This window comes from Wyeomyia smithii, chromosome 3 (assembly GCF_029784165.1).
Source record: "Wyeomyia smithii strain HCP4-BCI-WySm-NY-G18 chromosome 3, ASM2978416v1, whole genome shotgun sequence".
Classification (NCBI taxonomy): domain Eukaryota; kingdom Metazoa; phylum Arthropoda; class Insecta; order Diptera; family Culicidae; genus Wyeomyia; species Wyeomyia smithii.
In genome coordinates this window covers 25,955,162-26,091,930 of record NC_073696.1, presented here as the reverse complement: position 1 = coordinate 26,091,930, position 136,769 = coordinate 25,955,162, and the positions used below count along the sequence as shown (strand labels likewise).

General features: G+C 39.3%; 5 protein-coding genes across 9 annotated transcripts; 2 read left to right on the top strand and 3 right to left on the bottom strand.

Annotated features, from left to right (window-relative positions):
- Window positions 1-6,633: 6,633 nt before the first annotated feature.
- On the bottom strand, window positions 6,634-9,931 carry LOC129727410 (zinc finger protein 665-like). Its single transcript, XM_055685235.1, has 4 exons — window positions 9,597-9,931; window positions 8,382-9,464; window positions 8,245-8,328; window positions 6,634-8,187 (listed from the first exon to the last, which is right to left on the bottom strand). Exons 1-4 carry the CDS (start codon window positions 9,687-9,689, stop codon window positions 6,652-6,654), a joined length of 2,796 nt encoding a protein of 931 aa, XP_055541210.1. The 5' UTR covers window positions 9,690-9,931; the 3' UTR covers window positions 6,634-6,651.
- Window positions 9,932-15,420: 5,489 nt separating this feature from the next.
- On the bottom strand, window positions 15,421-16,399 carry LOC129729941 (ribosome maturation protein SBDS). Its single transcript, XM_055688870.1, has one exon. The coding sequence runs from the start codon at window positions 16,283-16,285 to the stop codon at window positions 15,527-15,529; it is 759 nt and encodes a 252-aa protein (XP_055544845.1). The 5' UTR covers window positions 16,286-16,399; the 3' UTR covers window positions 15,421-15,526.
- A 280-nt stretch (window positions 16,400-16,679) lies between these two features.
- LOC129729939 (zinc finger protein 665-like) lies at window positions 16,680-19,856 on the top strand. 2 transcript variants are annotated; one of them, XM_055688868.1, is made up of 4 exons: window positions 16,680-17,104; window positions 17,167-18,459; window positions 18,516-18,824; window positions 18,884-19,856. In XM_055688868.1, the coding sequence occupies exons 1-4, from the start codon at window positions 16,832-16,834 to the stop codon at window positions 19,787-19,789; spliced, it is 2,781 nt and encodes a 926-aa protein (XP_055544843.1). In that variant the 5' UTR covers window positions 16,680-16,831; the 3' UTR covers window positions 19,790-19,856. The 2 variants fall into 2 exon arrangements, with proteins under 2 accessions (XP_055544843.1, XP_055544842.1); XM_055688867.1 differs by having other exon boundaries at window positions 17,164-18,459.
- A 9,144-nt stretch (window positions 19,857-29,000) lies between these two features.
- LOC129729940 (ER membrane protein complex subunit 3) lies at window positions 29,001-30,323 on the top strand. Its single transcript, XM_055688869.1, has 3 exons — window positions 29,001-29,286; window positions 29,345-29,754; window positions 29,814-30,323. Exons 1-3 carry the CDS (start codon window positions 29,138-29,140, stop codon window positions 30,026-30,028), a joined length of 774 nt encoding a protein of 257 aa, XP_055544844.1. The 5' UTR covers window positions 29,001-29,137; the 3' UTR covers window positions 30,029-30,323.
- Window positions 30,324-42,542: 12,219 nt separating this feature from the next.
- LOC129726671 (uncharacterized) lies at window positions 42,543-118,314 on the bottom strand. Of its 4 annotated transcripts, none has more exons than XM_055683630.1 (7): window positions 117,042-118,314; window positions 116,394-116,474; window positions 71,663-72,388; window positions 64,427-64,569; window positions 62,974-64,349; window positions 62,201-62,909; window positions 42,543-45,501 (listed from the first exon to the last, which is right to left on the bottom strand). In XM_055683630.1, the coding sequence occupies exons 3-7, from the start codon at window positions 72,348-72,350 to the stop codon at window positions 43,933-43,935; spliced, it is 4,485 nt and encodes a 1,494-aa protein (XP_055539605.1). In that variant the 5' UTR covers window positions 72,351-72,388; window positions 116,394-116,474; window positions 117,042-118,314; the 3' UTR covers window positions 42,543-43,932. The 4 variants fall into 4 exon arrangements, with proteins under 4 accessions (XP_055539605.1, XP_055539607.1, XP_055539606.1 ...); XM_055683632.1 differs by having other exon boundaries at window positions 117,647-118,314; XM_055683631.1 differs by lacking the exon at window positions 116,394-116,474.
- Between the last annotated feature and the right edge of the window lie 18,455 nt (window positions 118,315-136,769).

Genomic DNA, 136,769 nt, shown 5'->3' with positions numbered 1-136,769 from the left:
GGATATTTTTACACGAAATCAGGATTTTGATCGAAAATGTTTCATGCTTGGTGTATTTTTTATATGCTAGATTGCTTCGCTATTTAACGAAAATTTACTACAAATATTTACAGTACAGTGCTGTTTCGATTTTATCACGGTCAATAAACACCCTCCCGTGAATAACAAAAATACTAATCTCCATCATTCCATGCTAAATAATCAATAAAAACACCGCGTTAGAATCAAATATTCTGGAATATACACGTAAAAAACCGCGTGAATTCTTAAATACGCATAAAAGCTATGTAAAAGCGCAAGGTTTGGTAAAAAATGTTGAAACTTTCAACACTTTCGATATTTTTGACTTTTTTTTTTTTTTCTTCACATAACATTTATTTGACACGGCACAAATACAATTTAATGTTTAACGGCGCCAATTATATCTGATGACTTAAAAACTAAAGCAAATTTTTTATCCTCGCTGCCGACTACGAGCTGAAATTAAGTCTAACTTAAAACTAGCATGGGATTTCCAATCAGTGTTTTGTTGTTCAATGGTCGTCTGATAATCGTCGAATGGCATGTATGGATTCGTTCTGCTGAGCCACGATGTCGTGAGTTGGGACAGAGGCTCGTAGTCCTTGGGTCCTGGTTCTATTGTGCGGGGTCTGGTTGCTGGTTTTGTGCTTAAGGTTCAAACGTGTTCTTGTCGTTTTGTTGGGTGTAGACGGAGGGGAACGGGACTAGACTGGGGCGTGGATGGATTTCAGGAAAACGTATATAAGGGACATGTAGGATAGGTCACGGCTCGCCAAGACATCACGAACAGGAACAGCCGGCTGTCTACCCTCGGCCTGCAGGGAAGCTATTAATTTAGACCTGGCGTCACGGTGTACAGGGCATGACCAAACCACATGCTCTATGTCGTGATAACCTTCACCACAGGCACAGATACCACTTTCCCCGAGCCCAACACGACGGAGGAGCGCGTCAAATCTATAGTGATTGGACATAAGCCGGGACATCACGCAAATGAAATCCCGACCTACATCCAACCCCTTGAACCACGGGTTCGTCGATACTTTGGGGATTATGGAATGTAACCACCTTCCCAATTCCCCTCTGGTCCAAGCATTTTGCCAACTGATGATCGTATTCTGACGTACAAATGCAAAATATTCATTAAAAGCAATTGGTCTTTCATAAATATCACCGTTTGTTGCGCCCACCTTAGCCAAAGAGTCCGCTTTCTCATTACCCGGTATCGAGCAGTGAGAAGGGACCCACGCTAAGGTAATCTGAGTAGATTTTTCGGATAAATTACTCAGCTGTTCCCGTATTTTCCCCAGGAAATACGGAGATTGCTTAACATCTTTCATCGATCGGAGAGCCTCAATGGAACTGAGACTGTCCGTAAAGATGAAATAATGGTCCGTGGGCATTTTTTCGATAATCCCTAGGGTGTACTGAATTGCAGCTAATTCTGCGACGTACACAGAAGCAGGATTATCGAGCTTATGGGAGACGGTTAAATTGTTATTGAAGATACCGAAGCCAGTGGACCCATCAAGAAGTGATCCGTCAGTGTAGTACATATTGTCGCAGTTGATGTTTCGATATTTATTGGAAAAAATTTTAGGGATCTGCTGCACGCGTAAATGATCCGGGATTCCACGAGTTTCTTCTATCATGGATGTATCGAAAAACACAGTAGAATCAGAAGTATTTGATAAGTCGACACGATTTGGAATATTCGAAGAAGGGTTAATATTTCGGGACATGTGATTGAAATACAATGTCATAAAACGGGTTTGAGAATTAAGTTCGATTAACCTTTCAAAATTTTCAATCACGGGACGGTTCAAGACCTCACATTTGATTAGAATACGAGAAGACAGGCTCCAGAAGCGGTTTTTCAATGGTAGTACTCCAGCTAAAACCTCCAAACTCATCGTATGGGTCGACTGCATGCAACCTAAGGCGATACGCAAACAACGATATTGTATTCGCTCCAGTTTGATCAAATGTGTGTTCGCTGCGGAGCGGAAGCAGAAACACCCGTATTCAATAACAGACAATATCGTTGTTTGGTAAAGCCTTATAAGGTCTCCTGGATGGGCTCCCCACCATTGTCCGGTTATTGTACGAAGAAAATTCACTCTTTGTTGACATTTTTTCATCAGATACCTCACGTGACAACCCCAGGTGCCTTTAGAGTCGAACCAGACACCAAGATTTTTGTGTACCAAAACCTGAGAAATCGTTTTACCCATTAATTGTGTTTGAAGCTGAGCAGGTTCATGCTTCCTAGAAAAAACTACTATCTCAGTCTTCTCCGGAGAGAATTCGATACCTAGCTGTAAAGCCCAAGCAGACAAATTGTCCAAGGTATCTTGCAATGGTCCTTGCAAATCGGCAGCTTTGGCTCCTGTAACAGAGATTACACTGTCGTCTGCAAGTTGTCTTATCGTGCATGAATTTGCCAGACATTCGTCGATGTCATTTACATAAAAGTTGTAAAGAAGGGGGCTTAAACATGAGCCCTGGGGAAGACCCATGTAGCTAATGCGAAAAGTTGCCAAATCGCCATGCGTAAAATGCATGTGCTTTTCGGACAACAAATTGTGCAAAAAATTGTTCAAAATTGGAGAAAATCCTTGTCGGTGAAGTTTACCCGAAAGAATGTCAATAGAAACGGAATCAAAAGCCCCCTTAATGTCCAAGAACGCAGACGCCATTTGTTCTTTACGAGCATACGCCAGCTGAATATCTGTTGAAAGCAACGCAAGACAATCATTCGTCCCTTTGGCACGGCGGAAGCCAAATTGAGTTTCTGATAGTAGACCATTTGATTCGACCCAGTGGTCTAAACGACGGAGTATCATTTTTTCCATCAATTTCCGGATACAGGATAGCATTGCAATCGGCCTATAAGAGTTGTGATTAGAAGCTGGTTTCCCTGGTTTTTGGATGGCGATCACCTTCACTTGCCTCCAATCCTGCGGTACAATGTTTTGCTCCAGGAACTTATTGAACAAGTTCAACAAGCGCCTCTTGGCATTGCCGGGTAGATTCTTCAACAAGTTGAATTTGATTCTATCTAATCCAGGCGCGTTATTGTTACAGGACAGGAGGGCAACTGAAAATTCTGCCATCGTAAAAGGTGATTCTATCGCGTCGTGGCCCGGAGACGCATCGCGAACAATATTTTGCTCAGGAACAGAGTCCGGACATACTTTCCTGGCAAAATCAAATATCCACCGACTTGAAGACTCCTCGCTTTCGTTGACCGTTACGCGATTCCGCATTCTTCGGGCTGTGTTCCAAAGAGTGCTCATCGATGTCTCCCTCGACGTCTCGTTCACGAACCGACGCCAATATCCACGTTTCTTTGCTTTAGCCAAGCTTTTAAGCTTGGTATCAAGCTCCGAATACCGTAAATAGTCGCCAGGTATGCCTCCCGTCTGGTAGGCCTTAAACGCGTCGGATCTTTGCGTGTAGACATCGGAGCACTCTTGGTCCCACCACGGAGTGGGAGGCCGTTCTTTGATCGTTACGCCGGGATATTTCTTCGTTTGGGCTTGCAACGCGGCGTCGAGAATCAAGCCCGCGAGGAGGTTGTATTCTTCAAGTGGTGAATGATGTTGAATCGACTCGACCGCTTTTGAAATCATTTCCTCGTATAACTTCCAATCGACATTCCGTGTGAGGTCATACGGAATGTCAATTGGTCGCATGCGAGTTGACCCGTTAGTAATTGAAATAAGAATAGGCAGATGGTCGCTACCGTGAGGATCGAGGATTACCTTCCATGTGCAATCCAACCGTAGCGACGTCGAACATAAGGATAGATCCAAAGCGCTTGGGCGCGCTGGAGGTTTCGGGATACGTGTCATTTCACCGTTGTTTAAAATAGTCATGTCGAAGTCATCGCAAAGGTTATAGATTAAAGAGGAGCGGTTATCATTGTATGGGGAACCCCAAGCCACGCCATGAGAGTTGAAGTCTCCCAAAATCAAACGTGGCGAGGGAAGAAGTTCTATTAAATCAAAGAGCAGCCGTTGCCCAACCTGTGCTCTGGGAGGAATATATATTGAGGCAATACAAAGCTCTTTACCTTGTATTGTCATTTGACATGCGACAACTTCGATGCCTGGAATCGAGGGGAGGTTAATACGATAGAAAGAATAGCACTTTTTAATCCCTAAAAGTACTCCTCCATATGGGGTGTCTCGATCAAGGCGAATAATATTAAAATCATGGAAGTTGAGATCAATATTTGAAGTAAGCCAAGTTTCACAAAGGGAAAATGCATCGCATTTGTTTTTATTTATCAAAACTTTAAACGAATCAATTTTTGGTAAAATACTTCTACAATTCCACTGTAAGACAGAGATAGAATCCTTCATATACGCAGTTGAATTAGGCATCGAAGGATACAATCGCTGCAAGGAGAGGCCATTGGGCAGTCAACTGCTTCAAAAATGATCTAACTGTTGGGAGGAATGCTGTAAGAAAAATTTTAATTGGATCGGGTACATTGAAAGTTTCAAAAATCCAGTCCACAATGTCAGAAAATTTCACTAATCCAGAGTTTGTTTCATCAACTGGGAGTGTAAAAGGAGCAACTGGGGTTTTAGATGTTCCTGGCAGTGCTGGGAACTCCTTCTGGGACTTTAAATTTGCCAGCCCAGGAGGAGTTTGCTTCGGTTTTTCCGCAGCACTGTTTGGTTTGTTTGTAACTTTCATTTCACTTTGAGAAATCTTAGGACCTTTTCCGGGAAGTTAAGGAGAGGAAATATTTTTCCTCTTTCTAGACTCCCCAGGATTGGCGTAAGATGCTCCCGCTGGTGAATCGTCAGAATCGGTTTCATCAGAGGACAACAGATCGAAGGGGTTCGAAGTAACGGGAGAAGTGGTAACGGTCTTCTTCAGCATGTCAGCGTAGGAACGCTTTGAACGCTCTTTGAGAGACCGTTTTATTTTATCCCTGCGCTGCATGTACACCGCACATGTCGAGAGCTCATGCAGATTTTCTCCGCAGTGAATACACTTTTCAGCGTTAACACTGCAAGAATCTTCCGCATGAGACTCCCCACACTTGCCACAACGTGCCTTATTGCAGCAGTAGGCGGCTGTATGGCCTAACTGCTTGCAATTCAGGCAGTTCATGACGCGGGGCACGTAGAGCCTCACAGGGAGACGAACCCGGTGGATCGAGACGTGGCTTGGTAGTGCAGACCCGGCGAACGTAACTCGAAACGAGTCTGACGGAGTGTATACTGTTTTGCCACCGATGATCGATGCTGACCGCAATTGCTTGCAGTCGAGCACCTTTACTTCGGGACACGTTTTGTTCTTAAAGCACCCTTTGGCACTTTGCAGTATACACTCGACGGACAGACTCGAATCGGTTATGACACCGTCGATCTCCACGTCTCGTGCGGGTATGTAAACGCGATACTCGCGTGTGAAGAGCTCAGAGCAAGCTATATCGTTGGCCTCTTTCAGGTTACCGACCACGACACGGAGCTTGTTAGGCCGGACCTTGGAAATTTCGGTCACGCCCTTGTACTCCTTCGTCAGGTCTTTAGAAATCTGCAAGAGGTTCAACTTTTTCGATTTCGGTACTGCCTTTGGCCGAAAATAAACAGTATAGCTGCCCTGGGCTCCGTCTGGGTAAAGCCTGGGGCGAGGGGGGACTGAAGAATGAACAGGGGAGGGGGTAACAGAAGGGTCAGGGTCAGAGGGGTTCGGGGATGGTGGCGCGGGAGGCGAGGGATCTACATCCATCGCGCTAAGTCTAGCGCACTAGCGCTGACAAGAAAACGTACCTTTTTATTTCTCCCTTCCAGTAAGGTTGGTTGTCCGATCGTTCGAAGTAGCAGCCGTTACAGCCAGCAGCACCAATACAGCAGCACCAAACAGCCACCAGCAGCGAGCCAGGTGTGAGATCACTCCACACAGCGATACAACTCGCTGACACTGATGGCTTCTTCTTTTTCCTCGTTTGTGTCTCGTCCACTGCTGTAGCACAATCCAGCCAGCAGCCAAATCGGCTTACGCACCAGCTGGCAGTCACGATGCGAAACAGTTGCACAAAGGCACGACCTTGAACCCGGATTTATTTCACTCGACCAGGCAAACAATGCCAACACTTGTTCACACGTCTTTTGTTTTATACTCTATCGGACCGATCACCAAACACGTCCAGTACTGATGCGTGTTCGGCACAGAATGATTTTTGACTTTTGTCACTTATGACATTTTCAATATTCATGACGCTTTTGATATTTATGGCACGTTATTATAAATATTTTTGCCATACTTAAATTTTTTTGAACTTTCTTGGCTCATGCTGTGCAGTCTGACCGATGTTGTTGGAGTTCAAATTACTTTCGTCTCTTCTCCAGCGTGTCAATTTTCAACAAGCGAGGGCTGCACTCTTAAGGCCAACCTTACAAACTTCGCGTACACATATTATGACTATATCCATCTAACGACATTGATTATGATTACCATACCTAAGCTGTTCATTTTTGTCCTTTTTTTGTGGATTCACTTTGTCGAATGCAGACTTAGAATCGCTGGCATCAAGCAAGCCACAGGACACGTGGTATTCTTTCAACTTTCTATCAAATACAAACGAAATTTCTTTCAAGTTACGCCTCAACAGTTTTGCTGCAAAAAATCTTTCACCTGTTGCGGCTCCACAGTATATTGGACATACATAATCGTAACGTTATTCAAAGTACCATTGCAAACCTGAACCAGATCCAGCTGCCCAGTTGGCTGTGTTAATTGTTGAGTATTTTCCGGCAGAGATTCCGTCCCGTTAGTTATCGTGATTACAGTTGGTACCGCCTCAGGCGGTGGTTGGACCTCTATTTTACGCTGGTGATGTGCTTTTACGTGATATTTCATATATTTAACGTTCTTAAACCGTCGATCGCATTGAGTGCACTGCACTGGCAACTCATTACTGTGAAGCGACATGTGAATCTGCAGCGCAGACGGTGTAAGAAAGGTGCGGCCACAAACTTTGCAACCATGACCTGGGCCCAATTCCTCGCTGTCGGTAACGTTGTGCCGCCTAGCTTCGTGCAGTAGAATCAGTTTCCGTCGAGTTGATCCCTTGCCACAGAAGCGACACTTAAAACGATACTCTTTCGTGTGGTTCTGCTCGTGTCGTATTTTGTCCTGCTTCACGATGAACTTTTTGTCACAAAAGGAACATGCAAAGCTGCGCTCGTCGGTGTGAAGTTTCATGTGCAGCTTTAGGCATATTTTTCCCTTTAACTTTTTGCCGCAGATCTCACAACAGATTTCCCGTTCTGCCAGAGCAACCGTGCCGAGTTGTTCGGCATGAGCAATTTTCAGATGAGCCGTCATACCATTCCGCTGGGAGAAAGATTTTCCGCAGAATTCACACTGATGTCGCTTGAGCTGCTGGTGTATCTGAGCGTGCACTGTTAACTGGGTCTGGAGCTTAAAAGCTTTCCCGCATACATCACAAACAAAGCTAGCCTCTACGTGGACACGCTTTTTGTGATAATTCATATCCTTCAAGTTGGCGAAAGCTTTCTGACAAACATCGCAATTGAAGCGATGAAATTCTGCGTGCACGGACCGATGGCAGTCCAGACCATGCTGACTGTGGTACGCTTTTTCACACAGTTCACATTTAAAGGAGGGCTGCCTATTGATGAAAATACCCCTCATGCAGATGTGTGTTTTTAACTCGTCAGCTTTGATAAACCTTTTCTTACACGAGGGACATTTCTCCAGCTCGTCGTCGTTGAACACCAGCTTGTGGAAGTGCTTGTAGTGGTACGCCAGATTGCGCCAATCGCTGAAGCTTTTCTCGCATTCGTTACAAAAGTGCGTACGACCTTTCTTCGGCTGGGGAGGATTAGGTTCCTGGATACCGTGCACTTTCTGGCGGTGGGACACCAACCAAAACCGGTGAGCGAACGATTTGTCGCAATTGTCACATCCGAAAGGCTTCGGTTTGGTTGGTTCTTGGTTAACGGTTGCTTTTATCCGGTGCCGTTTTCTTCGCTTAGTCGGTTGTTGATATTCGGGTTCGCTTTCTATCGGAGGTTCTGATTGACTAGACTCGATACTGTAGTCTGGGTTTTCGTTAGCAATGCTTGAAGAAGATTCATCGTTCGCGTATTCACTGGGCACTGGTGATACTTTTTTCTTGAATGAAATAGAATTCTATAGAAGACTTTCTAGTTTGACAAATAAAATACTCACAACTTCATCGTTTTTATCGACTTTGTTGTCATCTGTTTTATTAAAATTAACGGTACTTGTCAGCTCTGGAGTTTCTTGCGCCAACTAAAAATCAAAATGTTATTTCTGAGTTAGTTAGTACCTCAAATTAAACATACCTCTAATAATTCCTGTGAACCGTTGCTAGTGACATCTCTTAAATGAAGCTGGTCTGAATTCTCTTTACCAACTTCTTCGTTTATGGGAATGCTTGAAGTGTCAGCTCTTTCATTTTCTGTTTGCTTGTCCAGGTTAATACTTTCCTCCGCAGGTTGCTCAGCCAAATGTTCCAAACCGAGAAACGGATAGTGCTTATTCCTTCTAATTCTTAGCTTTGACTTTGCAGGTTGTTCCGGCTTATTTTTCCGCCGTCCTTGCTTTCCAATGACTCGCTCGACCCCCAGAATCTCCCAATGGCGGCTTCGTTCATGGTTCTGAAGTGCCTTAACCGTGACAAATTGCAGCGTACAATGCGAACAGCGGTGCTGTCCCTCGTGTACCCGCACATGATGGCTCAGTGCTCTCTTCGTTTCGAAACTTTGCCCACAGTGACCACACACATGTTCCTTTTCCGGGTGCCCCTGCTGCACGTGCTTATCTAATAATTCTTGCTTTCGAAAACGCTTACCGCACTCATCGCAAAATAGACCCCTATAACCGGTGGCACACCTCTGCTCGTGTGTCCGTAAACTTTCGATTCGAGCGAAAGATTTTCCACAGACACTACAAACATGCGGTCGCTGTCCATGCGTGCTCATATGCAACCGTAGATTGGCCTTGCGGGCGAATATCATGGGGCACTCCTGGCAGCGGTAGGTCTGGCCGGCACTATGCTTTAAGATCATGTGTACCCGTCTGCCTTCTCGACTTTTAAACACAGCATCACACTTCTCACATGGCAGTTTGTTCTGCTCCGATCCACAGTGGGCTTTCTGATGCTGCCGGTATTTGGCCATCGTTTTAAGTACTGTGCCGCATGTTTGACACTGATGTTGCTGCTTATCCTGCGCCTTTCGGTGGCTCTTTTCGTGTACTAATAGTAGTTTTGTACTTTTGAATGACTGGTTACATTGCTTGCAATGATGCTCATGCTCTTCGTTAGACTTCTGCGTTTTAGAACGGTGGATTGTTTCGACGTGTCGTTTGCATTGCTGGCTGGATCGAAATGCCTTCCGACAGAAAGTGCAGGTGATTGTCGTGCACTGTAAAGATGAAATATTCAGAATTCTCAACTGTACAAAGTAGAAGAGAGATCCCCCTTTTTTGTAGCACGTTTATCTGCATATTAAACGGCAGAAACAAGAGTAAAAGTACCTGATTTCCATACCACTTACCCCATTGTCTCCCAAGCTAATTAGTATTCCGTCGTCGTCAGCAGGAATATCGACCGCCTGCAAAACCGTGCAGTCTGCAGAGGTTTCAACCATACTTCACACTATCGTCGGGCGAATTTCATTGCGACGAACAGCTTTCGATAGATGATTGCATCACTTGAACTAGAATTACCCTCAAATATTTACTTCGATGGTCAACATTCGATCATCAACTTGAAATATTCACGCTCCAACTTGCTGTTCCGTTACTTTATTTTTTTTTGTTATGCCCGAAGCTAGCTGAAGTATGTTTCTGCTGTCAGGCTGAAGGCTAAGGCCGCTTTCGACCCATCTCGCCTCCGTTACTTTAAGTTGATTATTGCTGTTGCTATCCTTGCTGTTGGCTGATTGGCTGGAAACGAGTTGTCAAACAGTTAAATATCATTATCATCATCATCATTAGCATTGAATGAATGTGGTTGCGTGCGTTACAGTAATGCCAAAAACAGCTGTCACTAGCGTTGCCGTTTTACCGTCGCGTGCTATATTTTGACAAGAAAATGAAATAATAGAGCAGGGATACCAAATGTGTAGATTTGTCTGCAAAATGCAGATTTTTGAGTCCGTGCGCAGATTTTGAATGATTCGCAGATATTGGCAGTTTTTCCACGAGTTCTGCAGATTTTTGTCAGAGTTTTTTTTATATTTTCGCAGATTCTTTCAAAATGTGTAGATTTTCACAGACTTACCATATTTTTGCCTGCGCAAACGAAATTTTCTCGAATAATCATGTATATAGATTTTGTTCAGATTTTGAGCAGATTTTTCTGGTTTTTTCGAGCAGTTGCAGGTATTTTTCAAAAACATCGAAAAGGCAACGTCGGATAAAAAAACAAGTGTTGTTGATCGTCTTTAAAACACGTGGTTTTCGAGTTGAAAAATGAAAAGCTGTGTATAGAGTTTCAACAAGATCTCATTAGAAAATTGAGCTATAATAGGTCACGATACTACATTTATTTGTTTTCCTGGGTTAAGATTAGTGTAACAGAACTTTGATCACGAAAACGGTTATTGTGCTGTTGGATACAAGGTGAAAAATGGACATTGACGAAGAGGCTGGAAGAGGAGGTGATGATTCTTGCAAGGAAATAATAATGAGAGAGAAAAGGAAAATATTCGACAACATGACAGAAGCAGAAGAATTAGAAAATGAAACTAATTTATTTAAGAAAAGTAAAGCGAATGCGATATTAGTGTCTGGATTCAAGAAAAACAAAGCCAAGGAAGAAGGTAAGAAAAATACACAGACTGGATTGACGACTACAAACAAAAAGACAAACAAAAGGACACTGCCTCTATATTTGAAGACGATTGGATCAAGAGTACTTTTTCCAAAAGTTTTATTATAGAGGTGAAAAACGCTACGGAAGCAAAACGGACCGTTCACCGGTCTAGGGCCGAACGAATTAGAGATGTCCAGCTTCTTCTGTCTTGGGCAGCCGTTTTCCAGTCTCCCCGTACACCAGCAGATCGTGCATCTTCTTCCACCGCGCACATCCACCGCGTGCGAGGCCTACCACGGAATCGACGGCCTCTTCCTGGTTCTCTACTGAAGATAGTCTTGGCGGCTCTCTCGTCAGGCATCCTGGCTACATGTCCAGCCCACTGAAGCCTGCCCCGCTGTATTACCTTCACTATATCAGTATGTTTGTATACCTGGTACAACTCGTGATTCATGCGTCTGCGCCACACTCCATCTTCTAGTTTACCGCCAAGTATCGATCGCAGAACTTTACGCTCAAAAACTCCGAGCACTCGTCGATCGGCTTACTTCAGCGTCCATGCTTCATGTCCGTAAAGGGCCACCGGGAGTATCAGCGTCCTATACAGCGCTAGTTTTGTGCTAGTTTGCAAACTACGGGACCTTAGCTGGTTACGCAGTCCGTAGAAAGCCCTGTTCGCAGCTGCAACTCGTCGTTTCACTTTACGGCTCATATCGTTGTCACATGTGACAAGCGTACCAAGATAAACGAATTCGTCAACCGCTTTAAATCGTTCCCCATCTATCTCCACCTCAGCACCAACACCACGGGGACTCCCACGCTCTCTGCCAGCTACCATGTACTTCGTTTTGGCAGAGTTAATGACAAGCCCCAATCTCGCTGCTTCCCTCTTAAAAGGTACGAAGGCCTCCTCCACGGCCTTACGGTTGATACCGATGATATCGATGTCGTCCGCAAAACCGAGAAGCATGTGAGATTTCGTGATGATCGTACCGTTTTTTTCGACGTTTGCTCTTCGTACTGCACCCTCAAGAGCGATGTTAAACAGTAGGTTGGAGAGCGCATCCCCCTGCTTCAGTCCACCCAACGTTACGAACGCGGCTGATGTCTCGACAGCTATCCGCAAGCACGATTTTGATCCCTCCAGTGTCATACGACTCAGTTTTATCAGTTTCGTAGGGAAACCGTGTTCCAGCATGATCTGCCACAGCTCGTTTCTTTTCACTGAGTCGAATGCCGCCCTGAAGTCCACAAACAGATGGTGTGTCGATAGGTTGTACTCCCGGAACTAATCGAGGATTTGTCGCAGGGTGAAAATTTGATCCGTCGTGGAACGCCCTTGTCGAAAACCAGCCTGGTATTCGCCAACAAAGGATTCCGTTAACTGTCTCAATCTGAAGAACAGGATACGGGAGAGCACTTTATATGCGGAGTTGAGCAACGTTATCCCTCGATAGTTGCCACAATCCAACCGATGGCCCTTCTTATAGATAGGGCATATGAGGCCTTCCAACCAGTCGTTCGGCATTTGTTCGTCCGCCCAGATTCTTAGTGTTATCTGGTGGATCGCATAGTGCAGCCGCTCGCTTCCCGCTTTTAGAAGTTCGGCCGGGATAGCGTCCTTCCCAGCGGCCTTGCCGTTTTTCAGCTCACTAATCGCAGGTTGCCGTCCTTGTCATTACACATGACCGGCACAGGGAAATTCCTGCTTCTGACTTTGTTGACAGTTCTATAGAATCTCCGCACGTCGTTTTGAGCATAACTGTCCTCTGCGCTGGCGAGCACCTGCTCCTCGTACCCGCGCTTCTTCCGACGGTGGGTTCTATTTTCGGCAGCTCTTGCCACCCTGTACCTGTCTCTGTTCTGACGCATAGCCGCAGTGAGCATGCGGCTCCTGGCACGGTTCTTCTCATCTGTCGCTCTCTGCACTCTGCATCGAACCAGCCATTAGGCTGTCTTCCACGCGTCGTACCTACCACCTCTCTCGCATTCGTTTCGATGGCGCCGTGGATACTGCTCCACAGTCCATTTATGTCTTCCACTCCTTCCTCCTGCTGTTCTGCGATCCGTTGATCTAGCTCTCTGGCGTATTCTGCTGCCACGCCATCAACTTTCAACCACTGAATGTTGAAACGCGAGATTTCAGCACGTTCGACAATCGTGCGCGGATCTTACAAACGACGAGATAATGGTCAGAGTCAATGTTTGGTCCCCGAAAAGACCTAATATCAGTAACATCCGAAAAGTGCCGACCGTCAATCAGTACGTGATCGATCTGGGAGCAGGCTTCTCCATTTGGATGCCTCCAGGTGTGCTTCCGAATATTCAAACGTAAAAAATAGGAGCTACATATGGCCATTCCTCTGGCCGCGGCATAGTTTATCAGCCTCAGGCCGTTTTCATTGGTTGACGAGTGAAGGCTATGCCTTCCAATGACCGGACGGAAGAATCCTTTTCTCCCAACCTGTGCCGTTTGCGTCTCCGATGACGACTTTTACGTCGTGTTTTGGGCACTCGTCATAGATTCGCTCAAGCTTGTCATACAACTCATCTTTGACTTCATCGGATTTGTCGTTTGTCGGTGCGTAGGTGTTGATTAAACTGTAGTTGAAGAATTTGCCCTTAATCCTCAACACGCATATACGGTCATCTACGGGCCTCTACCGGATGACTCTTGTTTTCTGATTTCCCAGCACTACGAAACCGACGCCCCGTTCCGCCACTGTAGTAGATGTGGTACTTGAAAGAAGTGCGTGCCATAGGGTCTACTGCACGGGATTCCCTTTCGATTTCGACTCCCTGCCGCTGTAGTTCTCAAGCAAGCAAGCCAGCCCGCGCCGGTTCATTGAGAGATGGAACGTTCCAAAGTATTCGGTATTGGTGTCAAAATTAATAAAGATATGAAATCAGTTGGTAGGGGTAGGTTTCAAATTGAATTGGTCAACTCCAAAGATGCAGAACAATTGGGTCCTAAAGCTATACCAGTTTTTCTACACTCAAAATATTTTTCACGTTATTGTTACGTGAAATTTCCTATAGGATGCACGACAACGAATTTCGGGGTGAATTGATTCGACTGATGGTGACCTTCATGGCGCAAGTGATGTGCTACGTGCGTGTTTCAAGGATACTCTCGATACTCTAAATCGCGCAGAGGGTTATGACAAGGTGATAGACTTTCCTGTTTGCTGTTCAACATCGCCTTTGAGGGTGTGATCCATAGAGCAGGCATCGACACGAGGGTCACGATTTTCACAAGGTCAGTTCAGCTTCTGAGCTTCGCGGATGACTTTGACATCATACACAATAACACCAGCAAAGAGATCCAGAGATGCATCCAAGCTGGAAATCGTGCCTACTTTTCACTTCGGAAGACACTTCGATCGAGTCGAATGCGACGACGCACGTAGTTGACGCTTTACAAAACTCTGACAGGACCGGGGTAGTCCTCTACGGAATCAAGACAACAACGATTCTCGCAGAGGACCTTAACGCTCTAGGAGTTTTCGAACGGAAGGTGCTTGGACTATCTATGGTAGAGTACAGAAGTACGACGGAGAATGGCGACGGCGCATAAACCAAGAGCGAAAGTCGTAAAGCCTGTATTACACTCTTTGACCAAGCGTCAAATATTTGGCACTTTTTGACAGATAAAAATTCGGTCAAAGATAATTGTTTGTCACTCTCCAATTTTAACATGGGGCAAACACGGGCAAACAACAACCATGATGTCAAATAAATTTGACCATTATGTCAGAAGGTCAAATATTTGACCATTAGACAAAGAGTGTACTACAGGCTTAAGGCTTTCGGATGACAACCCTGTGAAATCCTCAGCAACCCTACCGGCACCAGAAATAGACAGGCGCAGCGTGCACGATGGCACGACCAAATTGAAGAAGACTGGCGGGTGATGAGACGCCTGGGGAACTGGCGATACACAGCCCAAAACCGATCAACATGGCCACAACTTCTTGATACAGCACGAACCACCACGGCGCTCGTCTGATTGGTAAGGTAAGTGAGTATCAAGTGTACAAATATGCTGACATAGTAAAGGTAACAAAACCGCGGTAAGTGGACTGGGTGTAGACAGGATGCCTGACGTAAGAGCTACCAAAACTATACTCAGCAGAGAAACAGGAAGAGGCCGTAAACTCCGAGGTAGACCTCGTGCCCGATGGTTGTGCGCTGTCGAATAAGACGCGCTAGCTTCTGACTTTCGAGGAGACTGGAAAACGGCTGCCCAAGACCGACAAACCTTAGCATTTACTATTCGTTCGGCATTGGACCACTAGGACGATTGTTGCCATAAAAGTAAACACTTCCGTTTTCCATTTTTTAATAGTTATCGGGCAATTATTCTCGAGAACTATAAAAAAGAAATATCCTGAAATTGGAGGCAAGTTAGTTGTGATAACATCTCGTTTTTCAAGCACTCAGATCTTTTCTTGGATTGCTAGTGCTGCCCTTTTCATTTTTCATCAATTTTCACTATTTATGAAACGAAAACTAATTAAATAGTTTTTAAAGTCTAGAATACCCTTATAAAAATCAAACTAAAACTCTGATCAGATATAAATGTTTTATTAAACAATTTTATTTGCAGTACGATAACGTCAATCACCCGTTTAATGGCAGCTCATAGATAAAAAAAATGAATCGCGCCTATTCCAGGACTTCCTCTCCCTCCTTGACTTCCTTCAAATCAAGCACTTCTAGAGCGCCGTTGCCTTTTGTCTCGGTACGAACAATCTCATCCATCTCGCGAAAATGTCCTGGATTAATTAGACACGTGATGACCAACCGATCGCCCTCCCATTCCTCCGATTCCACAGGAGTAGCCAGCTTGGTCACTTTATCCTTCAGCCGCTTGGCATCCTTCCGTGGCAAGGCCACCTTCAGTCGCATCTTGGCACGTTCCAGCGGAATTGTTGCCTGCAGCAGCTTAATCACTTCCAGGGCTTGCTGCTTTGCGTTTCTGTGCGGTTTGATCGAATAGTGGATATCCTTCATGCTCTTCTCGATGATCGAAACCGGGTAAGGGCGCTTTGTTTCCGGATTCACGCAACGATCCGCGACATTGGTGGCGATTTCCCGGAACATCGATTCCAGCTGATCGTGTCGTTCTTTTTCGGAAATTTGTAGCTCGCCTTTGGCGAGAATTTCCTTACAAATTTCTATGACGTCGTCTTTTCCGAAAGCTTTCATCAGATCCTCCTTCTTTGCCATCTCGCCCTTTGAAACGTTGTTAAATACGGCCACCGTTTGTAGTACTTCATCCAAATCCTTCTCGGCTCCGGTTCGCCAGGACACTACCTTATTTTTGTAGCACGCAATTTCGAACCGTTTGCCGGCTTTCTTTATTCGCACCACGGCCACGTTCGTGTGCCGGATTTGGTTTGTGGGAGTGAAGATTTTCGGCATTTTTCTGCTGTGCCGGTGGACAGATGACTTTATGAAAACCTTTAAACTAAACAAATTGTGAAATTACTACGCAGCGGACTGTTTACGGCAGTGTGGGGTAAAAAAATTAGCGGCAGGCAGCTTTTTGTGTACGCGAGAAATATAAGAAAGATAAACAAGGTGAAAACCGTGGCAACGCTGTTTCCGATTGGCAAAGAACGCAACCAGCGCACGGTGGGAAAAAGGAACTCAGTCATTTTTTAATTCTTTTTCGACAGTAGAACATCTAAACAATGAAACAGTGAATAATAGTTTAACCCAACTATATCATCGTAGCAACTATTTGTCACATTTTTCTGTTTTCTTCCAAATTTTTTTATAAAAATTAGATACATAATTTTTTCTCACTGTGCAGCGGTGGATGTTGTGATGACATTTTAAACAATTCTTGAAAGTGTAAATTTGTTTGTATTTATCGTATTTATTTTGAATTATCGCGGTTGTGATGGTTTTGCGTACATTCTAAAATTTAAATTGCATGTACAATTATTGGAATAAAAATAAACCATGTCGAAACGAAAATCGGCAGCAGCCTTTAATAGCGTCGAAGAAAATGGTGATAACAAAAGTGATTACGCGACACACGAAAAACTAGAAGTGCCCGAATGTACGGTGGAAGTGATAAATCGAAAGAGTAGCAGAGGGCGGCCACGTAAACCTAGACCGAACGAGCTGCTACTAGAAGAACCCCTGGAACCCGAATATGCAAATCAAGCAGATGACAATGGCAACCAAACGCAAACAGATTCCTCTTGTGCAAAACAAAACGAAGGAAAAAAGGTTTACTGTGTGTGTGTCCTCCCCCGATGGAAATTACACTAACATACTTTCTTTTCCAGCAGAAGGCAGGTCGCCGAAAGAACACCACTAAATCGGAAATACGTTGCGAGATCTGTGGTAAAACTTTTAAATTTCGAGCCACTCTCAAGCAACACGAGCAGATTCACTACGGAATCAAGGAGTTCGAATGTACCGTTTGCGGGAAACGTTTCATGCACAAGGGTACACTGAAGGTTCATCTACGATTGCATACCGGTGAAATGCCGTACAAGTGTCCCTACTGTCCGAAACGTTATCGGGGTCAAACCGCTCTGGATTGTCACGTTTTTCGGCACACCAAACAGGGCACCAAATGTCCACAGTGTTCCTCCGTGTTCGCTACTCCGTCGATTGTGAAGCAACACATCCGTGAGGTTCATACGACGGAACGTTCGCATACTTGCCAAATCTGCGGTGTTACGTACAAACACCGGAAGAGTTTGCGGTTGCACTTGCGCAATCATCAGAAGAGAAATTGTCCCGATTGTGGCAAGGTTTTCTCCAGCGTTTATGCTATGATGACCCATCGAAAGATTCATGCTCAGGACCATTTTCAGTACAAGTGCACTTTTTGCGAGCGGAAGTTCGAGAAAGAGGACGAACTGCAATCACATGCGAAGCTTCGCGGAAGGGGTTTCCAGTGTGACATGTGCTGCCATAGTTTCAACAAAAAAGACTACCTGGACAATCATCACCGGAGGAACCACTGGAAGGAGCTTGGATTAGAGCAGCTGAAAGTGGCTGCGCCCAAAAATGGTTGGAATCGGAAAGGCGTTCCGAAACCGAAGAAATTTGTTTCTGTGCCACTTAACTCGGTGGAGGCCTTAGCGGAGCCATCAACCTACAATGTTGTTACTGAAAGCGAACGGTTAATCAGTACTTTAACAGTTTATCAACCTGACGTGGAAAGTGAAACCGCCCCAGCGAATTCGGAGTTAATACCAACAACGATAGTCACAAAGATCGAAGAACCGTTTGATAGATGTTATACGTTGGAAATTCAATCTAACGCTATTCTGCCCTCGGTTGGCGTCCAAAAGCAGGACCAACCGGCCGAAGTTGATTTCGATCACGATTACGCTGGTATAAACGATTTCGGTGCCGCTTCGTACAGTGACGATAACTGTTTAGAACTTGAAGAAGCACGCCTAGAAACGGGTAGCGTTAAGTCGGAACATGACTTTAAGGTGGAACTGGTTGATATTAGTGAACAGAGAAGTCCAGCGCAGAGCTGCGAAGCAGAAACTGTGCCTAAAAGTGAGATTTTGGACGAAGAGCAAGAACAATTCGGTAGTGATGATGAAGTGCCTCTGGCGGTAAGTAATTTTTCTATTTCAATCTCATAATCACGTACACATCTTTCTATTTTCAGACACTTGCATCAAAAAGCATTAGACTAAAGACTGAAAAGGGTAACACCGTGAATAACGACCAAGATCTCAATTCAGCGGAGAATAATGAAGATGACAATGAAAACATTCCACTATCGCAACGTAGAAGAAAATCCGACAAGCGTCAAAAGCGACGTTCAAGCAATATCACCAAAACAGGCGCCCAAGGTGGATCCAACCGCGTCAGACAAGAACTGTTCTGTCCCTACTGTGGGAAACGGTTCGATGGTCGAACTGTACTCAAGAAGCACAAGGCCGAAGTACATCCCGACAGGAAACCAAACAAAGGGGTTAGTTTATCTATCATCACAATCATCCGATTCTAACCGTAACATTGTAAACGTTCCAGCCTTTCAGTTGTGAAATCTGCGGCAAATCCTACGCCACGGTATCGTCAATGGTGGTGCACCGGGGAAATCATGCCCAGTACCAACGGTACAAGTGTGACGAATGTCCGAAAGCCTTCACCTATCGATGCTACCTGGAAAACCACAAACGATCGGAGCATCGGCACGAACGGCTGATCTGCCCCATCTGTGGCAAACTGTTCAAGTACAGTCAGGACCTGAAGGTGCACAACAAACAGCACGCCGAAGATAAACCATTTAAGTGTGACCAGTGCCCTTCGGTATTTCGGTATCCGAGCGCGCTGCGCTGCCACAAGGCACTGCACGTGAAAACGGTGTTCACGTGTGATATCTGCCAGAAAGTGTTTAAGTACGACAACAGTTTGCGGGTTCACAAGCGGTTGCACACAGGTGTTAAGCGGTTTCAGTGTGAAATTTGCAACCGCGAGTTCCACACGAAGGCTCCACTGGTTCGACATTTGGCAACGCATTCGGTCGAGCGGGAAATGAAATGCGTGGTGTGTGATAGAATTTTCTACAAAAAGATTGAACTGACCATTCATCAGACTAAAGAGCATCCAAATAATCCACTCATCGGGACGACGGTGAAAATTCACACCTGTCAGGTGTGCGGCCAGGAATTTACCAAGAAGAGTAATCTTAAATCGCACTCCTACATCCACGGGGATGTGTACAAATACAAGTGTGACCTGTGCGAGGATCAACAGTTTAAGCAACACGCAGGATTGAGGCACCATTTGATACATTTCCATAAGCTAGAGGTGCGGAAACGAAAGCAGAAAGAGCCTGTTGCGAAAAGTTCGACAGTGGATGGCACTCTGGCAGCGCCAGTTTGTGTCATGCACAACGGGGTTGAATTTCTGGTGCAACAAATTCAATGCGAATAGCAAACTAAACTTATGTACATACGACTTGAAGATAAAATAGAGAAGTTCATCTAATCAACTGATAAAATTCAAAGTTATAATTTATTCCCTTGAGAAAACAAAAAAACTATTTTCGAATATGGTTCAAGTAAAATAGCATCAATGCGTTGCGTTGCTGAATATGTTGTCCATACTTATTCAAACCCGAGATTGATGAGTGTTGTGAGATCCTTACCTAAAGGGGTGGTGGGGTGTCTATTCCTAACCTTCTTCCGCGGCACCATTGGTCGCATCGTCCACGCGGGCTTTGTTCTTGAGCAGGAAGTTGGCTAGGTACTGCACCGGATCCTGGGGACGTTCCTTTGCCAGGGCTTTCAAACCTTGCAGTAGAATCGGGTTGACCGTTTGATCCAGGTACTGTCGGGTGGGCAGTGACTGCAGATCGCGTCCAGAGAGCTTGCGTCCGTTGTCATTGGTGGATTTGTTTTCCTTTTCCATCTTTGCTGTGGGCGGTCTGAAAATAAAAATACAAGAATAAAATTTCATTATCGCACATTTTAAGTGGATTTATTCTTTTATCTTCGGGAATTTTGTGTATTTCAAAACTGTCGATTGATACCATTTGAAAAAAATAGGGTAAAGAACTTATTTTAAGCAGCTTATGTATAGCATTCTGTGCATGAGACGAAATCACGAAATTCTCGAAATGTGTAAGGTGAAATACCAAAGTAAGTATACTTTTTTTACTCAGTCAGCACTTATCTTTAGATTATAGAACTGAATTGGCAAAAACTGATGAAAGTAGTGGACCCTTGATTAATCTGTTCCACCTTACGCTACTGTTTACACACTTGAATAACACGATAAGGAGGAGCAAGATGCATCACCCAAGGTAAAACTGAAGTTAGTTTTGGTCTACTTTTCAGATGATTTCAATGATTTAATGCTAGAAAAATAATAAAAATTAGAACTTTAATGAAAAAGGTTATTTTCTCACTAAAAAAATTTGCGGGACAAGATAGCTCATCTAGAGTAAGATGGATCACCCTCTCAAGCAGCTCAAAACTATGTTTCAACATTGTACGGAAAGCAAGTTACATGCCTTCTCTTCGAGCAACAAACGTAAGGGGTCATTTCCATGCTATACAGCAGGTGATGGGGATTGTTCTCGTCGACTAGGGAAACGACGAGCAAGATGGTCACCCGATTTCCTTTGGGTTCATTCCTTTCCTTTCCTTCGTTGGCCGACGGACCGTTTACCGGTGTAAGGCCGAACGAATTAGAGATGTCCAGCTTCTTCTGTCTTGGGCAGCCATTCTCCAGTCGCCTCGTACACCAGCAGATCATGCTCTTCTTCCACCGCGCTTATCCACCGAATACGAGCCCTACCACGGAATCGACTCTTCCTCTTCCTTTCTTATTTTTTATTTGTATACCTGGTACAACTCGTGACTCATGCGTCTGCGTCACACTCCATCTTCCAATTTACCACCAAGTATCGATCGAAGAACCAAGAACCAAGAACTTCACGCTCAAATCTTCCAAGCAGCGTCCATGCTTCAAGTCCATAAAAAGGAACTGGGAAGATCAGCGTCCTATACAGCGCTAGTTCAGTGCGAGTTTGCAAACTACGAGACCTCAGCTAGTTACGTAGTCCGTAGAAGGCCCTGTTTGCCGCTGCAACTCGTCGTTTCACTTCGCGGCTCATATCGATGCTACATGTCACAAGCGTACCGAATTCATTAACCACTTCAAATCGTTCCCCATCAATCTCCACCTCAGCACCAACACCACCGAAATTCCCACGTTTGCTGCCAGCTACCATGTACTTTGTTTTGGCAGAAGTATTGTTAAGTCCCAACCTCGCCGCTTCTCTCTTAAAACGACTGAAAGCCTACTTCACGAAATCGATTTAATTAATGTCGTCCGCAAAACCAAGGAGCATGTGAGATTTCGTGATGATCGTACCGTTTCTTTGCACATTTACGAACATGACTGATATCTCGCCAGCTATCCGCATGTATGATTTCGATCGCTCCAGCGTCATACGACTAAGTTTAATCAGTGTCGTGGATCTGTCGCAGGTAAAAATTTGATCCGTCATGGAACGCCGCTGTCGAAAATCCGTTAACGGTATCATTCTGAAGAACAGGATACGGGGAAGCACTTTGTAAGCGGAGTTGAAAGCCGTAATGCCTCGATAGTTGCAACAATCCAGTCGATGGCCCTTCTTGTGGTTTGGGCATATGAGGCATTTCAACCAGCCGTTCGGCATTTGTTCATCCATCCAGATCCTCAGTATGATCTGGTGGATCGCATAGTACAGCCGCTCGCTTCCCGCTTTTAGAAGTTCGACCTGAATACCATCCTTTCGGCGGCCTTTTGGCGCCGGTCCGTTAATCAATGGGTCGTAAGTTATAGTCCTGGATAGTCGTCTTCCTGGGCGTCGGTGATTGGCACAACAGTGGCGGCTCTAGACCGACGGAAAATAAGCGAGAAAAAAAAGTGAAAATTTTCATGCTTGTTCGTATCACTTCCAAACTCGATATCGCCAAAAATCTGAGGTATTTTTGCAATCATTCAATCCACTAGGCGCAGAAATATATCTGGTTCTGTCTATCCTCAGCATTAAGGCGATTAAATTGGAACAAACCAGGATGCGTAGATAGTAAGCAGTTTTTTTTATTCATCAACTTCGAGTTGCAAGTACGCATCAGAACGATCGATGACGCTGAAGATGGTGCTGTCATTAAACTAAGCAAAAATTACATATATTATCATGTAAAGTATTTTCAACGAGGTGTGCGAGATAGTTTACCATTCGATTTCAGAGATTGCTGCTGGCGGTGTTTTCGCTGTTTTGATGTAGAACTACGTCTCGATAAAATCCGCAGCCAACAAAAGTGTCGGCAAGTATTGACGAGTCGTTGATAATCATCTATCAGGTTTTGGATAGATTATCAACGCAGTTTCAGCTTTGAATCTGGTAAGTAGTCTGGCCCGAAAGTCCACGTAGCAATGAGCCATCAGACTATAGACAAACACCAGTCATTTGAATTGATCAAATTTGACAAAAGTTTTGGCTACTATAGCTTTCAGAAAATATCAGTATTATAAAATAGATATGCACTTCTTTCTTAAAAGTCAAACTAGGAATGAATCTAATGTACCGTGAACTGGGGTGATTTTGATCACCTCTTTTTTGAAAATGTGGTAAAAAAGCGCTCGTAGTGCTTGGGATTTGTCGTAATCTTTACTTATTGTGTGGATATATGTATGCATTGCCACTATTCATGCATTTCCTGCTATTTAAAGAGTGTTTTTCATGCTAAAATATTAATTGAAAATGAAGGGTATTTTTGACGATTTTGTTGCATACAAACAATCGGTTCAAGCAGATTCAAAACAACAAATTGCAGTACGTAAAGTTTTTTATTTTGTTCCCAGATTAGTTCTTAAGATGAACAAATATTATAACAATGCATTTCATTGTTATTTTGCAAGTTTTTCCTCGGAGACAATGTTGAGTCCCAATAATCTCCACAGCGTATTACATATTTTCTCATTTTGTGATTAATACAAGCGTAATCTATCCCTACAAATAAGATTTGTTGATAAAAGAAGTTGTTTTCAATCAACAAATCTTATTTGTATGGGATTAGCTTGTATTAGCAGATTAAGCTTGTATTCGTCAAAAAACGTGAAATAGGGGGTTTTAATTTGAAAAAAATACCTGCTTTTTCTTATACTAATCGATGACCGACCTTTTAGTAGGCAATACGCATTTTTTCTTAAATCTCTACGATTTTTCTTTGATTTTTAAATTGAAAAATTAGATTTTTTAAAATTTTCACTAACCGGCAAGTAGTGCACAAAGTGACACTTCTGCTGCTCGAAAATATAACCCTGACCGAGCACAAAGTGGCATTAATACTGCTGGCCTGTGGAAATATAACCCTGGTTCGCGTGTTAAGACAGGGATGCCAAATGTGAAGACATATCTCAATTTCGAAGACATTAGAGCTCGTGTGAAGTAGTGGAAGCCTAATAGTCGGTTGATTACCCGCACTCGATTTAAGGTTTTCGGTGGGATTTTTGATAACTTTAATGGGGGACCGTGTATACAGATTTCTTATGTGTGGAGCCATTTTTTATGGTGTGAAGTTATTTAAAAAATGACCTGGCACCCCTGTGTCATGATTTCTTGACGGTAGGGTTTGTCTTAAAATCACTTACAGTTGTTAAAATTCGAAATCGATTTTTTTCAACAGTTCGGCTGTTTAAAATAAAAAAAGGTCAGTGGAATATGATTTTTTTTTCATTTCTTATCAAAAGAAAAAATAATATACATACCCCTAAAACACCCTATTGTGGCTTGTTTACATATGGCACATGGGCCCTTTTCACATGTTTGGCGAGATTTCTGTTTAAAAAAAACCAAGACGTGAAGTAACATGCAAATTTGGCCAATTGCATGAGTCATATTCCACGTGGACTAGTTTTTGATGATTTTAGACCACCTTCCCTCTCAGTGGATAATCATTCATATGTATTCTATTTTTTTTTTTTAAGGGGGGATTTGTTAGTAGCTTAAGTATTTATGATAAATATTAGTAAATAATGAGTATGTGTGTCCAATCACAAATGGTGACTTCTCAACACTGTTAGAAATTTGTAATTTTGATTGTTAGGATTTGTTTGCTTTCGCAATTAGGACTTATCATTCGTAGGGATTTAAACCTACTTGTCAGGAAAGGGGAAGTAAACTTACAACTAACTTAATTGCCAACTTATTGGCTATAAAGAGAGCTTATCGTAGCAATTGAGGATTGCAACGATTTTTGTCGAAAATTGTTAATAATTTTATTTGACATAGCTTCTAATGGTTCAACACCAGTAAGTCTATGTAATTCGAGTGTACCAAACCAAGGAGGACGCTTCAAAACCATTTTCAGAATTTTATTCTGAATCCTTTGGAGCGTTTTCTTCCTTGTTGAACAGCAACTTGACCAGATCGGTACAGCATAAAGCATTGCTGGTCTAAAAATTGATTTGTAAATCAAAAGTTTGTTCTTTAAACAAAGTTTAGAATTCCTGTTAGTGAGAGGATATAAACATCTCGTATATTTGATGCACTTGGCTTGTATACTCTCAATGTGCTCTTTGAAAATAAGTTTTTTATCATAAATTAGTCCCAAGTACTTAACCTTGTCGGACCAACTTAAAATAACCCCATTCATCTTGACAACGTGATTATTGTTTGGCTTGAGGAAAGAAGTCCTAGGCTTATGCGGAAAAATTATCATTTGAGTTTTAGAAGCATTGGGAGAGATTTTTCACTTTTGCAAGTAGGAAGAAAAAATATCTAAACTTTTCTGCAATCGACTGCATATGACACGAAGACTTTTTCCTTTTACGGAAATGCTTGTGTCATCGCAGAACAATGACTTTGTACATCCTGGAGGCAAATCAGGAAGATCTGAAGTGAATATATTGTACAGGACTGGACCCAAGACTAAACCTTGAGGTACACCTGCTCTGACAGGAAATCTATCAGATTTTGAATTCTGATAGACAACCTGCAGAGTTCGATCAGTAAGATAATTTTTTAAAATTTTGATTAGGAAAATTGGAAAATTAAAAGTTTGCAATTTCGCAATCAAACCTTTATGCCAAACACTGTCGAATTCTTTTTCTGTGTCTAAAAAAGCAGCTCCAGTGGAATAACCTTCAGATTTGTTAGCTCGTATAATATTAGTAACTCTGAGCAATTGATGAGTTGTGGAATGCCCATGGCGAAATCCAAACTGTTCATTTGCAAAAATTGAATTTTCGTTGATGTGTGACATCATTCTGTTAAGAATAATTCTCTCAAACAGTTTACTTATTGAAGAAAGCAAACTGATTGGTCGATAACTTGAAACTTCAGCTGGGTTCTTATCCGGTTTTAAAATGGGAGTAATTTTTGCATTTTTCCATAATTTGGGAAAATATGCAATTTTAAAGCAGCAATTGAAAATTTTCACTAAAAATTCCATTGTGCTCTCAGGGAGATGTTTGATTAGTATATTAAAGATTCCATCGTCACCAGGTGCTTTCATATTTTTGAAATTTTTAATAATTGATTTAATCTCATTCAAGTTAGTTTCAATTATTTCTGCAGGTAAAAAATTCTGGGAAGAAATAAGATCAAATTGACGTGTGACTTCATTTTCAATTGGAATCACAAAATTCAAATTTGAGTTATGAACACTCTCAAACTGCTGAGCAAGTCTTTGAGCCTTTTGTTCGTTGGATACAAGAAAACGTTCACCATCTTTTAAAACTGGAATAGGCTTTGAAGGTTTCTTAAGAATCTTCGACAGCTTCCAAAATGGTTTTGAATATGGTTTCAATTTTTCAACTTTAGTCTCAAAATTTTGATTTCTCAGAAGAGTAAATCTATGCTTAATCTCTTTCTGTAAATCTTTATAAATAGTTTTAAAAACAGGGTCACGAGAACGTTGATATTGACGTCTGCGGACATTTTTCAAACGAATTAGAAGTTGAAGATTTTCGTCAATTATTGATGAATCAAATTTCACTTGAGCCTTTGGAACAGAATAATTCCTGGCATCAACAATTGCACATTTTAATGCTTCCAAAGCGGAATCAATATTCACTTCGTTTTGCAAATCAAGCTCATTATTGAAATTTCTCTCAATATGAGCTTTGTATTTTTCCCAATTAGCCTTGTTATAAATAAAAACAGAGCTCAAAGGGTTTAAAACTGATTTATGTGATATAGAAAAAGTTATTGGAGATGGTCAGAATCAAAATCAGCATGTGTGATCAAATCACTACATACATGACTTTGATCTGTTAGCACCAAATCAATTGTTGAAGGGTTTCTTACAGAAGAAAAGCATGTAGGACTATTTGGAGCCAAAATAGAATAGTATCCTGAGCGTTAAAATCGCCGATTATGAAAAATTTCGAACGATTTCTGGTGAGTTTTTGTAAATCACCTTTAAAATAATTTTTGAGCTCGCGTGTGCATTGAAATGGTAAATATGCTGCGGCAATAAATAAAATCCCAAGTTCAGTTTGAACTTCAATTCCCAAAGTTTCAATAACTTTCGTCTCAAGATGGGGAAGAGCACGATGTTTGATTCGGCGATGAATAACAATTGCAACTCCACCGCCGGAGCCCTGAATCCTTTCATATCTATGAACCACGTAATTGGGATCATATTTTAATATTATGTTAGGTTTCAAAATGTTTCAGTAATAATTGCAATATGCACATTATTTACTGTTAAAAAGTTAAAAAGCTCATTCTCATTGGCCTTCAATGAGCGAGCATTCCAATTTAATATTTTAATTGTTTTATTTAAAATCATTGCTAAATTTTAAATTAGAAACAATTTTAATAGTAAAATTTGTGCCTATTTGAATGGCTTCAAACATTGATTTTGCCTGCAACATGGCGTTCATAAGATCGAACATTGCCTGTTGCAAAAAAGAAAGTTTACCTGCCGTAATAGGCCCCAGGCAGTTGACATTAGAAAAAATATTTTCGGCAGCAATATTAGCTGGAGTAATAGGTGTACAATTATTTTCTAGCGTGTTTTGCTTACCCATATTAACGGTCATTTTCGAACTACCAACACTAGGCGGTATAATGTTCGAACTACCTGTAACCTGTGCATAAGTTAAACGGGTATGCAAAGGAGTAGGTAAACTATGCGTCACTGGTACGCTTGGAGAATTTTGTTTTGAAGTTGGTTTTAATTGAGAAATTGAATTTTGTTTACCTTGCCTTGCCTTAGCAATTGCTAAACGGACTGGGCATTGATAAAAATTTGACATATGGTTGCCGTTACAATTCGCACAGCGAAAATTTTTACTCTCTTTCACAGGACATGTGTCCTTTTTGTGAGAAGAGTCTCCACAATTAAGACATTTTTGGTCCATGTTACAGAATTTGGAACCATGGCCATAACGTTGGCAAGTACGGCATTGGGTCATATGTATTCTAAAAATGTTGTATAAATCTTGGACATTCGCCAACCTAAAATGTTCACGTAGAATGTAAATGCCTCTAAAATTGCTTTCCATATTTATAAACTCGTTCAAGTTGTTTTAGGCTGTTTAATTTCGTGAAAGTAGCAAAGTGTTACTCGAAATTCATCAAAATAATGAAATGATCGAAGTCACCCCGGAATGATGATTGGTGTAAAATTTTTAGAGCATATTTAAAAATAGCAAAATTGTTCCTAAACTTTGAAAGTAGTAACTGAATCTTTCGCAATGCATGCCAGTACTCATTTTAAAAATATTAAACAATATTGTTTTCAGTATATTCTGAAAATGTTTAAGATACAATCAAAAAAGTGATCAAAGACACCCCAGTTTACGGTAACACCTTTTTTTTGTTCTTAATCAAATGTTGCTGTGATCGAGTTATTTGATTGACTTCTGTGCTCCAACAGAAAGCTACTGTATACTGATCATGAATTATCAAAAATATCATGTTCATCTTAACAGTGTGTAAATATCACGAAAAGAAAAATAAATTCATTTCTAATTGATATATTGAATAACAATATAGTCAGTATGAGTCGGAACGTGAATTAGCTTTAGTTGTAATTAAGCTTTACAACTTTTATTATAGTTTGGCATGAATTTGTATACTTTAATGCATTCCAGAGTATTTTACATTGGTATTCATTTGAATGTGAATACAGTATTTTGAAAAAAAAAAAGCTTTTTCCATTAAAAAACTGATTATATTACATAAAATTATATAACAGGCTGCAGAACTGTGCTATTTTTTCCTGCGCTTAAGCATTAATTTAACATTCAGAATCAATTTTCATTCGACTGAACAAGAATCAAAGCAAATCAGTGTGTGATAGTAACCAAAATCCCCTATAACATACGAAGCATCAACGCCAGAAGTTAAAAATTTGATTCATACTCATTGAAAACCTGAATAATTATCCCACTTACCTGGTGAAACAACCGGCAATCACTTCAAATCTTAAAACAGTTTCGACTTAACTTGAAATCAAACAAATTTCTACAGAAACTTCTCCCAGAAGCCACCGGCACCGCCAACTTTGTTCTATCCACTTTGATTTGTTTACAGCAGAACGCAGCCAATCTTACATTTCTCAAACGACCTGAAACATTTCTAGACTGGCTGAGAGGTTCGCCTTCCATCCACACACGGAGCTGTCAAAATTTTCCTCGTCTTTTATTCCTTCACGAAAACATCAGCCGAGGTCCGCGAGTGGTTGAAGGTTTAGGTTTTCAATTGTCTTATATAGCCTTTAAAAGGGTGAATTTAGTGACAAATCACCCTAATTAGTGAAACCGAAAGTGATGGCCGAGCTGCTAATTGATCCCAACATTCGGGGCTGGGTGTTTCTGCCCATAGTGGTCATCACCTTTCTGGTCGGAATCATTCGTCACTATTTCTCGATATTGATTTCCTCCCAGAAGAAGGTCGAACTTACGCAGATTCAGGACAGGTAAATGTTGAATCCATCCTATGTGGGCCTTTTAATTATTTGATTCGGTTCCAAACAGTCAAGCCATGATCCGTGCCCGACTGCTGAGGGAGAACGGCAAATACCTAACCCCGCAGTCATTCGCTATGCGAAGACATTACTTCAACAACGAGGAAACGGGTTATTTCAAAACGCAGAAGCGAGCACCACCCAGCCCCAATTCAACCGCCATGCTGTCCGATCTCGTTAAGGGTAACTTTATCAACGTCCTGCCGATGATCGTGATTGGCGGCTGGATCAATTGGATGTTTTCGGGATTCGTCACCACCAAAGTGCCATTTCCGCTGACGCTCCGCTTCAAACCGATGCTGCAGCGTGGAATCGAGCTTGCCTCGCTGGATGCGGCGTGGGTCTCGTCAGCTTCCTGGTACTTTTTGAACGTGTTCGGGCTGAGAAGTATTTACACTCTCGTTCTGGGCGAAAATAATGGTGAGACAGCAGATTATTCCACTAGATTTATGAAATAATCTTTTTTTTGTCGTCTACAGCGGCTGATCAGACGCAAACGATGCAGGACCAGATGTCGGGTGCTGCCGTCGCGATGCCTCAGGATCCGAAGGCGGCCTTCAAAGCCGAATGGGAGGCACTGGAAATCACCGAATATCAGAATGCTCTGGCAAACATCGAGACAGAGCTGCTGGCGTCGATTTATATGCAGGATCGGCCGGTGCACAACCGAGAAGATGGAGCGCTGCGGAATTAACCTATAAGCATTTCTAGACGGTTTAGTTTAGCGTTAATTTGTTGTTTCAAAGCTAGAAAAAGTAATCTTGTGGCACATCTACCGTCTTGTATGAAAGTTTAGCGTTAATGAATATCCTAGCTGGAAGAAGTATAGCCTGTTCTATTTATGTTATTATTCAACAAGCATTTCACGCAATGATTTTGTTTTAGATCCACGTGGACGGGAACATTAGCTTAGGTAGTCTCTAGTTATTAACTAAGATTGTACTATAGCTCAATGAAACCGAATAAAAGCCTCTTGAACGAAGAAAAAACCGTCGATTGCGCTATGAAAATGCTTAGAGAACAAAAACTCGATCGAGTGATGTCTATCAGGGGAAATCGTTCTTACTAAAAAAAAGGAAAAGCTTTGAGCCGTATTACATTCTGTAAGAGGGCCTTTTTTATCTCTTCTGCAAGCACCTAATATTAACTGGAGTATTCGGAAAAATTGTTTTTATCGACAATTTTAAGAGTTTTTTGATCTCTGATTTCAACATTTCACATCAACAACACATCACTCGATCTTGGCTTAGTCTCCGGTCCCTAATCGCCCTCTGCTAATCTTCGCCTCTAATCGCCGATCGGACGTCCTTATTCACACAACACATCCAACGAAAGTGGTTGCTAGGGATGGGAAAAATATCAGTAACTACTGATAGTTATCAGTAAGAAAAGATATCATTAACTATCAGTAAAGTTTTTCTCTTACTGATTTTGTCTGAATTTTTTCTTTGTAGGAGAGGTACTCTACAGTCATATAATTTTCACATAGGCGGAACTAAGAAAATATATATCAGGGAAAACAAGAAAATATTCGAGGAAAAAATTTTAACCGAGAAGCGATCCTTTTTTTAACAGCGGGGGAAAACTGTTTTTTCAGCGTAGAAGGCTGTTTTGGAACCTCTACGCTTTGGTTTCATATCCGATTGAATACTTTTTTCACTGGGATTCCAGAGTTGCGTAAATCTACGTTGCACGTTTTTGTGCGGAATGCTGAAAACTATCCGGGAAAATAATATTATATTTCAGAAAAAATCAGGGAATTTTATCTTGAATTTTTTTTTCGCCTCCCTGGTCGTAACAAAAAAAAAAAAAATACAATAAAAAGATCACCTAAATCGGGATTGAATCTCCGAACTAATGAATTGAGAATATTAACCACAGCGTCAATGCCAACTTCTTTCAGCAAAGCTTATTCAGTAATCAGTATTGAGTAGAGCTAGATATGAGAATCTATTCTGCGTGCTGACCTTACTAAGCTCCGTTTTAATCGCCGTACTACTGAAAAGCTTCTCTCCACATGTTGGGAAGAAGTATGAAATGGACCTATGTAGAATACAACCTTTCTGTGAAAAATTCTGAGCGGGCCTAGAAAACTTCTAGTGTGAGATGGGTGCGCTCTTTGACTAATTTTTATCAAAATGAACAATCTGTATTGTGTGTCTTTATTGAAATCCCGGGTTGGATTTCTTTAATGTAAACCTAAATCACCAACCATATGCAATACCGTCAACGAAAAACAATGTCGCGCCAAGGATGTACAGCTGAATAAAACAACGCTAGCAAATGTAGCGTTGATAGTTTGCTTAAAACTTAAATGCAAATTACTGATATTTACTGATAGTAATCAGTAACGAGTTAGAAATTACTGATAGTTATCAGTAAGAATTTTTAATGATAGTTCCCATCACTAGTGGTTGCCTATACCTCTATCGGTTTCTTTGATAAATATAACACTGGTCAGTACAGATGCGCTCCAAAAGCTAAAACCGGAAAAAATGAAAGATTTTAGATATTCAACCATTTCTGTAAATTTTGGTGTCCCTAGCCACCAACTTTTTTTTAAAGACTTAAATGAGTTTTATCGTAAACATAACGTTAAAGCGACGAACCTGGCGAGTAATTATTTTACGACACTCTCACTTATGTTAACGCGTTTGGGTAATGGATGGGGGCACCAAAACTCATTGGAATGGTTGAATAGCTATAATCTTTCATTTTTTCCCGGTTTGAGCTTTTGGAATGCACTTTTTATCATTTTGTCGACAAGTGATTTCTTCAATAAACGCTCCTCTGACACTCGTGCCACAAGGCCAGCCCACTGTAGCCCGTCCTATTTCATCAGCTTGATGATATCATCACGTGTTGGTATGCTTGGTATACCTTGTAGTGCATGTGCTTGCACCACAATCCTTATCAACCAACACTCATGACCCTAAAGTACCACCGGAAGAATCAGCGTCATGTAGAGCGCGAATTTTGTGCGAATATGCAAGCTGTAGAAACGCAAACCATAAAAGGTATTGCGTAGTAACAAACACTGAGGGAAGCACAAATGTTGTTCTTCCAATACTCCTTCTCAACATTTATTGCCACCACTTGAAATGAGTCTCATCATTTTGGCGAACTTTCTTTGTTTGATTACACAAAGTGGTTTTGTAAGCACCCCAAGAAACATTTTTTGGCTAAAAAAACGTTTTTATAACTAATCTTATTCAGCTGACGGATGAACATAGGTCGAATAATATATTTCTAAGTGTTTAATCAGATTTTAATCAGTCGGTTTTGGAGAATTAAATCAGCTACTTGTTACATTCGGCTTCCTAAATAGCCGAACAAGGGCTTACTAAGAAATAGCTCAGCCATTTGAACATCTTTTATACATGCTGATCGATTCTGTAGAAGCGATTATTCATTCTTTGTACAGCTTGTAGAAAAATTCTTTTACAGCCAACAGTAGTTGGCTTATAGTCTAAATAAGCGCCTATATGACAATTCCATGGCTAAAATTGTACATTCTGTCTTTCTGGAAAAGTGATTTTTCAGCTTGATTACAGCTACCAAAAATATAATTCAAAATATATATTCGTCTTAATTAGACAACTTTTTTTTATTGTTTAGGCACACATCTAAATTTGTCGTTTTTTGGCACTTTTGTGTGGATTTTTCATCGTTTATTTTTATATTTTTGTTAGTGAAAATTACCTTCTTAGTATCCAATTACTTTACTGCCAGTCTCGAATCTCGAACTCATGCTCATGAAGTTGCTGGTAGAACGCGTTACCGATTCGTCTATTTTGACTCACATGCATACTAGGGTGTGTGTGTGTGTGTGGAACATCTCTAGAACCCACTGTCTGGCAGTGATATAGTGAAAAAAAAGACAGTTGCAATTATATTTCAATTCTGCAACTATCTTTGTTTCGGGTTCTAGAAGGTGTTAGCTCTACCGACCTTCCAAAGATCCTTTACAGAATGACTGAGTACTTGCAGTACATTCCGGAGTAATTTTCCAATCGGTAAGCCCCGTCTCAAAATAATATTAGAATCTTACAGATTTTATCAATATTTTCAGACTTTCAATTCGTTTGATACATTTATATCAAAAAAATTGACCCGTATTTAATAGCATGTTATATTTAGTGCCAATTAGTAAAATGAATAAATTTTACCATTTATACGTACCAAAATATAACCTTTGTATGTACCAAAATATTACCTAAAAGCTGATGACAAATTGCTAAACTTGTAATAAATAATGTGTCAATCGGTCGCCTACGCAATTGCTACAATAAGAACTTAAAATAATAATGATAAATTAAGAAATATAAGCAAAAAAAGACATTTATTTGCAATGCATTTGCTTCATTTATGGTGGAAACCGCAGCACTGTCTCTCCACTCGGACCTGCACACAAGCTTGCATGCAAGCCTTAATGTGGAAAGCAAGCGACGCTCGTTCCAATTGTCACTTTCTATGCATAAACAATTTTGAAAGTAACAAAAATATCAATTTTAAACTACCTCCCGCATGTTCACTATACTTATCTTCAGCCGCATCGTTTCAATGTTCACTTCCTCTATCACACGGGATTCGGTAGTCCCAATTGCACCACTAAAATTAGTTTTTTTCTACGACCCGATACAGGATTGACTCTACACTTCTCAAAGCAGTGTTCATCAATCCTTTCATCCGTAATACCCTTTAAACACACTGGACTCTGAACGAAGGCTTCTCGACTATGACTACATCACGAATTACACTTTCCACGTATTATGAATCACGACAAAACGCGACAACTTCGGACGCAATAAACGAAGACAAAACCCGCTGCAAACGACCGTGGCGCCAATCCCATATGCTAATTCAGCTATTTCATCGAATAATCTTCACGGCACGGCATCAAGTAAAAGTTTCGCAGCACACACAACATCACAAACATATTTATACACTTATGTTCGAGCGTCTTGATAGAAAAATTTTCACTACACTTTTCACTTTTTATTCACTTTCACTATTTAATTCTATCACTTTGTGATAGAATTAAATAGTGAAAGTGAATAAAAAGTGAAAAGTGTAGATCACAAACATTCCTGAAAAAACTCACTTCCCGAAAAATCGCACGAACGAAAATTTTGACGTCCGAATCCGGCCATGGCCTGCTTCTCCAACTCACATGCATACTAGGGTGGGACAAAAAATAAATGTTAGCTCCCATGCACTTTTCGTGTTCCTTATGGGTCCCATAACAACTGTGTAACGAAGCAAACATTTGCTTTTTTTTTAATACAGATTTTATTTTGTGCAATCGTACCAAAAATAGCAAATATTTGCGTCGTCTAATACCTGCTTTACTCTCTAGAGATGTCAAGTTGGCTCTTAAAAAAATATCAATACATGAAATTTGTAAGAAAATTTCCTGGGAAAAACTCTTCTGAAGACCGTAAGGCGCTACGATGCTTGTAGAAACATCTATTCACCCCAAACTGATTGAATGTCTGACGGACGGCTCACCATTGAAATTTTCCAGCAACACCGCTACAGCATGCTGCTATTGCAAACTTGCTTAAGTATGAGAAATAATTTCGGTTGGAATTAATTTTCAGAGTGTGATTTTTGCTCATAGTATCTTCGGGGAAGCCTCCAAGATAAATTTAAGCGATATCTTTTCTCATCAAATGGTTGAATTTGCAACAGCAGCATGCTGCGGCAGTGTTTGCTAGTAAAATTCAATGGTGAGCCGTTCGTCAGATATTCAATCAGTCTGGAGTGAATATCTTTTTTCACAAGCAAGGTAGCGCCTTGTGGTCTTCAGTAGAGTTTTTCCCAGGAAAATTTTCTATAAATATCATGTATTGATATATTTTTAGGAGCCAACTGGATATCTCTATAGAAAAAGTTTTGATAAAGTGGTTTTTCCCATATAAAATCGTATGAAAGCTTTAAAAATCGGGCGCAAATCGGGCGTTTCCCCGATCGATCTGAAAAGTTACACAGTTGTTTTAGGACCCATAAGAAACACGAAAAGTGCATGGGAGCGAAAAAATAACACCATCGCTTTTTTTCATATAACCGTGTCCCAGTCTAATTGCATACGTATCGATTTAACTCGTGCATCTATTTTGAGTTTATATTATAAACAATTTTACATTGGCTGTATATAATCTGAATTGTAGCTGAACAAGCGCTTCAGCATTTTGTACAAATGTAGCTAAATAAGCGCATCAGCAATTTGTGAAAATGCTGAAGCGCTTGTTCATCTTTGAGCTTATTGCCTACTAACTTATTTTCGTAAACCGATTTTTGTCTTTGCTAATGGATGTGCACACTTGCTTAAATCAACACCAGCGGCATTACTGACGGTTTTAGTCTTTGATAATAAATTTGCATGCATGCTATTAGCGACACTAACGGCATTATAGCCTACTAAGAAAAATTTCAAAATAATCGTTTTTTTCTGGTCGATGAAATCGCCATTGAGTGACACGTCTGTTTGTCTGGTTGCAGACTTTATTCAGCTATTTTAAAATTATTAGCTGTTTTATTCATCCCACTTGTTTGTAGGTTCGTGCGCTTCGCTGAGACACCATTTCAATCAAACAAGCCGTTTTTGTTCTAGGTTTTTCTGATATGGAAATTTTTATCCATCAGTCATAACTTTGGATAGGCCCTTTTGAAAGAGCAGTCGTCAATCTACATGAAGAACTGATATCATAAAATGACCTCTTTATCAAAAAGGAACAACTGTAAAAAGTTTCAGCGGAATCGTAAACGATCGATCAGGATCGATTTGCGAAGTTGCGTGAATTGCCCCGGCTATGAAAATTTATATTGCAAAATACTAAAAAACAACCCATTAATACTTACGATACAGTTTTGTTTTTGTTCACGTGTCAAATATAAAAAGAGAAAAGACTCCATTTTTTTATGACCGAAAAATAACAAGCAAATTATTGGAACCTCGGTGGGTTCGAAATGGAAATGGTGTAACGGTATGTCAAAAGGCATAGTCAGCCATGTTGAATAATCAGTTACAATGCCAAGTTTGGTTCCTTGTGCTTGGCTGCATGGGTCAGACTAACAGACTAACTCGTCATCTGGCTCCTCGAGGTTGTGTATGGTGATGGATCGGGTGAGTTGGAAGTCGGCTGATACGGTACCGAAATATGGCATTGAAAAGTAATAAACAATCGTTTTTCTAATAGAATACTACAAGGTATACAGCCCTAAACCTGGACTAAACACTGTAATTAGGGTATTTTGAAGTAGAATACTTCTCTCAGGAAGTTCGGCTACATAGGGATGTGAAATGAAAATCTAAAACCGAAAAAAGTGAAAAATATGTCCAATTTCAAATGCTAATAAATCGGTTAGTATTCGATGGATTTCCTTCGTTCTTGCAGCAATAGATTGGAAAATCTTCTAAGATTCTTCCCAAAATAAGATAATTGTAATTTTATTATTCCGACTATTGTACTATTGAAAATAGTCAAGCCTTGTCAAAACGAAAAATTCGACCTCTGATTGGTCGTTATATGCTTGCCTCCCAAGCACGGTCGACAGGATCATATACCTTGCAATTGAAAACATGCTATTCGGCCTATATAAGAGCCTGTTTCAGCCGGAGCCGCTCATTATAGTTCTAGACAGCGACAACAGCAGTCGTCCTTCCTTAGCAACAGCACTAGCCCTGTGGTTGGTCATCACGTCTCAGGAGCAGCGCGGTTTTTCTCAGCGTGTGTCGCCAGACAGCCATTATTCCCCCCGTGTTGGGGCAGCATGAAGATTGCCATCAGGAAATCCAATTTCGGAAATCAATTTCGGAAATCAAAGCACCCGTCTAATTTACTGAATGTGAAATAGCTTCCACAGTGCATGTTGTCCGTGTATCTTAATTCACCCAATGTTAAGGCAGCACAAAGGTTGTAATTAGCAACCGATTTTGAACCGCAACATGCTTTTTTCAAGGCAAAAAAAAAATAATTGAAGGTTAATAATTTTCTGGCATCAACACAAGCAGACATTCTGTGCGGGATGCATCGAAATTCTGTTGTAGTTGTCTAATTTTCACTTTATTTAGTAAACCCCCCCTGTAGGGGCAGCGCAAAGGCTGCGATCAGCAAAACCAACATTGAATAATAAACTGCCCTGTTAGAACGCATTCACAAAAGCAGTTAGTTCGACTATGCAGAGCTAATATGAAGTCGATTCAAACAATCAGCATAAACAGAATTTCGTCGTTTCCCAGCTGCCAAGTTGTGTGAGAGCCAAGTTGTGTGAGAGTGTGTGAGAGCACCATCGGTGTTTATTCGCTGGATACAAAAATCAAATGCGAATTGTGGAATAATTTGTTTGAACAACATTAGGGAATGGAACAACTGAACTGATAGGGCGTGGTCTATTTCGTAGCACCCTTCGGCTATAAAAGAGTGTTTCTGGGAAAACTAGTCACATTCATTAGTCGGAAGGTGAGCTTGGATGGACCGTCCGGGTTGCGCCTGTGGTTGCCTTCAAATTAAACAAATCACTTGCCCTGTGGTTGTTCACCACGTCTCAAGCCTCTGCCAGGCTGAACGCCAACGCGAGCGATCGGGCGAAATTTTTGCCGTACATCAGCCGGAACTTGCTCTAATGGAAAAGTTGAATCATTTTGTTCAAAAGAATATTACTGTCGGTAATATTACAGAGATGCGATTGCATTATATCCGATATGGAATTGAACAATTGTTCTTTTGAGGACAAATAAAACACTTAATTTGAAGAGTTTATAGTTTTGGGTACCAGTAGCAGTATGGTAACAGCCTCAGCGGTAGGTGCAGCCGGTACTTCCATGAGGCGGATGTTATAAGGAAGTAAATGGAAGCGGCATGGCGAAACAGTTCGGGTGTGCTTAGACGCGCGTCATTTTTCGTTGTTGATATTATTCCCCACATGAAACGAAGCGCTTTCGTACGATAGCGGCGGTATTAGCGGTAGATGCATTTGCCAACACTTACTCCAGTAAAGCCGTGTGTAATTTTCAATGTGAAAACACCTTTCTATTGTGTTGGCCGTGCACATTAGGCCTCTGCCAGGCTAAACGCGAAAAGCGGCGTGGACCGTTTCGCCCGGCCGTAGGTTAATGTGCAGCCGTTAGTAGAGCTGTGTATAAGTATTCTACTTCATCCTCGCGGTCGTGGCTTTGCACACAACCCTCCTGTGATTTTTTGTTACAAAATATACAGAGTCTGCATACAAAATCATTGTGTTTGCTCAGCGATTGTACATATTTTTATTTTCAGCCTTCCCTGGAAATCAATTTTTGAAATATATTCAACAACACTCGAAAGAATATCGTTTATATCTGACGATATCATACCTGTAGTATTTTTTGTGCAAACAACATGTATTTGACAAGGCATAAGCATTTCGTGCTTTTTTCTCGTAACGCGTCAAAGTCAGAATTAACTCTATATCCTCAAAAACCAAATCCAATAATACTTACGTTATCATAATGAATGTTTTTGTCTTATTTAACTCTGATTAAGTCAAATCTATAATATGGATCTTACTTTCAAAATAATATGGAAGCCACAAAGGTTCATTAATTGGCAAACATAAGAAGATATTTCAAACAAAATTAGGCCGATACAAATTTCGAATTCTTTTTATGTCCAAGGTTATCAAAGTTAGCAAAGGGGGTGGCAAAAAATAAATAACACCGAGACGAAAAAAAAAGAAATATCTTTGATCAAAGTTTGTGTGCAAGTTATGACGTTTGTAACTTGCACTCAAATAAATGTTGAAAAATAACACTTAATTATTATTATTATTTATTTCGCTTGCCTTTTGACGACACTCTCGCTGTCACTGGACTTGTTTGTTGCTAAATAAAGTATTTATGCTGTCGGAAAACCAATAAAATGAACAAAACGGTTTGAGCTTTTTTTTTTCTTTCCCTTCCAATATTCAAGATGAAATGAAAATGAAAATAAAATTTGTAACGGCCTTATTAACAAGTTCCACGAAAAACTCGTAGCAATCCACAATAACATTTTTTTTTGCTTGACAATTTTTTTCATTTGCCTACAACTACATTCGCTGTATTACGAAGACAGCTAATATACGTTTATTATGGTTAAGCTTAAAATAATAATATATGATCTAACAATTTTGAAATGTAAAAAGAGATTCTGAATAAATTTTAGTGAATAAACAAAAAATCACAAGCATTCGCAGGCTCTTTTCCTTTAATAAATGTATATATTTAGGAATTTACTCTTTCGATACCATCCGGTCACGATTATTAATTGAATATCGAAGATAAAATTAAATAAATATCCGTTACAAAAATTTACAACTCTTGTTGAGTAATTTGATGGTAATCATATAAGGTTCTGAAAGCAGGTTTAGAAATTGTTCAAAAAAAGGGGATTGTTTCAAACTTTTCGAAAACCCTTCGAGACATCAAATTAGTCTACGTTCATGGAAGCAATTTGCTTCAAGCAAACATAAATTGACCTATTGGGACGAGGAGACTCTGTCAATTTTTATTCCGATATTGATACAGAGAATATCACAGGGAACAGATGGTGTCCATTCACGTCGTCTGTGCTAGGAATGCTCGCATGTAATTGGTTCATTATTCGCGTAAATTTGTTATTGAAACTTTTTATCAATTTTACCGCTTAGCATTGAAATTAGAGTGATAACTAGCATATTACAAAATTGTTATACATTTTATCTTCCCAACAACATATTGGTTATTTTATTTTTTTTTTTTTGTTCAATCAAGCTCATATTGGTTATTGTTATCCGTCATGTGGTTATGCTGTTATTAACGTTTGAAATCTGGCGCATCATTTGCCAGTTTCATTTCCAATTTTACAGAATGCATCCGTGTATAGTAAACAAAGACGTAGTCCCACGTCAAAATACTTTCGGCCTTCTTTACGATAAAAAGTATATATATCACGATTAACAGTTAGCAATGTTCTAACGTTTCACATTCTAGCACTCAGAAAAATAGCACTATTGCCGCAAATATACTATCCACGTGAAGAGAAACCAAAAACCCCTGTTGGCCTGTTGTTATTCAAAAAATAAACGAAAAGCTGTCACTTAGAGACCTCCAGCGCAAAAAAGTTACCTCATCGCGCGCCAGTTTTTTGATCAAACCATTACGCCATGTTCTACTTATCATGATTATGGCTAGAAAAGATAATATTTTCTAAGAGTAATGGCTTTTAGAAGAGCTTTTGCATATTTGTTTATTTTTTTTTTTTGTTCACACATTTATTTGACACGGCACAATACAAATTAATGTTTTACGGAGCTGATGGGCTCTCCGTTAACTACGGAGCTATTTGAGATTTTTGCATTGTTTTGTGAAATTGACATTGGCTTTATTGCTTCGTTAAATTGTTTGCCAAATTCTCAAAGTTTCTTGTCAACTGTGAATGCCTGGTCCACTTTCCGAAGATCCGGTTCCATAATGATAGAATCATTCGCTGCTGTTGATACCCTACCTTGTTTCACAGTCGAGTGTAGAAACAGCGAGAGTATGAAGCACGAAAATTGATCGGAACTTGGTCTCTTTTCGATATTTAGGATCTCTTTGATAATACTTTCCTTCCTGCTCTGTCCAATATGCAATTATTCAATAATTTTATATTAGCTTTTATGATTAACTGACTTGTAAATAATACAAAAAACGGTTGTTTCCCTAGCCCTCACACTTTTGGGATTTATAATACTATGAATGTTTCAATTTATTTCACTAACTTTCATCAACTTTTACCTTAAACGATCAAAATAAAATTAGGGCAGAAGGCACTAAGAAGCGCTCGCACGCTTTACTTCTAAGACTTCAAGAACTTCTCGCTTCGCATGCTGATTGCTGCTTGTGGCATGTTAGCTTTCTGCTTTGGAGCCTTTGGCCTTTGTTGTGGTGCATTATGGTCACGGGCTTGTATGGTGCCAATGGTAATTTTATCAAAAAAGACATTGAAATCGAGTATTTCCGCCATATATATTGCTGAATAAAAATACAATTGAACTCACCGGACTCCTCAAGAAGTTCGGAGTAATGGCATGGCCATTCGTTTGTATTGTAGTCAGTGTATCAATTTCGATTGTTGACCGGTTGTTGACCGGTTAACAAGTCAGCTGTGTTCAACATGTTTGCTGCATTGTCGCTTGACCATGAATACACTTGATAGGTTTCAACATTATATGCCACCAATACTAATAATAATTCGTCTAATATGTTGACGACTGTTGGTCAATTCGTCGTCGGAACTGCTGAATTTTCCCGTTCTATACATATTGGACCGTAGTTCCTAATATGCTCCTACCAAATCTACTTCATTAATCTACGGCATTAATCGTAATGCTGAACAGGCGGCTGTGTAGGTCTTCGCCAATTTTAGCTCGTACCATTGTTGCAGCTTTAGCCAAAAAACAAAGTTCGAACGATTATTTGGAAAGTTAAGAGCTCCCTGTATTGCTTTCGTCAATCTTCGAAAGCGCTTTTGTTCAAAGAACCTGAAGCTTGCTCCATCAAGAGCCATAATTTCGACGCAAGCGATTTGATTTTTTTTTTCGCCCATTTCGATGGTTGTTTTGGCTTTTTTCCCTTTAGGTGTAACTGGTTTATCCAAGTTGCGATATTTAAAGTTCTGAGCATTTTAGATTTGTTGTTTTTGTATGTTCAGGATATCTTTCTATTTGTTTTACGTTCTGGTGTTGTTTCGATTTGTTTAAGATTTTTACCATTTTAAAACTTTTTATATTGCTTAATATTGTTGAAAAAATTTAGAGCTTACGCAGAAGTTAACCGAACGAATCAATCATTGAACGCAAATCGGAATAGTAACTCTATTCTCGTTCCTTTGTGTGTTCTACGTTTTTTCAATAGGAACAAAATAAGTTCAGATATCTTACCTGTGGAGTTCAAATGATACTGGCACCTGAGTTCATGGTGTATAATCAAGAGCACCGATAATAATTATGTTCAAAGTGCTCGGCAACTTGAGGAAGTTTGTGATAATATTTACTTTTTTTTTCATGTTGCTTTTCGAAAGATACTGTCACTTTTACATACGGTAAGCTCGAACGAAGGTTGTTTATTTTATGCAGCAACCACTTGGATACAAGCAAAAAGGCAAGGAGCACTTGTTTTTTGTTCGAATCAGATAACCGTAATATAGGTAATGAGAGTTAACTTTTTTATAAATAACCATATTCTTTATTAAACGCCATGTTCCTATAAAATCAAATTCAACAACAAATTATACATCTACATTAAATATATACATAAATATTACATATGACGATCAATCCTGTGTCTGACGAATGTGACGACCTAGGCTACAAATTTGGATTTTTTCCTGTTTCCAATTCTTCACAACATGACACAAAAAACTTCTATTCTACCACTTGCTGGTTTTTTTGTTTGTTTTCCTAATTCAACTTACACAAAAATAATTTTGCTTCTACACTTTGGCTCCGATTTTGAGTGGTCCTAACGGTTACTGGTAATAAAAATGGAATTTGTCGTGATTTTGGGTTTTCCCCCGGCCCATTCTTGTTACTTGTTGCCTTTCTTTTTCTCTAGAAAGAGCGTTGCTCTTACACGTGGATAATACTAATCATCACCTTGATAACGGTGGCTGTGAAACAAAACGAAACAAAAACTGAAACAGAAAACATCTAGTAGGCACATGCATCTCGGATGCGAAGCAGTGGCGTAGCGTGACCGGGTGACACCCGGGGCGGGAAATTTGGGTGTCACCCCTTCTGCCCTGGGTGTCACCCCCACCAGGTTGCAGTGAAATCATTTTCGTTCGTTTTCAATTGCACTTAATCTACCCATTTTTTAAAAAATGGTTGGGATTATACACACTCTTTCTTACGCGGGTTTTTTTTTTTGATACGTATTTTCAAACGGGATTTTTTTGCAATAGCGCGGATTTTATTTACCCGATTTGAAAGATAAGTAAATCTACTCTAATCTTTTTTTTTTTGGGGGCGATACTCCCCACGCTACGCCAGTGATGCGAAGCATACTTTTGTGCGGCAAACGATAAAGAAATACATTTATAATGCTACAGCTGATGTTGATGATGATAATGATGACCGGGTAAAGACTACAGACCCCTTCCCCTCCCCACTGTCTAGATTTGTTCGGTCACTTAACAGGTGCTAGCTTATGCTCTTACATGGGTTCGTGTTACTTAGAAATTAAGAAAAAAAATCGTTGGGAAGCTAACGAACCGCTGGTGTGCTAGTTTCTTTGTTTGTTTGTATTTTGCTTAAATAGCTACAGTTTTTTCAAGGGCAATCAATGTTCAATTTGTACTTGGCTGAGATTTTCTCATTGTTCCGATTTTGGTTGAATGGCAAACTACGAAGAACCTTCACTTTCTCTCTCTCTCTTTCTTTGCTTGTTACAGGTAAACTAAGAGCTACATTATTTTTATACTTAACTCAGGTGTCGTTACGTGCACTGGTCGCTATGTTATGTGTAGATGTTTGTGGGTGTCGGTGTATGTTGTAAGAATGCAAAAAAAGGCGGGACATTGATTCTACTAACTATCGATTATTGCATCGTTTGTCGGCTTAGATTTCAATGATTATCCTATCGGTGCTGTTGCAACTGTTGCTCGCGTCGTCACTCTGCACTGAACCGTCCGTGTCGTAGTTCAGCTCGAAGCGTTCCTCCGGTTTGCTGACGGATGTGGCGATCAGCTTGAAGGATTCTCCGGGCTCGCACAGTTTGGCACGCTTTTCCGCCTTTGGGAAGAGAATGGCGGAAAAATGTATCCGCACATGATCCTTGAAGGAACACTCGGAGCTGTCGGTGTAGTCGCAGTGCTCACAGCTGTACACCTTCGGTTGTTTGGTCAATTCCGTGATTGGCGCTTCTAGTGCGCCCCCCTGCCGTGTGCGGTTCGATCTTCGGGGACGCGCCGTATTCGGTTCAGGTATCGGATCCGGATCGGGTTCCGCGGAAGGTGCCATCAATAAAGCGTTATAGTCATTCTCAACTACCCACAGCGGTTCTGGATCGCCCACCTGGATTAGATTGGGCTGTGCGTGACGGTCACTTTCGGAATGCAAACTTCGCAGTTCGGCGGTTGTTCTGTCGTAGTTGCTCGAGTGCACATTTCTGTGGGTGGCTGTGCTGGACTCGTCACAGGTCGAAAACGAACATAGATCGCACTGGTATTTTTCCCTCTGCGTGTGTCTATTCTGGTGTATCACGATTTCGCTTTCGTCCAGGTAACGAGCGGGACAGTTCTGACAGAAGAAAACGATCATCTTTTTGCTCGTGTCGGAATGTCTTTTCCCATTGTTGTCGCTGGTGGCCGGTGTGATGCTAACTTCGGCTGTCATTTTCTTCGTCAGATCTAGTATGTCGGCAGCGGTTAGACCGCTGGATTTTGTTTCGTTGCCTAGTAGAAGTGACAGTTCACCGTTACCACTACCGGTTGCAGTAGGCTTCGGCGTCGAATGACTTTTCTCATTGTGTGTTTTCTGGTGTTGAATTAACAGGTGCTTTTTGGTGACGTTGTACGAGCAGATGTCGCATTTGTACGGATCGCCACGAGGCCGGTGGAAGGATTTGTGATAGGCAAACTGGGTTTTACTGTTGGTTACGTACGGGCAGGCCTCACACTGGTAGCGTTTGGTGCGCGGAGGAGGCTCATCGTGTTCCTCGGTGGCATCGCTGGACGGGGTGCTGTCAAGCAGTGTTAACGGCGTCAGTTGCAGTTGCGCTGGTGGTTCCATCGAAGATTCCTCTGTCAGGTTGATGAATGTCATGTGGACGGACTGAGCTGAGGTGGGTGGTGTGGAAGCAGGTGTGACGGTAACGGAGTTGCTGACAAACGGACTGCCGCTATTACGGTGACCCGGGGAGAATATGAGAGGTGGTGGGAGTGTGGATGGTTGCACTGCTGGCTGCACGATGGGCACCTCCTGGACGATGAGACTGACCTCGGGGACGATCGCTATCGGGTGCAGCGTGACCGGCTGTACGGGGATATCCTGTGAAACTGAGTCGAATGATTGAAATGGCTTTCGCACTTTCTTCAAATTGCGTGTATCAGTTACGTTTTGCGACGGTTTTGCGGCGGTGACCATCTCGATTAGCACGTTGCCGTTATGCTTTAAACGGCAGTGTCTCTGGAAGAATAAAATTGGTGGAGCCAAGTTAGAAGGTGGAATCTGTTCCAGATGCCGTGAAGGTGAGTGAAAGTTAAAATTATAATGACTAATCGTAGGTGCTCATAACATAGAACAAAATAAACTACCGAAGGTTTTACCACTAATCCCGCATGATTTCAAATTGTAATGAGTGCGAATTTCGAGCAATAATACATTTGTTGCAAGCAAATTTATCTTCTCCGATCCCTTGATATTTGACTTTCACTTTAAATCAAAGCCCAAATCGAATTGTGCACCAACGATAGATGCCTAATTCTGCTTAACTTCATTAGTTTTCAATCATAAAATAAGTATCAGTATCCACCATATTTGAAAAGGTCTATTTTGAAAATATTTATTCTGGAATATATTTCCGCTCTGTTGAGCTTCACAGTTCACGATTTATGGAACTGGCTCAGAAAACAACACAAACACGTTTCGAGTACTTGTATTAACTCTCTATAACTCTAAATTCTTTTTCTAATAGTGAGTCATAAAATTTCTTTTTCCTGTTATGTGGAAATTTTAGAACTATGTCCTTAAGAGCCAGTTCGCGAGAACCGCAACCACTTTTACAAGGGAGGTTGTATCGAGGTTCTCCGATCGGACTGAAACTTTTGGGGTTTGTTTATCTATATAATAGAACATTGTTTGCATATTGTCAGATTTTTTGAAAAGGGGTAAGTGGGGTAAAAAAGCACATCAAAAATTGATGTCGAAAAACTGCTAAAAACGTAAAATTGTTATAACTTTGTGTAAACTGGGAGTCGCTATCGACAATACATGATGAGATATTCGCATTTTTGTAAAAAAGAAGGTGATTTTCACAGTAGTTTTTCTCTTTCAAACAGATCTAGGATTAAAATCCAAATAATACGTTTTGTAGTGCAACTCAAGAGCTTTCTTTATATATATCCAAAAAATGCGCCGTTATAAAGATGCGTGAGAAAATCCAATTTTTCGACAACATTTTTTGACCATCATTTGGAACCCATTGTGCGAGAAGCGAAACTCTGTTTTGTGTCGTTATTCTTTCATTGGGTTATAATTTTCAGGTTGTGTTTGTTCATGCACTAGTGCAATAGTTTGCAGAATTTAAGGTTTTTGGAAAAGGGGTTAGTCAGGCGCTTCAAAATCTTATATTTAGAAATTGCTCAAATCTCTCGCATTAGCGTAGCCAGAATTAGTGTTTAGTGGTTGTTACATCAAGGCAGCCAGTGAAAAGTTGTCCTTGACATCAGAGTGGGAAATTTTATTATTCTTTGTCCAACCTTGAATATGAAAAGATGTTCTTTAGTAAAACTCTTAAACTCATTTAAACCTTTAGAAATATCATTTTGGCGACGAGGATCTCAAGAATCCACGAACATGGCAGAAGATAGAGTTGAGCAGCCGCAATCGGGAATTCAAGACATTCAAGATCGGCAGATGGCGGCCCAGCAGCAGCAGCCTCAGTTATCAGCAGATTTTGGAGTTCCTCTCATCGAACATCACCGAGTTTGTCTTCGGCGAAGAAAACGGAGTTACGTTCGAGCGCTGGTTTAACCGGTACCAGGACCTCTTCGAGAACGATGCAGGCCAGCTAAATGATGCGGCTAAGGTTCGTCTACTTCTTCGGAAGCTGGACACCCATTCACACAGCCGCAATCTCAACTACATCCTGCCAAAGCTATCCAAGGACGTGAAGTTCGAAGACAGATTCAAGATTTTCAATAAAATCGTCGGGCATCAAACATCAACGTTCCGGAAGCAGTTCATGTTTCTGCAGTTAGTGAAATGCGAATCTGGAGATAATATCAGCTACGGCGGCAACGTCAATCGAGCCTGTGAAGATTTTCAGTTCCAGAATGTAACATCGGACCATTTCAAGTGCCTCATTTCACATTCACTCTCAGTAACACTTAGCAAGATTACAAGAGAATCAAGGTAAGGAATTGTCATTGCTCGGTTCCAATACTCTAAGCTAATTGATGCAGGCTGATTTGCCTGGTACTTTCGCCAATGTCAACAACTGGGGGGGGCAACGCCCCCTGCCCCCCTCTGGCTACGCCTATGAACCCTCGGCTTACTTTTGAAGTTACACGATGGAATGAGAGGTTATTTTTGGTGCCAACCAGGGAATGGATGAATGTCAACAAAGCCACGCGATGCTTTTTGTTAAGCTTTTTTAAATGTGTCCTTTGAAGAATTAAATTACCAAAGAGTCGAATGTAGTTTGAAACCAAATAAACTCTGTATTTCATCATCTATATTTTTTCTGAGTTATGCTGTAGAAAACCGGGAAAAAAGTTTCACCGGAAGATGCTCATATAGGAATGAGGTCAAAAGTACACCCTTCTACAGGAATTAGGCAATTCAAACCGAAACAGTATTTATCGGTAGAATGAATAAAATCGATATTTGCCCGCTTTTCTTCGTTAAATACGCAAACTAAGCTTGAGCTAATACAAGTTAGTGAAGATGAAGCATTGATGAACGTACAAGAACATCATGAATATTGGTCGGTAATAATAAATCAATCAATTCTCAAATATTGATTTTCATAAGGTTTTTCTATTGCAAAAAATGCATTTTCGGAAAATGCATTGAGTGCAATTAAGATTTGAGCAGTTTCTGGATACAAGATTTTAAAGCGCCCGTTTACCCCACTAACCTTTTCCAAAAACATCAAACTCTGCATTAGTGAATTAGTGCATAAAGAACAACGACACAAAACGGAGCTTCGCTTCTCGCACAATGAGTTCCAAATGATGGTCAAAAACATGTTATGGAAAAATTGGAATTTCTCATGCATCTTTATAACGGCGCATTTTTTAAATTTATCAAATGAAAGCTGTTGAGTTGCACTGAAAATGTATTATTTGGATTTCAATCCTATATCTGTTGGCAAGAGAAAAACTGCTATGAAAATCACCTGCTTTTTTTAGAAAAATGCGAATATCTCATCATGCATTCTCGATAGCAACTTCCAATAACTCTCATTTTGTTCCCAATTTTCATGAAAATCGATTCAGTTTACACAAAGTTATAACAATTTTACGTTTTTACCAATTTTTGGACATCAATTGTTGACATGCTTTTTTACCCCACTGACCTCTTTTCAAAAAATCTGACAATATTCAAAACATTGTTCTATTATATATATAAACAAACCCTGGAAGTTTCAGTCCGATCGGAGAACCTCGAAACAAGACATAGTTGCGGTCTTCGCGAACTGGCCCTTAAGGAGGGTCTATAGAGGTGTAACATTGAAATTTAAAATCTGAACAGGGGATGAACTCATATCCAATTTCAAATGCTAATCACTCGGTTAGTTTTCAACGGATTTCCTACGTTCTTGCAGTAATCGATTGATGAATTGGCGTTAGGTTGCTGAGAAGAGACATTTTTGATTTCTGCTCTCAACCGACACGAGCGAATGTTCGTCCTCCAGCCGCACAGATGCAATTTACAACACGCAACACCATAATAAACTCCTGCTATCTAACTCCCTTCGACATGACAAGAAGAAATTATTCCCAGTCAACATTTTCATACGTATATTCGTTTTCCGATTGAAATATCCGTACTCATTTGCATCACAAAAACTCGCATTAGATGCGCAAAAACAGCATATACGTACTGGTTTGGAGGCGTTATACGTACTAAGGAATAGGAGTATGCAATTTATTGATATAAGTTTATAAATTGGATTACATCCGACTGAAAGTGATTCACTTCATACTGTGTTCACTTCATACTGTTCTACGATTATAAGCTAAAAATCGTAAATCAGTCAGAATCCGGCATTATTAACGATTAAATACTAACTTCTTCCCTCCCTCCCAGCCTGGTCTCGAGGTACGATGGTGGCCTAACAAGCCAGTCGTCGTAGGTTCAAGTTTCGACTCGCGAGGGACTGTTAGTGTCAGTAGGATCGTAGCCCCGCAGTTGTCCTGTACACTCAACAGTTGGCTGCGAAGTCTTTGTATAAAAAACAGTAGGTCGAGTTCCGAATCGGAATGCAGCACCACCAAGGCTTTGCTTATTAACTTCTGCGTATGATAATTAGCACTGTATACGATTTCGACTTCGTTGAGATATTTTCACGATAGTTTTCATTCATTTATATACGATTTGATGTTGACTGGGTTTTACCTCCAAGCCGCAACAAGATTCGGGTTATAAAGAGCATTCGGCTCGGTTACGATGCTTGCCAACATTAAATGAAATTCATTTTCCATACATTCATATTAAAATAACATTTTTTTGCATCTGACGAAACTAGGATAAACATAACTTGAAAAAAGGTGGAGCCTCTCAAAACGTGGGTCTAAAATAAATATCCCTAACAGAAAGTGAGTTATCCGCTGCTATTTTTCCTGCTTTTTTTCCTGAAAAGATATTCTAATTGTTATGTTTAAAGTTTGGAAAAATCTTCATCAATCGATTAAGACAGTATTTTTCAAAAACACTGCATGCATTCAATCATAACCACGACTTGTTAAGTATCGACACTAATTTTTTATCGTCTCCGATTCACTGCTCTGCGTGAGACACGTCTCCAAATATTTTTTTAAGGCAGCTTGATATGAAAAATGATTTGTAGAATATCCGGTTTTATTCAGGGCTTTTGGTTATCGCTTTGTCGTTTTTCGAATCACATCGAAATATAGCAAAAGCGTTTATATTTTGGGATGCATGCAATGCCTTCACAGAAGCGAATGGATATTGAAGATTTGTAACAAAAGAATACGGATACAAGTACAGTCTGATTTTTCACACGTTTTTTACGCTGGTTGCTTTTTTTAATAGCTCAAAATCGGTTCAATATATCGACCTCATTTCAATCACGTTTTCCGTTTAAAGCAAAATTAATCACATATCAGTTTTTTGAAAAAAAATACAATGTTTATGTAAATACTGAAAATTAATGATACAGTGATCACCCGATTATATCTCACCCTGATGATTTTTGGCGTGATAGAATAGGGAAAGTGATAAAATCGGGAAATTTTTAAAATTTTATTTTTTTTAATTTAAGATGCTAAATCAATAACTAAATCCGTAAAATCAGGGATTTTATTTTTTTTTTGGAAAATTTATCTGTACAAACATATGAAAAAAGCTGCAGTTGTTTTTTCATAATTCGATATATCGGAAAAATGACAAAAGATAGAGAAAAGTTGTCAAGGGATGAATTTGAGAAAACTGTCTGAGCTTTTAAAAATTTAAAAAAAATTCAATTTGAGATCCTGTACTGAAAAAAAATTTTCAAAAACTAAAAGTGACTATAAAAAATCGATCATCACTGTTTTTTTAAAACATTTTTTTAGATAGATAATTCAGTTGCCTAAAACTTTTCTGAACAAACCTAAAAAAAATAAAAAACCTAAAAAAATCGATGTAAAGTTGCAAATAAATTACAATTAAGTTTTTTATTCGTTCATGTTTTTGTTCGAATTGGTAAAATGAATTACTTGCTTTTTTGTAGCGCAGTACCATAAGCAAAATATTAGATGTTCTCACAACACTAAACTCTGCCGAAGACAGCATGCTGATATCTCTCACATATTGCAACCAGAAAAATCTTAAAATGTAAATAACGATTTTTAATGCCTTCTCATAGAAAACTTTATGTTGCTTGCAATATGTAAGAGATAGAAACATGATGTCTTCTGTAAAGTTTCTTGTTTTGAGATCACTAATACTTTGCCTAAGACACCAAGCGTCTATCTTTATCTAATGAAACAGTAAATATTCTATCTCACTTTTAGGAGGATTGATCACCCAGCTTTCTACATCAAAAGATGCGTTTTCTAATATTTTGAAACTTCTCCGAACATATTATACGGTTATAATGAACATTTGTATCACTATTCAATTATTCGCACGATAACAGCAAAATGTAACATTTTGCATCGGTTGAATTTTTCATGTAAACTGCATCCAGAATGATACACAGAATTCTGAAAAATATCCTAAATATTGAAGCGTAATAGAAAATCAGTTCACCCTGACATTTTTTTTAATGAAATGTTTTATGAAGATAAAATCGAGTTAAAAACTGTAATAAAATCGGGGGCAGATAAAATCGGGTACAGATATAATCGGGTGATTACTGTATTGCATTTTGGCCTTTACTGACTACTATCATGTTCAGTCAAAATTTGAACGTTTTGTCTCTTTTCACGCGGTTTCATACAAATTTGGAACGTATCCTCCGCGTAAAAAAATCTGACTGTACAGTAAAGTCTTTTTTTACACGGTTTTATTTTACACTATTCTGTTTTACGACGATTTTCCAAATAACGCGATTTTTTTTACGTCGTTTTTTCAAACAACGCGATTTTTTTACACGGTTTTTATTTGCACAATTTTTCGTCTTTGCGTAAAATGGTTATAGTAAGTAACAGTAATGGTAACAGACTATAATTAGCTGTTTTTTACACAGTTTCATTTTTACACGGTTTTTGTTTTGCGCGATTTTTTTACGACGCTTTTCCAAATAACGCGGTTTTTTTTACACGGTTTTTTTTTTGCACGGTACGTACAATCGTGTAAAAAAGAACTTTACCGTATAACACTTTCCGTTTCATGTTTGTATACAATCAGTTGCGATTTGTTCGCATCATAATTTAATATTTGAGCCTTCATATTAAAGCAGACTTCGAAGAAGACAAACCAACAATCGATATTCTAACCCTCTGAGGAATTGCTCGCACACCGCTTTATTACTGTGTAACAATAGAGTACTAACGCATACATCGCTGTTAAATATGAAAACAACCCAGCCAACAATTTGGTCCGTATATTTCAGTTGTTGTTGAGATATAAGCACCCTTGTACAATCTGATAAAGTTGTACATAACGTTCTATATGAGCTTATAAGTACCAAAGTGGAGGCAATATACCAAAATGGTTCGTGCAGTCAAAGATATACAACTTTTTACTCCATTTTTTACAATTCTATAACAATTACCTTTTGTATAAAATCTGACTATGAACAACTTTGTTTGCTACTTAGTACAATTTTCTTTTGCCATAATTCAAGCATACATACAATTCCGTTTCACCCGTATTACGATTTTACTACGACGAACCTGTACTGCGAATAAATTTTGCATTTTATACAACCTAAATTTTCAAAATAATTAAAAAAAAAACAAAATTTAGTAGCAACAATTTCATTTATATTTTTTTAATGAGAAGTACGCGTACCATTAACTTGGTACATTCTTTGGTATGTATTGTGAGGTTGGATGCGGCATTTTTCTTTATTATATTTTACAAGGCTGTGTTCAGCCTCGAACCCCCAAACGTTCCGATCACTGCTCCTATTCTCTATCCTCAGAGTCATTTTACGATGCTGCGTGTCAACGAAATTTATCTAGTACTGTTGAACGCGTTAAATTGTATGAACCTGTAAATCGTATATAATGTCATTTATTGTCTTCAATGTTGACCCAAATCTATTTATAGACTCTGATGTCAATATGTAACTCAATATTGCATCATATACGAAGGAATAATAACATGCGATCTGCATTGACCTTCTTTTTAACTATAAGGCGATTCAAGCAATTGCAATCAACAAACATTAAAAATCTTTCAAGGCGTTGCCCATGTTTATGTGAAACTCGACTGTATGTGCCATTTTTTTGGGTGATTTTTCTTTTAGTCAAAATTGCGTTCATGATTTAGAACCAATTCTTTAAATCATTTAGGAACTAGATTTTGAAAACCAAGGTTGCCGAAAGGGACATTTTAATTAAAATTAAATTTGACATAAACATGATATCATTCTTTACTATTCACGATTTCGCGTTTCATAATAGGCAATTTTAACTGTCACGAAAAAGTAAATTGTATAAAATTCATTATGCAATCCTCTTACAACTGTTATAGGAGTTTTCAAGGAATATGAATATCAACGTAGATCACATAAATTAGAAATCCTACAATTTTGCACTGCAATTAAGTTTAGCGCTGTAGACAACTCTACTGCGATGAAGCCTGATTTTTTGTGTGCATTTATACGAGGAACAATATGCAGTTATATATCACGGACTGTACGACCCATATATGATGAAAGATAACTTGAACTGGGTATAACATGAACTTTTTACAATTTCGATTGAAACTGGATGTTTATACGATTTTGTATTGCCATTTTTAAACGATTTCTGGTTATCTGGGGTTCTTGTTGATTCATTCGCGACGAATCTAATCGCTCACGAATCTTTCGGCTTCGAAGCTTTCTCTGAAGGATAGCTGTTGAGCGATTTCAAGCGTGAAGAAAAAATTCCCTTAAACGGTTCATTCCGTTTATTTTGTGCTTTCATTTCCTCCGATGCGTTTATTTAAAGGGTTATACTAAGAACAGTAATTCGATGAAAGAGTTAATTTACGCTTCGGGAAAGTGCCAATTTGAAGGACTAAAATGATAAAACTTGTCTCGCGTTGTTTTTGTTTTGGAGAAATTTTAACCTAATTATCATTTCGCTTCGCGATGCTTATTTCGAGACAATTTTGTAAGTGGCCCACCTAATTTCGGCAAACTTTCCAACAGCTGAAAATATTTCGGCGACTATTCAGCAAAAATATCTATCTACCGTGAACCAGTAAAAATGGTCATTTCGTTTGCTGAAGTTTTCGAAAATTTTGCCGAAAACTTGAAAAATATTTCGCTGAACTTATTAGCTGTTGAGTTCTCGGAAATTAGAGTGTTTTATATGATTTGTATCCGCAAAAACTCGGACACCTTCAAATCAGTATAACTCTTGCAATATTCAAATTATGAGCGACTTTTTTCACTCAAACGTAGCTGAGGGTCTATACCTTCGCCTATTCTGATTATTTTGACTTTTCGGGAACAGTGCTCAAAAAGTCGACGAACGAAAGAGATGTGGGCAAATGAATCTAATACAACCGTACCGAAAATCTTTATCTCTCGATACGGAAACTTGCAAAAAACAAAACCTAATTTGGCCAAAACCACACTCCATGATATGTTGAAATGTTTTTCCGAGCATTTGAGTGTCGAGAAGAGACCAAGAAGGGACAAATACATTGGTCGTGCAGGTAGTTCGCTCAGAAATCGAAGAAGCGTTTCGGTTTGAAGCCCTACAGAGTCAAGAAAGTCCCCAATCGTAACTATAAGCAGAATTTGACGGCAGAATTTCAAGCATGTGCTCGAAAATTTTAACGCGATTTCCTAATAAAACTTTCAGGCATCGTAACGGACGATGAAACATACCTCGTGGAAGACTTCAAACAAGCTTGGATTGGCTTATTACACTGCAATAGCCAGAAATGATACCGACAAGTATTTCAGGGCAAAAATAATGGTTAAATTCCCAAAAAAAAAATATCTTGTTTGGCAAGCAGTTTGTACCTGCGGTAGAAAAAGCTATTGAAAGATATTAATCCCTAGTGAGGCAGATGTCAAAAGTGACAAACATTTTCATCAAATCTGGACCAGAGCTGTCAGCAAGATCGTTGAGCAAACTGGACGAAAACCAATGGATGAAAAGGAGCGCAAAGTACGAGATTGTTACGTCAATGGAGAGTAATGATGTTTTTGAACACGTTGATTTGGTCGGTGTTAAGTCAGACCGGACCAAGTGACATTTTGATCATTTCGAGAAAAACGAGTTTGAAGTTTGTTGCTCTGGGAATTTTGAAGTTTTCAATATTTATGCGCAGTTTTGATGTTATAAGTTGGAGTAACCTGCTAACTGTATCATGCAATGTGACAATTGAAAAAAAGGAGTGCCGTGAGCTCAAAAAGGACAGGTTTGTAACTGAATAAATGTACTTGGTCCACTCTGATTGAATCAAAGAAGAATCATTAATGACTTGGTCCATTATGACTGAACAATTGAACAAATAATTTCAGTCCATTGATCGTCGAACAGTCAAAAAGTTTTTAATCTCCATAGTTAGCTTCTGCGACATCAACAATTTTTGAAAATAGTTTGAATAAACTTGAAACTGTGTTTGTTTCAACAAATCAATGGTAGGAGCGGAATGTTTTAATGGAACAAAAATATGGTTAATTTACTCAATTAAGTTATTCGTAATCATCCAGTTTTCTCTGCAACTTAGGCCAAAATTGCCGTAGAATTGATGATGGACTGGATGGTTTCCTCGTGTTTTGGTTCTGGAATTTCTGTCACGTTTGGAAATTGTGGAATGTTGTGTCACCCACACAAATGACTAACGTTTCTCATTTACGTGTTCAATCAGAGTGGACCATGTACATTTTCCTCATTTACTGGTAAAGTATACTTTTTCGACTAACGGGCAATGAAGCATTCCGATAAGCTGTAAATTCCGATAATTTCAACTTTTCTCTGCTTAACACATGGTTCACTTTGTCTGCACACTATAAGGCATGATATTAGGTCATGTTAGTAACAGCAATAAACGGTCCAAAAACACATCCAAAACCACGGCAGTGCGTGAAACTTTACAGATTCCGATGGGGGGGTGAGTGAAAAGAGTTCTCTGATACAAAGAAATCTGGAAAAACGCTTGAAAATTCTTCCGTTCGTTCGCTTTTATCAATAGCTGACCGAAGGCAGTCTCCTTGAAAATAAACAATTGGTCCATTCTAACTGAACACTGTAATCGCTTTTCATTGGTCATGCAGACAAAAATCATGCTGTTATTTTTGCTGTTTTAGAGATAAATAAAATCTGATTGTTGTGTTATGTAGCTTAAGAAAATCTTTATCCAATACTATCGTTAACTCGTTTTTTTTTTTCAATTTTGCGACTTGGTCCGGTCTGACTTAACACCGACCATTTGTAAACCATATCCCATAGTTATGAAATAAATAGTCATGTAAGAAGAACAATGCTTTGTGAGTGTTTCATTGCATTTTTTAGATGTCTATCAGATGGTTTTGAGGTACGATTCTGGCCTTAAAAGCCAGTCGTCGTAGGCTCGAGTCTCGGCTCGTGCTGTTAGTGTCAGTATAATCGTAGCGCTAGCCCCGCAACTGTCATGTAAACTAAAAAATTGGCTGCGAAGTCTGTGTATAAATAAACGAAAGGTCGAGTTCCGAAACGGAATGTAGCACCAAGGCTTTGCTTTTTTTGATGTACGGATTATTGCGGATAAAAGCCTTATAACATGAATGTACTAAAATTGCATCTCATTTGGTGTTGGTAAACAGTAGAACCGGACCGATGGAACTCTTAGTAATTCTCGTTAGAAATAAATTTGATTGCGTTATATGAAATCGAATGCAATCTGCAATCTAAATTTCTCACTGAAACGGTGCAGAATGGAGCGTCTATCAATAAATTGCCCCCTTTATACGTGAGAGGAAATACGCTGTACAGAAATTACGACTCGATGGCACTGATTTAAATACATCCACGGAATCAAGTTTTTAGATATAGTAAAGGATCAGAAATTAAACTGGACCACCCACATCGACATTGCAATAAAAAAGGTAAGCAGTGCTCTGTGGGTGTAAAAAATAGGGCTTAAGACCCAGACTAACTTATACCAAGACTAACTTGTGTCTCGCTAGTCTGGTAGTCAAAAACACATGGTCCCGCAGCTCAGACAAAGCTAAACAAACTACAAAGACTAGCTTGTGTATCAATATGCGGGTCATTACCAATGAAAATCGACTTTTCGAATTCGATCAGAAGTAGTGCTAAAAAGTTTCGTCTTCTCGAAAAAAGCCTCCTTGCAAAATTTCAGCTCAATCGGACCTTGGGGACACGTGCCTCAGAGCGGTCAAAGTTTCACTTTTTCGATGAATCTCGGTAATTTTTGCCGAGAACGGCACCACTGAGTGCTCGGTTAAAAAAAGAATGACAGCTGTCACATTTTTTCGTAAATCTCGGTTCAACCTAACTGAAATTTCGGCACAAAATATTACCGAGTTATCACTGCCGAGATTACGGATATCTTGTGCTGAAATTTCAGTTAGGAAAACCGAGATTTACGAAAAAATGTGACAGCTGTCATTCTTTTTTTAACCGAGCACTCAGTGGTGCCGTTACCCGCAAAAATTACCGAGACCCGGCAATAAATTTCAAGTGTGCAGATATTATACTTCATTCGAAGGGTGGTTCCTGACTGGGATGTACGGCAAATTAAATTTGATATTAACTCAATAAACTTCAATCAAAAGGTTTTGAAGTAACTGGATTTGTTATAATTATTTGTGATAAAATTGATGTTGATGAAAACCGAATACAACATGCCTCAAATTTCACTAGATGGATTGAGCATAAATCCTCAGAAAACAAAATTGCAATAATTGGTTTTAGTTACAACTAAAGGCGCGGTTCGAAGTGTACCTACCAACGCCCTAAATGCAATACTAGATCTTCTTCCTTTACACCAACTTTTGCAATTAGGAGCTGGGAAAACAGCTAGTGAACAAAGTTACTAGTCACCGCAGTCACCTGAGTTGTCACCTGAGCAAATGACACTTCATTTTTTGACTTAAAATGCATTGTTCCCAATATGTTCTTGCAAATAGACAGTTCAACTAAGCTTAGTGTTATGAAAAAAGTACTGATTTATACTAGAGATACTCAGAGAAAGAGAGAGATAAGCGATGAAAAAGTCCGTCAATTTGGCAACTAGGTTTCACGTGTCAGAGGTGCCAGATCTCTTCTCAAAACGCAATGTTGACTAACTTTTTCATTCGACTCGTATAACTGATGGTGACGGTGGAAATCATGAGGAATAATAAAATGCATCACAAAAACCGTGAAGGTGTTAAATTTTATGTTTATGTTTAATTTTATATACTTTCAGCATAATTGATCATTATTTTGTTGATCATACAAAAGGTTTGTGAACCATCAGTTAAAAATCACTGTAATAAACCAATTTTGGATTCTCAATTCATTGTTTTAATAAAACATGAAAAACGTGTGAAAATAAATATATCCTTAATTTCACTTGATTGCAACACCTTTCAATTTGTTACCTTTCTTGTTCGTTTGGCTCACAACGTTCTCTTCTCGTATATCTCCCTCTGAGTATTGCTACTTTATACTATGCATACATTGAACATCACTTTTCAAGTTGAATTTATTAAAATTTTTGCATATATCACTGCGAAAAATAAGTTGTTCTTTGATTCAACGAGCATGAGCTGCACATCAGAAACGGATTACCGGTGATTGGTTACCGGACCAGAATAACTTCTGAGCTCTAGAAGATGCTGATGAGGATTTAGATTGAAGCTTTTTGGACAAATAGTAGGAGGGTGGTATTCAAGACACGACCGCATAGTTGACGTAGGACTACAATAGTTTTGAATTTGCTTTTAAAGCTCTGTTTGATTTGAGTTCATTTTACTTTTGGCACGGTTCGATGTGCCAAAAATGAGCGGTTACGTTTAATCACATTTTGTAGTTTTCTTGATTTGTTTTAACCAATTCAAGCTCAACAACCTCCAAAATAAAAGTGTTTTGGTTCTTTTTGTTGCCGAAGCGGATAACCGTAATAGGTAAAACTGTTCCGCAGATATGAGTGGAATATGTTCCGGCAATATAGTGTATAGGTAATATAGGCAAAGCAGTACTATGTTTCTAATTACTCGGGTGGCAATATCAAGTATCTAGGTCGTCAGCCGTAGTTCATCAAGCGACACTCCAAATGACTTGGAACTAAAACTAGTTCATGAGGTCTGTATTTTGATTATTTATTTGCAGCAATTTCTTTTAGAAGAAAAATTATTCTTTTTAACATTGATGAATATTATTCATTCTAATACAGTCAATTTTCCCTAATACGCGAAAAGACAACCTTCTATAGACTAATAAATTGAGTACGATTTAGTAAAAATTAAACTTCCTTCTATATCCATTTTATTATATTGTGAAAGATGGCTCACTCACCGATCATAAAGCGGCAAAGATGTCCCTTTTTTCTGCCAGTTACAAGCTTATGGAAAAAATATCGATAACGAATTACACTTTTTAGTAGATAATGTATATTCACAGAAAATTCAAAATTGACATAGAATTTTATGAACATGTTAACATTTAATGCAGGTTAATTTAAACATTTTATCAGTATACAGAATCAATCAGAAAAAATTTTTAATCAGTTCCAAGAACCAAAGAACAACGAAGACACCATATTTGAAAGTCATATGTCTGTTATCTTCAAAAATAAACAGGGCTAGAGTGATGCATAACATTAGCCTCAGCAATTAATATTTGCATACTGTTGTTCAATTACAAGTAAGGTTATGGAAAGTAATATTTTCTTGTGATGCTAATGCAAAACAGAAAAATTTAATTGAAAAATACAAGTACAAATGTCGGAACTCTAACATCAAGATGAAATGAATTTGGTTTTCCCCTATACCGCCACCGCGGGATGCAACTAGGATTGTCATATTAAACTAATTTCATTTAGCTAGCAAAACATAATCATCAGTACAGCTCGTTTAACTACCTATTCAAAGATCTAAACGGAGCATTTGATTTTCTAATGTCTTTTAAATAACCTATATTTAGTTTTTTAATAAATCTGAGAAAAACAGAGTGTAGGGTTCAAAAATAAACAACGCATTTTATCTGTACAATGCACCAAATTTATATACCCTGCTATCTGCCTCTACCGACACGTTGTTGTGCCCGGCGGCGCAACGTATTTTGCGGCACCCGAATATTCATATTCATAATTCTGATATTTGCTACTACATATATGAAACAAGAAGAAGTAGATGACAATTCAAACGGCAATTCGATTATGCTCCAGATCGCAAAACGATACCCACGCATTAACCCAACACGCCTCACTGTGCGTCGACAGCGGCAATGTAGTCTTCACTTGGCTTCGCTGCACACAAATGAATATCGAGTTCTTTTGCACTGATAGACGACGAGTGAAAAGCGCTCTATTCATACATTGCTCGATGCAGTACTGTTGCCTGTGACAGCATGCTTCCCTTCAAGACATCAGTTTCAATAACATTCTTATAGCAGAACGTAAAGCTGTCTGATAGTGGAGGAGGTTACGAACTTTCCGAAAAAGCTTCACCTTCAAGACATCAAAATAGTCTAGGCTCATGGAAGCATACATTAGTTGACCTATGGGGACGGGGAGATTCTGTCAAATTGTTTTTTGCCACTGCTATACATATATCATAGTAGGCAGATGGTGTCTACGCATGAAGTCTGTGTCAGGCGTGCTTGGATGTGATTGGTACATTGTTCGTGAAAGTTCGACCTTGAAACTTTTTTGAAATTTTCTCTGTTTAATAATGAAATGATAGTGATAACTGAAGAATCACAAAATTGTCCATCATTTTATCAATCCAACGACATATTGATTATTGTGATCCATCGTGTGGTTACAACAGTATTAACGTTTGAAATCTTTCATTCCGACGTTACACCTTGGTTTTAGTTTTCACAGAATGCATCTCGATATAGTGCGGTTAGACGTAGTCCTACGTCAAAAAGTGGAAAACAGTTAACTAGTGTGACAATTATGTGGTTACTTAAGGTATGTTTAGACTATCTGATTTTTTCATCTGATTCGAGCTGATTGCTCGAAAATATATCGAATGCAATGTTGGTTCACGTTTACACCTATTCGATATTGTGATTCGACATGCTGTTCGATATGTCGAATGGAATAGGAACGTTTCTATTTTTCGTTCGACTCCAAGAACATAGTAACCTCTGATTTTTCTTCAGTCTTTTGTTCTGCCTTTCCATAACAAACATCATTTTCATTTTTTGTGTGCTAGCAAATATTGAAATGGAGAAAAGAATTCATTTGGCAGTTCTTCCTTCCGACTTGTGCAAGCAGTGTGAACACCGCCATACGAACAGGTTCTACAAAGTATGTCGAATGGTAAATCGAACAGACTTTCGATTTCTGCAGTGGCCAAAATCAGACCGACATGTCTAATAGTTGATATTTTTTTCGAACAAACATAAGCAAATTTTTGCAGATGTAAAAAGTACATACTATTATGAGCACTTCCCAATAAAAAACACAAAATCCTTAAAATGTCGAATGTTACAGTTATGCGATCACAGGCAGTAAAGTGAATTCGTAATAATCCATTAGTAACAGCCACCGATGCAGGAATGGTAAATAAATTTTTCTTTGCCCGTGGCAGAACCAGACCGTTCTCTTTAGAGGCCACAAACTGGAACCGTTTCAAACTGGAAAAATACTAGCACATCGGGCATTGTTTATCTGTCGAGCACTTTCAACAAAAGAATTGAGGTAGTGCAGTTTATACCGTAAAAAATACACCGGACTCTCTTTTTGCACGGTCTTTTTTTACACGGGTTTTTTTACACGCCTTTTTGCACGGTTTTTTATTTACATGTATCCCCGTGCAAAAAAAGAATCGGGTGTACCTAATCGGGAATATACCTAATTCAGGCGCTGACAGCTGCTTCTCATAGAAATTTTTACTCTGATTACCGGTGCTGTCGGTAAAACTGCCATCACTCGAACTCTGATTGACTACGAATGGTTTGTGGTGAAAAAATGCATCTATCTATTCACTATCTATCTAGTGGACAGAACATGCGAAAACTGTCACGTAAAATTCACGAAACAACGGACTAACAGTGAACAAAAATAGAACAAGACACGTACAGAAGAACGGAGAAGTGTTTGTTGGAGTCTAGATTTTTTTTTGCTTTGCTTAAATTTCGAACAAATAATAGAATACCTGGATGACATGCTTCCAATTGGACACCTGATGACAATGACCGCACCGGTACGGGGCGCTCGGGCGCCACGAGTTGGACGCCCCTTTGCCGCCGCCGCCGCCACCCGTTGTGGTAGTAGTGGTAGTGGTAGTGCTAGTACTAGCAGAGGGAGGAGTAGTAGTAGTAACAGTACTGGCCGATGCCGAGCTAGCGCAAATAGTAGTGGTAGTTTTGGTAGTCGTACTAGTAGCAGTATATATCGTCCTATCCACCTCACCACCAAACACGACACTAGGGATAGCATTATTGATAGTATAGGTAGTGGTTCCCAACCGATTGTCATTAGCTACAGTTTGAGAATAGTTTAATCCGACACCAATTAATGTAGCGTTAGTAGTATAAATGTTACTGCGGAAGCCTCCGGCGGTTGAGCTACCGCCGGAAGCGGCACTGGGAGTGGTGCTAGTGGTAGCACTGGTGGGGGCACCGGACAGACTGCCGATGTTACTACCGCTATCGTTTCGAGGACTGACAACCGATAGAGGCGATGGTGGTGTTCTTAGCGGAGAGAGTGCACTAAGCGTACTGTTGTTTGCCACCGCTTCGTCCATCGGTTCCTGATCTGGATCGTCACACGGCAGCAGATCGATCTCCGCTTCGCTGTTGGACTTGTCTACGCTCAGGTGCGTAGACTTGACGTGAAGCAGCACAAGCTCACGGAATGGATTCCTTAAATATAAAAAAAGATTATTTCAACAAACTCTCAAAACCTAACATCCATCGTTAAACTTACTTAAAACTGCACTTTCTACATTTAAAGGTAACCTTTTGCGGGGAAGCCTGTTTCGGTTCCTCGGTTGGCAAGGGTTTTGGCATCCCGATTAGGGATTGTAGCATCTCCGGATCGAAGCGAACCATCTGATTCATGTTAGCCAGGTTGAAAGCTTGCGCTAGCTCTTCACTGGAATACATCTTAGCAAGGGCACTCAAACTGGTTTGACTGTCACCCGCTTTACCACACATCGCTAGATAGGAATCGGTTGATTGCCCGTGATCAACCAAGGACTTCGATCCGGCCGAAGACGAACAGCTGTCTTTGTAGTTACTATCGGTAACCTTCATCAGGGTGATATAGCGGTTGTACTTGGTATAATTCCGTCGGCCGGTTTCGTCATTCATCAGCACTCCGGCTGTTTTGTGACTCGGATCACGAATCGTCTTCAAGCGGATATGCTTCGTAATATCCCAACGCCAGTTCGATCGATACGAGCAAAGCGAACACTCGAACGGTTTCTTGTTCAAATGACCCACGATGTGTACGTGAAAGCGGGATGCCGTCGATGCCCAAAAGGAACAGTGCGGACACTTGAAAACCTTTTTCATAATACACGCCTGGTTCGTACTCTCTTCTACCGTAATCTTTTTAGTAACTTCTCCGTAACCTGGGGCGGTTTCGATTCCGCAATACGTTTCATTCTTGCTGATCGCCGACTCAACCGTCTCTGCATCGTCTTCGTCATTGGAGTACTGACCGGACTGCATATCACTTTCATTCTCCCGAGCCTCCTGTTCTTCCAGGATAGCCTTATTGTTCTCCAATAGCCTCTTCCAAATATCAATAGTTAAACTCTCCGCCGTGTAGGTTTGCAGTTCCGGTTGGCCATTATCTTCTGGCTTTTTCTGCAGTAGCAACGCAAACAATTCCTCACTATGAAACGTACGCAAGTGCAGTGCTAAATCGTCCGTCGTCCTCACCATGATTTGACAAAATATACACTGATGCTGGAGGTTCTTATCGCCGTTTTGGTCAGCCGTAAGATTAATTGGAGCTTCGTCGTCGATGACGAATGGTGACTTACCCCGCGAAGTTCCCGCAGCATCGGAAGGACTGTTGTTCTCACCGTCTGCCCCGGTAATCACCACCCGGCTCTTGATGGTGACCTCCGGATTTAGGTGGTAAGTTTTGCCGACTTCACTGCCCAGATGTAGCCGACCAATACTGTGCAACGGAATCAGATCCGGAATGGGGCGAGCTTTTCTCTTTGGTTTCGCCATCGTTTCGCCGGTGCTGCTGCTGCTGTTGCCACTTGCTGTGCTGCTCATCGCAGGCGTTATCGTAAGCTGCTTACTTTTATCCACCAAATTGTGCTGCAGCATGGCTAAGACGTCCTGCCGGTGCAAAAGAAGCAAACTCAATGAGCAAGAGTGGGAAGGAAATGTGAAGCTAGACTGCGATAAAGACTCACGTTGTTTACTTGTTGTTTGCTTGAATCACCAGCACCAGAACTGGTGCTGTTATCAGCAAAGATATTTATGTTTGATGAGCCCTTCAGCTGCGATAACTGCTGCGTCGGATCCGGGGCTAGTGTTAGGCCGTGCTTGAAGTTCGCTGTAAGAAACACAAGAATAGCGCTGATTTTAGTGTGCCGAGCTCTGGGAGATTAGATGGAGAGTGAGAAGAAAGGTACGAAGGAGGAGGGTTCAACTCTTGAGCTGACAACGTTGATACTTAGGACGGCTGGCTGATTAAATATATACTTATTTTTTACGAGACTCTAATGGTGATATGATTGCGCAAAATGCGATGAAATGGAATTCACGATTGCTCAACTTATGATAACATTGTTTCAATGCTGTGTGTTGCGATACAGCATTTTTTTCGGAGCATACGGGAAAGGTCTTTTATCATTACCATTTCATTTTCATTGAGTTTTTACTCACTATACCTATAAAGAAAAATATCTTCGGATTTTAAAACTTTTTCAGTATTTGAAGTTGAAATAAAAGATGATATTGTCGGTTTTATTCAGTTGAGTATTTTCTTAATTACCTAACGATATTTTTCGCTTCCTATATACCGTGTTTGCACACTCATAAAAAAACATTTTTTAACAGGATATTTCGCTTAAACACAGCTAATTTGTGTACTGTAGCATATGCATAGCATTGCTTTGATAGTACAGAAATTAGCTATGTTTGAGTAAAATTTACTGCTGAAAAATAATGTATTAAGAATAGTGTGCGATAAAATGTGCGAGTCACGGTATATTTCCTTCAAAAAAGATTGTTTTGTTTTTCATGAATTTGTTAAAAAGACCTAAATTTTCAATTTATTTGAAGGAATTAAAAAAATATACAGCTTTCTTTGGTAAGTCCGATTAACGTCTAAGATTTATCATTAATGACTTAGGTCTTCGCCATACTTTTCTCAGTCGTTATAGAAACAGATGTAGATTGACAGATGAGAAAAACTCGAGAATATTTAATCAACTACTCTCTACTTAACACACTAACTCTCTCAAATCTACTATTCACTATTCCTCAAATAGATTAAGATAAAAAATCTAATTTAATGTTAGAGTGAATTAAATGTTAATATTCTTTCGAACGCAGAAAACAAATTTTAAATTCTCCAAACTGCAAATTTATAAATTTTTGAAGTGCAATTTCACTTTCAAATAAGTTTCAGTTTTTTTCTTTTCAGTTCCACATCTTTAATTCATAAAATCTCAAAAATTTCAAAATCCTCATACCTTCAAATTTATGAATCCATGAATCTTCAAACTTTCAAATCCAAATCTTCTTACAATTTTTAAATAATCCTAAACCCCTGGAATCCTGCAATCTGTAACTTCTCAAGTCTTCAAATCCTTAAATCAACAAATCTTCCAACAATTAAACGTTCACATTCTGAAATCTTCGAGTTTTTAAATCCTCAAATCTCTAAATTCCTAAATCTTTAAATATCTAAACCCATACATCCTTAAACCTTTAAATCCTCCTTTAACACTTCAATTTTCGAATTTTCAAGACTTTAAATTCTTTAATCATAGTTATTATAACGTTAAAAAGAACTTGAGCTTCAAATCCTAAGTTCCCTAAAATATAAAGTCGTTATGTTCTTCAATTATCAAATTCTTAAGTCTTTATATTCTTAAATCTAAAAACCAAATTTTAAAATCTTGTTCAATAGTCGAATCTTTGAACCGTTAAATTCCCAATCCTCTAATCCTTAAAACCTTCCATGCTTGAATTTTGCAAGTTTTCAAGTCTCCAATCGTTGTAGCTTTGAATACCTGAATTTTTGAACCAATAAATTTTCGAATATTCAAATTTTAAAATCTCTGAATCTTTGAAATCTATGATTCTTGAAACCCCAAATTTTGAGCCATAACCTTAAATCCTGTGTATTTTAAAATCCTTCTTTCTTCGGCTCTTCTATTCTCACGTCCTCACCTTAAATTTCCCAAATCTTCAAGTTTTGAAATCATTCAAATCTCGAATCCTTAAAACCTCAGATGTTTTCAAGGCTTTATTCTTCAAATCCATATATTCCTTAATATTTACATCTCTAATACTCAAATTTTGAAATCTCTGAACCTATGAAACTTAAGATTCTCGAAACACCATACAGGCCATGTTCGCAATACGTCCAAATTTAAATTTTTTATGATGCCTACTAGACTAAAAAGATAAATCAGTAGCCAATTGTATAACCAATCCGAACAGTGTTGTCCGATGCCTACCAGACTGAAGCGAAAATTCAATTCAACGCTTGGAACAACGCTGGTGGCAACACGTCCAAAGTTTATATGTTGCCAAAATTGAACCGTGTCAATATCGAACGAGGTCTGTATTTCTAAATTCTCAAATCTTCAAATTGTTCAACCATAACCTTAAATTCTGTGTATTTTAAAATCCTTAAATCTTTGGATCCTTTTAGTCTCACATCCCTACAGCTGTACATCCTTAAATCCCCACATCGTCAAGTTCTAAAACCATTAAGGGTAAAGAATTTGCCTTTAGATTATAAGATATTCTAGACCATAAGGCATTAGATTTAATTGGCTCCGTAAAACATTAATTTGTATTGTGCCGTGTCAAATAAATATTGTGTGAACAAAAAAAAAAAAACATCTTTGCCTTTTAGCTTCTGTACCTCACTTCGGTTCTGATGATACTAATATTGGGGTGTATTAGGTCATTTTTGGCGGTTTTCCAGATACCGGAGGTCACCGTTTTAGAATTCGAAATGGAGTCTGTGGTCGATTTTCGGCTTATGTGCATCATCATGATTAAAAACTTCTACATACCAAATTTGGTTCCATTTGCTTGATTAGTTCTCGAGTCATGCAGAAATTTGTGTTTCAATTTTATGGGAACCCTCCTCTCTAGAAGAGGAAGGGGTTTCGAACTATCCTTATCACCTTTCTCGTCCTCTAAAATCCCTACACACAAATTTTCACACCGATCGGCTCAGTAGTTTCTTAGCCTCTATGGATCAGACAGACAGACAGATTTGTCTTTATTATATGTTTAGATTAGGCACCTTTCGACTGCTCGGTCAATCAGGGACTCTGGAGTTTTAAGAAATATACCACTCCGAATAACCGAATTCTCAGGATAAACGAGCTGATTTTTTATGGATATTTTTTATTGTTTCTCATTGATAACAGTCAGTTTCTCGGTTTGAAGATTCTATTTTTCGAATGTTGTATTTGGTGAATATGCTGACATAAAATATAAAAATTGTCTAGCGACTGAATGCCGATATTTATTAAACATACAAAATTTATTCATAATGAGATGAATGAATGGTTTCAACAATGGAATGGTTTCAACTCGAACAATGTTTCGGGCGAAGTTAACTTATTACGAAGATGATTTTTTTGTTTCAAATATCGCGAATCTGAAACATCCATGTTTATGAATATTTTTATTTTACCAATCTCAAGGGTACTGAGAATGCAAACGCACTTCGGTAGAGGTGGTTCATTAAATAGTCAATCGTGATATATATCGAGCTGACAAAACCTACTCCGATTTGCGACGTTCTTAGGCGTCGTACACAAATTACGTAACGCTAAAAACCTAGATTTCAGACCCCATCCCTCCCTATGTAACGATAAGTAACGTTCGATATGACTCAACCCTCCCTAAAATTACGTAAGGCTGGACAACCTGCCCCCACTCAAAATTAGCAATTTTAGGTAAACGTCACAAACGTAAACGTAAAACACGTTCGATATGACTCAACCCTCCCTAAAATTACGTAAGGCTGGACAACCTGCCCCCACTCAAAATTAGCAATTTTAGGTAAACGTCACAGTTACGTAACGGTCTCAACTAGCCCCCCCCCCGCTCCCCCCTATGTAACAATAAGCAACGCAGACTTAACCCCCCCCCCCCTTCATGCGTTACGTAATTTGTGTACGACGCCTTATATAAAAGTGTCGTGCGAGCAAACTTCGGCTAAGCGATCAGTCCGAGGCCGAGTTTATCTCTGCATCTCCCCGACAGAGGACGCACGACGAAACTTCTCCTGGGAATTATAATTGGTGATATTTGGCAGGATGAACGAGGCTCGGTATAGGAGAACAGTAAGCGTGTAAAAGGAAGGGTAGCACATTACACACAAGCATTGATAAAAAAAACAATAATAAGCATGCCACTTCTTAATAGAGGTATTACTAATAATAGAAGTGCGGGGTACAGCAGACACCCGGGCATATCTCACAATAGATCAACGATTCTGTTCGCGGTGAGGAAGTTCATACAGGAGAAGAAAAAAATGCTCGTGGAATTGAAACTTGCTGTCGATTGAGACTCTCAGATTCTGTATAAAGTCGAATCGCTTCAAGTTGTTTTCATTATTTTTATACGCAAAATGTGGTGGGTTGCGAAGCCGACAGAATGAAATAATGTTGCATTTATTTACGTCAACTTCCATACCGTTTACAAGGCAGTAGACACAAATACAATAAGTTATCCACATCACGCTGCATCACGGTCAGAGGCTGATAAAAAAGTGCGAAAAATTTACAGGTTGTAGGCGAACAATAATTCCTCTGAAGCAACGCAATCACTAATATCATTTACAAAAAGTACGAATATTAGCGGCAGTGTTGTTAGTCTCGCTCATAACCTGCATGCAACATCTCATGTGAGGTTCTCGTAGCTACCGGTATCACACACTGGAGAATTCTCCATTCAAGCTATTTCTCGTTCTTTTTCGCTATCTTTCTTGCTCGCATTCGTTCCCGAGATCATATGCACACACTCCGTTCTACTCTCCTCGTGTGTACTCCCCTAGCTTCACTACTCGCGAGAACGACCAGCCGAAGACAATTGTTTCAAGATGCTTTGCGATGGTTGCAGAGGGACAAAAAAGTAAACTGCTATGAAAAACTTACCAAAGCAGTCCGATACCCTCACGTTCCAGTATGAGATACTTTACAGATTCTTCCCCCACGTTCGGCTGTCGGTGCACGAAGCAAAACCGGGTAGTTGAAAAAAGGATTTTCGTTTTCGAGCACCATTTTTCAAGCACTCTTTCTAGTCGAGTAATTTTAGTCGAGTACTTCGACTAGACTCTTTTACAGTCGCTGAGTAGCAATACAAAAGAATTTCTTCGTGTCGGTGCGTGCTTGCTGCTATTCAGGGGAATGCATGAAGAAGAAAGAGTATTCGGAGAGCGTGTGTGCAAAATACTCAAGAAGCTTAGCATATGTCTCGTTTTCAAGCAGAAAGGAGGAGAAAGGTTTGGCTTCTCGCTCACTTTGCAACGCTGATTAGCGGTTCTAATATGCTCTCTTGGGGTAGTCCAGAAGGCATAGAAAAGCAATAGGATGGGTTTCCTAGAACATTGACGAAAGCCGTTTGACCCGTCAAATATGAAAACTGCCCATTCGTTATCCATTCAGGTAGTTGTCGAAAGCATTGGAAAAGTCAATGTATTCTGCAACTACTTGTTGGCGTTTCTACATGCGTTTTAAAACCTTAGTCACGTAGCACATGAGATTGGAGACTGTCGATCGTTTTTTCACGAATCCATGTTGATAGTCAGTAATAATGTGACGGACAGCTGAGTATAACAAGCGGTAAACATTACTCTCGCTCACTACGTAAATAAACAATGAATCTTTGAATTCTAATTCCTCAAATTTCTAAATCTTTATTCTTTAAAACCCTAAGTCCTTAAAATTCTAAATCTTCTAATCGTTATATTCCTAACTTTTAAAAAGTGAAATTCTTTGGCTTGAATCAATATACCCTTAAATACTTCAATTCTTGAGTTTCTTAAATCCCAATTTCCTAGATTACTAAATCCTCGTAAACGAAAATCTTTAAATTCTTCAACTCCTAGATCCTTAAATCCACAAGTCCGCGAATTTTTCAATCAAGTCATTCATCTCCAAATCTTTCAAACGTCAAAGATCAAGATTCAGAGTCTTAATTCCTGAAATCGTTAGATCGTCAAATTCATAAATCCTGCGACCCTTCAATCCGTAAATTCTTAAATCCGTCAATCATTTAATAAGAAAATCTTTAATTCCATGAATTTTTAAATCCCTTAATCTCTTAACCCCCGAATCAATAAATTCTTAAATACCAAATCCCTATATAGTTAGATCAATTAACTCTAGAAACCTTAAACCTATTCTTAAATCTTTGAATCTTCAAATTTTTTAATGCCTATATCTAAGATTCTCAAAATCAATAGGTCCTTAGGTCTTGAAATCGTCAAATCCTCCTATCTTTATAACAAAGATTCAGGGATAGCTCTGAAATCCTTAACTTTAAAATCACTAAATCCTTAAATTTTTAAATCCATGGATGCTTAAATCTCATAATTCTTAAATTCTTGAATGCTCTAATCCTTTATTCACTGGATGCTTGAATCCTCAAATCCGTGTATGCTTTAATTCGTAAATCCTAGAACTCCAAAATACTCCCGTATATAATTTCCAACTTCCAAGTGTTCTCAATGTTTGAATAATCATAATTATAAAACCTGTTTAATACTCGAATTTCTCAAAATGTCAATGCTACCAAATATGTACGAAATTATCGATGAGATAAACAACGCTTACCTACTCTTAGATCAGCAATGGAAATTATCCTATATTTTGTAAAATAACTATTTTTAAAACGCTCCCATTTTGATCTCACCACTCAAATCATTACTCCAATTTGAGAATGAGATTATTGATTTTTTTAAGTATTCATGCCCGAGTATTTAACCAGAGTTGAAGCTCTCAGTGAGATTTTAGTTTTCCACTCCATGAGAAACGTTATGTAAACTGAGAGAAATCATTCCATGGATTGGTTAACCGATTTAGGACTGGATGAGATAAAAAATTTATTTTGTTCGAAATTCTTGAATAATAAATTCTGAAACAGTTAACTGCAGACACATTTCCTTAAATTATTCAACCACAAAACTGTGGCATTCAGTCAAAAACTAGTCATTACTGATACTGACATTACTGATGAGTAAGTTCATTGGAACTTCATGATAGTTCCTGATAATTTTGAATATTTCGGAAATCCTTACACATTAAACTCCTATTTTTCCTGTAGATTCTTAAGTAATATATGTTTTTGGATTTTATCATATTTTGGAAACTCAATTATCCATACATCGTATTGAAGAACATAGCACGATTCAATTAGATGAAATGATGCCAAATCTCAATTACCTGGATAAAAGATCGACGTTTCTTGCGAGCCTTCGCCCGCGCCGCTTCCACCAGCACCACTGGCACTTTCGAAAATTTTGCTCAACCCGGATTTCATCAACTGATTTATATACTCTGCACTGGTTTGATTGTACAACTCACTGGCCGTCGGATTGGGGTTCATTTTGAACTTGTTCTTCTTGTAAAACTCCTTCCGGAAAGTTCCTCGCCTGCGCGAACTGAACGGTGTCTTGATGCCGTCCGTAGAACCGTGCACCATCTTCATGTGGCGCACCAGTTTCTGGTAGTGGCGCGAGGCGTACAGGCACCGTTTGCACTCGTTGATGATAATCTTCTCGCCGTGCACATCGCGCAGATGGGTCAAATACTTTCGTGGATTCTGCGTAAAATAGGTACAACTACTGCACGAATAGTTCCGTTTGATCTTGCACTGGGGTAACTGTTGTTCGGCACTGTCACCCTGTTCCCCCCCTTTACCGGCACTACTATCCTCTAGAATCAGTCCGAACTTGCTGAGGTCTTCTTCACCGGACAGCAGCTTCAAACTGTCGGCCAACGATTGCTCCTTGGTCGTGGAAACCGACGACGGCGAAGAACTGGTCTGATTGAGAAATACTTCATCCCCACTAACGACACGTCGCACGATCAGTTTGTCGCCTTCACGTTGGACCATGGAAGGCGCATCCATATTTCAGGATTGGCGAACGGGTACTGCTTGCAGTCGTCCTGCGAAGGGGGAGAGAGAAGATTGGGATTATTCATTTGATCTATTCAATAACGAATGCTAAAATTGTTTAGTGTCAAAAACGTCAAAAACATGAGAGTTTATCTGAAACTCGGAGGTTAAAAAGGTAAAATAATTGTGAAAAAATAAGTTTATAAAAATTTGGGTAGCCATACGTTCTTTAGTCATTGGAAACCGTGGAGCTTTCTGTGCACTCTAAACAATTTAATTTTCATAAATTATAGTTGAAAGTAAATGGAGGCAATAAGTGTGGTCTGAGATTGCTAGACTTTTTGTCACTACGCCAAACAGGTGTGTCTTCCAGATTTGTGACGACGGTTAACCTAGTTCCGACGAAGTTGAACTGCAGTTTATTGCTTGTAAACTAATTTTAGCATCGTTTCGGAACATGTGTCAACTAGATGCAAACTCGGCACTCACCTTCGACTTAGTACAATGTTTGAAGAAGTCTTCTCAACTCTATATTGAAAAGCAACATAGGAGTGGATAAAGTTCGGTGCAAAGTTCGTTCGGAAAGGTATTTCGAAAGACAGGTTTTATTTTGAAACTAACAAACTTACCAACTTGTACTGAAAAAACCTAATTTTGAAAAATAACAAACATTTGAAGGGTATATGTATTTGTTTGAGGTATTTGAAGAGTATATGAAAAAAGTTCATAATTTTGAGCTTTCGTACTACTGAGCGTTCTTGTATTTCAAGGCAAGCTCAGATTTATTTAAAGGCTTGAATTCAGTTGATAATTATAATCTAATTGTGCTATTTGTTACTGTATTACACAACCGGTAATGTTTTACAGTCACAGTTTTGTTATTTCGTCTGCAATATTCCGGTAACTCTCTGAGACACAACAAGTCATCAAAATGGCAACTTGGAAATGATTCAATCGAAGTAGGACACCAATAAAAAGGGCATCAAAAGTTTTAACTTCCTGCAGTAATAATGTTGGATTCCCAGATAGGAGTTTTCAAATCAACATCAATCAACAACATTATTGCTTCCGATGGTTATTTGATGGTTATAAGCTTATGCTACAATTCTTTACAGCTGATCGCCGATAGCTTGATTTATGCTGTATTATCAGTGCTTTTTTACGTACTTCCCTTCCCAGCAAGCGAGCGAATGAGTGAGGAGTGAGTAATCGCACGTTCACAGAGCGCGGTTAGAATTCTGTTACATCACATCGCAGTAGGCAAGCGGTGTACGACTGATGAAGATCGCTTATCTCTCGGTTCGATGTTTGTTGTTTTTGTCGCTATTGCGCTGCCATCGAAGAGTTATTTGAGTTCCAATTTTCGTTTGTTGCCCACTTTACCGCGATGAGCCGACTGGCCGTCGGCAATAAGGAAGTGGACGGGAGAAAAACAGATTAGCATCTGGCTGGCTGCTGCTACTAGGCGCTTGGCCAACCGAAGTCCGTCCGTCCGTCGTTGGTTGCTAGTTTGCGTGTATCGGCGTGTGTGTGCATTTATGCACCAATAATAATGAATGCAGTGACACGACGGAGGTTTAGCAGGCGGAAAAACATATCTGCTTCTGACGTACGGCCAGTCTAGTATATATTAGTTGCATGCTAGTGCACTAAAAGAGTCTCGTTTTAGTGCGGTATTAATAACTATCCGTGCGCGATTCTGCACTTTTGCACACACAAAGTCCGCAAGCGAATTTCATTGTACGATATATTCAATTTACAGCATGGCAACTGGAAGCGATACCTACCATCATTGTGCTTCACGATTCGACAATTACGATGCAATATTTATTCGCTGTTTGCCAACCGAAAGGTCACACAGAGCACCAATACGGGGAGGGAAAAAACACCCCAGCAGATCCTTTCTTCGTCGCTTTCTGCACTAACAGCATGAACGGGATTGTCACTCCGTAATAACTAAAGCACACACCAAACTCGACTGCTAACTTGGCAGTGCAGCACAGTGCTTCTTGTCCTTGTAACACTACCACCACCACCACCACCCACTTCCACCGCACACCGCAGCAAAGGAAAAGCAGCAAACAGCAACAGCAGTCCTAAACGGATGATGATCTTTGCACCAAACAACAACCTCAGCTTCTGGCTAGGGGTAAAACGTGAACTAGAATAGAGCTAGAATATCTCCACCGAATCCGTTACCGCAACTGCACGGGGCACAAACCGACACAACAGTTTTTTCTCCTATTAATTATAAATTATTTGCGTTCCTCAACCCAGATTTTCCACGAAATGAAGATTTTTTTTTTGGCAGCAGCAACCCGTCGCCGTCGTCGGAAAGTCGGGCGGAAAATGTTAAACACTGTCACTCATACACTCACACATACGCACGCACACACGTCCGTGCGATTGGTAAGTTTCTGTCAGTTGTTCACCAGCAACTGCTGCTGCTGCTTCTGTTTCTATCCACTTCTGCTGCTGCTTTCTGGTGGTGCTGCCGTTGCTGCTGCTGCTGTTGCTGTTGTCGCTATGATGGGGTCCGCTATGAATAAACCAGGAGCATGCGCATTCGGGTGCGTCTTCCGTCCGTCCGGTCGGCCGGTCGCTTTGTCGTCAACAGTCTCTGATTCTGCTGGTACCACCATCATCATCATCATCATCACCATAATCATCATCACCAACCATCATGAAGTAATTCGACGTCCACATCAGGAGCAGCAGGCGGTGCTTTTTTTCTTATTACTTTTGCCTGTCCGTCTGCCTCTGCTGCTGTGTGTTATTGTTAATCGTATTGACTTTCGTGATCCCGAAGTCGAAGCCTGGCCTGCTGCTGACGATGAATTGCACCACTGCGAGTGGTGTCCCTTTTGTCCCAGTGAAAAAAAAAAAACAATTAAAGGGTCTTAGATCGGTAAGCTAGAAGCAGTCGATCGCTTTCCTTTTGGAGGGATTTCACGTCGATTCACTCTCGCAGTATTATCCGTGGGGTGGGTTTGATTTGCATCCTCGGCGGTTATTTCACTTAGAAACTTGTATATTGTTTTTCTGACCATGACCATTTTCTTCAACAATATACAATTATTTATCTTTGACTGAAACTAATTTTGTTGCTAGTTTATGTTTTGAGCATTGTTCGACTGGCAATTTTAGATTGGTTTCGTTTAGAGTTTGGCTACACAGTCCTTAACAGATTAAAAAGAGTGTTTTACACCACTGCCCGACGTTTCGGCCAAAGATTTTGGTCATTTTTCAAGGTAAACTATTGAAAAAAAAACTATTCTAAAATAAATTTTAAAATATACAATATTGTGGGAACTCACTAATCTGTCGTTTTTCGCGAAAAGGTTCGTTTTCTGTTGGATTTCATGGTTTTGTTTATGCGGCTCATCTACATTCCATTCATTCAATCTACAAAACGTGTTAAATTTTGCGCTTACAAAAATTAATTTTCAAAAATGCACCAAACATTTTCTACCACTCTGCAGTGTCTACAACTAATCACATGTGTATTTGGAGCTTAAAGTGTTGTTTTGGTCAAGTTTGGGTACTAGGTTCGACAACTATGGGACAAAACCTCCGGCCGAAACGTCGGGAAATAGTAAACAGACGTTTTAATCTGTTGAAGACTGTGGCGCCGAAATACAAACGAAACCGAAAATTAGCAAATAGTTTAGGCACTTTAAACACTCACTATGTATTAGCAAAATTCAGAATCGAGTAAATTTTGGATTTTCTACGGCATAGCATTTTGTTGCCAAGAAATCTTTCGCTTTGCAGTTCCACTCTTTTTTACGAAGAAATTTGAATATTTACGAAGAAATTTGAATATTGCCGAAAATAGAAATCACCGAACTAAAGGTGCAACTTTTACAATTAAATTTTAAAGTTCGTAATTTATGCTAATGAAATAATTGGTTTGAAAATAAAACAGTATGATAAATCTAAATACTGCGGACGAGAAAAATTAAAGCGAATTTATTGGAACAAATTTATTAACACGATACATAATCCCATATGAAGATGACACCTTCCTTTGGACATATTCAATATGATCTCCCCGAAATAGCGTGAATCGCACACTAGGTCTAAATTCAAGAAAACTAGATACGTTTTCCAATGAAGTCAGACCCCAATGATTGACTAATATATGGGGGATTTTTTTCCTTGGTGGATGAAACACTAAATATTTGGTCTTTTATAAGTTCAGTGAAGAAAAATTTTTATCAAAATATTTCACTCACCTTTTGTATTTGAGACCACAAATGACACATCTTGATTAAGGTAAAAAAGCAAATAATCTTTATATTCCTTCGAGTTGCAAATGACCTAGGCCACCTAATAGGTGCCTATTTAAGCCTTGGATTTTGTTTTTGAGGTCCATTCACTCAGCAACAAACACGCTCAGAGAAAAATGAGAGTATGTATTTGTAAGCATTCTCTCAAATTTATGCCAGTATTTTTAGTTTCATTCATGCATGCTCAGTTCTGTTTAAGATGAGAACGAAACAAGAAGCATTATGCAAGCGCTTCGTACAGTCCTATGTACTGTACAAGTACCTTAGCAAAATTTTCACGGTTGACCATTCGAAAAGTGTAATTCTTCCTGTTTCGGTTGTTTACAATATTCTACAAATCCCCACAATAATTCACAAGGAAGTTAGTAGAAGACCGTCCAAATGAAAGGACAAAAAAGCTTTGCTCTTCTTGTCTGAATCATGGTTCAAGCCCAGTGGTTTGGCTATCAATTATTTATTTATTTATGTGGCACTCTGTCATAATGACGGTTATTGGCTGCCATTCTCCAGTCCCTGGGACACCACCCAGCCAGATCTCGCTCCACCTGGTCTACCAATCTAGCATATACATTGTTTTAGACATATTTATCTGCAACCCAATCCTCGTTGCTTCCCGTTTTAGTCTTGTATACTGTTATCTCACCGCCGCATTTGTTCTGCCGACGATTTCCATGTTAGGCGTCGTACACAAATTACGTAACGCATAAAGGGGGGGGAGGGGTTGAGCCTGCGTTACTTATTGTTAAATAGGGGAGAGGGGGGGTAGTTGAGACCGTTACGTAACTGTAATGTTTGCTCAAAATTGAGAATCTGGAAGGGGGGGGGGGGGCAGGATGTCCAGCGTTACGTAATTTTAGGGGGGGGGGGTTCATATTGAACGTTACTTATCGTTACATAGGGGAGAGGGGGTCTGAAATCTAGGTTTTTAGCGTTACGTAATTTGTGTACGACGCCTTATCAGTAAAGCAAACAAATTGATTGGATTTGTTGAAAATTGTACCTCCGTGTTGATGTCCGCTTGACTCATTACACCCTGTAGCGCAATGTGGAATAGCAGGCTAGAGAGACCATTACCCTGTTGAAGCCCCGTGTGGGATTCAAGTGGACCCGACAATCCACCCGAAATGCGCACACAGCACTGCGTTCCATCCATCGTAGCCTTTATCAGTCTAATCAGCTTTCCAGAAAAGCCTTCCGTCGCTCTTTTCGGTCGATACGCGGCTTTGAAGTCAATGCATAGGTAGTGCGTGGAGGTTCTGTATTCACGGAATTTCTAGAGGATCTGCTGTATGGTAAAGATTTGGTCCGTTGTGGACCGTACTTCCACGAAGCCAGCGTGATAAGTTCCCACAAATATGTTGGGTAGCGGTGAGAGTCAGCGGAAAATGATTTGAGAAAGCACATTGTAGGCGGCATTCAGGATGGTGATCGCACGATAGTTCCCACAGTCCAATTTGACGCCTTTCTTATAGGTAGGGCAGATAACCCCATCCTTTTACTCCTCCGGTAGCTGTTCTGTGTTCCAAATTCTTGCAATCAGCCGGTGCAAACAGGTAGCCAGCTTTTTTGGGCCCATCTTTATAAGCTTCGCGCCGAGGCCATCCTTCCCAGCCGATTTAACGCTTTTCAGCTGCTTGATGATATCCTTAACTTCGCCTATCGTTGAGGCTGACACGTCTTCCATGCCATGGCCCACCAAGGTTCTCTGTATGTGCGCCATTCAGGTGTTCGTAGATGTGTTGCTTACATCTTTCGGTCACCTCGCGATCATCCATCAGAATACTACAAGTTTTATCCCGGCACATTTCGGCTTGCGGCACAGAGCCTCTTCGGAATGCGGAATGAGTTTCTGGTAGAACTTTCGCGTTTGCTGAGAATGATGTAACTGTTCTAGCTCTGCATACTCCTCCTCCTCCAGGCAGGGCCGGATTTAGACGCTGGGAGGCCCGGAGCAAATTTGTCTGTGAGGCCCTCTTTTCTTAAAATATTTAGAGGTAACGTTCTGGAAGGTGACGAGCAAAAAAAAAAAAAAGGTCGCCCCAGGATTAGGGGGGCCCCTTGAATCGGGAGGCCCGGGGGCATTTGCCCCCTTTGCCCCCCCCTCAAATCCGGGCCTGCCTCCAGGTGGCACTGTTTTCTCCCTGAAATTTTGGGGTTTCTGTACTTAGCTGAATTATTCCCAATTTTTTTCTTTATTTCATGCTCTAGGACTATTATACATTTTGTTTTCTAGCTTGTCCATACAGCATGAAAACTGTTGATAATTCATTATCATTGATAGTTTATTATCATTAACAATAAAATTTCTGTGCCCTAATTAGTTGTGTTGCAAGTTGTTTTCTAACGTTTTTCTTCACGAGTATTTATGTAGCAGAAATTTAGATTTGTAACTCTGCACCTGGTTCTTGCTCTGTTTTCACAGGATTGAAACTTAACTTTCGAAATATTACATAGTATTCAAAAAGCCACTGTCTGTACTGTATTATACTGAAGACTAAACAATAAACAAAAGCCATTGTTACAAAAATCTCTTCCCAGTAGGGTAAATATGTATAAAACGCCCCCCGGGGTATAACGCCCCAGTCCATTTTTTCGGAAACACACAAAAAATAAGACATAAGACTATTGGAAATCCGTAGCGGGTCATAGGACCAACCTTCTGTGCAAGTTTGATAATTTTCACTAGCAGCAAAAAATAAACAAAAATCAATTTTGATTTGAGCTGCTTCAGATCTAATTTTTTGCAGCGTTTCCGTAACGTTTTTCCACTAATGTATAAAGTTTATTATCTGGTATTTGCACTTATATATCTCAAATGAACCTCTAAGCAGCTGTATCTAGTGAAGAAACGATAAAAATTGTATGATTTGCTTAAGTATTCAATGCTTTCTGCTTCATTACAGCTCCCGGGCAATATGCCCCACCGCTAGCCCGGCTGATTTGTTCATTGCTTTAGCGTTTGCTTCTAAGACTTCAAGCGCTGTTTCGCTTCGCATGCTGAGCTGGCATATGAAGCTACTGCATGGGGCATATTATACTGCATCTGGGGCGTTTTGCCCCGGTAGATTGGAAAGCTTGCAATTTAGTCATATTTTTTAATAAAATTATGGCGTTTTTGTGTAACAGTAATTACAAAACAAAATAATAGCTGTGCATTACCAACTAAATAGTGTATCCAACTGCATGAAAGATTTGTTGTTTGTGATAAACATAGCTACAATATTGACGATGTTCCTTAGGGGGGGGCGTATTATACCTATTTACCCTAAAAGTACCCATCTCTCAATTAAACATTTTTTCCAAACAGATCCATTTACTTTCTCTGACCAAGGTTTTCAGTAAGAAAATTCGAAAAAAGTAAGAAAAAAAGTCTGGTAGTTTTCGAAAAGATATTTATTTTTTTTTTATTGAGATTTCAAATAAAGTTGCTTTGATTAAAGAATACGTGAAGTTTCACTAAAATCTGAGAGTATGATGCTAAGTCAACAGACGAGTTTGCGTAGAATTATCCCTGAATGGTTTCGCATTACCATAGCGCGTGGACAGCCCTAGCTCCTGCCAGTAAACGGCAGACAGAGGAAGGAAAATTCAACACAGCCTGCTAGGGCTGTATTGTGTGATGGTGCATAGAAAAGCCTATCGTAATACCACCGCACCCGATCGCAGCCAACCAGCAGCATATCAAACCAGAGTCTATGGTATATAGAGTCGCGCGAAGAGAAAATCTATCGTTTCGGCAACACAGTTTTTGTGCCGTTTGTTGCCAAGAACTATACAGTTCTGTTTTTCATCATGCATAAGCGAATATCATTTTTTGAAATTCTTCACAAGGTACACAGTTTTGAAAGATTACACCGGTTATGTTTTGTTATATTTAAGTGAACCAGTGTACAGGTTTAATGTTGGATTAAAATGTGTAAGTAAAACTTCGGAAAAACACATATTCTTTATTACGCTCAATTACAACACTTTTCATCCACTCCTAACATTATCACCTTGTTTATTTACATTGCTCGATTGGTACCCTCGTTTAACACTGATTTGGTTCCTTTGGTTTCATCTTTGCGGGACTCTTAAACATAGACTCTGTATCAAACCACCCACCGTCGTTGCGTTGGATGACTGCTACTGATTTGTAGGCCGAAAGGACAGCGTACGCACACAGAAGCGAACTCATGCGTGTGTGCTTACGTCTATACCCTAGGGTGGTGCAGTTATTTTCCAGTCTGCTAGCGTTTTCATACTAAAATTTTTTTGCTGCGTAGATAATGCGGTGTTACTGTATGCGTCCGTCCTTCGTGCGGTTGAAATTTGATTTGTTATTGGTTTTATCCATCGTGCGCGCTTGTTCGTGGTCTGTTTGATGTTGACTTTCTTCCATCGGAACAGATAAAGACGAAGCCATAACACAATCGAAACGGCTGCGGTGGGCGTTTTTGCGTTTTCTGCTGTACGGTTCAGTATATGAGCACTAACTTTTTTCGAGTTTCATTTATCGTCGATAAGTTTTATCAAAGTAGTGAACCTTGGGTTAATATGTTTTATCATGCTATAGTCCGTGAAGTCCAGTGATAAGCAAATATAGTTATGAATTTGATTTCATTCAGAAGTGAAATTATTTAAAAGAAACGTATCTCAAATGTCGACTTCAGTAAAAATTTTCCACAAACCCTTGCGTGACGCATGGGTACGAGCAGAGCAGGCTCCTGCAAACCATACCCCTGAACTTCGCCCTGTGGTTACGACCCTGACCAAGAATATTCTCGCTAAACACTCACCGCCGCCTATGCCGCATGATCGCGCAGCAGTTGATATTTCGATCTCGCTTATTAGGCTAGCCTTTGCAGCTCATTGCTGGCTGCATTTGTCGCATTACTGCATTCTCTCACACTCTCTCACCAATACCACCAGTAACGGGCATATAGGGGACAAATGCAGCACGCTCTCGCACCAAAAGCCGAGGGTAGTTGCTGACCTAAGCAGACTGGGTTTGGTGTTTCTTGCAACTATAAGTGCATCCATCAGCAGCAGCAGCCAAATACAGTCTGTGTTGTTGTTATTGCTGTTGTTGGCTGCGGGCTAAATGGTAATGGTAATCGCAAACACATGCGAGTTGTTCTTGCCCCGCGACAAGGGCAAAGTGATATAATATAGTAATGCATTCACGGCAGTTGATTTTTTTTGCCGTACGGCTTTGAGCTCTCTATAGAAGAATTTGCCGGTATTACACAGCACCAGGAGGTGATGCGATGCTGGGTACTTTTTGTTTTACTGTGTTAAGTTAACTTCTAATTTATTGGATTCAAAAGGTTTTTGAAATGCTAAAGGTGTATTTAGAATATATTTTGCTTTGGATGCATATTTATTTATGGCTTATTTTCTTTTATTTTTTATTGTAGTTCTAGCAGAGAGTTTTGAATGTTTGAGTTTGACTGAAAAATTCTTGGTAAATTAGAAAATTTTCAGGTTATCTGTATCCAGTTAACCTCAAATTAAGTCTTTGTATTGAAATACTGAAAGATTTTTATGAAAATGAACTTATAGTGATGAATGAAGACTGGCTAGAAAATACACAAATTCCAAAATTTTTTATCTAATTATTGCCAATAAAGCCAGCGGGTCAATTATTGAAATAGGACTTCTCACTGGTCACTATCCAAACGAGTACCATCTGAAAAAGCTAGTCAAACTCGATGACGAGGGGTGCCGCTTCTGCGACTTGAGAACGAAACCTCGGTACACCTACCCTACGAATGCCGAGTATTAATACAACGCAGTCTGCGTATCCTCGGTAAAGCCTTCTGAAGTCCTTCCGACGTAAGAAACGAAAACTCTTCTAAGATATTATACTTCATCCGTAGTGTGCACCGAATTTAATGTAGCTAGAATGAGGCGGAGCATACCACAATTGATCTACTATCAATAGTTGTACTGGTTAAATTTTCTACAGTAAAATTATCCAGTTAACGTTGAGCATTGTTTATTTTCGGCACCCTAATATATTCTTATCTATTTCAACACCCTGCAATTTCTATAGTTGGCTGTGTAAAACATTTATTTGTATTGTTCCGTGTCAAATAAATGTTGTGTGAACAAAAAAAAAAAAAACACCCTGAAATTTTTGCTTAGGCGTATTAAGGAAGGACACCTTTTTGAATCGATTTTTTTCAATTCTCTCAAATATGACTCATTCATATCACTGGAAACCTTTCAAATTCGACATATATTTAATATGTTGTTGTAATTAATTCTAAAATGGCGGTGAACAAAAAATTTCAGTTTGATTTATAATGGCATATTGGCTAAACATATTTTTTAGAAAAAAAATCAACAATTCAGATCACAAACAATTTGGAAGTTATTCAATATTTCTTTTCGATGAAAAACTGAAACGATCTTATAAAAAAAGACAGCAAACATCTCAATGGCAATATCTCAAGGGGTGGCATAGGAATAGATGTTCCTGTGATACAGATTTAGCAATGAGGAAAGGGTAATATATAACTATATATAAGAGTTTCATCTTTCAAAAGCTTAAAATTAAAGACTTAGATGTCCAATCAACAATAAAATTCTTTGAGTTTTCCAAAAGATAATTTTTTCCAGTACTTTTTTTAACGCCGCGACAAGGCTGTTTTGTACAAGTAACCTTAGGGACAATCGGGTCCTTAACTCGGTGGGAGTCTTAGTCGTATGCTAACTTAGAACTGTTTCTGTAATCGTCTATTTTGCTATATTGAGCGGCATTTAACTGCGTCTGATTCAGAGCGAACAGCTAAACTTTTGAATGCGGTGTCTCGCTAGCTATTGCAGCCCTGGTAAGGCAGTATGCCGAAAGTACCCTTCTACGAAACCAATCATTACTTGGAGTCCCATACGCGACCGATAATGCGTGTTGAGAATAAAAGGCAGATTCTTCAATTACTGCCTGATCAATGTATCAATGTAATACGGGAGAGTACCCAAAACATGATATAAATATCGTCACCGGGGACGTACACGCACATGTTAGATACAAATAGCTGTTCCGTTCAATTATTGGTGAACGCATGCTCCATGCTACGAGTGTCGACAATGGCCTCAGGAACGATTTTATATTTTTAGTTCGGTAAAAAATATAAAGGAAAATGTCTAACTGAAATGAAAAACTGGAAATTCGTCAGAGGTGGTTACTTCATGCTCGTCGTCTATGCTTAACTCCCCGATGCACATGGAATCAGCCAACTCACAGTGCTCCAATCCTCCGACTGCAATAAATAAAGGGCAAGTAAAGGACGAAAAAGCGTACAAGGACCAAGACGGCTGCAGAAGACCAAACTACAATAGTTAGAAACCGTTTAATGGGATCCTAAATAGGTAGTGGCCAACCAGAACTACCAAGAGACTGAAAGCGCTCGATACATCCAACAGTAGTGATGATATTCCAATTTTTTACTAACACCCTACTGCTAGCCTCGGTTAATACAAGGTTGGAGGCAATGAAGACAGGAGCAGCAGGAGCTTCAAAAGGAACAGCTGCCAGAACTAATTGAAGTCCAACCTGTAGTGAAACGCGGAAAAATATCAGGGTAGATGTTCTCTCAAAAAACTAACCTAGAACTGAACTTTCTACAACTAACCCAGGATTGTTAGAGCAGTACATCCTAGTAAAGGTTATGGAACAGAGAAGAGAGCAACTGAATCTCAATCTGAAGTTTAAGTCAGGATTTATGGTTATCAGATGCCAGAACAAATATACAGTGAACTGGCTTAAAATAATCACACCGACTCTTAAACCTTGAGAAACAGCTAAACTGATGGTGGTGGATGAAAAAACATCCCAAAGCCAGAAGAAAATCTCCGTATTCTTCCCTAAGAGCGCAACGCAGATTCTGGTCCCGATAGAGAGCCAGAGCGAAATCAATACTGACGCCTGGAGGATCCTTAAACGGAATACAATAAAGAAAACATGCACAGCTAGTACCGTCAATGGACGACGCTTATATGCGCCTAATCACTAAATGAATGGGGACTTACACTGAACTTCAAGTTTGGACGAATCTTCGCCAAAAAGGTTGGGGTCAGTTGGGTGGTTTAGAAAAGAATCCCAAGAACCCGAACACATCAATAAAAACAAATATTGATTTTTTTTTTCAGGTGCATCTTTACCATGCTAGAGAAGACGTGACTCTCATACAAAAACCATTGGCTAATAAGAACAAAATATTCGGGATCACCAGTCATATTAGTAAGCTAATCTTCGATGACGCACAGCCTATTTCTAGGGCAGTCATTAAGGTAAGCTCTTTGACTAATGGCACTCCAATTTCAGAATTTATTAACAGAGACTTAGCGACCATACAGAAGACGTTCCAACAGCTATAGGGAAAGCCAAGCTCATCATCGACATCGGTGGAATGAGGCCCTAGAAGGACTTAGGAGGTCCTCTAGTAAATTGTTTATAAGATAAAAAAAAACGGGTTATTGGGAGCTGTACAGAAAAACGCTAACAAATTACAACAAGGAAATAATAAAATCTAGAAGAATTAGCTGGAAACTAATCTGGGAACGTTTCGAAAATACTTCCACTGCATCCAGGTTGCAAAAAGCCCTGTCTAAAAACATTCCAACGATTTAGGAAGACTTAAAATGGCTGATGGTACTTATCCCACAAACCCTCAGGAAACGCTGAATATTGCTTGGAACATCACTTCCCAGGATTCCTACATGTTTTTCGTCTGTAAGGAATCCATCAACAATTGATTTGGTGCTAACAGATCAAAGTCATGTAAGTAGTGAATTGATCACACATGCTGATTTTGATTCTGACCATCTCCAATAACTTTTTCTATATCACATAAATCAGTTTTAAACCCTATGAGCTCTGTTTTTATTTATAACAAGGCTAATTGGGAAAAATACGAAGCTCATATTGAGAGAAATTTCAATAATGAGCTTGATTTGCAAAACGAAGTGAATATTAATTCCGCTTTGGAAGCATTAAAATGTGCAATTGTTGATGCCAGGAATTATTCTGTTCCAGAGGCTCAAGTGAAATTTGATACACTAATAATTGACGAAAATCTTTAACTTCTAATTTGTTTGAAAAATGTCCGCAGACGTCAATATCAACGTTCTCGTGACCCCGTTTTTAAAACTATTTATAAAGATTTACAGAAAGAGATTAAACATAGATTTACTCTTATGAGAAATCAAAATTTTGAGACTAAAGTTGAAAAATTGAAACCATATTCAAAACCCTTTTGGAAGCTGTCGAAGATTCTTAAAAAAAACCTTCAAAGCCTATTCCAGTTTTAAAAGATGGTGAACGTTTTCTTGTATCCAATGAAAAAAAGGTTCAAAGACTTGCTCAGCAGTTTAAGAGTGTTCATAACTCAAATTTGAATTTTGTGAGTCCAATTGAAAATGAAGTCACACGTCAATTTGACTTAATTTCTTCCCAGAATTTTTTACCTGCAGAAATAATTGAAACAAACTTGAATGAGATTAAATCAATTATTGAAAATTTCAAAAATATGAAAGCACCTGGTGACGTTGGAATCTTTAACATATTAATCAAACATCTCCCTGAGAGCACAATGTAATTTTTAGTAAAAATTTTCAATTGCCGCTTCAAAATTGCATTTTTTCCCAAATTATGGGAAAATGCAAAAATTACTCCAATTTTAAAACCGGATAAGAATCCAGCTGAAGTTTCAAGTTATCGACCAATCAGTTTGCTTTCTTCAATAAGTAAACTGTTTGAGAGAAGTATTCTTAACAGAATGATGTCACATATCAACGAAAATTCAATTTTTGCAAATGAACAGTTTGGATTTCACCAAGGGCATTCCACTACTCATCAATTGTTCAGAGTTACTAATATGATACAAGCTAATAAATCTGAAGGTTATTTCACTGGAGCTGCTCTTTTAAACATAGAAAAAGCATTCGACAGTGTTTGGCATAAAGGTTTGATTTCGAAATTGCAACCTTTTAATTTTCCAATTTTCCTAATCAAAATTTTGAAAAATTATCTTTCTGATCGAACTCGGCAGGTTGATTATTAGAATTCAAAATCTGATAGATTTCCTGTCAGAGCAGGTGTGCCCCAAGGTTCAGTCTTGGGTCTAGTCCTGACAGAAGCATTCCCGTAAAAAGAAAAAGTCTTCGTGTCATATGCAGTCGATTGCAGAAAAGTTTAGATATTTTTTCTTCCTACTTGCAAAAGTAGAAAATCTCTCCCAATGCTTCTAAAACTCAAATAATAATTTTTCCGCATAAGCCTAGAGCTTCTTTCCTCAAGCCAAACAATAATCACGTTGTCAAGATGAATGGTGTTATTTTCAGTTGGTCTGACAAGGTTAAGTACTTGGGACTAATTTACGATAAAAAACTTATACACTCGAATTACATAGACTTACTGGTGTTGAACCATTAGAAGCTTTGTCAAATAAAATTATTAACAATTTCCGACAAAAATCGTTGCAATCCTCAATTGCTACGATAAGCTCTCTTTATAGCCAATAAGTTAGCAATTAAGTTAGTTGTAAGTTAACTTTCCCTATTTTGACAAGTAGGTTTAAATCCCTACGAATGATAAGTCCTAATTGCGAAAGCAAACAAATCCTAACAATTAAAATTACAAATTTCTAACAGTGTTGAGAAGTCACCATTTGTGATTGGACACACATACTCACTTATTAATATTTATCATAAATGCTTAAGCTACTAAAAAATCCCCCCTTAAAAAAGCATGTTATTACATATACACCGTAAAAAATCGTTTTCATAAACACGGATTTTTTCCGCGGTTTGATGAAATAACACGGCATGTTTTGTACAACCGCTTGAAGCAACACGCTTTCCTGTTCATACAGCTTTGAAAAATAAATCTGTAGAAAACAAACAAGCAAAAATCATGCAAAAATATAATCTAGTGCATATGAAGCTCAGTTATTAAATACCAGCTATATATTTTGGAAACACTACACACGCTCAGAATTCAATATTCATCCCGGGGTAAAAATGATCATATTAAAATAAACAGTTTTGAGTGAGAGTTAGCTGTACATAGAATTTTTCATTAAAATATCTGGAATCACTCTTGTCTCCTGGTGCGACCGGAAGCCGTAAATTGTTCAAATGTTTACTAATTTTAGGCAGGTATCTCCCGTAAATCGCGAGACATTCCAACAAATGGGACAAACAATAGAAACCACACCGCATCGCATCGCAACTCCTCGCGTTAGCATTGCGATAAACGCAAGCAGGCTGCGCTGCAGTTCTCCTCCGGCTTCTCAGACGTTGTTCCTCTCTCGCGCGCGGTCTCTATTTCAGCGTGTAACTCTCTTTCTCTCCATCTTTCTTCTATCAAGCGTATGTCTAGTAGGTACATTTTCGTTTTAGATGTGATGATCATTTTTTTTTCTATATCAGAACTATGTCAAGGAATTCTTTGCGTCTGAGATGGTAAAGACAACTGAAATGTGACTAGCACGGGGCTGCTGTTGGTGGCTAAGTGTGTACTTTTCTCACATCACTTAGCGCAGCCGCTGCACTTTAGATCCAAGCTGGCCGTAGCTTGGTTAGGCGAAGGCAAGGGGCGACCGGCTGTGGTAGAACGTGATCCATAATAGATTAATTCGATGAATAAAAGAAGAAAAGCCAGTGGGTCATGGTGGAAAAAAGTAGTAAATCGGTTGGCTAGCAGTATGCGTACGAATCGGTGGGTCGTGCGAACGGTTTGTCCATTCGTGGATCAAGCAGCGCCGTTGATAGCGCAGTAGGCCATAGGCAGCGAAGGCTTGTTCGATGGAACGCGTCACGTGACACCACGGTCGGCGGTTGCGGTTGGCATCGTCGTCGCCGACGTCGGTGCTGTGAGCGTTGGTCGCCGCCGGCATTGCGTTCTAAGCGTTTCGAGAATCATTTTGCCCGTTTCTTACGACGACGGTTTAGCTACTGTTGGCTGTGGCTGCGAGCTAGGAATAGGGTCAACCAGCAGCAGCAGCCAGCAAGCGCAGTAGCGAGATGAGACCTTCACTTGTTAAAGTTCTTCTATCAAGATCAGGCGGCCGTGGCTACTCGTGTAGGAATGGATCCGCTGGTTGGCAAGCCGGAGCTGAGATTAGTTCAAGTATTTTGCGTGGAGAATGTTACAACCGATAATAGAAACGTTGTTTGATTTAAAGGTTAGCTGCCAGTGCCGATTACAGTCGAACTGGCATCGACTATGTAGTAACTAGAAAAGCTTTAGTTACATTCACATACGCTAATTTTTTCGTTTCTAGTTTGAAATAGGTATTTTTAAATTTTATGCACACTTATTTTCGAAATGCACTTATTTCTGTTGAACGTTCCTTAAATCGTTTCACAGTCCTCTAAAACTTTTATTGAAATTTTCTAAATTTGTCACAGTCCACCTTTTCAAAATACATTATATGTAGATTACAATTACATTTATTGTAATCTACATATAATTACATACATTTATATATTCTAAACCGCTTCTTCATGAAAAAAAAATAAAAAAGCTTTTTGTTTCAAGTTTTTTGTATATTTGGATAATTTGAAGAAAATTAGTCAGAAAACAAAAAGAAATCAATTTGAGCGACAGTGTTACCAGATATGTTATTTTTGAATTTTAAAAATGAATTTGCATTTTTCGGCAAATGAGTTTATTTTTATATAAAAAATTTGTTGATTTTATCGTGTTTTTGAGAAAGTTGTACATAAAAAACATTTATCACGCAGGGGTCTTATGAGAAACACTCGAGTTACAACATTTATAAGAAATAGAGTAAAATTCACTCTGATTCGCTAACATTTTCTCTCCTTAGTTTGCTTTGTATCTCTGTTTTTATTTTAAACATTCCTGATGGTGTAATTTGAATCATATTAGTCAAGGAATTTAGAATATATAGAAATAAAAGCAGTTTTTATGGATGAAAACTGCTGCTTAAAATGGATATTTTTCAGGATTTAAAATTAAAAAACAAGATTGCTCAAAGCCAAAGAAAATTAAACATGCCCAGACAATTGACAGTCCTTGAATTCTTTTACCAAACACAAAATATTTTGATATTGTTGAAATTTTATTATCTAAAACATTGCTTATTTTATGAAATATTCATTTATCTCAAAAGACCTAACTTACATTCAACGGAAGACATTCTAATGACATTTACGTTGTCCGTGAGCTGCCACAAAGTTTCATGTGTGCGCCGTAACCTACCACTACTGACCAAAAGCAGAGCCTCCACCAAAAAAGAGCAAACCATTCGCTCTAGTTCGCCATGTTCCCCTAATCGGAGCAAGCCTTTTTTCTGCTGCCACTCTATCCACAGTTGTAAAGCAATCCAAACGACCTAGAACTTGCCGAGAATAGATCAGTGCATCGCGGGTTACTAGATGCACGTATCATCGAGCGCACCGCGGTCGCGGCCAGCTGCAGTGCAAAGAAGGCGGCGATAACGATTTCCCAGCCGCCATTGCCGTACTCTTTTCCCCCCAGCCGTACAGATTGATGATGATACTTTAGTTTTAGCTTACTTTTTAGGTTACGTCACGTGGAAGTTGTTGTTCTACTAGGAAAAGCAGGCAGCGAAAAAAAAAACAATTGCCTACCAATCAGCTAGTTAGTCTCAGTGCATCATCGCATCCGAGTCTCGCGGAAAAATGGCGATTAGTACCTCGGCCGGCCAGTAGTTTGCTATGAAGCGTGCATCGCATGCTAGTGCTTGAAGGCGGTGGCGGGTGGGAGGTAATAGTGGGACAGAGCGGTCTCTCAATGCCCTGCACAATTCGCCATCATCACGCCGATTGCTGCGATGGTTGGGAAGCATAGGCTGTTAACTATAGTACTACAACAGCAGAAGCTACCGCCACAAGTTCTAATAGCCCAAGAGAAGCAGGCGAGCAGGCCGCGATAGCGATGAAGCGGCTTTGCTGCAGCAGAAAACACGTGCGTTCGTTACCTTCACTTGCCATTGCGCTTTTTTTTTTCTAATTCCCTCAATACGAACGCTTCCCTATCGATGAAGCTGTGGTAGCGTAGAGGTACAACTAGTGTGCATGTGTGGGTGCTTTGCTTCTAATGCCTAACAAGTTTAGTGCACATATTATATTCTATTCTCTAGCGGAGCGACCCATCTTGCTTGCCTAGCTTATTGACGGGTTGCAATTGGCTTTTGTTTTTGCGGTGTGGTGCAGCTCTGCGCCTGCTGTTGCGAGGTGGACTTTTCGTTCGCACACGGTTAGCCAGAAGCTTCCTACGCGTCACGTTTCATCTGACCCGGGACGATCTGGTTACGCGTTGCGTTCGCTCTCTGCGGGTAGCACTGGGGAAGATTCCTATCAATCTTCGACTGGGTTTTGTATTCAAGTAGGCTCCGCGATTAGGTTGGCGTTATTTGTTACGTGCGAAGCACGTTGATGTTGAGGTTATGTAATAAAACCGATCACGGAAGAATTTGTTACCTCTAATCTGAAAGGTCTTAGAGATGGTTGTTAAAATCTTCCAAACGAATATCTTTAGTCTATATGGTCGTCGTTAAGTCAGACCGGACTAAGTCGCAAAATTGGAAAAAACGAGTTAACGATAGTATTGGATAAAGATTTTCTTAAGCTACATCAAACAACAATCAGATTTTATTTATCTCTAAAACAGCAGAAATAACAGCATGTTTTTTGTCTGAATGATCAATGAAAAGCGATTACAGTGTTCAGTCAGAATGGACCAAGTGTTTATTTTCAAGGAGACTGCCTTCGGTCAGCTATTGATAAAAGCGAACGAACGGAAGAATTTTCAAGCGTTTTTCCGGATTTCTTTGTATCAGAGAACTCTTTCACTCACCCCTTATCGGAGTCAACAAGATACCTGACTCTTGCTGAATTCATCGGCAGGGTTGCCACATTTAAATCTGTGTTTTCCCTTGGAAAAATCTGAACATCTGTATCTGGAGCAAAAATATCTGTAAAAAAAATCTGTGTTGTTTAAACACAAAGAACTATTTTTATTTTTTAAGTTTTTATGGTACTTAAACCAAATTTTTAGCTTAAAACGTGTGAGGAGTTGAAAATATGTTCAATTTGCTCAATATTTAATGAAAAAAACAATTGGATTGTTTTTGAAAATTCATGTCAATTTCGAAAAATCTGTAAATTTGTACTTTTCGACGAAAATCTGTATATCTGTACATACAGATTCTGTACCGTTTTTTAGGCCAAAAATCTGTAAAATACAGATTAATCTGTACATGTGGCATCCCTGTTCATCGGACATGATTGTCGCTGCGCGTGAGCAAAAGTCGAACTAATTTATACACTGTTAATATGATGTATACTTTACGTCAAAATCAACTGATGACAACGCCAAGACATGACTGCTGAAAGTTGAAACAATTTTTTCAGTATCCATGTGGACGACTGTACGGTGCTGCCATCCGAAAAATGATAATAATGTGTACGAATGTTAAGTTCTTAAACATGAAACTTTCCGGAAGAATCAAGAATTGTTGGCGCATCATTTAAAATAAAGCGTACCATCAGAACTTCCTGATAACCGCTATGAGCACGCTCTACAGCCAAGTTTTCCACTCTTGCCGAGGTTGATAAAGCAAAAATCAGGTGCCCCGGTGAACCTGACCATATGCACAATGACTCTGAAACCTTGCGACATATCAAACTTTAAGTTTTGGTATAATGAGCCCTGAGATATATATACCCCTCAAAATAAACCCCCTTTCTGACAGGCAATTTCACACTTTTCTTTCGTACTTTAAGCATTAAGTGCAGAAAATGACAAATCATTAATCTGCATGTTATCTTAAGCGTCGTGCTTACCAAACTGCTACACCTTTTTCATATACAATCTTGATCAGCTCAACGACCGATGACGGACTATGCACGATAAATCGGTTTTGCTCATAGTGACAATTTAATGAGAATTTAAGTTATCAGATGGCAGCACTAACCGTCGGAAATCGGTCGTGTTCAAAATGTATGAAAAATATGGAAGTTAGGTATCTTGTTCTAGTTATCTTTGGTAAAGTTTCACGGACTACCGTGGTTTTGATTGTATTTTTAGACCGTTTAGTACTGTCACTAACATGACCTGATATCATGCCTTATAGTGTGCAGACAAAGTGAACCATGTGTTAAGCAGAAAAAAGTTGAAATTATCGGAATTTACAGCATCGGTTTGAAGTCAACATAAATGAATTTCAACACTATTAGGCAACTTATCGGAATGCTTCTTTGCCCGTTAGTCAAAAAAGTATACTTTACCAGTAAATGAGGAAAATGTACATGGTCCACTCTGATTGAACACGTAAATAAGAAACGTTAGTCATTTGTGTGGTTGACACAACATTCCACAATTTCAGAAAGAAATTCAAGTTACAGTAGTAATACTGACTTAAAACTTGATGATTTTACCAATGAATTATATCCTCAGGAGGTTGAAATAAGTGGTAAGGGTATGTTTGTTACTGTTTGATGCATGCTAATTAGATTTATGCCCGTAATGAAATGAATGAAATTACGGAGCTAAAGGCAACACAAGCGATTGTTTGGAGAATACCTTTCATATTAATACAATAAGAAGCTGACTCCATTGACATTTAAGTGTGTAAAGCATGTTGTCAATATCTATTCAATATTATTTTCTAATCAATAATGGAGAACCTGTGCCAACTTTTCATGAAGCTGTCCTTAAAGCACTACATCCAAACGTGACAGAAATTCCAGAACCAAAACGCGAGGCAACCATCCAGTCCATTATCAATTCTACGGCAATTTTGGCCAAAGTTGCAGAGAAAGTGGATGATTACGAATAACTTAATTGAGTGAATTAACCATGTTTTTATTCCATTTAATCATTCCGCTTCTACCATTGATTTGTTGAAACAAACACAGTTTAAAGTTTATTCAAACTATTTTCAATGATTTTTGATGTCGCAGAAGCTAACCATGTAGATTAAAAACTTTTTGACTGTTCGACGATCAATGGACTAAAATTATTCGTTCAATTGTTCAGTCATAATGGACCAAGTCATTAATGATTCTTCTTTTATTCAATCGGAGTGGACCAAGTACATAAAATCAGTTACAAACCTGTCTTTTTTGAGCTCACGGCACTCCTTTTTTTCAATTGTCACATTGCATGAAACAGTTAGAAAGTTACTCCAACTTATAACATCAAAACTGCGCAAAAATATTGAAAACTTCAAAATTCCCACCGACCATATTTCACAGAAAATTGATTTTCCAGAATGTTTCTGAAAGGCATTATAACAATGCTGTGTAACATTCAGAATTCCTAGAAATTTACGCTCTGTTATAATATGAAAGTACTGAGGGTTAGATTCTATCCAAAATTTTGAAATAGTTTAGCTTTAATCGCAACCATAAGCAACACTAGTACGGGTGTATTTTTTGCCAACTAAGATTTGTTGATGTTCGCTTAACAGATGTATCACGTGTTGAAAGATCGATGCAGATAAAAACGTCTAAATGCCAATGTTGTTAGCTATAATTAGCAGGTAGCATTTAAGCATTGTATATGAAATTCCCGGCTATATTCGTGGTATTCTTGATAATGCATTATTTTTGTCTGATCATTCATGAAGTAAAAAAAGTAGACGTGGGAAGGCGAAGTTTTTTTATTTGCTTTAAAGGGTGGTGACGAAGCCTTACTATAGTTACTTTCACGTGTTTATTGATGAAAATGAGAATAAGACCAATTATTATTTTCTTTCGCGGATGGATATTTATGAAAACATAGCAAGAGCTTGTTTTTTCCTTCGCCGTTTATTGGAAATCCAACAGAAATCCGAATCTTGAAAGTTAGTTTTCCTATTCCAATAATACTTTGACCGATTCGAATTTAGTGTTTCTACTTATATTATGAAAAGCTTTCGAACTAACGAATCTACACAAAACTATTTTAATTTACAGTCCCTCTACAATTATGGGTCAGTCAACATGTTGTCTGAATGTTCAAAAATGCATATGAAATCGGAAAAATTATCAACTACGAATGTTTTACTATCTATCTCCAGGGCCGGCGTCACATTATTTTCCCGAGAGGGTAGTGAGGAATAGGGGAGGTTCATGGGTGACAAAGGCGTAGCCGGGGGGGGGGATGATCTTCTGATACCTGAACAAAATTTTACGAAAAGTCGACAGTGCATCAACAATAGGGTGCCAATGGAATGTTGGTGAGAAATTAGATTTTCGTATTACGTTCAGTAGTCATGTTTACCAACAATTTCCCATGGAAGGCTATTATATAGGCTCATTTGCAAAAGTAATTCCACGCCCTTGCGAGTGGCTTTCCGAGAGTTTACCGGAACATTCGCCATGGTGGACATGCGTGTAGGCATGTTTTTGAGTTCTTTCGTCGTTCTATTTATCAATTCCTCCTCAATTTTCGCGTCAAGATTGTTGGGGTTGTCTCACACTTCTGGTTTGTCCAGAAACTCTGGATGGGATGCAGCTGGGGAACGTTGGGTGGTTTGGCCGACCTGGGTACCGCATCGATTTTCAGTCGCTCCATCTCCTCCAACGATTGCTCCGAGTAGTGACACCAGATCGGGCCAGAGCACCGCGTCTTCGCTGCTACGATATTTCTTGATAAACGACGCAACTTCCGCCAGGCACTTTGTACTATAAATTGCCGTGAACGAGGAAATTTATGTACGGAGCTTCTCGCTGATTGTCAGCCACTTTGGGAACGTGGTGTGTGAAATGAATTTCACCTCGGAGGTCACTTCCTTCGTGGGAAAAGTAAAATATGGAGTGCCCTGCCAGTTGTTGTCATCCAGGGTGAGATAGGTCTCGGCGTGGACCACCTTCACGTCGCGATTCGCCGGAAAATCGACTTGACCATCGAGCAACTCCGAAACCAATGGGCGGGACTTCCGCCTTCTGATGTCCATTTTTGCCAGGTACTTTTCCACTGTTTGGCCGGTTGAACCGACCTCCCGATCAAGCGTACGCAGCGATGTAGTCACTTCCCCCTAGGTATTCCTCTTCAGCATTCTTTGGAGCTTCTTGTCGCTCAGAGTCGTCGACCGTCCGGAACCGGTCTTTCTTTCGATGCTCTGATTGTAGTCCAGCAGTGCCAAGATGTTGTAGATACCGGAACAAGCGTAACCGGCGTCCCTTTTCCGTACGATGTCTGTTTTCGACGCGACGGGGTAACATTCTTTGATCGCACACACTTCTGAACGGAGTAGCTTCACTGTTTTCGTCATTATGGTTAGAGATTGAGTCATTTTTTTTTCTGCTGACTCATGAGTTACTATGATTGATGCTGCATGGGTAGTTTCGTCAGTGCGTGTAAAGGTAAACTCATGAAAAATCGGCCTTTTTTGAGCAATTTTTTCCATGCTAACGTTAGGACTCAACAATTTTGTCTTCTCGAAAAAGTTTCCATCGAAAATTTGAGCTTAATCGAACTTCTGAGAGGGCTTCACTTACAGTCGTGAAAGTCTTACATATTTGATTTTACAACCTAAAAATGCACAAGAGTAGTTCTTGAAGTTTCAGAAATCGATTTTTTTATAGTAAATTTCTTAGAAATGTATGAAATGTCTAGAACTGATATTGTTTTATATAAGTTTGTTTTAAAAACAAAAATTAAATTTCAGGGACATGGAAACTTTTGCGTTGGAAGACTTGAGTTACACCTGAACACACAAGAGACACTCCCAGCTCGAACATTCCCTTCATCGATCAAAAAACTGTAACTTTGACCGCTTTGAGGCTCTACTTCCCAAAGTCTGATTGAGCTCTAATTTGGCATGGGAAATTTTTACGAGAAAACAAAACATTAGAACTCTATCGTAATTGAAATTTAGAACTCTATCGTAAATGAAAAAAATAATGCTTTTCTCTGAGTACCGTTACAACTGTACATAAGTCTGTAGATTTATAACCTCTCGCTCAACGGTATTTATCAAAAAATCTGTCGCTCGCAACAGTACTTTTTTTGGTTTTGTCCGATAGTTCCGTGTGGGTAAGTACCCACATGGATATTTTCCGAGTTGGTACTACTACCCATACTACCCACATGAAACGCCGGCCCTGTCTATCTCTGTGTTCTGATGTGTACTTTCGATCAACAATTAGTTTCACTGCAGTTGATGCGTGTAAATCGGTTGGGGAGAAAAATATCACTTACATAGCAAAAGACACAATTATGGGTTACTTTTTACATTCGAAATCATTCAGACTGTAAAATCATCAAATTACATAACTCAAGTTATTTTATTGTTATAGAAGCTTGATAATAAGTTATTTTATTCAGTCTTGTCGCATAATCATGTAAAAGTAATAAAAATAGCCAAAATATGGACTGACCCACAATTGTGTAACGCAAGATGTAACATTACTACAATTATGGGTCACTGCACTTATTGCACCGAGCAAAATTATAGTTTTTAGTGACATTTTTAACTTTTAATCATTTCAATAGTATGAATGAGGTTACAAGTGAGTTGCAAAAAATACCACTGCTAATGAAAATTGTTCAGTTTCGTGAGAATAGACGTATTTGCGTGAAAGTGACCCATAATTGTAGCTGACCCATAACTGTGGAGGGACTGTATATAGTGGTAGATGATTCCGACAACAATTTTTATTCAAGTAGCCAACACCATCTATGCGCCAGACAAAGAACTCCCGAGGCAACTCTCGAATACATAGAAAAATAAATAGATACAGACAGGTTTATTCCATAAAAATAAAAATTCCCGATCAGTCAGAAAAAGATTTGATGTATGTATACACACATATAACAAAAAAACAAGGACGCACAACTTTTTAGAGTTGTTTTAGAGTAAAATTTCTCGAATTGTTGAGGGAATGCTAAGAATAACATAAACACAACAATGAAATTCTGTACAGAATTTTAACTGTGAAACTTCGATTGGAGTTTTCCGGAAAAATTTAAGGCAGTGATTTTTTTTTCTAAACTATTTTCACTCGAAAGTTCAAGGCAGAGGTCCTTGAAGGCGAAAGCTTAAGTTTGAGTTTAATCATACCATTTTACACGACAATAAAAATAAAATCTCTATTAGTTTATTGCAAATTATCCGTATCTTAAGCGGTCTATGAGTGTGTAGGCAATATTTATTCTGTATGCACACAATTAAAAACAACCCTTTGCAACAGTTAAAAGAAACAGTAATCACACGAGTTATAAAATGTTTTTTATTCAATTTCACATTTTCCGAACCCCCTAAAACAAACGTTGGCATTGAATAATTTAGATCTTGACCAACCTCCAAGCATGAAAGATTACCAAAAGTCTCCGCAGCAGCAGTTCCTGTTGGCTAGTTAATTTCTAATCTACCATCAACGACAACGTTGCGTTTACTAAGAGCGTAAAAGAGAGAAAGAAAGAGTGTGTTGTAAGTAGTACACATCACCATCATCATCACCACCATAATCACCACCGACATCATCATCATCATCATCTTCGTCTTCATTTCGTATAAACACAACGAGTTTCTTTGTTCACTGATAAAGAGTTTGCCAGTTACGGAGGCCCAGTGCAGGGCAGCAGTGTTAGAAGATGACTTAGAACCATAGTTTTCATATGGCGTAGACCACGACGACTACGACGACGACGATGGCACCGATGGAACACACGTCCGCTGCAGCCGACCAGCAACGGTTCGATTCGATCCACCGATCGTCGTCATACCGTCCGCGCCGTTGACGTCTCGTCTGCTGTCACAAAATAGGGTAATGAATCATGAGTGGACCAATTGGGACTATTTGTACTTTTGATGTTTATATTGGCACTGAAAAGAGTTGTTATTACTCATGTGGATGAAAATAGTAATAAAATTTTATACGAAATATAAATTCGAGTTCAATCGAGATCATTCAAAGCCTTCAATCGTTTTGAGAGAGACGATTCGTTTATATAGCTTCATTGCAAGTCTTCGTGTTGACTGTCTACATGAAATGAACTTAGTTTATCAGGGTACAGTTAGTGAGTTAGAGAAAGCTTATTGTTGAAAAAATATGCCAATGATCATGTCCAAAATTTGGAGAACTATTTAAATATTGATGAAGATATTTGTGTTTCAACTTACTAAATCTGGACAAATTGGACCTTCTTGAGTTTGAAAAAAAGGTAAGGCGACGTTTCTGTAATCACGCTTCCCTATGCATTTTCAAATCTATTGTCTTGTTTATGGCGAAAACCTTGGTTTCCTAGCCACAGTGGTAAAAAGCAAAGCAAAGCCTTGGTGCTACATTCCGATTCGGAACTTGACCTTCTGTTTTTGTTATACACAGACTTCGCAGCCAACTGTTAAATGTACAGGACAATCGCGGGGCTAGCGCTACGATCCTACTGACACTAACAGTCTCTCCCGTGCCGGGACTCAAACATACGCCGACTAGCTTGTTAGGCCAGCATCGTACCTCGAGACCAGCTGGGAGGTGGTAAAGCCACAGTGGTAAACCCCTCAAAATCGTCCACGTTTCACGTGTAAGAAAAATCGGTATTTTAGACCCCCCGTCTCCCTCCGTGGACAACCATGGCCATTGAAAAACCAAATATGTAAAAGGAAAAAACTGAAGCGTAAGGAACGTAAGAAAAAACGTGAACGTGAAAATGAAATGAGTTACCGTGCTGGATCGAAACCCGTACAGTATCGAAATCCGTACACCTTTTTTTTCAGTTTTAAGCATTATAAAAATGAAAATTCATATGACAGTTACGTGTACATGTCCGTTGAACTGTTGACTTTCCGTTAAATTAAACTATGCACCAGTAGGCCATGAAATAAAAATATTTAAAATGAAAAATTAGTCGTGTATCGGTTTCAGTTGTCATTTCGTCGCATTGTTAGTGAATTCACTAAGGAAACGTTCTTCAGATAAAAACGTTTTTCAAGTGGGATAAAAGTGTTTTACTCTGTGAATCTTTTTGAAATCGATTGAAAAGGTAAGTCTTTGTCATTTTCGAGCTGTATATTGTCTGGTAAATAGTGCAAATTGTATTTATTCATCAAAAACTGTGCCGTACGGATTTTGATCCTTGTTAATCGCCTGAATCTAAATCCGTACAGCGTGTGTATCATGCACATATTGTTGATCTTTCATCCTTGTTTTCAGTATTTTATGGAAGAAAAGCATAAATATACGGAAAACAATTCCGAAAGAGCTGTGACAGAGGTGCGCGAGGGAAAGTCGTACCGGGAAGCTTCGAGAGGGGGCGGCCCGGGGCATTTTTCTCCTCCTTAAATCTAGGCTGACCAGACGTACCGTTTTAAACGGAGCAGTACCGTTTTTTCGATTATTTTTAACCGTCCCGTCTTTTTGCCATTTTGTACCGTTTTCGGATACTCCTTGAAAAAATATTAAATAGAGCTTTGCATTGAAATTTCTCTAAATGGAAAATAAGTTTTAAAGCGGCCAGGATCCTTCTAACATTACTGAGTACGTTTTGTGCCTTATTGACAGTACCGCACTACTGGAAGGACATCCCCTTTCGTGAACTGATGAAAAAGTGGCGCTTGAAAGTTGAGACCATAATAAATGTTTGTCAAAATCTCGATCATCATGTGACAAATTACAGGAACTCATTGCAAAAAATCACACTCTTCAGGATCGGGCAAGTTCATCAAAGCAATGAATAATTGTTTGTATGCTTTGGTTGGAAAAAATTTTCAAAAATCAATTTTATCATGTGTCCCGTTTTTTGAACCCATTTGTCCTGTTTTTATCCCGAGAAAATCTGGTCAGCCTACTTAAATTTGGACCTGGAAGAAGGCGTCTCGTAGCTGGTAGTTGAGGAAATTTTTATGTTTTTTTATGTCGAATCATTCAATTGGGACCTAAAGCTATTACAGTTTTTAAAAATCATTAAAAGAAAGACCCATTTTCCGAGCAAAACGTGATTTTCAAAAAAACTTTATCGTTCTTCTTCGATCCCTAAATAAAGAATGAAAAACTGCGCTAAATTTCCTGAATGACAGTTCGCCCATGTACTGTATATGAGAGAACTGTCAGTAAAGGCACTTCAAGCAGTTTTCCATTCTTCATTTAAAATTTGAAGGACAACGATTAACACTTTTTAAAAACAATGTTTTGCACAGAAAATTGCACTATTTCAGCTGACATAAAAATTAGCAAACCGTGTAAAACTTTAGGACCCAATTGACCGTCACAATATATTTATTCGTATTTATTCGTTTAAAGATAAATAAAAAATCATTTTGTACTCCTATATGTATGCGGATTTTGATTCATTACTGTACGGACTTTGATCCAGTTTATATTGCGTGCGTGCGGATTTTGATTCAAAAGTGTACGGATTTCGATTCAGATGAAAAACTGCGTACGTATTTCGATTCAAAACATGTTTAATTCAAACATGATTTTTTCGATTTTCAGAGTAATTTAAATCATTTTGCTTGAAAATAGTGATAAAATATAAGTAGACCTATAAGTAGACATGTCAGTTTAAAGCAACTTTGTAATTTCTTGATTTTATATTGACCGTCGAAAATTATCATGTGCTTAGGTGTACGGATTTCGATCCACCACGGTATAAAACATCCTCGAAATGGTTTGAACCTATTCGAAACCTCTATTTTATTAAGAAACCAGTATAACTCCGAATTCAGCTGGAATTACTCTGAACCATTTACAAACAAAATGAGTGCATGATATTAAGTTTTACTGTAAATAACCAGAGTTTCTCAAGAAAACTCAATCTCAACTCAAGAAAAAACTTAATCAAGCTTTATTTAGAAAGCATAAAAACTCCGTAGATGTAGCTTAAAATATCTGAACATACTTCGAAAGGCTTTTTTTTTTCTTCACATAACATTTATTTGACACGGCACAAATACAATTTAATGTTTAACGGCGCCAATTATATCTGATGACTTAAAAACTAAAGCAAATTTTTTATCCTCGCTGCCGACTACGAGCTGAAATTAAGTCTAACTTAAAACTAGCATGGGATTTCCAATCAGTGTTTTGTTGTTCAATGGTCGTCTGATAATCGTCGAATGGCATGTATGGATTCGTTCTGCTGAGCCACGATGTCGTGAGTTGGGACAGAGGCTCGTAGTCCTTGGGTCCTGGTTCTGTTGTGCGGGGTCTGGTTGCTGGTTTTGTGCTTAAGGTTCAAACGTGTTCTTGTCGTTTTGTTGGGTGTAGACGGAGGGGAACGGGACTAGACTGGGGCGTGGATGGATTTCAGGAAAACGTATATAAGGGACATGTAGGATAGGTCACGGCTCGCCAAGACATCACGAACAGGAACAGCCGGCTGTCTACCCTCGGCCTGCAGGGAAGCTATTAATTTAGACCTGGCGTCACGGTGTACAGGGCATGACCAAACCACATGCTCTATGTCGTGATAACCTTCACCACAGGCACAGATACCACTTTCCCCGAGCCCAACACGACGGAGGAGCGCGTCAAATCTATAGTGATTGGACATAAGCCGGGACATCACGCAAATGAAATCCCGACCTACATCCAACCCCTTGAACCACGGGTTCGTCGATACTTTGGGGATTATGGAATGTAACCACCTTCCCAATTCCCCTCTGGTCCAAGCATTTTGCCAACTGATGATCGTATTCTGACGTACAAGTGCGAAAAATTCATTAAAGGCAATTGGTCTTTCATAAATATCACCGTTTGTTGCGCCCACCTTAGCCAAAGAGTCCGCTTTCTCATTACCCGGTATCGAGCAGTGAGAAGGGACCCACGCTAAGGTAATCTGATACGATTTTTCGGATAAAGCACTCAGATGTTCCCGTATTTTCCCCAGGAAATACGGAGAGTGCTTAACATCTTTCATCGATCGGAGAGCCTCAATGGAACTGAGACTGTCCGTAAAGATGAAATAATGGTCCGTGGGCATTTTTTCGATAATCCCTAGGGTGTACTGAATTGCAGCTAATTCTGCGACGTAAACAGAAGCAGGATTATCGAGCTTATGGGAGACGGTTAAATTGTTATTGAAGATACCGAAGCCAGTGGACCCATCAAGAAGTGATCCGTCAGTGTAGTACATATTGTCGCAGTTGATGTTTCGATATTTATTGGAAAAAATTTTAGGGATCTGCTGCACGCGTAAATGATCCGGGATTCCACGAGTTTCTTCTATCATGGATGTATCGAAAAACACAGTAGAATCAGAAGTATTTGATAAGTCGACACGATTTGGAATATTCGAAGAAGGGTTAATATTTTGGGACATGTGATTGAAATACAATGTCATAAAACGGGTTTGAGAATTAAGTTCGATTAACCTTTCAAAATTTTCAATCACGGGACGGTTCAAGACCTCACATTTGATTAGAATACGAGAAGACAGGCTCCAGAAGCGGTTTTTCAATGGTAGTACTCCAGCTAAAACCTCCAAACTCATCGTATGGGTCGACTGCATGCAACCTAAGGCGATACGCAAACAACGATATTGTATTCGCTCCAGTTTGATCAAATGTGTGTTTGCTGCGGAGCGGAAGCAGAAACACCCGTATTCAATAACAGACAATATCGTTGTTTGGTAAAGCCTTATAAGGTCTCCTGGATGGGCTCCCCACCATTGTCCGGTTATTGTACGAAGAAAATTCACTCTTTGTTGACATTTTTTCATCAGATACCTCACGTGACAACCCCAGGTGCCTTTAGAGTCGAACCAGACACCAAGATATTTGTGTACCAAAACCTGAGAAATCGTTTTACCCATTAATTGTGTTTGAAGCTGAGCAGGTTCATGCTTCCTAGAAAAAACTACTATCTCAGTCTTCTCCGGAGAGAATTCGATACCTAGCTGTAAAGCCCAAGCAGACAAATTGTCCAAGGTATCTTGCAATGGTCCTTGCAAATCGGCAGCTTTGGCTCCTGTAACAGAGATTACACTGTCGTCTGCAAGTTGTCTTATCGTGCATGAATTTGCCAGACATTCGTCGATGTCATTTACATAAAAGTTGTAAAGAAGGGGGCTTAAACATGAGCCCTGGGGAAGACCCATGTAGCTAATGCGAAAAGTTGCCAAATCGCCATGCGTAAAATGCATGTGCTTTTCGGACAACAAATTGTGCAAAAAATTGTTCAAAATTGGAGAAAATCCTTGTCGGTGAAGTTTACCCGAAAGAATGTCAATAGAAACGGAATCAAAAGCCCCCTTAATGTCCAAGAACGCAGACGCCATTTGTTCTTTACGAGCATACGCCAGCTGAATATCTGTTGAAAGCAACGCAAGACAATCATTCGTCCCTTTGGCACGGCGGAAGCCAAATTGAGTTTCTGATAGTAGACCATTTGATTCGACCCAGTGGTCTAAACGACGGAGTATCATTTTTTCCATCAATTTCCGGATACAGGATAGCATTGCAATCGGCCTATAAGAGTTGTGATTAGAAGCTGGTTTCCCTGGTTTTTGGATGGCGATCACCTTCACTTGCCTCCAATCCTGCGGTACAATGTTTTGCTTCAGGAACTTATTGAACAAGTTCAACAAGCGCCTCTTGGCATTGCCGGGTAGATTCTTCAACAAGTTGAATTTGATTCTATCTAATCCAGGCGCGTTATTGTTACAGGACAGGAGGGCAACTGAAAGTTCTGCCATCGTAAAAGGTGATTCTATCGCGTCATGGCCCGGAGACGCATCGCGAACAATATTTTGCTCAGGAACAGAGTCCGGACATACTTTCCTGGCAAAATCAAATATCCACCTACTTGAAGACTCCTCGCTTTCGTTGACCGTTACGCGATTCCGCATTCTTCGGGCTGTGTTCCAAAGAGTGCTCATCGATGTCTCCCTCGACGTCTCGTTCACGAACCGACGCCAATATCCACGTTTCTTTGCTTTAGCCAAGCTTTTAAGCTTGGTATCAAGCTCCGAATACCGTAAATAGTCGCCAGGTATACCTCCCGTCTGGTAGGCCTTAAACGCGTCGGATCTTTGCGTGTAGACATCGGAGCACTCTTGGTCCCACCACGGAGTGGGAGGCCGTTCTTTGATCGTTACGCCGGGATATTTCTTCGTTTGGGCTTGCAACGCGGCGTCGAGAATCAAGCCCGCGAGGAGGTTGTATTCTTCAAGTGGTGAATGATGTTGAATCGACTCGACCGCTTTTGAAATCATTTCCTCGTATAACTTCCAATCGACATTTCGTGTGAGGTCATACGGAATGTCAATTGGTCGCATGCGAGTTGACCCGTTAGTAATTGAAATAAGAATAGGCAGATGGTCGCTACCGTGAGGATCGAGGATTACCTTCCATGTGCAATCCAACCGTAGCGACGTCGAACATAAGGATAGATCCAAAGCGCTTGGGCGCGCTGGAGGTTTCGGGATACGTGTCATTTCACCGTTGTTTAAAATAGTCATGTCGAAGTCATCGCAAAGGTTATAGATTAAAGAGGAGCGGTTATCATTGTATGGGGAACCCCAAGCCACGCCATGAGAGTTGAAGTCTCCCAAAATCAAACGTGGCGAGGGAAGAAGTTCTATTAGATCAAAGAGCAGCCGTTGCCCAACCTGTGCTCTGGGAGGAATATATATTGAGGCAATACAAAGCTCTTTACCTTGTATTGTCATTTGACATGCGACAACTTCGATGCCTGGAATCGAGGGGAGGTTAATACGATAGAAAGAATAGCACTTTTTAATCCCTAAAAGTACTCCTCCATATGGGGTGTCTCGATCAAAGCGAATAATATTAAAATCATGGAAGTTGAGATCAATATTTGAAGTAAGCCAAGTTTCACAAAGGGAAAATGCATCGCATTTGTTTTTATTTATCAAAACTTTAAACGAATCAATTTTTGGTAAAATACTTCTACAATTCCACTGTAAGACAGAGATAGAATCCTTCATATACGCAGTTGAATTAGGCATCGAAGGATACAATCGCTGCAAGGAGAGGCCATTGGGCAGTCAACTGCTTCAAAAATGATCTAACTGTTGGGAGGAATGCTGTAAGAAAAATTTTAATTGGATCGGGTACATTGAAAGTTTCAAAAATCCAGTCCACAATGTCAGAAAATTTCACTAATCCAGAGTTTGTTTCATCAACTGGGAGTGTAAAAGGAGCAACTGGGGTTTTAGATGTTCCTGGCAGTGCTGGGAACTCCTTCTGGGACTTTAAATTTGCCAGCCCAGGAGGAGTTTGCTTCGGTTTTTCCGCAGCACTGTTTGGTTTGTTTGTAACTTTCATTTCACTTTGAGAAATCTTAGGACCTTTTCTGGGAAGTTTAGGAGAGGAAATATTTTTCCTCTTTCTAGACTCCCCAGGATTGGCGTAAGATGCTCCCGCTGGTGAATCGTCAGAATCGGTTTCCTCAGAGGGCAACAGATCGAAGGGGTTCGAAGTAACGGGAGAAGTGGTAACGGTCTTCTTCAGCATGTCAGCGTAGGAACGCTTTGAACGCTCTTTGAGAGACCGTTTTATTTTATCCCTGCGCTGCATGTACACCGCACATGTCGAGAGCTCATGCAGATTTTCTCCGCAGTGAATACACTTTTCAGCGTTAACACTGCAAGAATCTTCCGCATGAGACTCCCCACACTTGCCACATCGTGCCTTATTGCAGCAGTAGGCGGCTGTATGGCCTAACTGCTTGCAATTCAGGCAGTTCATGACGCGGGGCACGTAGAGCCTCACAGGGAGACGAACCCGGTGGATCGAGACGTGGCTTGGTAGTGCAGACCCGGCGAACGTAACTCGAAACGAGTCTGACGGAGTGTATACTGTTTTGCCACCGATGATCGATGCTGACCGCAATTGCTTGCAGTCGAGCACCTTTACTTCGGGACACGTTTTGTTCTTAAAGCACCCTTTGGCACTTTGCAGTATACACTCGACGGACAGACTCGAATCGGTTATGACACCGTCGATCTCCACGTCTCGTGCGGGTATGTAAACGCGATACTCGCGTGTGAAAAGCTCAGAGCAAGCTATATCGTTGGCCTCTTTCAGGTTACCGACCACGACACGGAGCTTGTTAGGCCGGACCTTGGAAATTTCGGTCACGCCCTTGTACTCCTTCGTCAGGTCTTTAGAAATCTGCAAGAGGTTCAACTGTTTCGATTTCGGTCCCGCCTTTGGCCGAAAATAGACAGTATAGCTGCCCTGGGCTCCGTCTGGGTAAAGCCTGGGGCGAGGGGGGACTGAAGAATGAACAGGGGAGGGGGTAACAGAAGGGTCAGGGTCAGAGGGGTTCGGGGATGGTGGCGCGGGAGGCGAGGGATCTACATCCATCGCGCTATGTTTAGCGCACTAGCGCTGACAAGAACACGTACCTTTTTATTTCTCCCTTCCAGTAAGGTTGGTTGTCCGATCGTTCGAAGTAGCAGCCGTTACAGCCAGCAGCACCAATACAGCAGCACCAAACAGCCACCAGCAGCGAGCCAGGTGTGAGATCACTCCACACAGCGATACGACTCGCTGACACTGATGGCTTCTTCTTTTTCCTCGTTTGTGTCTCGTCCACTGCTGTAGCACAATCCAGCCAGCAGCCAAATCGGCTTATGCACCAGCTGGCAGTCACGATGCGAAACAGTTGCACAAAGGAACGACCTTGAACCCGGATTTATTTCACTCGACCAGGCAAACAATGCCAACACTTGTTCACACGTCTTTTGTTTTATACTCTATCGGACCGATCACCAAACACGTCCAGTACTGATGCGTGTTCGGCACAGAATGACTTCGAAAGGCTTGAAAGAATAAAAAAGAATGAAAGAATGAATTCCGGATACAGCTTAAAATGGTTGCGAAACGTCTCTGAAGGTTAGAAAAGCCAACAATGGACATAATAATTTAAAACGGTTTAAATGAGCAGAAAAATCAAAATGAAATATGATCAAAACGTAGGCAAAAAGGACTGAAACAGAAGGAAATAAAAATTCGTCAACTTCATTCGTCATTCCCAAATCACATGAGAGTATAGCAAATGCGTTCATACTCCTGTATGATTACAATGCATTCACAGAAGCGAATTGCGTACTAAGGATACGTGTCTAATCCGCCCGGATTTAAGGGGAGGGGGGCGAAGGAGACAAATGGCCCGGGCATTCCGACATAAGGGCCCCCCTACTGCCGTGAGATGACAAAGTGATGTAAAGGCCATTTTTCCGAATATGGGTTTTTCATGCCAATTTGTTCATTATTCGAAGACCTATCTTTTTTTTTTATTCTCGCTTATTTTCCGTCGGTCTAGTTCCGCCACTGTTGTGGCCAATCACCGACGCCCAGGGAGGCGACTCCACACCCAGGACCCTAACTCACGACTCGTTTATTAACGGACCGGCGCCAACGGCTTTACTTCCTCATGCGATGGAAGGCGTGATCCCAGAGATTTTTCGTCTCAGAAAATCTCCCGGTGTCGGCTAGGATTGAATCTAGACCAGTTGGGTTGGTTGTGAGAGGATCACGCCACCTCACAACCATCTAAACCTATGTCGGCGGTGGGATTCGAACCCAGGCGTCGAGCGTGGTTGGCGGAGACGTTACCAACCACACTAGGCCCCCGCTCAAAGACCTATCTTTTGGTGTCTTCCTTTTCGTTGTTACTTATTCGTACGTTGTATAAAATCAAAAAAACAAAGTGACGTAGGTACCCATTTCTATACAAAAGTGGCGAGAAATTCATTCGTTTTTGGGCCGTACTGAAAAACTTATCACTTGGATCTACGTCACAATGTCATATCACGGCAGCCTAGCCCTGGGCCAGACGTGGAGACAATGTGTGACTTTTTTTTTTGTTCGTAACCTTCCAGCGAAGCGTTAAGTCATTACAAAATTTAATGTTTTGTTACCTCTAATTTTTTTAAGGAAAGAGGGCCCCAAGAAAATATCTGCCCCAGAGCCCCACCACCCAAATCCGGCCCTGAGTATAATTTCATTCTCCTCATGTCTGCAACCAATCAGCACGATCCGTTCGTATCATGATTTGAAGCATAAGTACTGGTAATACCAGTCCTGGTTCCGTTCCTATGTTAATTTCCCAGTTAATTTAAAAAACAAAACAAAAACAACTTATTTACTTACTAACGATTTTACCCTTAGTCTTCACAAAATCAGATCTACTGTTGTTAATCGTACTCAAGGTTTCGAAACGTATATTCACGCTGCTTCCCGTACGTTCGGTTCATATCTCGACAGCCACTGACGACAGCACACACATGCAATGCGGGCTGTTATTATTCACCTCCTCATGTATGTTGGCTCTTCCAAGCTGTCACTCCAGCCTATAATCCCCGACATCCTTCGGCACGAATACAAGCGAAATGTCGGCACGAAAGTAAGGCCGATGCTATAATGAAAACGAGATGGTGCGAAACACGTTTTTTTCTTACGTGGAAAATAATATCAACAATCGAAACACGTATGAAACGGTTTGCTTCGTATTCATTATGGCACCGGTCAAAGAACGAGGAGAATCGAAGGAGTGCAGGCTGTCAACAGCGTAAGCCAAGCCAACAGGACATCCTCAAAATAAACAACCTTGGCTGTCATGTCCGAAGCATGGAAAAATTGCCGACAAATCGAAAACTGTCGAGCAAAAAAAAGGTCACTACCTATGGAAAATGCGGCTCGTGATGACATATTTTCTAGTGTCTTCACATATTTTTCAATGTCTTCCACTTGTCTTCACAAACAAGGATGTCTTCACCACACTGTAAATGTCTTCGATTTAAAGACATGTCTTCCAATCTGGCATCGCTGCTGTTGTGTGCAACACAAGACAGTTTCGTTGCCTTGTGTGAGCTTTATTTATTAGGCTGTGACAGTAAAACCAGTCTTCAGTATACAATCTTTTTACGAAGTCCGGTATTGCCAAACCGAAGTGTCTGGAACTCCTTTTCTAACAATTTTTAAACTCCGTTGTTATAGCAACCCTAACAAATGATGTCCAAGCCGCAAACGGAGCTAGTGGAGGACCAGGGCCCCCTCTATTATATCACTGCCCTTACTGCGTTAAGCGGGGTTCTGACGCAGCGGACTTATATTTTCCTAGCTTTTCGTGGAATTAACATGAGCAATACAAACAATATGAACCATTTCAACAAAAATACACGTCTGTTTGTTCGTGGTTTAAGGGCAACTGTACTGTCTACTCTGTTTGCGACCTTACTGAAACCAACCAGATAAGCTATGGATCAGAGAAAGTGGCCATGATTTAGGCAGAAGTAACTCGTCCATACATTGGATATGGTAAACGTCAAAATATTGAAAATTCAATCATAATGAGGTGATTCAGTCAGCTCTCAGCATATTTCATTGAGTTGAGTAAGCAGTATCTAGCGCGAAAAACTGGCATTCCTGGATGGAATCAATAAAAAGACAAAGGTCCGAAATTTAAGAAAAAATGACTCCGGACAGTCAAATCATTTTCTTCGGATGATTAATCGAGCCTCCTGAAAATCGTACCTTCGGATAAATGAGTCTGGCGTGTAGAAAAATGAGGTTATTTGTCATTTCCAGCATTTATGAAAAAAATCTGTGAAAATCTGTGATTTTTCAAAAGTATCTGTCATCTGTGATCACAGATTCTGTGATATGAAAAAGGAAAAAAATCTGTGACTTTACATAGAAATCTGTCAAAACGGCAATTCTGCTTACAAGGTCCCTTCACCAAACACCAGCGCCGATTGTCCGGTGAACAAAAATTCTCGGGTCCGCAATGGGGATGGTCCCTCGGTCCCGAGACACTCCGTGGGAAATGGTTGGGGCTATTGACATCGTCACTACCCTTGATGGCTACTCCACTAAACTACTAGCCAATGAGCAACTTGGAACTGTGCACGATTCGATTCTGGATCGAATTGCGGCACTAGACTGTCCGCTACTCAGGCTCAAGTTCAGAAGTTGCCATTTCAAACACGGTTACCTTAACTTGGCCTGCGCCAACAGCGAAACGGTTAACCAAGAAGGTATAGACGGAACGTCCAGTTTCGTCATCACCTCAATGCATACAGACGGCTAGCAACAGCTTGATGCCTCAACCACTCCCCATTTGCGAGTGAAAAAAAGGTTCCGCAGAGAACTACCAGGAGCTCACTCCCTCATCTATTCTCAACTCGCAACTAGGTCCCAGAAACCATCTTCCGGTGCTGGTCATGTGGCTGTTGCCCACCGATTACAGGAGGCAAAGCTAGCCGGTGTCGGAGCAAAGGTAACCCAAACCGGCAGTTCTGCTGATGGCAACCGAGGATCCTCCAATCCAACCATAGGCGGATCGAACACGCATTGAGCAGCTTTTGCTGCAAGATTCACCAAAAAGCAACTAACCGTTACTCTGGTTCAACACAAAGGTAGGTTACAAAGGTAGAACCAACACAAAGGTAGGTTAATCTACTATAATACTCAGTCGAAACCCAGAACTGCAATTCAGTAGAGCAGAGTATTCAAATACACTTCAATTTTCAGGAAGTCCCGACTACCAACGGAAAACAAAATATGGTCAATGCATCCGCGGTGATCTGAACGAAAATCCGCCTCCCGAGTCCTGCATAGCAGTCGATAAGCCATTCCTCATCGGATGCAATGTGAATACTCACCCCACGATTTTGGACAGCACGGAACCAACAACAAGGGTGAGTACCTTCTTGAATATCTTACTTCTAACGCGGTGAATTTATGCAATGTATGCAATATGCAAGGCCCACTTTTCTAACACCATAAGAGTCGAGGTTCTCGACCCCACTCTTTGCAGCACAAACATTGCCGAAAAAGATAAAAGATGGCATGTATCCGACGAACCGAACTCATCAGATCATCGACACATCATTTTTGACATCGAAGCTAATCCTATAAGAAGCGAAAACCCGAAGAAGAAAAACTGGTCCTCGTTTAGGGAACACTTAGTCAACTCCTGGTCTTTCTGCTCAATCGATATACGCACACCCGACGATCTGGATTTTGCTTCACGTGATCTTGTGTGTCACAGCGTGCTCTGGTGGAACGAAACGCTCAATAACCCAAAAGCACAACCAACTGGGATAAATTCAGAGCGTCACTCACCAAGTACAACGCTGAGCTACACAAGGCTGAAGGAATGTGTAGGGAAAAAATATTTTTTCCAGTTAACACCAGATCTCGACGTTTCATGCATTTTTAGGACATTTGGCATCAAAAAAAAAAATTTGATATTGACAATCTCATGAACTACTACCTGTGCAATATTCTCATCTACATCTACATCTTTTTGGCACCTTAAGATACAGCTTGGTGTACTAAGGCTTCCCTATCAGGTGTAGAATTCCAATCCCACAAAAGTGCTTCAGTTCTGTCGAAATCTGCTTAATAAGAAAATTTTAAATTAAGGATTTGAAGGCAATAGTAGCACAATGCGTAGCGTAGCGTAAGCACGGTATATTTCGTAGATTGCAGACTGATGACTAACGCTTCCACTCGGATTGTATGAGGTACAATGTTTGGGAGTAACATTTAAACCAATCTGAGTTGAAGTAGGCCCGATCATCGAAGGATACTGCACAATGGTCCAGAAACCGAATTTAGGGGAAAATTTGGGTCTAAAGCTAGTTTTCTGTGGTCACACTCTATTACGTAACTGGTCACTCAAAAAGCTTCAGTTGTGCGCAAAACTGCTGGGTTTGATCTTCATCGAAGATAATCTGACGCATATTATTTTGCACGGTTGTCAGGGTGACCGGTTTAGAAGTAGGATGGCCAGAAAAAGTCATGACTTCTGTTGATGGATTTTTGATATTTTTGGATCAAATTAAAGGTGATCAATTAAAAAAAAACCGAAAGGAATCAAATATGTGTACTTCTGAACGCAAACGTTTCAAAATTGTTATATTATTGAATTTTCTCAAATTTAAAAAAATAATATATTCATCAACAACTTTAGTTAAAGTTATAAAGATCATCCCAGGACAGTTTTCTTGTAGAAATTGTGAAAATTGATATGAAATTTAGAGAGAAAAGGGCTTTGAATATGAATCAGTTGTTTTGAGGGGTATAAAAAACTTTTTCATAGAAGGTTGTTAAATTGACTACAACATCGTAGGATAATGCTTGTTACGATCTATGAAGATGAGAAAGTTAGATTTCTGAATTCATTGCAAATGTTGGTCACCCTAATTTGTGATAATATTTCATGCGCCTGCGCCATACCTGCGCCTTATCATTATTTGTACCTGCGCTTTATTATTATTTACATATGACCATTACTTTGTATAACATTAAGCATCATCAGAAGTTGTATAATAATACTAATGAATACTAGAATAATTTTTGACTTTAGGATTCAAAACATTTAACAGTGAAACGTTTGATGTAAGAGATCGGACTTTAAAAACTGAGCTAAAATCAACGGATTTTTATAGTTTTTCTATCAATCAAATAGCGTGTTCAAAGAGATTTGTATGCTTCTAATGACAAGACTTTTGAATAGGTTGAATTTCCGCGTAGGGTAGAAGCACCGGTTTTGGCCATAGCACCAGTTTTGGCCATGATAGAATAAAATTGATAATTGTGAAGAAGTATCTTGAATTACTCCTATTTTGAAGTCTCCTTTTGAAACTGTTGAAGTTATTCGACAAATACATTACTTACTGTAGCAAACAAATATGCGTATTTTACTTCTAATAAAGGAACCAATTATACTCTCCCAGGTTTACTGTACAGTAGGGTGTCCCAAAAAAATCGATGTTGAAAAAGTCAAGGTGCTCAGCCCTAAATTGAAAGTTAATGTTATTTATAGCATTTTTGTAGAACATTTCGACTTTCTAAAAAATTGTTCTCAGGTTGCCCAAACGTGATTTATGAAAAAATAACTTTTTTAAGCTACAAACCCACTTTTTACACTTTTTTTCAAATCTGTTTGATTCCTACATTTTTTCTTATATTTTTCAATTTTGGTGGGGTTGTTTTTGAATATTTTGTCTGGTTTGGTTCAGCATTGTATTCAGTTTTTTGACTACCAGAGCCCATTAAGCATCACAAAAAAAATAATTTTTCTAATAATTTTTAAATAAAACCCTTCAAAACACAAATAAAAAAAAATTTGAGCAAGAACTGAAATTTTCATTGCAAAGCGGGATTTACCACGAAAATTTACATGAAAGAAGATACTTGATATCTTATCGGGGAACTGAGATATTGGCATTTTTCTATGTGATGGAAAACTATGCATTTCAACAAATATGTTAAATAACTGTTTTATATTGGGAGATAAAAAATAACAATGTTTAGAAAACTAATGCATTTTTGGATGGCTGATAACTTAGTAGAAGGTTTCAAAATTTGGAAAAATCTGCGAAAAAAGTTAGAACGAAAATTATGATTTTTCGTGCCTTCTAATAGAAAACTCAATGTTGCTCGTAATATGTAAGAGAAAGAAACATGATGTCTTCGGTAAAGTTTCTTGTTTTAAAATAACCTAAAACTTAGTCAAAGACACCTTGCATCTATCTTATTCTGATTAAAAAGTAAATTTTTTATCTCACTTATTGGTGGATTATGGATGGGTGGATAACCCTTCTTTCTACATTAAAAGATGCATTTCTGAATATCCTGAAACTTCTCCGACCATAGCTCACGGCTATAATCAACATTTCAATCACTATTTAGGAAATTATACGCACAAACGGCAGAATATAACACTGTGCAATGGAGATATTGAGCTTTAGCGGCATTTTTGACAAAATGCATAGTTTTTCATCACATGTAAAAACGCCGATATCTGAGCCCCCCGATAAGTCTGTGAGTCAAATAATTGAATGCGATGCTGAACCAAACCATGCAAAATATTCAAAAACAACCACACAAAAATAAAAAAATATATGGAAAAATTTAGGGATCGAACAGATTTGAAAAAAGTGCAAAGGAGTGGTTTTGTAGTTTGAAAAAGTCATTTTTTCATAAATCACGTTTCGGCAACCTGAAAACGACCTTTTAGAAAGTCGGAATGTTTTACAAAAATGCTATAAATAACATTATCTTTCAATTTAGGGCTGAGCACCTTGACTTTTTCAACTTCGATTTTTTTTGGGACAGCCTACTTTACATTCTAACGTTTAGGTAATTTGCAAGCTATTTTTGATAGAGCATAATCTTGTTTAAGTTTGTATTTTTCTATAGCAAATTTTGTTACCAGCATCAAGCACAACTTATTACAGCCCATGGATAAAAAAAATAGGCATTATGGTATAATTTTTCTCTGCAATATCAAAAATAACAGAAGCTTCCAAAAGCGATCAATGATCGATTCTTGGCCACATATCAAAGCAATTCCATAATTCATAATCCTGATATTGGCCATATGTAAACAAATCCATGGTAACGTATTGACATTGATGCAAAACATGAAAAGTACGAAGTTTTTCGGGCTGTCATAAGCTATCGCATGAGATTGGTGAAAACACCAAACTGGTTTTGAATAAGGAAGATTGTATTACTACAGCACCGCTTTTTGATATAATTTATCCATTCTCTATTTGCTTAGATTATTTACAAAGTTGTAACTTCGGTTGTATCCACCGAAACTAACGCTTCGGATTTTTAACTATAGTTGGTAAATAATACGAATAAGTTTCTATGTGAAAAAAAATAAAGAGGGGAAGCTTATTAATTAAGATAAATGACAGAAGAAAAATTAACGTAGATCAATGATGTGATGTCAGTGTTATTAAATATCCTACTCAATTTAAATAAAATTCTAGCTCGAAGTACTTTGCACTGCTAGCTATGTGTGAATATAATAGTATTATTCAGTTTGATTGATAGTTAAACTGGCCTTTTAGTTAGTTAAATAACGAGAATTTTCTGCTGATAAAATATAACTACATGGTAAAGTCAAATTATAAAATAAATTCGTGTGAATTCAACTTTTTCGCGAATTTGCCAAAATAGGAGCCCTGAGTGGCCAATTAAGAAATGCTATGGCCAAAATGAGAGCCTAGAGAAGTTTTTTGGTGGGAAAATATATAAACAAAATAACATAATTGTACTATTTAAAATCAATGTTAGTGAAAAATACAGGCGAGTTCATCCGATTTCAACGTTGAACTGATTCAATTACATATTTTTCGAAGGAAGCAGGCCAAATATCTTTCATTAATAACATACTATGGCCAAAACCGGTGCTTTTACCCTACGATGAAACAATTGCCAAAAACAGACAAAACCTCCTGATGAAAAGACTGGCTTGAAAAGTGAATGATAATTTGCTTTTTCAATCAACTAAATGATTTTCTGTTATAGTTTACTTAAAACTGATATATGAAAAGAAAACAGTTGTGGTGAAAATGGTATGTTTTTTTTTGTGAATATTATAAAGCTTTCTTTTGGTTACCGTTCGTATTTCCCCAAAAGAAAAATTCGAGTCTGTTTGTCTAATATACAAAAAAAAGGTGTATGAAGCTAAAGGTTATAGATTGATCTATTTGTTGAAATTGAGTAAATTTGTTTTAGTTAGCTGTTGGTATTTAAATACATATCATGAAAAAAATGGTGATAATCTAGCTATTTGCACGAGTAAAAGGTAGCTACCGAAAGTGCTCTAAACATCATCTGGTGTCTAGAGCACAACCTTCTTTCTCAAAATATCGGACCAATCACACATGTAAAAGAGTTGACCCACAAATGATGCATCACCCCACAATAAATACAAGCATGCAGTTCTAGTCTACTTATACTGCCATAGTAAAGTGCAAATGTACATTCATCAGCCATCAGTCGGTCACTGTGAATGTCGTGTGTGCGGCGGAGATGGTATCATAATAATAAATTCAAATTTAACTTACAATGACAATTCATTCCAGCATTTGTTCTTCGTCTGGTGTCTCAGTTCTTGCTAGTTTTATTTCTTAGCTGCGATGACCGCTCTGAGGGGGAAAAAAGAAGCGAGCGACCGATAGAGAGCGCACGAGAGAGAGAGGAAGAGAGATAGCCTTAAATGTGCTGATGATGGAGACGCGGCTGCTATCGCGTTTCGAAGCAGTTGAGGCAATAATAATAACAGGGCCATACACCACTCGATTCCTTCGCTGCTTCGTGCCAGCAGTTGTTGCTGATAACATAGTCGCTGAGATATTCAAACAAAATACGCTGCGGTTGCCTGTGCCTGTACGAGGGCCAACAGGCAGACCAGGCAAGATACACACTTAAGCAGCAAGCAGCACCACCAGCAGCAGCAACAGGCAAATCAGTTGGGGTGTCTGTCTCTCTCTCTAATGCAATGAATGGTCACAACAACAAAATGTACGTTTATTTATTTATTAGCTAGCAGCAGCAGCAACAGCATCAGCAAAACAGCAGTAGCTCAAGAGAACATATACACACACAGAGAGCAAGCAGAAGAGTGTTTTTGAAGTTAGTACATTCTAAAAATAGCGCACAAAACACCAACCAACACACAAAAAAAACACACGCTTATGGGTTCGAAAACTCACATCGCCATCGGATTCGGATCGGATGCGCGCATACGGAGCTGAAGGAGGACGACAAACGGGGCCAGATGTTGAGTGGTACGGTCCTTAATTTTTCTTTTTTGCGTCTTCTTCACAGAATCGGAATAATTGTGCTCGTCTTTCACTCCTTCGTGCGCCTTCTTACGGCTTTGACTCCGAAACTGAAAACTCTGCAGGCACGGTTTGCTCTTCTTTTTGTTGCACTGTTTTCTTGTTTTCTGACCGGAATCACAAAAAAAATCGTAGTTTTGTTCCACCCCGTGAATGAATGCACCGTTTTCGACTGAACAACAGCACCACCAGAACTGGGGGCCTCCCTAAAAAAAAGTTTCAATTGACCACCACTTCTCGTCACATGTGTGCGCGCGTGATAGTCACGCCCTTTTCGCTGTGTTCACGCTGCGCGCTTCACTGAACAATATCAAGATTCTTCTTCAGCGAGCGCGGGAATGTGTTTTCAATCAACTCCTCGTCACACTGGCGTCAATTGATCCGCAACACAGACACACTCACTGTTGCCACAACCAGTAATTGGATCGTCACAGAAAGAATTAACAGTGAAAAAATAAAAATGAAAACTCCAAAACCTGAACCAAGATTACACAATGTTGAACTTTGGAAAAACTCTTCACCACCGTCGTCAGTTGCGATCACCACTGAATGAAGTCACATCCATGCCCGAACCCTTCTTGATTACGGGTTCCACCATCCAACGGTGGGTGGATGGGTGAATGGGTTGGATGGAACACACGCGCGCGGTTATCCCCTAACTACACTTTTGAGGCCACCAGCAAATTGGCTGCGCGCTCGGTAACACTATACCCAGTAACACACTTCTGCGCACAGACAGACGGACGGAACGGAACGGAAAGTCTCAGCACGTTCACATTAGTCAGCGTTCTAACACGAAATGCCTGGTTTCCGCCGAAGCATCTAGTATTAAGGCCCTATAACTTAGAGAAGAGATGCCGCAGCCGCAGCCGCCGCGCGGCGCGCATTTTCATCCCGCGCGCGCTCGAGAAGAAAAAAAAACACATCACCATATGAGCCGCAACAGTAACAACAGCAACGACAACAACAACAACAACAGCAGCAGCAGCACCGAGCGCAACAGTGGCAGCCAACTAGCAGCCAACCAGATCACAATGTCAGAACACGGCGACGGGGCTACGACTAAGAAGAAAACCCTAATACACTAGAAGCGCGAACACTTGTGCGACCGACCGACGACGAGAAGCGATCAGCAATAACAGCAACCCGGGGGGAAATCAGCACTAACACTGGATTTTGGGGTGGCCGCAGCGGGCGCACGATGATGATCATAGTAACCAGCGCGAGTGAGCGAAGCGCACACACAAAAACGTTCTATGCTTCTTCCCTTCGCCAGTGCGGCCAGCCACGAAACAAACGAATCTGCTGACACCGTCTAAACCCGAACCCAAACCCAAAGCCAAAGCCGCATGCTACGAAAAACCGATCATCACGGCCTACTACCACACCAACACGCACGACCAGAGCAGAACGATTCCAAACGGCTCAAGATTCTAACAATAATAATTGGCCGCCGCCGCCGTCTGTGACCGTGTAGTCGTGCGAATGTCAAACAGAGTGATGCAACGGGGTAACACGCTAATACTAGCGCGCGTTTGAATAATAATGCTGTGTGTACTAAAGTTACTGCATTAGTAGATGCATCGCACCGCAGTGCAGCGCGCTGCAGAGCAACAGCAGCGATCCCGTTGGTAAATCGCTCTCTTTCTTTTCTCTTATTCCTGCGTGCGCTACTCTGCAGTTGGATGGAGTGTCGCTCTCGCGCGCTCTCACTCGCCCTCTGCGCTCTCTTCGCAACCTGGTGAGATCGTGCTTCGCAGCATAAACATTATGATCGATCGGTCGGTCTTGTGACCCGAGTCCGCCGAAGTGCCGATAGAAAGTGCACTCGAGCGAGAATGGAAGGAAGATGGCGCGCCTCCATTGAAACCTGTCGGTGGAAACGGTCAACGTATAGTTGCTTTTATTGTAAAAACCTCAGAAACGAAATTCTTTTATTTTTTTAGCTTTCAGTAGCTATCGTTCATCACTGATGATAGACACTCTTCTAAAATTCTTAGAAACATTTACGAGCATTTCCGGCTCAGAATACCAAAACTCTGATTCAACTGTCTCAGATTAGCTACTGTACAACCATCATATATTTTCCTTTAAATAATGTTTCAATAGGTGTCTTCAAAAATTCACTAATTTATCGTTGATGAAACCATACCTTGAATATGGCAACTAGGGTCAATTTGCGGCCTATGAATATCATCCCTAATTCAGAAATACTCCTATAAAGTCACGGTGTTCCCACAGACCGTTATTATCAAACAAAAAATACCATCATAACGGTGAACGCTGGTTTGTTCGTTATGATGTTCTTCATCTCTGGGTAAATTAAAAAAAAATCGTTGGTAGCATTTTTGAGTTACGTCCATTTTTTGTTAAAATGACCGATATTCTTAAGAAAATCATACAAACAAGATCAGTAATTGATTTTAGTTTCTCAGATTTCAATGGTACTTTGTAGGTATATGTAGGTAACTATTAGGGTGGGGAATCGTTATATGGATAAAACGAAACTTGATAGCAGAAGACCAGAACCAAGTTTTTTTGTTCTTTTTGGGGCCCCTAACAATCCTTAATTTATCGGAAGTCGATTGGTTCTGTCTCCGCTTGGCGCATTGCATTTCAAATTTATATGGAGATTTTTATGGAAAGACCAACTTTTTTGCATTTTCCATTCTAAAGAGCTCAAAATGGCTCAAACCAAAGGTTTTATGACTTCAAATGGTAAGTTTTTTTATGCCTAACAACTTGGCCTAAGACACTAAAGAGCTAGGGTGTCCCAAAAAAATACTAGAGCTGTTCAAAGTTGAGTATGTCGATTTAAATGCAAAAAATTTTGTTTTCTGCCAACATTACCAATGTACCGGTGTCCTAAATTTGTTTGCTTGATCCAGCTGAGTGTATTAACTCGTTACGACAGGTTACTTCTGATGTAAATCCTACTGGCACCGGTACATTGGTAATGTTGGCAGAAAACAAAATTTTCTGCATTTAAATCGACATACTCAACTTTGAACAGCTATATCTCTTCTTATGGGCATCCTAGCTCTACAGTGTCTTTGGCAAAGTGGTTAGGCATCTAAAATACTATACTTTAACATAATCGAGTGCATTGTTAGAGTATTATTGAGCTCTCTAGAGAGGTAAATGCAAAAAAGTAGGTTTTCCCATATAAATTTCCATACAAATTTGAAATGCAATGCGCCAAGCGGAGACGAAACACCGCTCTTTACCGTTAAGTTTAGGGTTGTTCAGGGCCCCAAAAGGAACCAAAAAAGCTTGGTTCTGGAAAATCGATCACTTTTCCCCACCCTAGTAACTATGCTTATTTTATTTAAGCTTATTTTATTTAAATGTTCCCGGAACCCGATCATCTCTACTGGGTATCATCCCGGTTTCGAAAATACTCTTTAAATCAAGAGGTATTTGGTCATTTTCGACTATTTTTCAGGAATCGGAAGTCTACGTCTTGTTTCTAGAATTTCATAATGGCTGTAAACCGACTTCAGATGCCATTTTGAAACTTTTCAGTGTCACCACATTATTTTTTTAGTGATGGATAAAACTTATTGTTATTGATCACTATTAAATGCAAAAAGGCAAGTAATGTAACAAATCTTGTGCCTTATGTAGTTCTACGTCAACTTGCGATTGTGGTTTTTCACATAACTCTTCTTTCATTTCTTTTCATTATTCTCACTACACGCAAAAGTTGGAACTTACGTAACCAGATCATTTCTGAGCGAAATCAGCGCATTTACTGAATAAGTTTGGAACCAGTACAACAAATGTGTGCTGGGCATAACGCATTTGATGCTCTAGCGTATTTTGAATGTATTTCGCACATGATGATTTGTACTGCTTTGGTAATGTTCTTTAGGAGGCTTGTATCATTGCAGCAGTGCAACCAACAACAAACACTGATGATTTGGATCATGAATGAATTGATAAAAATATTACCTGATTGTTTCTCTCTCATGAATCTGGTCATTTAAAAACATCATCGAATCAATAACAAACAAAAAGACATTGGGTCAAAACACCATGCCGGAGACAGGGAGATTGCGGGTTCATGTCCCGTCGGGATGCGGTATATTTTTCCAAATCTGTATCATATTTCCAGTTCGCTTAGTTTTCGTTCTCTCTACTTCACATACTGTCTGTTTAATGAACTTGCGTGTTAACGGGAAAAAGCCGTTGTTAAAAATAGAAATTCAGTTCGAAACATTGGGTGTGTTCAAAACATTTTGAATTTATTTACGACTCTGGTTTTATTCATATGCATTCGGTTGCACGTTACTGGCACCAGCGTCAGTAACTCCTGTTGCAACAAGGCTCGCTATTGGCTATTTCGTTTGCAGACAGTGATTAGGGATACACTAGCCTTTGAAAAGCTGGTATTAGACGAAGCGAATATTTGCTATTTTTGGTACGAATTTTCTCTGCACAAATATAAATCTGTACCAAAAATAGCAAAAATAATTGCTTCGTGTAATACCTGCTATAGATACGCAGTGGCTCGCGAAAGTAATCAGCGGTTTTTGAGCGCCCCGAAACAGATCGTTAGCCGAAGCCGAAGTTCACAGAAACATCACGATTTTGTGCGTATGATACATATTCTGATTACGATTTCTGTCCATGTATTCATTGGGGGGGGGGGGGGGTGTATGTTGGCATGGCAACACAGCCGAAAGCGGTTTTCTCACTGAAAATTAGATTGCCGGCAGATTTTGACTGGCAGGATCCAGAAACAATGCCTAAAATGTCGACAATGCCTAAATAAAAAATATCACAAAAGGTCAATATTGTCAAAAACGTGTCAACAATGTCAAAAGTTTCTCAAGCAAGCATCATTGTTTTCTATCGGCCAAGAAAAAAATCAGGAACAGTTTTCATTACTGAGCAATTCCATGAAAAATGTCCCAATTCTATTTTTTTTTTTTCTCAAATGTCATTTTTATTTGGTTGTGGTGGGTACCGCTAAACGAAAATTTAGCGACGCTAATCGCTAAGCCGCTAACCGGAAAATTTACCTCGATAATCGCTAAACGCTAAACCCACATTAGCGGAACTTTCGCTAATCGCTAACTTTTTAATATGTAAATAGTCATATCGCTATATTTATTGCTCGTGTTTTGTAAGATTTGGACCACTTTGATCTTTTTTGGTTAAACAAACGAAAACAATTACTCCTTAAAGCTAAGTACCGTAAAACGGGGTAACATTGATCATTTTTTTCCCTTTTTCGTGATTATTTATATATTTTACAACTGAAATTACAGTTTTCATATTTTTAGAATCAGTACTGGCATACTTAGAACTTGAGAAGTTAGTTTTTGAAACCCTTCGAAAATATTGAAAATTAAAAACATTTGTTTTTCGTTCTTGCTCTAAATTTCCTTATTTGGGGTAACTTTGATCAGTTTCAATTATAATAGTTTTGAAACCTTTTTGAACTAAAAATGTTAGATAATGCTTTGATAACATGTTTAGAGATACTTCCCGTTCCTTGACTGCTCTTACTGCAGAGGATAGTCCTGTCCTTGCACCTAGCCGCGGTATGTACTGCGAGTCATTGTTATGCCATATGTAATTTTACCTTTTGATGATGAAAAACGTAAACGTTGGTCGCGAAATGTGTTAGAAGTATTTTGTAACTTCATATTATTGGCAGTATCATTATTGATGTGAATGATACGCTTTTTTTATTTATATCCGTGCTTTTGTGTGAGAGTTTACCCTTCCATTTCAAGCTTACTGCTCTACTATACCGCCGAGCCTCTTTTCTATCCTACCAATATCGCCAAATTACAATTCCCTGAACTGAGGCTACACCTAACGTTCCTCTCTGGCCAGATTTATTCTAAGAGGGACTTAGAGGAAGGAGTTTTATCGAAACCTCGTTCCTCGTGCCAATATCGCCAATTACAATTCCCTGCAGAGGGTAAATATTTCTGAAATCAGTTTTATTATAAGAAGGACTTATTTTGTCAAGAGGAAGGAGTCTTATCGAATGTCTTCGTTCCTCCTACCAACACCGCGTCACAATCACAATTCCCTGAAGAGGCACTCAATGCTTCACCTCTGGTCAGGTTTATTATAAGTAGGACTTATATTTTAGTCAAGAGGAAGGAGTCTTATCGAAACCTCGTTCCTCCAGCCAAGACCGCGCCATAATTACAATTCCCTGAAGAGAACTATTATACGTTACTCAGAACAGTTTTATTATAAGAGAGACTTTTTTGTTAGGATGAAAGTCAGCAAGGTAACTATAGAATTCAGCTTGAAGGAAGGGTATGTAGTAGAGAGCCTGAGAAAGAACCCATGTTAAAGTCCTTTTGACAACCACCAAATGGCCTGATTCTACTAAGATTCGAACCCACGACCATTCGCTTATCAAAGCGGACTCTGTAACCTTGCGGCTACGAAGCTCTCCGCTCTAGCCTCTTACGTTCTATGCTCTAGCCAAGACAGCATCCTGGCGTAGGCCACGATGATGTCTCGGCTAGAGCATAATACTGGACTTTCTTAACAAATATGAAATAATTAACTGTAAATGTAATAAATTTGACTAAATTTTTTTCTAGTTGATTGAGAAAATTAAATAACGAATTTGGAAAACATGTCAATGAATACGAAATGTTCAATATTTGAATAGTATGAAGTGCTTTTTTTGGCACTTACTGAGGGTAAGAAATATAACGGTCAAATTCATTTTAAAATTTGGTCATCAAAACAATGAAAAAATTCAACCAATGCTATATTGTTCAGACCTCGAATGACACAAGACTAAGATGTTATACTCAAATGTAGCAAAAGTAATCACGGAGCAGTTCTATTTCAACTATTCATGAGAAGGGTAAAACTGATCAATATTACCCTGCTAATCAATGATACCCCGTTTTACGGTATTTACAGTAAGAGGTTCACGAAACGGTATCCATATTTGATTTTGTAAAAACAAGAATAACAAAAGTTATTTAGCTTGCATTGAAAATAAATACTCTTAGGAATGTTTTCATAAAAATTCAATTATTATCTGAATCGAAAAAGTAGAACCAAAGTTGTCATAATTTCAAGCGCATTGCAATTTACAAAAGTTCTTGGTGTGCCGAAAATTTAATCTAGACCTTGTGCTTGTTCTTCAAAATGCTCCTGTGGCTTGTACGATAACTGGAACTCCATTCTAGGGTAAAAAAACTGACAAAAGTAACTCTCGCAGTAAAGTATGTTCATCTTTCGAATCAATTTACGTACGCCATCAGCAATTCACAGTTTTTCCAAATATTTCTATTGTCGCTTCTCTACAAAATTTAGCGAATTAGCGATTAGCGTTTCGAAGGCCAAAATTTTAGCGACGCTAACAGTTTCGCTAACCAGCTCAAAAATTAGCGGAACCGCTAAATCGCTACCTGAATTTTAGCGTCGCTAATTAGCGAATTAGCAAATTAGCGGAATGGTGCCCACTACTGGTTATAACAGATGTTCCAATGTGCTGCGACAAAGCTGGTTTCTTCCACTTAGTATTTGTCCGTTTCATTTTATTTACTGCAGCGCCTCTAGTTTTCGTATCGAGAACCTAATGACACCAATTAACAACAATAGACAGCGTTTTGATCTGTAAGGTTTGTTTACTTAGTGGTGAAAATTTCGTCAGGATTGGTACACGCGTTGAAAACTTGCGTTGAAAACCCAGCATGGTGAAATCGACTGCGAATACCGTGCTCAAACGTTACCGAGACACTTTGACGGTGGGGTGGATCACACTAAATAAACCAAACGTAGAAGTGAAACATTGGACTGGAAACTACGAGCGAAGGTCATCAGGGCAGTCATCAGGGAATAATCCTGGAGTCTCCATACGTTATTTGGCGAAAAGCCTCAACCCAGCACATAGTAGTCTTTAGGAGATAATTTTTCTATTCATCCTGTCATACGAAGGCCCCGTGACGCTCTGGTCCGATCCAGCTAGCTGACACTACGCCCGGGATGTGTGGCAAATAAATCAAAATACCATCCGATATGGCAAAGCGGTGGTAAAAATGGCCGATACTGCTGATGTTGCCACTGTACAGAATTTGATGGGAGGTATTCGACAAAAAGTTCGAGAATTCATCAGAAAAGCAGACAAATGATTTTTCCTGTATTTTCGTTTTTTTGAAGCTTAATGAAAATACTGCAAAAACCTTATTTACGTTATTTTCCAATGAAAAAAGTTGTAATTTTTATGGTCACCCTATTTCGGAGCTAACGACTCGACGAAAAAATATGCGTTTGAATATTTTCGACGAATATCATTCCCTGCAATTTTGAGCACAATTGCGTGATTTGGAGCGTTTTTGAAATTTTTGGGAAATTTACAGATTCAATATCTTTTCAACGGTTATACATGACAAAAAAGTTTTGAAATTTTTTTCTTTTTGCTATGGTTTTAAACCACTATGCAGGGGACGAATTCATGTCCAATTTTGAAAACTCGGTTAGTTTTCGACGGATTTTTTTCTTTTCTACAGCAATTGATTGGAAACTAGTTATGCAGAAGATCTTAATTTCATTATACGAGCTATTGTACTATTGAAAATTGTCCAGCCTCGATGAACCGATACTTTTAACAATTAGGGGGGCACTGCATCCATGCGTGCTACTCATTAATGCTTTTCCTAGCATGGTCGACTGAATATTATACCTAATAAACCAAGAATGAACTCTTTGGGCTCCCTCTCAGCTGGTCTTGAGGTACGATGCTGGCCTAACAAGCCAGTCGTCGTAGGTTCGAGTCTCGGCTCGGGAGAGACTGTTAGTGTCCGTAGGATCGTAGCGCTAGCCCCGCAATTGTCCGGTACACCTAACAGAAGGTCGAGTTCCGAATCGGAATGTAGCACCAAGGCTTTGCTTTCTTTGAACTCTTTGGGCTATATATGAGCCTGTTTGGTTCAAACGAATCACATAACCAGCGAATAGTGCGACAGACGGTTACATCTTAGCAGCAGCAGTCTTACCGTTTCTGTCAGTATCGGCACAGTACAGCACTTAGGAGTCATTGTAAAAGTGCTTTTGGCTCAAACACTACTTTACTAGTGTTTTTTTTTTCGCAAGCCAATAGCTCATTTAATGAGCATAATGCTGAACAACATTGTATGACGAACTTAAAGTCCTCACATAGTACTACAACATTGTCGGAGAGAGTACTACTCGTACTCAAACACCGGAGTGCACGTTTATGAACCTTGTCGCGGTAATTTTCCAAAATGTTCACGGCTCCGGTGTTTGAGTACGGATAATACTCTCTACGATAAGTTTATAGTACTACTTTAAGGGGTTATATACCTTTTTAGTTTTCAAAAAACCGAAAAAAATTTTATTGTATTATCTTCAAATACAACATCTTGAGAACATTTTCACAAATTTTCATAAAGATCTGAGCAATAGAAAGAAAGTTAGAGGGATTTGCAGCGCGCCTCGCCACGGCCGCATAAGCTCAACTTGAAACTTTACACGCGATTATCTCGGAATAGTGTTTTCCGAAAAATGACTTTGCCGTGATCCTGATTGCGGGAAAACTACTGAACCGATTTCCTTCATCTTTTTTTTTTTTAATTTTCGTTATTAAATTCGCCGGTCCTTGAACGATCGCTTTTCGAAACATACAGTTACATTTTGCAGCAAAAAAAAATTAATGCAATTTTTAGCGCTCAAAACGTTCATTTTTTGGGAAAAACGTTCCCATTTGCACTGAAAACAAAATACTCATAAAAGCGATCGTTCAAGGACCCGGCACACCTCTAAACTAATGAAATAATATGAGTTTTTTGATTTCGGTTGACCCGCTGAGTCTCTATCAGGATCACCGCAAGCCTCTGCAAAAAAATAGCGTTTCGGGGAAACGGCCATTACTCCAGTAATAATTGGTATATCTCAAAATCAAACGTATTTTCTTGTTGTTGATGAACTGTACTTCCAGAAAAATACCCCTCTGATGCAATGAAAATGGTGCTATGCACTTAAAAATAGATTCAAATGTGAAATCACATAATGAAAGTTAACATATTGACTTCCTCCTAACGATCACTGGCTAATTAAAAGGTAGAAAAGTGATCCAAATGGCCAAATGTCATATACTACTCGACTCAGTTAGACGAATAAAGCATTTTCTGCATATAAGCATGTATAGGTGTATATGTTTGTGTGTGGGTGTGTACGTGTGTATGTGCACCTTTTTTCGCACTCACTATTCACAGAGATGGTCTGACCGAACAGATTACAATGAAATTAATTACAAATGAAAGGTCTAGTTGCCCTATAAGACCCTATTGAATTTTATTGTAATCTGATTTCTAGTTTAGAGGTTATGTATCAAAGTGTAAAAATCACGAAACATCAATATTTCAGAAACCACACATCTGATTTGATTAAAATTAGTTTCAAATGATCGGGCTACCTTAAAAACCCTTAACTTTTGAATTTTATGAAGATTGAACATGTGGTTCAGAAGTTATGGAAAGAAACGGGTTCTGGAGACTATTTAATCTCACTCATGTTTCTCAGAGATGGCTGGCCCGATTTTTATAAAGTTAGTGTCATATGAAAGATCTTGTTGCCCCATAAGACCCTAATGATTTTTTTTACAAACGGATTATTACTTTGCCTGATATGTTTAAAAATGTGAAATCCAGCTATGAAAAGAAACATATTCCAAGACAACTTACTTGGACTCACTCATATTTCTCAGAGATGGTTGACCCGATTTCCACAGAATTAGTATCAAATAAAAGGTCTACCTACCTCATAACACCCTATTGAATTTTGCAGTAATCGGACTGTAACTTCGTCTGTAATGTATCGAAATGTTAAAATCACGAAACTTCATTATCTTAGAAACTACACAACCGATTTGAACAATATTGATATCAGATGAACGGGCTGGTTTCAAAGTTTAGCTGCCCCATACGTTACCTTTTCATTTGATTGTAATCAAACTTAAGCAAGCGTTATGTTTTAATTTGTAAAACAACGAAAGTCTATTATCTCAAGTATTACACGACTTATTTGAACATAACTAGTGTCATACAAATGAGTCATCTCTCAAACTTACAAATAACAAACTTCATAACAATTTGATATGCTGTTTAAAAGTTTTAGAAAGAAAAGAAATTCAAAGACTATTCAACACTTTACCTGCTTCGATCAATATATATGGCCTCAACATGATTTAAATGTGGTATCGTACTATCTGAACGTTCCCGGCATCGCTCGTGATTAAATTGTTCGAAATTAAGAGTCATTGCTTTTATTTCGCTATTTCTTAAGTACTAACATTACGTCAAATTTCATATTTTATACTTTAATTACAACATCAATATTTTAGAACCCAAAGAGTGGATAAACATTCATTGGATTTAAGCATTCATGTAAATCTATTTTTACAAATAATAAGTCTGACCGCTAGGTGGATTAATTTAGGTTTTTATTGCATGGTAATACATGTTTGAAATTATGGCACATTCCAGAAATACATAATTGTCGTTACAAACTAAGAGGCGCAGCGACGCGGGCTGGGTATCATCTATTTTATAGATATAGAGAAAGAAGAAGAAGATTTATCGCAAGAATTTCGCAAATCAACGTTATGCGATGAAACATTTACATTGGTCATGGTAATGATCTATCGCAGTAGTTTGTGCGAGGTAACCAGTGCAGTTCTTAGCTAACGGGTGACAACTGAAATTTTGTTGCTCTCCAGTTGTTTTTGCACACCAAGGAACATGGAATCATACAGAAATCTTCGACAGGACTGTTCTGAAGCAGATTCGTTGGATTGGGTAAAGAGTGTCCGGGACCAAATTGCATCACATGAAAATTGGTATTTTCCACTCATTCAACCAATCGCCTTCTAACTTTCAGGTAGTAAAATAAAACAGGATATTTTATATATTTTTTGTCTTTCTCCTAGAAAGGTATAGCAATCACTTGCAAAACCGAAAGTAAAAAAGTGCTCCAAAGGGCCGAATGGCATATATCACTCGACTCAGCTCGACGAGCTGAGCATTTTCTGTATGTGTGTGTATGTGTGTGTGTATGTGCAGATTTTTATTCTCACTCACTTTGCTCAGAGATGGCTGGACCGATTTTCATGAAATTAATTGCAAATGAAAGGTCTCAATGTCCCATGAGACCCTATCAAATTTCATTGTAATCGGATTTTTGGTTCAGAGGTTATGTATCAAAATGTAAAAATCATGAAACATCATTATCTCAGAAACTACACAACCGATTTGAACAAAATAGGTTTCAAGTGAACGGGCTACCTAATATACCCTTAACTTTTGAATTTCATGAAGATTGAACTTGTAGTTCAAAAGTTATGACAAGAAACGTGACTACTTAATCTCACTCATATTTCTCAGAGATGGCTGAACCGATTTTCATAAAATCAATGTCAAATGGAAGGTCTAGTTGCCCCATAAGACCCTATTGATTTGTTTTGCAATCAGACTATTACTTTGCCTATTATGTTTAAAAATGTGAAATCCAGCTATGAAAAGGAACATATTCCGAAGACTACTTGAACTCACTCACTTTTCTCACGGATGGCTGACCCGATTTCCACAAAATTAGTGTCAAATGGAAGGTCTAGATGCTTCATGACACCCTATTGAATTTTGCTGTAATCGAACTGTAACTTCGTCTGTAATGTACCGGAATGTGAAAATCACGAAACTTCATTATCTCAGAAACTACACAACGGGTTTGATCAATATTATTATCAGATAAGCGGGCTAGTTTAAGGTTAACTGATGAATTATGATTGAACACGTGGTTTCAAAGTTAGGCTGCCCTATGTTCATTTGATTATAATCGAACTTAAGCAACCGTTATGTATTAAATTGTTATTAAAACAACGAAAGTCTATTATCTCAAAGATTACATGACTTATTTGAGCATAACTAGTGTCATACGAACGAGTCATCTCTCGAACTTACGGATAACAAGCTTCATTACAATTTGATGTGGCTCAAAAGTTATGTAAAGAAAAAAAATTAAAATATTTAAAACTACACCTGCTTTGATCGATATATGTGGCCTCAACATATTTTAAATGTGGTATAGTACTATTTGAACGTTCCAATTTCATTGATTCCTTGCGATGTGTTTAAAATCTGAAAATGCACGACGAATCGGTCATATGATATGCTCAAAGTCGAATAACAAATCGTTTGAAATGATTGGTTTTATCGAAATGACAACATCCTCGACTTTTGGCTTTTGTACATCGCCTTAATTCTATATATATACTAGAATCACATGTTCCTGGGAAACAGCCGAAAATGATCGAATAACACCCAATACCGGAAATCGCCATCTTAGAATTCAAAATGGTATCTGTGGTCGATTTCAGCTCCTGTGTATCATGCTAGATCCGGATGTTATATTGGGTGGAAATCGGCCATTTTTGGCTGATTTCCAGACACCGGAAGTTGCCATCTTACAATCTAAAATGTTGCCTAAGGTCGATTATGGAACATATTTGTTACCTCTTAAAACATCCACATGCTAAATTTGGTTCCATTTACTCGGTTAGTTCTCGAGATGTGCAGAAATTTGTGTTTCATTTGTATGGAACCCCTCCCTTCCAGAAAAGGGAGTGGCGTCCAACTATTATGGACATATTTGTAACCCCTTAAAACATCCACATGCCAATTTCGGTTTAATTTGCTTGGTTTGTTCTTAAGTTGTGCAGAAAAATTATGTTTCATTTGTATGGGACCCCTCCCTTCCAGAAGAGAGAGGGGTCTCAAACTATCATAGGAATCTTTATTGGCACCAAAAATCCCTAAACAAATTTTCACGTCGATCGACCCGGTAATTTTCGAGCCTATTTGGATCAGACAGACAGGCAGACAGACCGGACTGCATTTTTATATGTATAGATTACAACATCAATATTTTAGTACCTATTATATGTATAGATTACAACATCAATATTCAAGAACCTAAAGAGTGAATATATATTCTATTTTTACAAATAAAAGTTTGAATGAGAAAGACTGGGTCTGACCGCTAGGTGGATTAATTTAGGTTTTTTAAAGGAACCTGAGGTTAATACGCAACTTTTAAAAAAAGTCCAGGATGAAGAAATGAAAAATAATTTTTTTCTGGTAGATTAATTTTTTTATGAAAATTCTAATTCAAACATTTTTCAAAATATTTGTATTCTGATGATTTTAAAAGATGCAGAGAGTCATTTTGAATCAAAAAGCTCTTGGTAGTTAACATTCTAAAGGCATTGGTTTTCGAGTTATTTCTAATTTAAGCTCGAAAATTTATAATTATTCGGGAAAATACACGTTTTTCTTAATTTGTCCATGGTTCTCTAGCAAAAACCATACGTTCATTGGAATGCTTGATCAAAAATATACAATTCATTCTTTGACAATAAAACGATTGGGCCAACGATTCTCAAGAAAAGAGTTTAATGTTTTAAGTGATATAAATATACATAAGAATCAAATATTTATTTTCGAGTTTTATTATCTTAAGAACATATCTCTTCATGACATAGATACTTTACAGAACTAGTTTCACCTTATATTTCATATACATCATAAGTAGATGATTCGTCATCTTTCGAGAACAGCTTCGTTTGTATCCTATTTTCTGAAATCGAAACAAAAGAGTAATACTTTTGTGTGGCAGCTATTATTATAGATTTTTTGAAAATATTGCTCCATTCTGTTACTCCTTGTTCCTATTCTTCATATTATACCCAACTAAATGACATTTTTGATGAATTTTTATTACTTTTCTGATTAGACCAATCATACAATTCTTTTGTGCTTGTAATGGGATGTTCATGTTCTTTAGCTAAACTTGCATTTACTGCCATTCGTTTTAATATGCCACCAATTGCATCGCATGGGCCTTTAACATGAGAAGTCGCAAAAAATGCCACTCTGCATCGACGTTATATTTTGTTTTGAACTTGCAAAGTTTTTTCTATATATATATATATTATATATATTATATTTTCTATATACATTAATATCGCTTTTTTCAACTCTATTGTTGTTTTCAAAAAAACTCATTAATTTGGCAATGAACACCTGAACCGCAACAGTATCATGATGGAGTACTTCCGATATTATGATGAAGCTGGTATTCTTAAGTGTTCCAGATTCTGAATAGTCAACAACGAAGGGATGAATGGTGGCTTGACTATCATTCAAATAACTAAACGAATCACAAATTGATAAAGACGTATTAAAATGAGCTTGACTGTTCAATGTTTTTAATTTTTGCAATAACGTTTTCGTTTAATTTGCGTAAGCTTGATGAGCACCGATGACCAGGAAAGGGTTTACAGCATTTGGGCTTGGTGTATTCCATTTTCACTTTATCCATCTTCACAAAATGCAAACTGTTATTAACACATCTGGAGTAGTGCAATCGTATTTATATACGTAAACAGATATTATAAGTAACCCAGTAGTTATTGGTTGCGTACTTTAAAAACAGTTAGTATTAGTAAACAAGTAGGTAGTGTTGCACGACGAACACATCTTTTTATAAAACATTCGGCAAGGGAGAACGTGTAGGTAGGCTAAGGTTTAGCGCTTGAGTTATTTATCCAATCGTTTTGTTGTCAAAGAATGAATTGTATATTTTTGATCAAGCATTCCAATGAACGTAAGGTTTTTGCTGGAGAACCATGGACAAATTAAGAAAAACGTGTATTTTTGGAAATATAATTAATTTATCGAACTTAAATTTAAAATAACTCGAAAACCGATGCCTTTAGAATGTTTACTACCAAGAGCTTTTTGATTTAAAATGACTCTCTGCATCTTTTAAAATCATCAGAATACAAATATTTTGAAAAATGTTTGAATTAGAATTTTTATAAAAAAAATAATCTACCATAAAAAAATTATTTTTCATTTCTCCATTCTGGACTTTTTTAAAAGTTGCGTGTTAACGTCAAGTTTCTTTAAAAAAAATAAGAAAAAAATTCAAATCTTTTGTTTTTAAATTGAAATTTAATGTTTATTTTTAATTTTTCTTGGTCAAAAAAAATTTTTTTTGTACAGTGTATATTTTTTCTATGGTGCATTTTTAATTCCCTACAACTCATTCGCAGACAGTTTTTCTATACAACCAACGGTTTCTGGGCTACAATGCTTCGAATAAAACCTATGCCAAAAGGCATACGCCCTTTTAGAATGTAACTCATGGGTGTAAAAAATCTCTCCATCTGTGAAAAATGCTCAGTTTGCTGAGCCAAATACGAGTGCAAAGTTTCATTCAAATCAAAAATGGTCGATAGTCGACCATAGGTCATTTGGCGCGATCTTGCTCACTCACTTTTCTCAGAGATGGCTGGACCGATTTTCATGAAATTAATTGCAAATGAAAGGTCTCGTTATCCCATAAGACCTTATTAAATTTCATTGTGATCGGATTTTTAGTTTAGAGGTTATGGTTCAAAATGTAAAAATCATGAAACGTCATTATCTCAAAAACTACACAACCGATTTGAACAAAGTTGATTTCAAATGAACGGGCTACCTGAAATACCCTTAACTTTTGAATTTCATAAAGATTGAACTTGTGGTTCAAAAGTTATAATAAGAAACGTGTTTTGAAGACTACTTAATCTCATTCATGTTTCTCAGAGATGGCTGAACCGATTTTCATAAAATCAGTGTCGAATGGAAGGTCTAGTTACCTCAGAAGACCCTATTGATTTGTTTTGCAATCAGACTATTACTTTTCCTGCTATGTTTAAAAATGTGAAAGCCAGCTATGAAAAGGAACATATAATGGAACTGTAACTTCGTCTGTAAAGTACCGAAATGTGAAAATCACGAAACTTCATTATCTCAGAAACTACACAACCGATTTGATCAATATTATTATCAGATGAGCGGGCTAGTTAAGGGTTAACTGATGAATTATGATTGAACACGTGGTTCCAAAGTTTTGCTGCCCTATACGTTCCCATTTTTGATTTGATTATAATTGAACTTAAGCCACCGTTATGTATAATATTGTGATATTGTGAACAACGAAGTCTATTATTTCAAAGATTACATGACTTATTTGAGCATAACTAGTGTCATGCGAACAAGTCATCTCTCAAACTTACAAATAACAAACTTCATAACAATTTGATATGTGGCTCAAAAGTTATGGAAAGAAAAGAAATTCAAAGGCTATTTAAAAATATACCTGCTTTGATCGATATATGTGGTCTCAACATAATTTAAATGTGGTTTTGTACTATTTGAACGTTCCAAATTCATTGATTCCTTGCGATGTGTTTAAACTCTGCAAATGCACGACGAATCGGCCATAGGATATGATCAAAGTCAATAGACAAATCGTTTGAAATGATTGGTTTTACCGAAATGACAAAATCTTCGACTTCTGGCTTTTGGCGCCCTAATTCTGAATATATTCATATTGGGTGATATTCGGTCATTTTCAGCTAATTTTCTGGCATCAATCTGACACCGGGAATACTTATATTGGGAGGTATTTAGTAATTTTGGTTGTTTTCCAGAAACTAACAGTGCTCGTCTTTAAATTCAAAATGGTGTCAAGGGTCAATGTTTGGTTTCCATGCATCATCTCGATTACGGAAATATTCATGTTGAGTATTATTTGGTCATTTTCGACTGTTTCCTATAAGTTGCCATTCAGCGATTCAAAATGGTCAATTGTTAGCTCATTGCATCATTCTGGTTCCAGTGATACTCATATTGGATGGTATTTGGTTATTTTAGGCTGTTTTTCACAAACCAGAAGTCGCCATCTTGGATTTCAAAATGGTATTTAAAATAATTTCTGGCGTCTGAGCGTCATTCTGGTTGAAGAAACACCCATGTTGGGTGTAATTCGATCATTTTCCGCTGTTTCCCAGGAACCGGAAGTCGCCAACCTAGAATCCAAAATGGGGTCTGTGGTTGATTTCAGCTGCTGTGTATCATTATAGATCCGGAGATACTCATGTTAGACGGAAATCGGCCATTTTTGGCTGTTTTCCAGAAACTACAAGTTGCCAACCTACAATTCCTAATGGTGTCTGAAGTCGATTTGTGGTTCCAGTGCATCATTACGATTCCGAAAATACCCATATTGGGTGGTATTTGGCCGTTTGCTGCTGTTTTTTCCGAAACCGGAAGTCGCCATCTTAGAATTCAAAATTGTATCTGTGGTCGAATGTAGCTCCTGTGTATCTTTCTTTATCCGGATATTATTATATTGGGTTGAAATAGTCCATTTTTGGCTGTTTTCCAGAAACCGGAAGTTGCCATCTTACAATCCAAAATGTTGCCTGAGGTCGATTATGGAACATATTTGTTACCACTAAAAACATTCACCTACCAAATATGGTTACATTTAGTTGATTAGTTCGCGAGAAGTGCAGAAATTTGTGCAGAAACATGTGCTTCCATAAGAGGAAGGGGCGTCGAACCATTATGGACATATTTATTACCCTTTAAAACATCCACATGCCAAATTCGGTTTCATTTGCTTGGTTTGTTCTTGAGTTGTGCAGAAATGTATGTTTCATTTGTATTGGACGCCTCCTTTCCAGAAGAGGGAGGGGTCTCAAACTATCAACCTCTCTTTGATGGCGAACAGAGTAGTTCGTGTTATTTTGTGGTGATATTTAATCGTTATTTTACGTGTGAAATAGTGAAGTGATTCACGGTAGATATATTCTAACGTGTTTCGGTAGTGAATCTACACAAGGCTAAGTACAAGAACAGTTGCTTAAGCAGCTTGTTCGCATTAAAGTTTGTTTAAATAAAATCCCCCCAGCGCGTTAGCTGCGGTGGTGATCTTTTTTTTTGCCTATCTCTTGTTTCCCTGCATGTCTGTTGGTATAGCGTCCCGTGTTAACGTGTGTTGTGTGCGATGATTTGTTCTGGCTGTGGAACGGCAATTGTCCTATCGGATTTGCCGTTGAAATGTGTGGGCTTCAACTGTGCACGTTTGTTTCACTACAAGTGCACTGGACTCACCAAGGCAACGGCAAAGATTATAACAGATAACGATAATCTTTGCTTCAAGTGTGATGAATGTTTATCAAACCAGTGTTGTGGTGGGCAGCATTTGGTTTCGGACGTCAAGCGTATCGAAGAAGAGATGAAGAAATTATCTTCTCTCACTGATTCGGTCATTGCAATGCGAGACCAAATATCGGCCCAGATAAACAACGCGTTGAGTGCCGGTGTTGAACAGTTGAGATTAAATGTTAATGAGTCTCTTGAAAAATTATTTTGTGAGCAATTTGAAAAATTGAATAACTCGGTTTTGGAATTAGATACGCGTCAGAATATAGCTGCGATGAACGATGCTCGCGCGCGGAATGGGCCGGTTCCTTCTGAATCGGACCAAATCGGCAAAAAGCGTAAAATTGAATATGATAACAACGATCAAAATGATGTTTTTGATGACGACGCAACATTTGCGGAAGTCGTTAAAAGACACAGTAAAAGTAAAAAAAAACGAGTACAAGTCAAATGATTAGTAATAGTAATAATAATAATGGTTTTAAACCGGCCAAACCTGAGACTCGTCCGGTTATTGTGATTAAAC

Coding starts and splice junctions, on each gene's coding strand:
- LOC129729939 (XM_055688867.1), top strand. CDS start 16,832: ATGTCGAAACGAAAATCGGCAGCAGCCTTTAATAGCGTCGAAGAAAAT. Junction 17,105..17,163: donor AACAAAACGAAGGAAAAAAG/GTTTACTGTGTG, acceptor TTTCTTTTCCAG/CAGAAGGCAGGTCGCCGAAA. Junction 18,825..18,883: donor ACAGGAAACCAAACAAAGGG/GTTAGTTTATCT, acceptor TAAACGTTCCAG/CCTTTCAGTTGTGAAATCTG.
- LOC129727410 (XM_055685235.1), bottom strand. CDS start 9,689: ATGGTTGAAACCTCTGCAGACTGCACGGTTTTGCAGGCGGTCGATATT. Junction 8,329..8,381: donor GTTCACAGGAATTATTAGAG/GTATGTTTAATT, acceptor TTTGATTTTTAG/TTGGCGCAAGAAACTCCAGA. Junction 8,188..8,244: donor TCGATAAAAACGATGAAGTT/GTGAGTATTTTA, acceptor ATTTCATTCAAG/AAAAAAGTATCACCAGTGCC.
- LOC129729941 (XM_055688870.1), bottom strand. CDS start 16,285: ATGCCGAAAATCTTCACTCCCACAAACCAAATCCGGCACACGAACGTG.
- LOC129729940 (XM_055688869.1), top strand. CDS start 29,138: ATGGCCGAGCTGCTAATTGATCCCAACATTCGGGGCTGGGTGTTTCTG. Junction 29,287..29,344: donor CTTACGCAGATTCAGGACAG/GTAAATGTTGAA, acceptor GGTTCCAAACAG/TCAAGCCATGATCCGTGCCC. Junction 29,755..29,813: donor CGTTCTGGGCGAAAATAATG/GTGAGACAGCAG, acceptor TGTCGTCTACAG/CGGCTGATCAGACGCAAACG.
- LOC129726671 (XM_055683630.1), bottom strand. CDS start 72,350: ATGGATGCGCCTTCCATGGTCCAACGTGAAGGCGACAAACTGATCGTG. Junction 64,570..71,662: donor AACGTCGATCTTTTATCCAG/GTAATTGAGATT, acceptor TGTTTCTTACAG/CGAACTTCAAGCACGGCCTA. Junction 45,502..62,200: donor ATTGGAAGCATGTCATCCAG/GTATTCTATTAT, acceptor TTATTCTTCCAG/AGACACTGCCGTTTAAAGCA.